This window comes from Astatotilapia calliptera, chromosome 17 (genome assembly GCF_900246225.1).
Source record: "Astatotilapia calliptera chromosome 17, fAstCal1.2, whole genome shotgun sequence".
NCBI lineage: Eukaryota > Metazoa > Chordata > Actinopteri > Cichliformes > Cichlidae > Astatotilapia > Astatotilapia calliptera.
In genome coordinates this window covers 15,486,402-15,624,593 of record NC_039318.1, presented here as the reverse complement: position 1 = coordinate 15,624,593, position 138,192 = coordinate 15,486,402, and the positions used below count along the sequence as shown (strand labels likewise).

The window sequence follows — 138,192 nt, the reverse complement described above, 5'->3', positions numbered from 1 at the left end:
AGGTGACCATAATAACAACACCTTTAGTCAGTGTGATGTCACTGTGATGATGTAATACCTGTACCTTCTTTGTCCAGATGTGAGAGCAGAGGTGTCAGATCTTGATTCATCCACCGTGTTGCAGAGATGTTCCCCGAAGCCCCAAAACAACGTAAGCACTCCGACCAATCAGAGTTCAGCATTATTCCAACCAATCTGAGACCTAAATCATACCCAGACTCACTAAGGGATAAGGATAGGGGTCAGACTAACACCTAGACTGGGTCTCTCACCTGAAGTCTTCTTTTGCAGCTGCGTTTGGAGTTGCTTGACCTGACCAATGAAATTCAGAGGGTTGCCATCGAGGAGGAGGAGAACCAGGAGGTATCACCTGACACACAATGACCAGACTGACTTTAAACTCGACCGACATACCGACTTGTTGAAACTACCCGAGACTTAAATGGACGTAGATTCGCGTCTCGTCTATCAGTTTGACTGTTTTCTGTCCTCCGTGTTTCTTCTTCCTGCAATCAGCCGCCATACGTTCCTCACGCTCTGGCTTTCAAACGATCATACGCCATCAAGGTACACACACCTGATCCTCTGAGGGTTGTGGTGGTCCAGCAGTTTCACTTCCTGTCCTGATGCTTACGCACTGCTGTTTCAGAGACGCCCCCTAAAAGACAGAGTCCCGCTACAGGACTCTGACGGCCAGTCTTCCTGCCCCACGGAGGTGGTGGGGGTCGTGGTCCAGCCGAAGGAGGCATCCAGTTTGAGCGTGAAGGAAACCATGTTCCAGAGGGAGCGTGAGGATGACGACGATGACCTGGACACCAGAATCACGCGACGGGTTCAGAGAGCCGCAAGGAGACAGGCCAAACAGGAAGAACTGAAAAGACTCCACAAGGCCCAGGTGAGGTTACCTGTGTCCAGCTGAGGTTACCTGAGTTCAGGTGAGATTACCTGATGATGCGTTCTGTGTCTTAGATGATCCAGAGGCAGCTGCAGCAGGTGGAAGAGAAACAGAGGCAGCTGGAGGAGAGAGGAGTGATGGTGGAGAAAGCTCTGAGGGGAGAAGCAGGTACTGAAAATACAGGCCAAAAGAATACCTGAACTTACTTGGTTCTACCTGAACTCAGGTGTGCTTCTACTTTAATCCACCTGTGCTTGTGTTTCTGTTAGATTACTGGGGAGAATCCAGCCAAAGCGCAGACATGGAGCTTCACCTGGGAGGTCAGTTCACATATCCGGTTACCTGTGGAGTACATATACAGCAGGTATTATGCGGCGCTGAACCCGGTTTTCTGTGTAGGGCTCGGGAAACTGGATAATCCGCCGCTGATGCAGCAGTGGTTCCAGCTGGTCCAGCAGAAGAACGCTCTGGTCCGATATGAAGCTGAGCTCATGATCTTGTGAGTATGTGACCTTTGACCTCTCACCTGGGCAGATTCCTGGGGTGTGATGGTTCTGGCTGTGTTTCAGCGCCCGAGAGCTGGAGCTGGAGGACCGGCAGAGTCGCCTGCAGCAGGAGCTCCGAGAGAGGATGGCTGTGGACGGTAACACAGACAAGATCAGAGCTCAAGCTCACCTGCTCACCTGTGTGTTTCTGTGTGATGATCACGTGTGTGTGTGTGTGTGTGTGTGTGTGTGTGTGTGTGTGTGTGTGTGTGTGTGTGTGTGTTCCCACGCGCATGCAGACCACCTGAAGGACGAGGAGCAGCTGGCTGAGGAGCGTCTGATCCTGGAGGAGATGCTGGAGGTGGTTGAGCAGAGAGACTCTCTGGTGTCCCTGCTGGAGGAGCAGAGACTGCAGGAGCGACAGGAAGACAGGGACCTGGAGCAGCTGATGGTGTCCGGAGGACTGGGACTCACCTGGACCTGAGGCGGTCAGACTTTCTGTCTCACCTGTCAGAGGTCTTTAAACCCACCTGGACGCAGGCAGGGATGATATGTTTAAAACTGCAAACTGTCGAGTTGACCTGAGGAGAGTCTGGTTTAGTGCAGGTAAACAGTCCAGGTGGAGAGAAACAATTACATTTATTAACTTTTTAAAACTGATTCATAAAAACTACCCACGAGCAGAAACAGGATGTCTTAGTCTGAAATCAGCTGACCTCTAATGTTTCCTTAGAAGTTAGTCATCAGAGCAGCTTGATGGATTAAATCCAGCAGAACCCAAACAGATACAGGATGGTCTGAACTGAACCATCCAATCAGGTGTGATGATGTCATTCACGCCAGAGAAGATGGGAAAAAACCTCCACTTTTCTAACTGCAGGAGTTAGTACTAATGCTAACAGCCTGTATTAGCTATAGTGATGGAACACTGACATGGCTGCTAGCCAATACCATGCTACTGCTACTGCTAACCAGCTACCATAACCCACTTTTGCTACCTGGAGTAAAAGTAAGCTAATCTAAATGAAGATGTGTTTGTGCAGCTTGTCCTGGTGCAGAGTTTAAATATCTCTAACTCCTCGAGAGAGAACACAAAGGTGGACTTCAGCTCTCAGTGCTGAGCTATCTTAAAACTCCATTCTTTCTACTGACAACAGGGGTAAACTCCTCTGATCTGAGCTCAGTAAACTCTTTCCTGAGGAGTTTACAGTCTCAGATGCTAGTTAATTAATTACATGCTGTGTGTCAAATGTTTGAATACAGTAGAATAGCATAGCCCTTTACTGTCATTGTACATGCACAACAAAATTGTGGAGGCTCCACCCCAGCAGTCAGGAGTAAAATATAAAAACTAGACAGCAAGAGTTCAAGAACTCAAAAGTGGGCTCAATAGGCAGGCAGACTAATAAATCAAATTAATTCTACTAGAAACTGGTTGTCTACAGGAACTGGACCCATTCCTAATATTTTAGATATTAAACCTGATATTAAAACATTTAAAACAGTGTATTTAAATCCTTTGAGGCCGAACCCTCTGGTCTCATATCACTGTTTTTAAAACTCTTTTATAAAGTTTAGGAACTCTTAAAATAAGCTAAGACTCACTAAAGATGTTTGAGCATTTCACAAACTTTAATATTTAATAAAAAAAATGTTTAAAACATCTGATGAACCATGTGACCCAGCCTCAATGACATTTTTATCTAATTGATTATTGATTGTGCCATCAGATCACCTGTGTGCCTTACCTGCCACCTGATCAATAACATGTGTTCATGCGGCGATGATGGTTATTACTGTAACTCTGTGCTGTGAAATAAACCTCTCATTTCTGACATTCTGGCTCATTTTCTGCTCATTTCTGCTCAGAAATTACATTTTATTATTATGATTAAATACAAACACATTAAGCTTTTTTGAGAAGATCGATGAACCATTCCTCCCTTATAACATTTGATTGTTGAACATAAGTTGTGACTCCTCTACAGCTTTGTATTCAATGCACAGTGAGAGAAAGATCTGGAAGCTTCAGTCACAGAAGAGTAAAAAATAAATCACCTGGCCTGCAGGTGATGCTGGTTGTCCTCCAGCAGGCCTCAGTTTGTAAGTAAGTAAAATTTTATTTGTATAGCACCTTTCAAGATAAAAATCACAAAGTGCTTCACAGAAGCTTAAACATAAAAACAAAAAATTTACCAAAAGAAAGTTTAAAAAGATGAGTTTTTAGCTGTTTTTTAAAAGCGACAAATGAGTCCACAGATCTCAACCTCAAAGCTGTACATGTAGAGCATCTGAGGCTGTACTCTAGTAACAAACAGCTGTTTGGATCACCAGATGTTCCAGTAGTTTGAACTTCCAGTCTGGCAGTTTCTGTGTTTCCAACAGAAACTGAAGACCAGATGTTTAATTCTTCTGAACAGCCTGAAAACCCTCTGACAGCATCCTGTTTCTGCAGATGTCAGTCTGATGTCAGAGGTTTCAGTTTAGAAGATTTAAAATATTTTGTCTCTCAGCGGTGCCCCGGCTCTCCTTCCTCCTCTCGAGCATGCTTGTGTAACTATTTCTGTGGCTTCACATTTCCCAACACATGATGGTGAAACGTTTTTCCTGTTAATGCTCCAACTGAAAGAGGAAGTGAATTACAGGCTCTGACCTCTGAATGTTGTCATTCTTTTGTTTTCTTCCTCAAACTGTCTGTTCAGTGGTGTTAGGTAAGCTCTGAGATTTCTATCGCAACACGTGAACCTTCTTCATGTTCGGGTCTGACACTGCAGCTTTACAAACATCAAAGTCGTCATCTGAAGGTAATTACTTTTCAGTGCCAAAAGAATTAAAAGCAGTGAAGACAGCACAGCACTGTGATGGTTATGTTTCCTTTATCTTAAGGTTTCCATCACTGTGAGTTCAGAACAGGTGGCTTTTATACTCAAAGTGAGTCTGGATGTCAGGTAGAGGAGAGTAAACAGAGACTTTTTGGATCTGAATGAACATTTAAATAAGTTAACAAGCTACGTCCTGACGCTTGGAGTGGTCAGAAACAGCACACTTCCTTTTAGAGATTTAATTCAAATATTTGAGGTAATTTTTCATGATATTGAGATACACTGATCACCAGATTAGGTGACCTTAAAAGTATAATTCCAGATGACTGATTTGTTAGCTCTTTGTTCCTGTATGTTCTCTGGCCAGTTACTGCAGGTCTTCTTTTTGCATCAGTGTGAATACTTACTGACACATATCAGTGTGAGGGATGCTAAGCTCAGTGTGAAACACAAATCATCCTCTATGAATGCTTAAAAGCAGGTCTTAAGTGTTGCTTTAAGTATTTCAGACATTTCTGTACCTTTTATGCCTAAAATAATAAAAACCCCAGCGATTTTCTACTTGTGCAATTAGAATAAAGTGAAAATGTAAACACTGAAACTACAAACAGCACACGATCACACATGACCTGTGTGACCCCAGCTGAGATCTGAATGAACAACAAGAATCCAAAGTTTACTCAGTTTATTTCTTTATAAAATCGTCTTGTTTTTCTGCTGAAGACGAAATATTTGAAAGGAATAAAAAGGAAAAAGAGGATTCAATTAAACTTTCATCAGAGAGAACCAGCCAAGAAATAACAGCTGTGATATAATATTGCTTTGGCGCTGAAGTTGATCGGTACTGGTCTCTGACTGGTTCTGGACTCGTTTCTGCTGTTACTGACTGGCGGCGTTGCTGACGTCCACCTTCAGGTCCTTCGAGACGAGTCCGGAGGTGACCGGGTGCATCCCCGCTCGATGAGCCAGAAACACTCGAAGAGCTTCATCACGAAACTTCTCAAAGTTAAACACCTCCCTGAAGATGAAGCACAGCCACAATGATTAAAACAGCAGAAACACAGTAAGAGAATCAGTGCTGCCTCCTAGCAGACACACCTCGGGTATCAATTTCAAAACCCTACATCACCGTGTTCTCAAGTTATCAGATTAACACGATTTTCAGAAAACTTGCTCTGACCTTGAGATTGAGGTCAGTCAGATTCAAACTTATCCAAGATTTTTAGTAGAAACTTATGGTCCAATTTGAAAACCCTAGATAACCTTCTTCAGTTATTGCATTGCAAGAGTTTTAGAAAACTTGACCTCTGACCTTGGCAATAAGGCCAAGGTCAGTCAGCTTGATCTCGTCTGAGAATTTTAGTAGATACAGCTATGGGACCAATTTGAAACTCTTATGTCATCTTGTTCTCGAGTTATCACACTCACAAACTTAGGTGTTCATGCCACGTCCCCGGGAGGGTGACGATAATACCTCATAAGTCTTTAAAGTGGAAGGGTAAAAATGGTAAAGGCACAGTAAAAACACAGAAGAAACAATAGAACAAACGGTAAAAACAAACATGAAGGTCAGTGATGTGGAGTTTTGTTCTAGTGAAACTACTGTTGAAGTGTAAGGACCTGAAGAGTGGTCGTGTAAACTTCATCCTGCCCTGGTCGGTCGCCATCTTCAGCGCTAGTGGAACCGCTTCCTCCCACCTGGACCTGACGCACAGCCTCAGCCACCTGGAGGGAGCACAGCCAATCACCAAGAGGCTTTAAGGAGGGGAAGGTTTTAAAATGAAAGTCCCATTTATACCTGCTGAAAGACTCACCTGAAGCGGATCTCTGCATTCATATAGGCGTTGAGATCGTAAATCTCCTGCATCTTCTTCACGTGAGTCAGAGGGAGCGGATCCTGAAGGAAGGAACAGGTGAGTGAACGGAAGTGGACTGTAGGGAGTTAATGTGGAGTGTGGTTACCTCTTGCAGTAGCAGTGACAGGAACTCGATGACCTGGTGGGATGACAGAGTCTTCACATCGGACCGCTTGAAGCTGTTCAGGTCCTGGTCTTTAGCCTGAACGGGGACAGAGGATGGAGCTTTGAGCCTGAACATAAAATCACTCAAGAGTCCTCACCAGATTCAGGTCTCACCTGGAGCCACTTCTGACTGAGAGCGTTGCAGGCGTCAGCCATCGTGGTATCGTATCTGAAACAACAGCCAATCAGGACAAAGGAATCAGATTGTTTTTAGAAATCAGAGACCAGATGGAAGTCTGAGTACTTACTGAGGTTTAACAGGAGGCATCCCAGGTGTGAACATCCAGGCGTTCCAGTCCACCTTGTTCAGGATGTCCACCTGAGACACAAAAACTCATCTCAAGGCTCCATCTTGACCTTTGAACCCACCTATCTATCACATCTGGAGTTTCTGCCTGATCACCCTGTAAATATTTGTCTTTTCTTGTAACAATCTGACCTCTGACCAAAACCTGCCAAGCTGATGTTCCTTCCCTCCAGTCACTGTAACTCTGCCTGAGTGTCCAGTTGTTCCTCACCTTGTCCTTGAAGTAGGCAAACAGGTAGTTTTTCCACTCCTCTGTGGTGACGCTGCTGTAGGCAAACCGCTGGATGTACGACTTCACAAAGCCCATGAACACCTCTGAGCAAAACAGATCAACAGGTGTGTCAGCAACTGAACAGGAAAGAGGTGAGTGTGCAGGAGTGTGCAGGTGTTACCTGGCCCTCCCAGCTGCTCCTCCAGGTAATACAGCAGAGCAAAGCCCTTCTCGTACGGCACGGAGGAGAAGGCATCGTCAGGACTGACGTCCTGCAGGCTGGGCACCAGGTTGGTCAGAGGGTTGTTGGCTCCAAAGGTGTTCACCTGAGATATGATGAGCACAGGTGAGTGGAAGGAAAACGTGCCTCATGTCAGACTGTGGATGTGACACAGGTGAAGGTGTATAATGTTTGAGTTCTCACCGAGTCCTGCAGGTCCTTCCAGCCTCCGATGGCTTTGAACTGCCTGAACTGTTCGCTCTCCAAACACCTGCCGATCATCCTCTCCAGGTAGACCGTGTGACCCTCGTTCAGCCTGAAGGTACAAACATGCTGACGTCAAATAATGACGTAATAATAAGCATCTTGTTGGAGCCGACAGTGGAAAATGCAATGTCTGGTTGCCTAGGTAATCCTTTACAGTACTTCCCACCACTTTGTGTGTCAATCAGCTGTAACAGTTGTCTGAATTTTTCCTTGTGAAAACCAAAGTAAATCAAAGATTTTCAAAAGGACGGTCTCAGCGAGCTATCGGGTCAGCAGTGGGGACGGGTCAGCAAATACGTTGCATCACCTGACCCTCAAACGCTGGTATTTCTTAATGATTTCTGCTTTTGTGAAGTCGAACCCTGGATGATTTTCGTTCAGCTAACCTCAGAGTGAATCTTTCCAGGTAAACCAACCCCACCATGAGTTGATCCCATTTCAGAGAACCCATAAGTTCCACAAAGTGTCTGTCCCAAAGCTGTGACTTCACTCTGAAAACCTACACAGTGCCTGGACACCTGAGCAAATGTGGGCCTGTTCTGTTGCATCGGGTTTTGTGACTTAGAGCATGTCTCAAAACTGGTTTTAAGATTTTATCTTCTGAGGCGTCCATGGGTTCTCTACACGTCTCTGCAAACACCTGAGACCCTTGAGCTGAGCTCCACCTGTTTGTTTGTTTACCAGAAATGCTCCCAGGTCTTGTTGGTCACCAGGTTTCCAGTCCAACTGTGAGAGATCTCGTGGGCAATCACCTGTAGGACACATGCACAGTCACAGACAGGAATGGAAGGTAATTTAATTATAATGCATGATCACATGGTGAGGTGGGAAGAGTCTTGTACTCACACCAGACAGAGATTTGTCTCCAGCCTGAAAACAGACAGGAAATAGCTGATCAGAACTAACAGTCTCATGACACTGACACATCATGAACAACCTGATTGGCCCCCTGTTTGTACGTACCAGCACGGTGGGCGTGGCAAAGGTCAGACATGGGTTCTCCATGCCGCCGTAGGGGAAAGATGGAGGGAGAACCAGGACGTCATACTGACCCCAAACATACGGTCCAGCCAGTTCCTCAGCTGTCTTCAGCATGGCTTCGGTCTGAAAGACAAGGAACACCCGAACATCACTCCAGCTTCTCTATGTCCTGCATGTTCTACATTTTTTTGTGTTCTCATGTTGTACATGTTTGTATGTTTTACATGTTCTCATATTTTCATGTTTGTATGTTCTCATGTTCTGTGTCTTCTTTCCATTGTTTGCGTGGCCTCAGTGTGTCTGTGGTTCTCACCTCGGAGAACTCAAACGCTGCTTTGTCCACAAACTCTTTCTCCGACCAGACTCTGGTCCTTGGCCCGATCTCCCTGCCAACCAATCAGAGCACAGAGTTAAGTTTACCTGCTGAAGCTGATGCTGTGACATCAGAAGAGGTAAGACAATCTGTACCTGCTTTCCAGAGCTCCAGCCACAATGGCTATCAGGTAGGAAGGCATAGGCACCTGAGATCAGAGGTCAAACAGAGGACAGTCACGCCTGAGGCCTGGTGATGATGATGTCAGGTGATGAAGAGAAGAAAGAGACTCCCCCTACCGTCTGCCTGAACCTGTAGATGATCCGACCACTATCCTGAGGATCGACTTCCTGTCCATCTCTCACTGCACTCATCACGGCCACCAGGTCCTTAGGGACAGACACCTGAGGGACAGGTACCCACACACAAGTACACACCTGAGAGACTAATATCAGGCTCTGGGCACTGAGGTGATGCTATGAATGTTGTTCAGGTGTTTTTTTTTAACAATTATTAATAATTTTAATAATCAATAATATGTCAGTGGTGTTTGTTTACCTGAGCATAGTAGGTGTGCTTGATGGATGGGGTGTCCTGACAGGGGATCATGCTCCTGCAGTGATGAGCCTGTAAGACAGCACAGAGGGCACCAAGGCTATTAGCTGCATGTTGTGTTCAGGGGTGGTCTGTACAGAGGACGCTCTGCAGCAGACTGAGGCTTTAAACTTTACAAAGCAGTGAAATCAGTTTGAAGAAGGTAGAAAACGAGAATAACAGGGAAGTAGTTTGTTAATGGTTGCAGTTTCACAAAGTTTCAACAGTTCACAGAAAAACCACAAAAAGTGGAACTTTTCTTTCTGTTGAAGGTTTTCGTATGCAGCGTTTCAGGTGTAATCAACCAAAAATATGTTTACAGTAAACTTCAGTTTAAAACTTTTATTTTAACCTTTTATAACTTAAAAAAGGTTTCAAAAGAGAAAAAATCTAGAATTTCTCTGAATTCAAATTTAAACATGAAAATTTTAATCATTTATATTGGATATAGCTCAGGTGAGGGTAAATGGCTCACCTGGCACTGGCTGAACAGGTAGGGGTGCTTTTTCCCGGCAGTTTGCTCAGGCGTGAGCCACTGCAGTGCTGTTGCTGATGGAGACGTCTCATAGGTCACCTCCACGATCACATGTTGCCCTCTGATTGGACAGCAGACGTTAGAATTTAATTAGAAAAGACAGGCCATAAGGACAGAGAGAGTGGAGGGCGGAGTCACCTGGAGAGGTCAAAGGGCAGCGTGATCTCCAATGGGGTCCCCTTGAAGCTGTGTTTGGGCCCTAGGCTGAAGCGTGCCGGCTGCCCATTGGCCGTCACCGACACCACGCTCAGGTCACTGCTGTCCAAAGTCTGTGGTACAGAAAACCCCAGTTACCGAGCTGCTGTGTCAGCACCTGAACCTGCTGATAAATATTCACCTGTCCTACCTGCACAAAGGTCACCTTACACACTCTGTCTTAAAGCTGAGCCACGTCACACCAGAGTCCATTCAAAGAAAAACTTATTTTACTTGTGTGTCTATCTGTCTGCCTTATGGACAGGTGAGGGTTAACCTCTTAAGCAACCATGCACCCAAAGATGGGTGCAAAAGGGAGGGGATTACGGAGGTAGAAAGACAGAAAACCACTGGGGGCTTAATGTTACATTTACCTTTCTACAGGCGACCGTCTTGCAGCTGCAGAATCAAACCTGAGCTATGAAAACTGTTAAAAACAAATAAGTGAAAAGTCTGCTCTCCTGCACACCTGTTTTACTAAACTTCAGTCTACGGCTTCAGCTGACTGGTGTCACGCCAAACTCCATCCAGAAAAGAGCCATTTTAAGTTTTTATGCTCTGAATATATTTACAGAACTGATTCAAAATTTGAAATCTGACACTCACGGGTGAGAGTCGATGGTGAAGTAACAAAGCGCAAGAATAACCACAGACAGTGAACTGAACCACAGTTTCCAGTAGGGGTGCAGGCTTCTGTGGAATTTAAAGAACTTAGCCTGGACACACCTGTTCTATCTGAAAGATACTCACCTGTCACAGTTTTTCCAAAACAACAGGTTAAAGTTAACGAGTTTGTTTTAATAAAGCAGTTATTAAACCCGATCAGTCCCGAAGCTCGAGGATGTCACACAGCGTCACAATTTAAATGCGACGTGAATAAAGATCAATAATTAAGTAAAAATGTAAGTAAAAATGATTTATATCACAGTTAGAGTTTTAAAGATCGTAAATATGTGAAGCTTCAGTTTGTGAAATCACGTTTTAAAACTTTAAAACAGTACGGTTAGTTTATTAAAGCTGAGTGACAAACTGTTTTTATAAGTCTGTAAAAACGCCTTAACACCAGACTCCATTTAAAAACAGCTGGAATTAAGGTACCGGTACTCCCCGAGGTTAAAGTTAATCATCAGGCACACCTTAACGCTTGCACGGTGCCGGATCACAGAGGAACACCCGAGGAACCGTCAGTGTGACCCGGCTCGTTACTTCTTCGTGCTCGCCTCTAAGCACGCACTCCCCTTAAATCCAGCGGATTTTAGTTGGACTCTGGTGAGCACTAAAGGTTCAGTTAGATCGAGGCTAACCCCCCCGCGTCCCGTTGACGTTACCAGCGTAGAGAATCGGTCCTCCAGCGCCTCCACAGTCAGCGCCACCCTCCCTCTGATTACGTGCCTGTCGAAGTCCAGGTGCAGGTGCAGGTTCAGGTGCTTGGTGACGCACCTGGTGAACGAGGAAAAGGAGCACGGGTCAGACATGACGTTCAGTCCGGTTACAGCTGAGAGACTGGAGAGCCGAGCTGAGCGCGGCCGGTAATCTACCGGAACACGCTGCGCACGCATCCGGCCTTTTCACAATAAAAGTAATAAGTTACAGAAAGCAGTGATTTGTTCATAATAAGAGATCAAACTTGTGTGGATGTATTTGTTGGGGTAACAGGCAGTAAAAATCAGTAGAAACTAGTAAAATAAATAAATAAATAAAAGCCGGCAGCCTTTGATTTTCTCCAGCAGCGGTGTGTGTGGGTTCATTCTCTCTTGTCCAACAGGGGGAGCTCTCTCCGGCTTCTGCCCGCTGATGGTGATGGAGGCTCGGATGGTGATGCGCAGAGCTGCTGCCGCTTTGGTCCGGTCGTGATGGACCCATTTGACGGTCCCGGTTCTCCCCGACACGAGGAGCAGGAGGAGGCGGGGCGCGCGGAAAGCCGCAGCCGGTGGGCCCGCTTCTCCTCCTGGTTGGAGTGCGCGTGCGTCGTTACGTTCGACTTGGAGCTCGGACAAGCAATTGAGGTACGTTAGCCTGGCATCGCTAGCATAGCTAGTGATCGATATGATGAATGATCACTGATGATCGGAGGTTTGATGAGTAATTTCAGTTGAAAAACAGCCGCTCCTCTGTCTGTACCAAACTCCATTTAAACCCCCCGAATTCTTTGTTCACATGTGACCTGTGGAGAAACGCACCTGAACAGGTAAACACCAGGCTGAAAACATTCTCGTCTCGCAGCTTTCATTCAATCAGCGTAAAAATCTGACCGCTCGGTGTTCGCCTTGTCCTGCCTGTACCTGGTGTTGCTCCGTTTATGGTGGAGGTAAATAAAGATGAATGCTGTGTTAAAATGTGAATACTCTGTAAAGGACAGGTGGTAATGACTGAGACACTGAATGGAGGAGACAGTTAAGGATCCGTGGAAGGCAGCAGAAGTAAAATCAGCAGGATTCTGGGTTTGGTGGTGGGACTCAAGGAGTTGTGTCTGTGGATTAAAGACAGCTATGTTGGCCTAGAAGCACCAATCCGTGTTTTAAAAAACGCATTGTTTTCTCATTATTATTCTGATAGATTTTGTAATATAATACAAATAATAACAATATCAGACTGCTCTTGAGCTCATCATAGAACCAATCGATTACCTGAAGTGTTTCAAATATTATAGACTATACTTTTTGTGCAACTGCTTATCAGAAGATTGTGGATAACGAAGGGCGATATGCAAGTTAAATTAATCCTCTCTTGCTATCTCAGATCGGAAAAACTTAAAAACGTCAGAATTTTCTGCAGATTCTGAAATATTTTCCCCTGTGTTTACTTTCAGCTGGTTTATCCTCAAGATGTGAAGCTGACAGAGAAAGAGGTAAATATCTTCAGCTTCCTGATCACCTGTAAGTGTTGTTGATTACACTTTCACTGATTCTGTTTCGTGTTGACAGAAAACCAGTATCTGCTACCTGTCCTTCCCCGACTCGTACTCAGGTAAGCTGAGGTAATGCTAATTAATACTGCAGGTGTCAGAGGTTGGAGGTCAGAGGTCACGTGGGCTGTCTGTTATTTCCCAGGGTGCCTTGGGGACACTCAGTTTAGCTTCCGCTTCCGTCAGTCTGTCGGTCGCCGAACATCAAGGCTCAGAGACGACCTTTACAACCGTGACGCTCCCGTCACACTGCAGGTGAGACTCACCTGGTTCCTGAATGGCTGATTGCTTCAGCCTCACAGGTGCGTAACATTTCTGTTCTGTCTGTCAGAGAGAAACGGCGCATTTCTTCGGTTACGTCTACTTCAGACAAGTGAAGGACGTCTCTGTGAAGAGGGGCTACTTCCAGAAGGTCACCAAACACATCTGTGTTCACCTGTATTCACCTGCTCACAGGTGGTCATGATGGTGATAGTCATTTGACTCTGTGTTTCAGTCCCTGGTGCTGGTGTCAAGGTTGCCATACACTCACCTGTTCCACTCGCTGATGCAGACCATTGCACCTGAGTTCTTTGAGAAGCATGAGCCCTGCCTTGAAGCAGGTAATCACATCATGCTTGGATCATATCTGGGAGGCAATCAGGTTTCAGAATGGCCCTTAACGTGTTTTTCCTCTGCTCATCCCCGTAGTTTGTAACGAGATCGACCAATGGCCGACACCTGTACCTGGGCAGACCCTCAACCTGCCCGTAATGGGCGTTATCTTACAGGTGAGGAGAGAAGTGGCCTGGCTCACAGGTGACAGAAGGGATGTGGTTTACAGGTGTTTGTGTGTCTCATGTTTCAGGTGAGGATTCCTTCTAAATTCGACAAACCTGGGGGAAGTCCGGTGCGACAGACGGCTAAAGAGGTGAGGTCTTGTTGCTTTGATCTTGTTAATAATGTTTATTCTTGTTGTTGTTGTTAATAAAGTTTTTTGTATGCATGCTCAGAACCTGCTGCCGGTGCCGACCCTTCTGCCCACCATCCACGAGCTGGACCTGTTTAAGTCAGTACTCGTTAAGGTGTTCTATGTTTCTCAAGTGTAGGTGTGCTCTCTGATTGGTTAATCTCAGTCTCACCTGTGTCCTGCTCAGGTGTTTCCAGTCCATTCTAATCCACCTGCAGATGCTCTGGGAACTTACCTTGCTCGGGGAGCCGCTTGTCGTTATGGCTCCATCTCCCACCGTTTCTTCGGAAACAGTCCTGGCTCTCATCAGGTAACTGAGGGGTCACAACGAGCCCCCAGCATCCAATCAGAGTATGGTGTTTCTGTTGTTACCATGATAACGATGTGTGTCCACAGCTCCATCAGCCCTCTGAAGTTCTGCTGCGACTTCCGACCCTATTTCACCATCCATGACAGCGAGTTCAGGGAGTACACCACCAGGACGCAGGCGCCGTGAGTCATGCTCACCTGGAGCCTGAACACACCTGTGCTGTAAACACACCCTTGGGACACTTAAAGCCTAAGTTTAGGAAAGCGGTCGACAGATGTTCCAGCCTCACGTGTGATTACCTGTTTCTTCTTCTCTTGTTCAGACCAAGCGTCGTGCTGGGCGTCACCAACCCGTTCTTCATCAAGACGTTTCAGAGCTGGCCTCACATCGTCCGGCTGGGAGAGGTCAAGATGGCAGGTACGCCGTATTCCTCCTCTTCCTGCGTGTTCACTGTGAGCTTCCTGTTTCTGTGAAGTGCCATGGCTGTCAGGCGTGTGCTGTTCAGATCGTCTTCGCCGTTCTTGTTGTGACCTTTTTAATCACGTATGCGTGCTGTCTCTGATGTCTTCCAGGTGATTTACCGAAGCAGGTGAAGGTGAAGAAACTTTCTAAGCTGAAAACGCTTGACACCAAACCAGGTAAGCCGGTGGGGGCGTGTTTGTACCTGAGCTCAGGTAGATGTCTGTCATGCTGAAGGTTTGTTTTGGCAGGAATCTACACGGCTTACAAGACGTTTCTGCACAAGGACAAGATCCTGATCAAGAGGCTGCTGAAGGTGAGCACACCTGAGCACACCGCACACACAGGTAATGCAGAGTGTCGCTGACTGACTGTTTACCTGCAGGGGATCCAAAGGAAGCGGCCGTCGGAGGTGCAGAGCGCCATCCTGAGGCGACACCTGTTGGAGCTCACGCAGAGTTTCATTATCCCCCTGGTAAGTAGTTGCGCAATCAGCTCGCATTGCCTGTACTTTATGATGTAAGCATAACTTGTCCAATCACAGAGCAGTTCTCAGTAAGCAGCGTGTTTTGTCTAATAGGAACGCTACATGGCGAGTCTGATGCCCCTGCAGAGATCCGTTACACCCTGGAAGGTAAACAGGAAATGAGTGGTGGTGATGAGGTCACAGTGCTGTCTTGTGTTACACATTTCCTGTTTCCGTTCAGACTCCGCCTCAGATCCGCCCCTTCAGTCAGGACGAGTTCCTGTCCACATTGGACCATGCGGGCCCGCAGCTCACCTCTCTGCTTAGAGGTGATTGGATAGGACTGTACAGGTGAGCCTCACGGGTGTGAGTGATCCAGGTGTTTTCTGTCTTCCTGTCTTTAAGTTTCTACTTCCTGTTTCCATCTCAGGAAGTTCTTCAGGTCTCCAAACTTTGACGGCTGGTACCGTCACCGCCACCGAGAGATGACACAGAAGCTAGAGAGTCTCCACCTGGAGGTCATCTGCGATGCGGTAAGTTATCTGAGCGAAAATGCTCGACCATCAGCCAGCTGTGCAGCCCCTAATCCAGGTGTGTCCTCTGCAGGACCTGCTGGGATGGACCAAAGACAAGTCTGAGGTGGAGGTTGTGGATCTGATTCTGAAGCTCAGAGAGAAGCTGGTGAGTTCCAACAGGAAGTTTGTTAGACAGGAAAAAAGTGTCATGTAAAATTGTGTTACCGATAAAAAGCTTAGGATAAAAATTAATTTGAAGAAGTAAAACTTAAAACTGCAGGTGAAAAAGATTTTAGTTACCTGAGAGTTAAATCAAAAGTGAGATGGTTTGATAGTTTGAAGCTGGACTTGACAATGCGTTCACTGACCATGGACGCTAAAGCGTTCACTAACGCTGGGACGTCTGCCTGTAATAAAAGTTCATGTTTGGGGTAAAATCCATCATATTTGTGATGGAGATGATGCTGCCCTGGGCCACAGAGGAGACTGGGGGGAAAATATTTTCTGGTTTCTTGTTTTAAAGCTTAGAGATGAAACTTTGTTATGAAAATGAAGCTATGATAATAATTCAGGATCCTTATCTGGGTTTAATCCAAAGTGAGGTGGTGGCCTGCAACTAGGATCGTTTGCTTCTTCTTTGTTGGTTTCATGTCAAAAGTCTAGTTTTTGAGGACAGGAAGTGTGTGTGGCTTTTCAGATTAAAGCTCGGCGTCAGCAGCTGCAGCTCAGAGACGGTGTGATGGACAAACTCGACTCTTTCATCTCCTCCATCATCAGCTCGCTGCCTGCCGACCTGCAGATTGTGCTCGGCACAGGCGCGTCACCGTGACGACAGCTAACCCCACAGCCAGGACGCACGCTTGTGTTCATCAGCATCTTCACACTCCACAGAAAAACCAACATCGGCTCAAATCTTCAGTTTTTGGAATATTTAAATTTTATTTAAACTTTATTACCTGTCTCCATCGAGCTGCTGCTCTGGTGTTTTGGTTTCTCTGACGGTGGAATCAGGCTGTTCGTGTTTCACAGAAGTCGTATTTTTCTATCATCTCCACAAACGGAATGTAACACTAAGAATGAAGCTCCACTTTCTGTTTGTTTGTAAACCTTTATTTTGAAATTAAAGTCTGAGCACTTCCTGTCCTCTGACTTTTATTCATGTTTGTTTTATTTTAATGTCCTCCAGGATTCAGACTGAACAGAAAGGCTTTAAGTTTCCTCTCATGTCATGGTGAAATGTAACTTCTTGTGGTCTGACGGCGTCATCATAAGCCTTTGATCTTCATGCTGCTGCTCTTTAATGCTTCAGTTTCAGACCTCGAGAAGGAAACCTCCTGATTCTTTCTCTTTCCTTATTTATTTTATATAAAAATAATTAAGGCTCCACATCTGAACGTCTGAGTGAAGATCAGTGCAAACACATTTATGAACATTTCTGTCTTTGTTCTGTGCACCTGAAGGCAGTGTTTGTAGATGTGGACAGATGTTAGAGAAGCTCAGTGGTGAAGTATTTGATCAGTGTGACGTGTGTATGTCTGTCAGAAACATGAAATAAAACAAAGCTTCAGGCTTCAAAAACACCTTTACCTGTAATCTGACATAGGTGTGTTCACTGTTCCTCACAAATCAACTTTTTCCATCGTGTACAGTTTGCACTCTACCTGTTAAGTGAATTTAGCTTCACCTTTTCAGACCAGAGCCAATCAGAGGCTGGTAAAAGCAGGAACTGCAGCTGTAGACAGGTGATCTCACCTGAAGAGGCTGGACCAGGCAAATCGTATTTAGAGTTGTGTCATCATCAAGGCACTTCACTGATGCTCAGACACAGATTGAAGCAGGAAAAATATTTTAATCTGAATCAAAAATATACATCAGCTGATTGACCAGCGAAGGTCACATGTTAACGTGTTTGTAGTGTTTGAAGTCACAAGACGCTCAGAGAGCAGCAAACCGTCAGAGAAACACCAGGAAGATGAAAAACACAATGCCCTCAAGCGCAGCACAAAGCCATGCCTTCAATGGCTCAGATGTCCAGGTGTTCTTCCTCAGGTGCTCTACCTGCGTCCCACCCACCAGGTGCTGCCCTGCAGCCTCGTGACATCCTGCTTCTCCTGTGGGCTGAAATGCAGGATGGTGAGGATGGCAGTGAGCGTCTGCTGGCGCCCGTTGGCGTCCTGCAGCGTCAGAAACCGGTACACAATGTTCTTCAGGTACTCCATGTTGGCGCCCTCGCGGCTTTGGTCCCGGATCAGTTTTTCGAGGCGGTCCCGCAGGGCTGCCACCTCCTCATCATGGCGCTCGGCGTTTGTAATGAGTTGTGCCTGCAGCTGGCGCGTGTCCTCCTCCAGCTGGTTCTTCTGCCGCCGCAGTGCACCCACCTCCACCTCCTTACGTGCGAGCTGCTCAGCATACAGCAGCAGTGTTGACTCATTGGGTGTGGCCTGCCGCAGTGCCTGGCTGATCGCGTCGGTCTCTGTGTCAGGGCCATTCTCTTTAGGGTCAGCGGGTGTGTTATGAGCACGATTGGACCAGCTGAGTGTGGCGGCAGCGGCCCGCAGCCTCTCCAGCTCGCGGTCCTTCTCATCCAGCAACGCCATAGTGCGCTCACGCTGCTTGTGAAGCTCCGCCTCCAGTTGCAACAGTTCGTCACGGTGGAGTGCCTCCAGACGCTCCGCCTCCTGCCGGTGTGCCTGCTGCAGCGACACCGCCTGCTGCTGGCGCTCATCAAGCTGCTGGCGGTGGCAGACCTCGGCCTCGTCACTCTGCATGCGGAGGTTTATGTACTTCTCACGCAGCTCAGCAAGCTGGTCGCGCACTTCCTCCAGCTCCCGTGCCTGGCAGCCATCTTTGGCATTCTTGTTCTTCAGAACCACTTGCGCTCGCACCTTGTAGCGCTCAAACTCATCCCTGAGCTGCCGCAGCTCCTGCTGATAGGCGAGAGCCGCCGCCGCCGCATCTGCACCCGGCTCCACCTCCAGGTCCTGGATGTTCTGGTCGGGGTTCCTCTGAGCCGCAAGGAGCAGCAACTTCTTCACCTTCTGCAGCTTCTCCCGCAGCGCCCCCACATCCAGTTGCTCGTCTGGCCCAAGGTCAGAGGTCACCCTGCTCGAGGCGGCGATGGCGAGTGTTTTGTTCTCCGTGTCAAGCTGCAGCACACGATCGCGGAGTCTCTGCGCTGCCTGCTGGTCACGCTGCCTCGCCTTCTCACACGAGCCCAGCAGCTCCGACAGCTCCGATACACGCTGCTCCAGGACCGCCACCCGAGCCTCTGCCGACTGAGCACGCTCACGAGCGCGCTCTTCTGCATCGCACACCTGCAACACGAACACAGACATGACCTCACTTCCTGTTCTAGTTTACATGGTCTGTTAGAGCTTAAACTGTTTAATGTGGTTAAACCAGGTTCACTGGGACCTGTTTGATTGGGACTTTGTTTGGACCTGGTTCTGGGCTCACCTTGCGGGTCTCGAGCTGGACCTGCTCCTGGACCTGGTTCTTCAGCTTGTTCAATTCTTGCTGCAGCTCGTCCACTCTGGGGTCGGGTATTCGTTGCTCCTCCTCGACAGCCTGCAGCCTCCGCCTCAGCTCGTCTCTCTCTTCCTTGACTTGGTGCAGGAGAGCCTCGGACTCCGTCCCCCGGTCCACGGCCTGTGATGTTACAAGCAGGGCGGTGCTGGCATCCTGGAGGTGGAGCTCAGCGTCCTGCCGGAGGTCTCGCTCGGCCTGCAGGAGCCTCTGTAGCTCGCGGAGCTGCTGAGCGTGGTCCCCCTGCTCCTGCTCGCGCTCGTGCTGCTGCGTAATGATGCGAGCGCGACTTTCAGCAAGCTGCTGCTGCAGGTTGTGCAGTTCCGCCTCGTGCTGTGTTGTCACGGAGACCAGATGTTCCTGCAGCTCTTCAACTTCCTGTTTCAGCTGCCGCTTGTCAGCCTGGAAGCTTGCTTCCATTCGCGACTTCTCCTGTGTCACCGTGGCCAGTGAGCTTGTGAGCGTGCTCAGTTGGCTCTTCAACTGGGCGACTCTGCGGTCTGCCTCCATGCTGGGAGGGGGTGTAGCCTGCTGCTGCTCTGTCCCCACGCTGCCACTCTCAGAGCTGCCATCGGGTTCAGATCCCTGCAGAACAAACATGGAGTCAGAATAAGACATGACATCATCAGAGCGTTATGGCGATGGTGATGTCATCAAGTTCTAACTGTGTTCTGGTGATTTAAGTTCAGTTGTCAAAGGAACATACCACCAGCCTTCCTCCCAGTTCTGCCTGGTCCTCCTCGCTCTGGTCGCCTCTCGTAGTCTCACTGGCCATGTCCAGAGACGCCGCCGTGTCCACGCTGTCCTCGCTGTGCAGCGAGCAGCCATCCTCGGTAAGCTCCTGTGTTGCGATGGTCGAACCCTTCTGGGTCAGGTCCAGGTCCTGGGTCACGCTTAGAACCTTAAGGCTGGCCTCCAGTGCCTCTTTCTCCTTCAGGAGGCTCTTGTAGGCCCGGACCACATCCCTAAAGCGGGTCTGGTACTGGATCAGCTGCTTCTTCTGGGACTCCACCGTGTCCAGCAGCTCCTTCCTGCTCGGACCGCCACCAAAGCTCATCCCGAACTTCTCCATGACCTCGTCCAGGTCTGACCAGGTCTGTCCAGGTGAGCCTCTGATCACAGACACCAGAACATGAACAGAACCTTAGCATTGACTTCCTGTTAGAGGGGAAACGGAGAACAGCTGTTCAGAGCACTCATCGATCAATTATCGATGGATGGTTTCTGCGAAGCTGAAACTTTGTGCTGGAACACAAAAGAAGAAGGAGGAGGAAAACAGTTTCTCACCTCTTTCTGTTTCTCAGTGTTTGTTTCTCCCTCTGATTGATTTTTCCGCCGCTTTGATCGTCTCTCCTCACACTGCGCCGACAAACCGGTTCGATCCGGATCACAAACTCACAACCTGTCCGTCACAGTTGGTCAATAATCGACCTAATCGATGAGTAAAATCCGACTCAAAGCTTCATCTGTCAACAGCCGCCATGTTGGATCGAACCGGAAGGGACTGAGACGGAGGAGGCGGGAGTTTACTACTTTGTTCACGGACGTCAGGAAAATGCAAAATAGGATGATTTTTATTTTTTTTTAGCTGATTTAAATTAAAAACTCACTGATTTAAATTAAATAAACAGCCAAACACAACCAATAAAGCAGATATATATATTTACCATTAATATGTTTAACATTTCTGAAAGCAATACAGTATTTTGAATTGATTGTTTATTGGGAGAAAACATTTTTTTTCTTATTTTGTACAAATTTTAGAAGATAAGATAACCTTTATTAGTCCCACACGTGGGAAATTTGTTGAACTATGATTAACAAAAAAACAAAATAATAGATTAAAAATAATCTTATTAGAACTTAATTTTAACTTTGTTGGTTGATCATTGATTGAAAATATTTTCATGATTCTGTGTATTAAATTCTGCTCCTCCGTTCTTCAATAGAAAACGCTTTATTATTCTACACACATATATGTTTTTAGCACTGTCACACAATCAGTACGTGTGTATTTCACTTTGTTATGTTCTGTTGTATAATGACGTGACCATAGTGACATATATACATATAAATTAAACGTATTAATATAAATGGCTGTCCCGGAGCCGAAAGTGTTCCTCGCAGCTCATGAACTTCACTTCATGCGCAGAGCTCGAATGTACGGTGTTTGAGCGAACAGTGAACGCCGCGGTGTTTGCTATGCTGTTAATAAAGTTTTTTTTTTAAGCGCAGCAGTGACGTCATTTGTTCCGCGTTGGCCTGGACGTGGCACCGAGAGGAGCTGCGCCCTCAGTTCGCTCTGCTCCGCGCCTTCTCGGCTCCATTCCGCTGCTGCTCCCGGATCTCCGGCTCTACCCGCTGTCAGTGTGTGACCTGCCACCTCCTCCTCTCCGCAGCCATGGGCCTCACAATCTCGTCGCTGTTCTCCAGACTGTTCGGGAAGAAACAGATGAGGATCCTGATGGGTAAGCGGGGGCTAGGCTAACGAGCTAACCGGCCGGGCTCCGGGGCGGCTGCAAGCGGCTCCGCGGGCTCACCAGCACCACACACCGACTCATTTTTACCAGGAACCCGCTCGCCGAGTCCTGCGGACCGCGGGCCCGATCTTCCCGTGCAGGGAGAAGCAAAAGTCCGGCTCGGAGAAGCAAGAGGCTGTTAGCTCGGAGCTAACGGAAGGAAGCAGGCTGAAAACAGTCCGTTAAACCTAGTTAAATTGGGGTCTAGACGGGGGTTAAACTGGGGTTAAAATGTTTTAATCTGGGGTTAAGCTTAAAACTGTACCGGTGTCATTTTATTAAGTCCATAAAAAACATTAAACCCGGTTTGATCTGAGCTTTAAACCAGCAGCTGGACTCTGATCTAAGTTTAAGTAATCTCAGATTAGTCTTTATTCACTGTATGAGGTTTAAGTAATCTCGGGTTAAACTTGAACCACTGTGAAACATTTAATTAATGTGGGATTAATCTTTGATGTGTGTTTCAGTCGGTTTGGACGCTGCTGGAAAAACTACGATCCTCTACAAACTGAAGCTCGGAGAGATCGTCACCACCATCCCCACCATCGGTACGTCATCAGGACTCAGGGACAAGATGAGGTCATGTGATCAATAATCAGCCGGCTGTGTAGTCAGGTGGTTTAAACACATTGATCAGATCTGATCGGTTTCAGTGTGGATTCGCCAGGTGTGCTTGCACTTGCACAATTTCCTTTAAACTTCTCATTTCAAATTAAAAGTCTGCGTCTACAGGTCAAGTGACCTTTTAGAATAAGAGTCACCTGTTAGTTTGAATAAATAAAGTACCAAAACAAGAAACACAAATGATGAAAGTGCAGACAAACACACACGATGGTGAAAACAAACGGTTAAAGCAGGTAAATACAAACTAAACTTATACACACCACCAACGTTTACACAGCTGTAGATATGTAACCATTAAAACTACAATCATGGAGAACTGAAACAAACTTTTATAGACCTCCTCTGTGCAGGTATTTCAGTGCTACTGCTTCACTCTAACATTATATACTGTTACAGTCACTGTTGTACTGTGATATTTACTGTTGGTTCTCAGCGGGCTGATGGGATGTGTAGTTTCCTGTCAGTGATTCCATTTCCTGTGACTTGGAATGTTTGAAGGTCGTTAAAAGTTTTTCTTTATAATTTGACAAAGAGTCACCTGTTCACAACTCTGTGTGTGTGTGGTTGTGTGTTCAGGCTTTAACGTGGAGACAGTCGAATACAAGAACATCTGCTTCACAGTTTGGGATGTTGGCGGTCAGGACAAGATCAGACCTCTGTGGCGACACTACTTCCAGAACACACAGGTACAGACGCGGAACTCTCAGGTGCAGGCAGGTGTGGGGCTTTTCTCTCTCTGAGGAACGAGACGTTCAGGTTGATCTGCTTCAGTTATGTTTATGTGGACATACATGAGAGGTTTTCTTCTGTGACCCCTCACTGATCTGATCTGTCCTGAGATATTCATCTATAGTAAAATCCTCATTTATATCCTCTATCTCATCATATCTTTATATCCATACATTCTTTAGCAGTAAGTCACATAGAATAGAATAGCATAATTTATCAGAACAGTGAGTGCATATTTGAATGAAGTTGCAGTGGATTTGCTGTCCATTGAAATAATTCTATACAAATAAATCTAAAAGTATAAAATACATTGAAGAATGTCAAACATGTGTACGAATAGAAGTGACATTTATGTGTACATGCATGTTAATAAAAGAAATGAGTTATTGAACAGTCTACAAAGTCAAACATGAGACCTGCGCAGGTTATCCTAACACGGCTGCGTTCCCCCTCAGAAACACCTGAGGAGCTTATTTTAGATCCCTGACTCTGCAGCACGACAAACACAGCACAGACTTTCACTGGGCAGGATCCATTAGTCACTGTATTGATGTATTAATTGTATCGATGACTGATGTATTGATCACAGGGTCTGATCTTCGTGGTGGACAGTAATGACAGGGAGCGAGTCGCCGAGTCGGCGGAGGAGCTCTCTAAGATGGTCAGTCCCTTTGTTCACTTTACAGTTACGCATCATTAGACTCATGATTGTCATGGAAACCACTGACTGTATGTCACATGACTCTGTGCAGGTCCAGGAGGACGAGCTGAAGGACGCGGTACTTCTAGTGTTCGCCAACAAACAGGATCTCCCGAACGCCATGGGTGTCAGCGAGCTCACCGATAAGCTGGGTCTGCACAGCCTGCGCAGCAGAACCGTAAGGATCAATAACCCACCCGCACTGATCAGTACTACAGACTCAGTTCTGTTTCTCATGTTTCCCTCCATGGTTTATTGACTGACGATCTAAGTTCTCAGCTTTTTTTCTTGCTCAGTTCTGTAATTGTGAAATCAATAATCAGTCAATCAGTATACAAAACGGGAGACAGTGGGGTGACCTCAAATGAGCCCGCAGCATTGTTCTAGTGGTAGCGCTCTGAGCACATCAGCCAACCCCATATCGCGACAAAGCTTCATGTTGAAGCTGCAGTAATCTGCACTACCAGCAGGGGGAAATTATATATTTAAAGCCATGTGGGTAGTGAGCAAAAATAATTCCATTAATCATCAGAATCGATTAAGTTAGGTGGCTGATATGGATGTACATGTAAAGTGTTGATAATGTCTTTGTAATCGCGAGTATTTTCATGTTTGCTTGAAATAAAATATCTCCCTCTGTTGGTAATCTGTGATGTCAGTGCCAGTGGGCGGAACCCTTGGGTTTTAATTTTACAGTTGCATCCTAATTGGTTGTTAGAAAATCCACTCAGGGGTCTTGATGTCACTGTCACAAACTCATGGAGCTAAATCTGTTTAGACAGGTAAACTCACTTGTGTGTGCTCCCTGTACCTGCCTGCTCACCGATGCTGATCTGTGTGTGTTTCAGTGGCACGTGCAGGCCACCTGTGCGACGCAGGGCACAGGTCTGTACGAGGGACTGGACTGGCTGTCCAATGAGCTGTCAAAGCGTTAGACCACCTGACAGGAAGTAGAAAGCAGACTGATTTCAGCCGCTGATGTCACCGTGTACAGATGAGGAAGAGGAGGAGGAGGAGGAGCGTGTCATCGCTCCATGTTTCTTTTTTTTTTTTTTCTTCTTTTTTTTTTTTTTTTTTTTTTAAATTATACCTGTGTGTCTGTAGGAGGAAGTGATGTCATGGACTCTGAGCTCACCTTGATTTCCCATCATCCTCTTCTTCTGTTCTTCAGGTGTTTGTTAGATCTTCTTTCTTTTAATCCGCATGTTTTAACTCAGATTCATGTGACAGGGGGAGGGGCGGGGCTTACGGCAAGTGACAGTCACCTGGGCATTGGGGGGGGAATTATGACAGGTGATGGTCACCTGGTCGTGTGAAGACTCATTCCATAGAGCCAAGTATGGCAGCCTCGTCATTCCTTATCAAAGTGAAGGAGAAACTGAGACCATGATGCAATAAAGGTTTTTTTTCTTCTCACCTGTGTGTTCTGCTTTCTGTTTGAGAAACTTTATTCAGCGTTAACGGCCCGATGAGATGTTTACATAGGCCTGAAGATCTCTTGCTGACCTTTGATCCACCAATCACATATTGGATTTAACTTTATGGGCTACTGGACTGATTTACTAAGTGCGGAAAATGATTGAGACTGTGTATCTCCGGGATGTTCTGTTTATATTTATTTATCATTTAAATATGAAGATGCAGCTGCTTCACTTAAGTAAAAAAAACAAAAATCAGCTGCGAGTGGGACGGCTCAAAGACCAAGAGGAAGGAGAACCGCAGGCCTGCAAACCAAAGTAATCCAGTGTGAGCACTTTAGCATTAAGTGTGCTGCTAGAGACGTGAGGCAATCTGACCGTTCATGAAGAACGTTTGTCACAGCCTGTTGTCATTTATGTGACCGCCATAAAACAACAGAACACAGCAAAGTAAGCTAGGTGTTTTGTAGTCCATCGGACATCCGGCATCACGTCATTAAGTAGAGTCGACTGTGAGGCGGTCTTCACAGGTTAGGCTGTCCTAATCACCTCAGTGAGGTGAAGGAAAATGGGTCAGGAATAGGAGACAGGAGGAACCTTTGGAATGCCCCCCTGGTCTTGGTGTCTGAAGAGCACCTGGATTAAAATGGAGGCGGAGCTCAGACTTCTACTGTCAAGTCCAAAAAGTTTTGTTTAACCCTTCTGCCCTCCTTGGGCATCTTTGTGCATTTCATTCTTTTCAACTTTTTTTTTTTGATTTGCCAATCGATGTGTCTATGTTATAGCTTGTGGCATGAACTTTTGCAGGAAATGTTGGGTCAAATTTTTTTATAATCAAGCATTTTTAACTCTCACATGTCATCCATACTTTTAATGCATTGTAAACCTTTTTGACATCTTTGTGTCCAAATGTACACGGAGAAAATCTGCCATAAAATCCTCATACAGCAATAATTTTTCTGCTTTTTTTTTCATAAATCACTAAATCAACATAAGCCTTTTTCAAAATGATCAAATGTTAAATTATTTTCAGGACTTTAACCCTTTAAATGCCAGTTTAAACAGCTGAATATTTTTGAAAAAAACTCACAAAACTAAATATTTTCCATATGATAAATAGTATGGGGATGGGACGTGTTAAAGATCAGCAACAAAATCAATTTGATTGCATTAGTATTTTTTGTGTAGTGTGTGCGTGTATCTGAGAGTGTGTGTAAATCTGTAAACATGCACTAATAATTTGGGGGTGAATAAAGGTCATCTTGGAGCAGGGATGGGCAACTCCAGGACTCGAGGGCCGGTGTCCTGCAGGTTTTAGACATCACCCTGGGTCAACACACCTGAATCAAATGATTACTTCATTACCAGCCTCTGTAGAACTTCAAGACATGTTGAGCAGGTAATTTAGCCATTTGAATCAGCTGTGTTGGATCAAGGACACATCTAAAACCTGCAGGACACCGGCCCTCAAGCCCTGGAGTTGCCCACCCCCGTCTTGTAGAGATGTATCTTTGCAGAGGGTCTTCAGGATAAATATGGCCTCCTGCTTTTACTGTATTCAAACAAAAACTCCTGTTAGCATGTTTATGCACCTGATTGCTTTCACAGCCAATAAGCTTGCAGCTTGGCTGAGGAAACCTTTCATTAGTAATGAGAGAAGGAGAAAGACCTGGAGCAATGGTGGCAGAGTGACAGACCTCTGCTCCTGCCCTCACAGAAAACACAGATGCTGTCACTGCTACCATCAGCTTGAGCAGAAAGAGAGATGTGTACTGGTTCTGCACAGGTCTAAAAAGAAGCTCTTCTTCCACCTGCAAGTGGATCCCGTCTATTTGTAGAGGGCACCAGGTCACATGCTGCAGGACCTGCACATCCTCACCCACACATGCATCCATCACACACAAAGCCTGTCTGTTCTGTTTCCATCGATGAATCAGATGTTGATTTCCATATAAATTACTCTTGGGGCCCCCTGGTGGTCACATGGCTTCATGTCATAACTGGCAAAAATGCAAGAATGTCATGCTTTTGCAATCAGAATTATGTGATGGCTCGCTGGTGCCCAACACATTTTGCTTTTTCAAAAATAACTCGATAGAATCTAATAGGCTCCTCCTTCATGTGAATGTTTTTTTTATTTATCCATTTGTGTTTGTGTTATTTCAGGTATTACATTATATATGAGTGAGTATATACGAGTAGATGAGTGTGAGAATGCCTGTGTCTTTGTCACAAATGTATAATGAGGGTGAGAAACTGCAGCGATGCCCCGAGGCAGACAGATGGAACCAGGACAACCGCACCAGCTGCAGCCCCCAAATGTACCAATGACCTGAGACCACACATCCCGGTGACTTCTGCACACCCATCCCAGCAGAAGGGAGGGAGGCCCCACATGGGGTGACAGCCACAGAGGACCAGAGGCAGTGGACAGTCGATCCTGCTAGAGTAGAGGCCAACCACCCTGGTAAGAGTTGAGAGCATGGCCCCAGGCACCCAGGACCACCCGACACCCAGCCAAACTGAGCCACCAAGGGAGCGGGCCAACGACCACGATTAGAACATTCGGCCACGTTTCCCAGAAAGCAGAACAAAATGTTACTGTATGAGGACTTTATGGCAGACTTTGTGTGTCTACATTTTTGTACACGAAGGTGTCGAAAGGATGGAAAATTGGTGGGCACAAAGGTTAAACCATGTTTTCAGGGTCTGCTCACAGCAGGTCCTACAGGTAGGATGCTCAGCATTACCACCTTCACAGTTCCACTCGATCAGACCAAAAGTTTCATGTTCAAAAACTTTTATTTCACACAAACTTTAAACATCAAAAACATCATCGTCATGGCAACTCTGTAACCCAGCTGAGCTTCTACACACTGATTGGCTCTTTCTGGTTGTGCTGACGTTTGACCACAAAGACCTTCTGACCAGAGACCGTCACCGTGTACACAAAGTCGTCCAGGATCACTGCAGACACACACACACACACACACACACAGGTTAGTCCATCTGAAGTCACAGGGTTCCACCTGAGCTTTGTATCCCATCATGCAACATGAACAACATGCTCATCAAATACATGAAAACGTTGCTGATGATGATGCACCAGGTTTGAATCATGTGACAGTGATGACATCATTAACAGTTCTGAGAAAAACAAAGCAAAACACCTGAGTCATGTTTGTTTTTACTGAAGCTGATAAAGTGACCGTGCAGGTGTATTTGTGATACCTGACATGCGTTTGAAAGGTGGATCAGCTGATCCTGATAACCTGAAGCGACTTGCTGTTCGAACCATCTGCATCATGACACCTGCTGTGTGCTCGTCATTCTCCAGCTCGCCTGCAGACTGATCAGTAATCAATAATCAATCACCTTGATCCTCTTCTGATCAATAGACTTAACTCAACTCTTTAATCTATTTTAATAATCTGAGGATCCATATTTCCCCCTGTTTACAGCACTTTAATAATCCAGAATAATCTGAGAAAAGAGCAGAGTTCAGCTCGCAGTATCAAATGTGAATTCAGTTTAACCTGTAGAAATGTTAAATGAGCTTAAATCTAAATGGAGTCTGGTCTCTGTGTGACCAAACTAGCCTGAGCACCAGACTACTTGCAGAAATCACCTTATTTAACAATGAGCGTGGTTAAATAAAGACCAAACTGCACTCATAAAGAAGTTCTTTGTGAACTGAACATCTGAAAGCTCAGAGAGACTCACGGCCAGGACACCATCCTCACTGATGACCAGGTACCCAAGCTGGTCCGGGATCCGCTCCAGACCCGCAGTGAGCGCCGCTGTGGCCTGAAAGAATGACGACATCATCAGGATAACATTATGAAGCTAAAAGGAAGTGATGTTTGATGACTCATTGGTTCACTGATAAACAAAGATCAGCAGAACAAGAAGTGTGTTTCCTCAGGTCGAAGCTTCAGAGACTCACTAAACAGCCTTAGATCATTCGTCCAGTAATAATTCTGCATCTTCATCAGATACGACCTGTGGTCCTCAGGTGCCAATGGGGTTACCCATTTAAAGATGGTTTCTTGTTTACCATGGTTACATTCGTCCTGCATACATGACACACACTCCCCGTTTCACAGGAACACAGTTGAGACCCCAGGGCGCAGGTAAACCCGCTTCGAACGTCACTCCCCCTCCTCTCTGTTTGTACCACTCCCTTCCTGCAGAGGGCGCTGTTGCTGTCCCGCAGGTATTTGCATTGAGCCCGATTATCAGTGATTATAACTCTGAAGAGAGCTCCAAGCTTCACCCTTGGAACGCTCTGGTTTTCATTTTTTGAAGGGAAGCATTTCCGCGTGTTTATCCTCCTTGTTCATAGAGAGGCTAAGAGGACGCTAACAGCGTTAGTGAACGGCACACAGCGGACAGTCCGAGATCCGTGAACGCCTCACCGAGGCCCTGAACGCTGAATTAAAAAACAAACAAACAAACAAACAAAAAACCCAAAACGAGAATCAAAGTAAAACTTTAAACTCACCATGTTCGTCTTCTTCTGCTTCTACAGCCCACAGCTGCGCATTTCCGTCTTTATCGCAGAGCCTCACGTGACTGATGAGGCCTTCATGTGCTGTCGGACAAAAGAGACAGACACAGACACTCACGCACAGTGCGGGACTGACGGTCGGTGCTTGTCCCGATTATCAAATAAATAAGAATAAACGTTTGTGACATTTTAGGAATGTTTGGATTAATGTCGAGGACGTTGCTGTCTAAATATGACCTCATTGTTGCCCGATAAAGATGAAAATAAAATAAAACACATAAATAAACGAGTGATGTTCATATTTTTTTTAATTTCTATAGGGGGCGCCATATTGAAGCGGAAGTGCAGGTCAGCTGATCCCTCACATGACGTGTCCCGTGAAGCTGAGTGTTTCTCTCCGGGAATCTCACCTGCATCTCCGTGATGGCCGGCCGCGGGAAACTGATCGCCGTGATCGGAGACGAGGACACGTGCACGGGCTTCTTGCTCGGCGGGATCGGAGAACTGAACAAGAACCGGAAACCGAACTTCCTGGTGGTGGAGAAGGACACAAGCATCACCGAGATCGAGGAGACTTTCAAGTAAGATGGACTCCACACACACACACACACACACACACACACACACACACACACCCACCAAAATGTGTTAAAAAATCAGCCGATTTAACGCTCCTTTCACGTGTTTCTGTCAGTGTCACCTGACCGAAGGTCTCGGTGGTCCTCGTGGGTCAAAAGTCAGATCGGTTTTATTATAATTCGGACGGCACCAGCCTGGAACCGTATTAACCCCTCGGTGACTTCAAAAACACTGGTTGTAGGACAGGAGGCCGGCTGCTTTTTTTTTGATGAAAATAAGAATGGATTCTGGTGTATTTGGGCCCAGTCTGTAACTACATCCAGCATCCTGAGTTTTCAGCCCTTAGATGATCTCGGATAGAGTGTAATGGATTGATCAGCCGATCAATATATTAATCCAGCTCTCAGCTAATCTCCATGAAATGAACTTAACCTGTTAAATGCCGTAAAATTAGAAAAGACTTCAGTCTGTTTCTGTGGATTCCTGAACCTGATTTCAGAAATCATTGTATTTTAATAGTTATTCAGTCTTTCTGACTTCATTAAAACTGCACATAAATAATCGCGATCTTTGTAAATGTAGCATGTTAGCTCTCACACCGGACTCTATTGAAGAACCAGAGCTTTTTATTAAATCTGTATGAAATCAGCATTTTCAATGAAGGATTTAATATCAGCAAAAATTTAAATACTTTATATTAATTATGATATTTTATAATATATAATCTTTTATGATTGCTTCACACATTTTTTCCTTTTGTTTAATTGTTGACTTGCATTTATCAGTTAGTTTCAGAGAAGTTGGTCTGGTGCTTTGGGGTTGTATTCCTGAAATTTTCCTTGATGGCCTCATGTGCTGTGTGACACACACCAGACTCCATTCAAAAATCAGCTGATTTCAATGATCACTGTTGAGTTTGGAAATGTTTTTGATATCTTAAAACAGACCAGCTCTTACAGAGATGTTTCAGATTAGGAATTCCTGTGTTCTCTACAAACTCATCTGCTCATCTGCGAATATCCTTTACATCTAAACCTCTGTAACCCACCGTTAGAGACGGATGATGTTAAATTGACAATAATTTGAATTGTCTGACTTCCTGTGTTAAGCTCAGCAGTAACAAACAGACCAGAGAGAAATGTTAGTCCTCCGAGACTCTCAGAAACACCACGCCTTCATTTACTTCCTGTTACACCTCCACTGGTTCTTCTCGGGTTCTGAGGATGTTAAATTGTGACTGGACTTTGGCGTGGCAGCCTGACGGGGCTATTCTTTTTCTTCTCCTCTGCAGGAGCTTCCTGGCACGTAACGACATTGGTATCATCCTGATAAATCAGTTCATCGCTGAGATGATCCGGCACGCCATTGATGCCCACATGCAGTCGATCCCGGCCGTGCTGGAGATCCCGTCCAAAGAGCACCCGTACGATGCGTCCAAGGACTCCATCCTGCGCCGTGCCAAGGGCATGTTCTCTGCCGAAGACTTCCGATAGACAGCGAGTTGCGCTGATGCGGTTCACAGATTTGTCCTGATGTGTTTGTGCTGTGATGTTTACTTTTATTTCCAGGAAGGGATGTATGCCCATGTGATCGTTTTTAGACCAAACCTGATTGAGTCATGTGACCTGCCCCTCCTCCTAGGTGTTTGTTCCAGATGTGTTAACTTATAAACGTGAACAGATGTGCGAATAAATGAATAAATAAACTTGTTGTTTAAAGTTATTTTTTGTTTAATTTGATGGATGCACACACGTCTACTCCTTGTTTCCAGCCTCAGGTGTGATGAGCTTTAAGGTTTAAACACCAGCAGAAATGGGCAGTGTCAGTCAGCAGCAGACAAACTCCTCACAGCGCCATCCGGAATTCTGTGTATTTTTGTCCTCCTGGTGTCTGTGTGGAGGTCCTTCAGTAACTTTCAAGACACCCTGGCCTAAACACCAGGATCCATGAACCCACAACTCAGAACATCTGTGAGCTGCAGCAGGGGTCACGACCTGAGAAATTCCCAAATAACTTACACAAAGGCCAGAGGTCATTCAAGAACTTGAGGATAAAGTTTGCTTGGTCTGAGCTTAATGAAGCTAACAGGAAGTCTTTGATGGGATTTTCATAATAAAGCTCCCTGTTATCCACCTGAGCCTCACAATGGAGGAGGAGAAATGAGCTAATCAGCAGACAGGTGTGAGTAAGCCAGATGTTTGATGCTGTTTATGATAGTTCATTTTCTGCCAACCTCTTCCACCAGCTAATCCGGAGGCAAGTGAGGCATTTCCCAACCAGTTGTGATTATTCATCTTAATTTCTCTAGTTGAGTAAATATCCCAACGTTACAGCAGAGCTGATTCAATAAGTTCTCACAAAGCACCATGTCTGCTCTTCTGTTCCTCCTAGGTGTTTTCATGACAAACGGCGAGCTAGCGGCACCATTTCAGATCAGATGTGTTCATCTAACCTTACTGTACAAGGAAGTTACATCTGACTGGATCACTTCCAAACTGGTTGCGAGATTCTTCACAACCTAAAACGTCTGATTGGATCTCGTATTGTTGATACATTTTGTCACAGTTTTTGTCCTTGTGCATTACTTTTTATTTAGTTATCTCATTTCTGTCAGAAAAAAATGTTGTAAATGAAAATAGGTGAAAAGTATTGTTCAGTAGATTTAACACACTTTCCAGCCTGTCCTGGGTCTGCCTTGGGACCTCATCCAAATGCAGGAGGTGCCATGGTCAGATATCGAAGGACCTCAGCTACCTCCTTTCAATGTGGAGAAGTAGCGGCAGTACTCTAAGCCCCTCTCAAATGACTGAAATCCTCACCCTTTCTCTAGGAACAGCACGGCCACCCTTCAGAGGAAGCTCATTGCTGCTGCCTGTACCTGCAACCTTATTCTTTTGGCTACTCCCCAGAACTAATGACCACAGGTGAGGGTAAGGACAATGGGATATCGTCATCACTTTGAAACTGTAATTTTGTTGCTTTTGATGCGCTAGAGCTAAAATCCTGAAAACTATATTTTTATCAGAGTGAAGCTGCTCTGTGGTCATCACATCAGACTTTAACAATCAATAAATCATAAACCTGAAGTCCTGCTGATCGATCACACACGTGTCTGTGAACTCTCCGTGTGCTTCAGTGTCTTTGTATCGTCAGCCTCAGAGCGAGTCCACATTAACCTGAAAGTCTGCACGCTTATGGGATGGGGCAGAGGCGGAGCCAGGCATTTGAAACACCCGGGGCTTAGCCCAAAAGGGTAGTATGCATGTGGGATTTTTTTATTTATTTTTTGGGGGGGTAGAAATGACTGAAAGATTAATAGGCTCTGTTTTGAGTTTTGTTAAAAAAAGAATGACTTCATATAGGAAAAAAATATATATCACATATGCAGGACACCTTAAGCTAGGTTTTTAATTAAGCAGCAAGGCAGAACAAGGTCAGGGCTGTATCAAGACACGTGGACTAAACCCCAATTCAACCAGACCCAGAACTGATCCAGAATTAAAACAGGACTACGACAGTTCAAAATCAGGACTACTTGGGATTTAACCAAGACAGAACAAGAATCAAAGCTAGATGATAGTAGCACTAAAAATCATCATAGACCTGCACTACACTTATTTTTTAATTCTACCAAAGTCCACTATTTAGATTGAGAAAAGTTTATATAATTATTTATCTTTGTTGTGCAAACAAGCCTGCATAACTTAATAAATGTAAAATTTGAAAAATAACAAACCTAAAAAGAAACACTAGGTACGAGATACATGAGTACCTATGATACGGTGATACTTTTGGTAAACAACCATTTGACTAACATGTTTGTCTCACCTGCTCTTGTTCATCTCTGTTCTGTCCTCATTCTCCTCTCTCTCCCTCTCTGTTCCTCTCTCTCCCTCTTTGTGCTGACAATCATCAAATATACAGTTGAAACCACATATTTACATACTCTTCAGATAAAAACACTTTTTTAATTGTAACATCAAATCAGACTAAATGTTTATTTTTTAGATTGATAAATATAAAAACACATTTGTTAACTTTAAGAGTAAAGAGAGAAACTATCTGTATTTCTTAATTGTAAATGGCACCAAATTGTATGCAAAATTGAGCCACATTTATGGAGCTCCACAATTCTTTTCCAGGTGTTTTGGTTGACATCTCTTGATTTTCCCATGTCAAAGAAACAGGCTCTGTGTTTTGCCTTATATGCGTCCACAGCTGTGCCACCAATTTACTCACATGGACTCTACTAACCTATCAGAAGCTTCTTCAGCTCACAATGGAATCGTCTGGAGTTTTTTTTATTAATTAACAATAAACTTAGTGTACATGTGCTCCTAAATTTGATGAAAGTGATAATAAATAGACAGATCTCTCTCTCTTTATTCTGACATTTAACTAATTCAAAATATATTTCAATATTTATTTAACCAAAACAAGTTTACTCTAAATTGATGTTGTACAGTAAAAAAATGTTCTTGTGTTTTCCATAAAGTGTATGTAAATATCTGGTTTCAACTGTGAATATACTGCTGTGTATTGAAATTCCTCTTGTTTTGCATAGAAATATACTGAACAACATACAAAGCATAATATATAAAATACCACCAGAGTTTTTTCTTTGAAAGAAGCCCCTTATGTCCATTCTTGTATATCAGTGCATTACTGAAACCGATTTATTTAGCCGTGGAGGGAAACAACTGAAAATATGAAATAAACACACACGTAAGCTAAGACTCTCTAAAGAAACAGCATTGTTGTTGTTCGGCTTTTCATTTCGCCATTTGTTGATTCACTCGAAGAGCAAGTAACTAATATGGGTCAAGTGATCAGTTTGACATCAATCTTTCGTGATACACCGTCATATTTACATTATTTGTACAGTACGGATGATTTGCTTTGGTACCTGGTCGAACTTCAGTTCTCCTCTGTCTGCTCAGTGTTGCCAACTCCTCAGTAAGGAAAATCGCTATTGGTTGTCCTAAAAGTCGCTAGAAGTCGCTAAATGACGTCATCGCCTAATTTGCATAATTGGTCATGCTAATCTAATTGTAACCTATGTTGTTGGAGAGAGAAATAACATCGTGGAAGAGACATAAAGTGAGTAAAAAACGTCCCAAATGCATTTAGAGTTTATTTAGAACTACAAATTAAATTTCTTTTAGCAATTATTGTTTTTTTTAATGTCACAATTCCAACCCTGCTCCTTTACCCGGGCTTGGACCGGCAAAAGTGACCCGAAATAGGCGCTCTGGTGGAGTTACTTTGTGTGTGTGTGTGTTTATAAGTAGTTTTAAACCTTGTGATCCACAAAACAGCATAAGAGTAAAAGAAGAACTAACTGCGTTACAGGACCCACTGCTTGTTGAGAAAGAAATTTAATTTGTAGTTCTAAATAAACTCTAAATGCATTTAGGACGTTTTTTACTCACTATGTCTCTTCCACGATGTTATTTCTCTCTCCAACAACATAGGTTACAATTAGATTAGCATGACCAATTCTGCAAATTAGGCGATGACGTCATTTAGCGACTTCTAGCGACTTTTAGGACAACCAATAGCGATTTTCCTTACTGAGGAGTTGGCAACACTGGGTCATCTACTGATTGGAAGATTAGTGGTTCGATCCCTGGCTCCTCCAGTCTGGATGCCAAGTATCCTTGGGCAAGATACTAACCTCAAGCTGCTCTCTGATGCATCCATCAGTGTATGATAGCTAGGAAGCACTAAAAGCTTAGAAAAAAAGGTTCTTGGGTGAATGTGGTATGTTGTATAGAGGGCTTTGAGTACTCTGGGAGAGTAGAAAAGCACTATATAAGCATCAGTCCATTTACTTATTGATAACATTGCACTCACGTTCGACATAAACTGCTTCCTGTCACAGGGTGACGGGGTGACCAAACAAACATCTCCTTGGGGGCTGGAACATGACCTTCCCTTGCAGATGTTTTCCCAAAGTTCAGCACTGTGATCTGAATATAAAACAGGAAACACAAACACAGCGAGGTCTGTGTGCCATGGAGTATTTTAACCCTTTACTACCTCAGGCTCTGTGGCTTTTAAACCCCAAAACACAATACGCCAAAAATTGGTCCACCTCAAGGATCAGGTCCCCCGACACAAACAGAGTAATATAGTGTACGCTGTTAAGTGCCAGCTTGATTGCCATGATTTATTCATTGGTGAAGCCAAACAACCTCTGGTGAGGCGGATGGCACAACAACAAAAAAAAGAGCTAACTTGTCAGGCCAAGACTCCGCAGTCTTTTTACACCTACAGGCCAGTGGACACTCTTTCAATGATGAGGACGTAACATCCTGGACAGGGAGGAACGCTGGTTTGACTGGAGAGTCAAGGAGGCCATTTACATGAAAAGGGAAAGACCATCTCTGAATCGAGGAGGGGGCCTAAGGGTACATCTTTCACCATCTTATGATGTTGTGATTGCAGCCATTCCCCAACTCTCTGTGAATGGTACTCATGGCTATTTATCAATGGTCTTTGATCAATGATCATGACTGTTTGCATATTAATGATCAAGAAACTGACCTCACAGCCCATTATTCATTCAGTGGGCTGGTTTCAGTCATTGTGCAAATGTACTTTTTATAATGTTGGGGAAACGTGCAGTCAGCTGAGACTGAAGAAATCACTTGGATGAGTGACGAAATGTTTCTCCCACTGAAAACGTTCAGATGAACAGAACAAACCTTTTGGGATTTACTTACCAGGATGACTGAGCATCCATTAAGACCCTTTACTAGTTGAAACATTTTAGCAGGTTGACTTGCACAGTATGACAGGAAGTCAGCATGTGACTTAGTGGGACAGAGGTGTTCATCAAATAGCTGATGAACCTGTTCTCACAGCAGGAATTACTGCAGGTGACTTGTGAGGAGGCGGAGCCTTATCACACACACAGGAATATCTCTTACCTCACAGTGACTTCACAGGAAGCTAGCGGTTAACATAAAAACACCTGAGTTCGCACCTGCAGGTGACTCAAATGTTTAATGATGTTTCCCACAGACACTGAGAACTGATGACATCGCAGTGAGATCACTGCGTGTGAACCAATGATCTCTTCCCCGTGAAGAACAAACAGCGCCGAGGTCGAGCTGCTGATAAAACCCACTGTAAATAGTGAAACGACTCATCACTCCCGTCGGCCTTCAGCTGGCCTTCAGCCGACCTTCAGGCGACACTGACATGTTTCTGTGTAAACAAAGAGCAGGTTTAAAAGGCAGCATGATGCCTTCAATGTCACTCTCTCTGATGAGGATGACGACTCTCTCTGCTCCACTCCAGAGGATGATGGTGATGATAATGATGATGGTGGTCTTTGTTTTGGTGACACCTCTTCCTTCTCCATGTGTACGTCTCAGGTAAGGTACAGGTGTCAGCTGGACTTCCTGTTTGTGTGTGCTGATTACAGAGATGTTTTCTGTTCTTTCCACAGACGTGAAAATGTGAACATGTCAAATCCTCATCTGGCCGATCACAACAACACCAGGTGAGTCTGACAGAAACTCTGGGTATTCCTGCACCAGCTTGTTAGAACTTTGAAGTAACATCAGGTATGAACATGTCATCTTGCTAAACTACATCCAGATAAACTCCCAGTCTTCTTCTTCTCTTTACTCATTTCACATGTTTGTTGTAAAGAAATCAGATTACTTGGTGGAGTAAATGTGTACCAATCGACCTGCTGATTGATTGTTAAATGATCAATGATGAATCAACATGTTTACTAATAATTTCCAATCATTCAGCTCACTGATCATCAGTTCATTAAATCTTTTTGACTGATCTTCAGGTGTGAAACTCTGACAGATACAAAAGTAACTGTCTTGATGCATGCTCAATCATCCTAGTAAGGAAAAGTTGATTCTGTTTATTTGGACGTAGCCTTTTTAGTGGGAGAAACACTTCATCACTCACCCAAGTGTCCTTTTCAGTCTCAGCTGACTGCAGATTTCTAACCTTATAAACAGTACATTTGCCTTAATGACTGAAACCAGCACCACAGACGAACAATGAGCTGTGACGCCAGTTTCTTGATTATTGGTTAATGGCCATGAGTGCCATTCACAAAGAGGTGGGGAATGGCTGCAATTACAACATTGTAAGATTGTGAAAGATGTACGTTTAGGCCCCCTCCTCGATACAGAGATGGTCTTTCCCTTTTCACGTAAATGGCTTGTGCGCACTCAAGAGTGTACACTATGTTACACTGTTTGTGTTGGGGGACCGGATCCTTGCGGAACCATTTTTTTGCGCAGCGGGTTTTGGGTTTGAAAGCCACACAGACATGGTGGTTGGAGAAAATGTGTCTCAGCTGTTCCGCTACTCCTGACACAAAAGAGATTACTAGGGTTTTTGCTTAGGCAGCAGTTTTGCGTCTTCTCTCCTGGATCGCCTGGAGTTTTCTTTAGATGCTGGCCACTGTGTCTGTGGGATGGTGTTTGCTCTATGTTGTAGTGTCCTGATGACACCCAGTGGATGATGAGAGCCAAACTTTAAGTGACGAAATGTTTCTCCCACTGAAAACACTACATCCCAATGAATCACTGAAAGGAGCCTGGAAGCACGAAATGGTGGTGAGTCCAGGTATTTAAGCTCCATCGGGGGTTGTCCCTTAAGAGGGTCATTAACCAACTATTACTATTATATTGAGACCTTGCCTCATCACAAAGGTGTGGGTCTTTATCAGGGCTTAAATACCTGGGACTTTCCACTATTTGGTCTTAGAACTGAAGAAGCTTTTCGGATGAGAGGTGAAGCTTAAAGAAGTCCAGTTCTTTTCTTTCCAAGCTTCTTAGGTTACCATGACCTGGAAGACTGAGAACCAACACGAACATACATTGAGATGAACAGAATCAACTTTTTGGGAAAAGTAACTATAGTTTGAGTGAACCTACTGAGTTACTTTCTGAGTAACCATTTAAACTTGTGATGATCAATATGTTAACTAGTCATTAGTTTCATGTGTTATGTGTGTTATTAGTGTTCATGTGATAAAAATATCAATTCGCACCGGAGCATCAAGGGTCTCAGAGAATAATCCACAAATACACTGGAATTAAGTGGGAATAAAGCGGACGTCCTGTTGAACGACTGAGTTGTCACACGATGTTTCTAAATGTTTACTTATATTTAATTGTGTTACAATGATCGCTGTGAGCGGTCAGTGGAACATCCACTTGTTTATCACCTCCTCAGTAAGAGAGGATTTGTGTTGAAGATGATGTAGCCCATAGGTGTCAAACTCTGGCCCGCGGGCCAAATTTGGCCCGGAGCCTAATTACATTTGGCCCGCGAAGCCATACCAAATTACTATTAGAGCTGGCCTACTGGTATTAAACAGCTAATATATATATTGTTTAGTATTAAGCTTTGCTTGTTCCATATTCAGTTTTTCAGCAAAACTTGTTTGAGTCCATAAGAAAAGATTCATTCTCATATCTGGAGGAAGATTTTTTTTTCAATAAATATTAACGTTAGCCCGCGACTTTGTTCCAGTTTTGAATTTTGGCCCACTGTGTATTTGAGTTTGACACCCCTGATGTACCCAGTCTATTTCCTGTTTCAGACTCGAGGCTAAAAAAAAGTCACACCTGTGAAGCTGTTTCAACTCTGTGTGAAAACTTTAATGAGGATCAGATTGTTTAAAGTTTTATTTTTCACAGCAGTGCAGAGGGGTTCACTGAGATTGCTGTGCGGAACAACACAGTAAAAAACATGGGAACCCACATGGGGAACAGCACGGAGCATGCCATGGGGAACAGCACCCCCACGCTTTTGTGAGTAACCTCAGGTTGCACCTAAATCAAGTATTAGGTGTGAATCCAGTTCAGAGGGCCTCTGCTTGTATTCAAGACTGATTCTTCCTCTGGATCACCTGTAAGACTCTGACACACTCACTCACCTGCAGCCCACTCAGGTCTGAACAGGTGCTCTCTGTCTGTGTTTCAGGAAGCCAGAATCAGTGTATGTATCTGTCACCACATGGTCTGATTGGCCGAGAAAACACCATCAGAAGTAGGGAGAGAGCCTGCTGATGTTTTTTGTTTTCAAAAATTACCTGAGAGTCAGACACAAAGTCACAACAGGGAGGCAGACAGACAAACAGAAAAACAAACAAACAAACAGACACATTGACAGACCAAAAGACAAACAGACAGACAGACAGACAGACAAATGGACAAAAAGAAGACAAACAGACAACCAAACACCTAAACAGAAAATTAAGCAGCCAACTGAAAAAGACAAACAAACAGGCAGGCAGGCAGATTACAAAACAGACAAGAGAAAAAGACAGACAGGCAGACAGACAGATAAACAAACATACAGATAGACAAACAGAAGACAGGCAGACAGACAGACAAGCTACCAAGCAGACAGACAAAAAAATAGATGACAAAACAGACAGAGCAACAAGCAGACAAGCAGAAAGACAGGCAGATGGACAGAATGCAAACACAGACAGACAGCCAAACACTAAAACAGAAAACCAAACAGACAAAAGAAAAAGACAGACAGGTGAACAGATAAACAAACATACGGAAAGACAAACAGGCAAACAAACAGAAAGAAAAACAGACAGAGAGACAGGCAGTGTGGGATCTGAAAGACACGCTGATTATTTGGAAGAAGTCACTGAAGTACAACTCAGAAAGATCAATCAAAAAGAAAGAGTCTAAATAAGTATCAATAATTATTAAAGGTGTTCCTAGATAATTAATCAATCAGTTAATCAATTACCTGTGCCTTTCTTAGGATTCATGGGGCCACAGGTGCTCGGTGTGTCCTGGCCACCTGTGGGACAGCGAACCTAGTTGACAGATTGCAGGGTGGAGAGGAGAAGGCTGGCGACGCCACCGCAGACCCCTTTGGTCCTGGGAAAAAGTGAAGGGAGGCACCTGTTACTACTTTATCATCTTCATCATCATCAGCTCCACCTCACACTCACCTGTCTGAGAGAAAAACACAAGAAAACCTAACCTTCACACATCTGAGGATGCAAAGAAGTTAACTACAATTCTCAAGATCCATCTTACCAACAAACATCCAGTGACAGAGCTGCACGCCACCACAGGTGGAAACCAAAGAGAACCATCTTCAGTCTCACCTGTTTGAGTCCAACTGTGGTCACATGGTCCAGCACATGATTGACAGAGACTCGATGACTTTCAGCTCCTCCCAGTATGTATTTACATCTTATACTTTTATTTTGAAGGGGCCTGTCGCTGATCACTTGAAGTTTTCCTGTCGCCTTTTACGTGTCAGTTTGTGTCTCTGACATCAGAGACAGAAATTAAACAAAGCTATTAATTAACAAAGTTTGTTGGTGTTTCTGTGGAGCTGGTCGGAGTCACACTGAGCATGTGCAAAATGCCTACCTGTAAATGTGACAGTCTGAAATGTGTCCATGTAAAGAAAATCTGTTTCCAATAAAGTATTAAATAAAGTTTGACTCTCCCTGCATGTACAAAACTGACTACAGGTAAAAGTCAGAGGTCAAAGGTCAACTACACTTCTATAGCAGAGGAGTTGGCCTGTGCTGGACATTACCTACATCAATCTTTATTTACAGTCTATGATTGATTATTAAAAGTGCAGCTTGAAGCCCTTCTGGACAATCACTGTGATGCGTGGCTGTGATATAAAAGCTGCGTGTATCACGGGTCAATGATAAAAACACATTAAGGTTTTCTGACTTGTCACAAATTTGGGATTTAAAATAATTTTTCATCCTGGCAGTTAAACTTCTCTGAGTGTCCCTAAGAACATCTCAGCTTCCTGTCCAGGTTCCAAGACACTAACCATCTTTGATATACAGTCTGAAGTGCAGACTGTTATATCTGAGTGTGTGTTATGTTGACTAAGCACAAAAACAAAGAAGAACATCTTTCATTTCATTTATTCACATTTCATTATGTTTTCTTTTTATTTCGGTTTCCTTGCTGGAGTTCATCAGAGGGTTTGTTTCTTCCGTTTTGACTGAGGTTTGTTAATAAAGCTGGTTCAAAATTAAGCAATAGCGGCACCTCTGGGTGTAAGAACGTGTTTGTCCTGGAGGTGGCAGCACAGGAACAGTAGAAACATCAGTGTGAGAGTCCACTTTGTGATTCTACTGTCACAATCTGAACTGTGGACTGTACCACACACAGCCCATCAGATTATCAGTATTAATCAGTATTGATTTTGCTGACACAGAGATGTGTTTTCCTGTATTCTGTGAGCATGTGCAGCTGCAGCTCCTCAGAAAGACTGAGTCACTGCTGATTGGACAATTGTCTGAAGGAGCTATCAGAAGTACGGGAGGAGGAGCAGCTGGTGCAATCATGATGAGGATGATGAAGGCAGAGTAAGCTTTAAAAACCAGATGAGCAGAGTGTGTGGAGATTAATTAAACTTTAATTATCACTCACTCCAGCACCTGACTGGAAACGTCTGAGTAACGTTCATGTGGGTCGGGGTCAGGCTTACTACACAAGACTGCTTAAATCCCACCCACACAGGGCGAGCAGACACCAGCAGAGAGAAATTTACCTGGGATTCAGTTAGAAACATAATCAGGATCATTTTTGGTATTTAAATCACTCATTAGGAAGGACTTTCCAGTCTGAGAGTGGAATAAATGTATTTTAATGGGAGTGTTTGCTGGTACAGTCGGCCACGTTACAGGAGTCAAGAGGTCAGATATGAGCTTTGTCATTCATGAGTAGTGACCGTGTTAGCAGTTCTGTAGGATCACTGCTGTGTGTACAGAGGTGAGCCTATCAGGTGTCATCTCTGAGGTGTGTGACTGTTGCTGTGTAATATATCTGAAGCTGGCTTGGCTTCAGCAACCTTTGATCAGGGGAATCAGTGAAATCTTAAACTCTGTCAGCTCCGTTCAAAGCGTCCTGTCACAGCAGCTGCTGAATTCTGGGTAAATGACGTGTGAAACTGTGTGAGCAGTGAAATGATTGGCTAAGCCCTCGAACCTCCAAACACAGAGTGATTTAAAAGTGTAAATGAGTCAGTGCAGGCGAACGTGAGTCAGGGGTGAGTGGATGAAACGCTGTGACTGAATCAGTCAGAGTTCTGATGGACCTGAATCGATCAGACGCTGTCAGCAAGGCTAACAGCTCATTTATTAGAAGAGATCAATAACAAACAAACATGTCTGCACCTGCTGTTTTCATATCAAATCAATCAGTTCATCCTGACACGATCAACAGCAACTGATTACAGAGGAAGAAGAGGATGAAGAGGACAGGCTTGTTCTCTCTGAATCTTTGTTCTCACTATAAATGGAACGTCATGTGACTCGTTCCTGTCCTCACACCTCCCACAAACAAACAAATAAATAAATAAATAAATAAACCCAGCGGGTCTGATCCTGGATCTGATTCAGCACACACACACACACACACACACACACACACACACACACACACACACACACACACACACACACACACACACACACACATAGGGAGAGCCTGGAGAAAACCTGCAGACCCTCAGAGCCTCCTCTGAGAAAGAACCAGCTTTCATTGTCCTGCAAAGACAGGCAGGATGGGCTTAGACCACTCTTCTTCATCGAGTGGATCCTCAGCTTTCACCAAGACATTAGCCTTTCTCATAGTTTCACACATATGACTGACACACACACAGTCCTGAATCCATCTCTGCTTTCAGTCAGATTACTTCAAACTATGAGTAACACACTGTCAGAACTGAGATTGCACTTCAGTGGAACCAAGTTCAGTTCAGTTTTATTTTTTCATTTTCCAAATCACACCAACAGTCCCCTCAAAGCATTTTACATTGGAAGGTCAAGACCCAGAATTATGCAGAGAAACCGAAACAATCAGAATTCCCTCTTTGAGCAAGCACTTGGTGACAGTGGGAAGAAAACCCTCCCTTTTAACCGGAAGAAACCTCCAGGCGAACCAGGAGGGGCGACCATCTCCTGCAACATGTTGGAGGTGAGGGGAAGAAGACAGGACACGCTGTGGAAGAGAGCCAGAGATTAATAATAACTAATGATTAAATGCAGAGAGGTGTATAAATGCATATAAACTTATGGTGGAGCAAGTACATGGCCTGTATTTGTATAGCGCTTTACTAGTCCCTAAGGACCCAAAGCACTTTACACATCCAGTCACCCACCCATTCACACACACATGATGGCAGCTACATTGTAGCCACAGCCACCCTGGGATGCACTGACAGAGGCGAGGCTGCCAGATACTGGCACCACTGGGCCCTCTGACCACCACCAGTAGGCAACGGGTCAAGTGTCTTGCCCAAGGATACAACAATCAAGACTGTCAGAGCCCAGGCTCGAACCAGCAACCTTCTGATTACAAGGCGAACTCCCAACTCTTGAGCCACGATCGCCCCAAATACAGGTCGAAGCAGGTACTCAGTTTTGCATCTCAGGTGTACATCATGACACTGCTAATCAGACAGGTATATATACCCACCTGCCGCTTTATTAAGTACACCTTGGAGTGGCGCTCCTTTTTCTTTCAGAGTTGCTATAATTCTTTACGCCACAGATTCAACGTGAAGCTGGAAAGGCTCCTTAGAGATTTTCTCTATCTTGATATGAACAACATCACAGAGTTAACGTAGAAACCATACATAAATAAATTTAAGGTGTGACCCAAAGACGATTAATGACGTAATTCATCTCAACCAGCAGAGCTTCATCGCTATGAACTGACAGTGAGGGCTGATGGAGTAACTGAGGTTCTAAGACTGTTTCAAAGGTTTTATGCAGATCAGTGGCAGCACTTGCTGGGCTCCATTAGGAAACAAATGAAATGCGTGAGTAGGGCCGTGTGCACCTCATTAGCATGTTTTCATGTCTGCAATCAGAGACTCGCCTGTTTGAATCAGGACCAGAACACACCCGCTGCGACAGATTCATCCACAAATGAGTTACAGCGTTGTTTAGATTCTCCAGATCAGTCATGTATGACACATTTGTGCAGCAGCAGCATGAGCAGGATAAAAGGACTCTGCTTCCTCTCACAGATGCTAATAAATGACAGCTCATTAACATGAACAGCGCTCTCATCATGAAGCTCTGCACAGTGAACAATAACATCATCTCCAACCAACACGGAGCCCTGGGTCACACAGGAGATCAGGCACAAACATTCAGCTGTAGCACACACACAAACTTCTCACTTGTCTGTTTCCACATGTGATCGACATGTATAAGGTAAACACAATTATGACCAATTCTTTTTACATTATACATGCTTCCCTTAGGCAGTTCCGTCAGAAGGCATGGTATACAGATGACACCCAACTTTATCTATCCATGAACAGGGGCGGATCTAGAAGGGTGGCATGGGGTGGCAAGTGCCACCCTAAAATGATCCCTTGCCACCCCAAGTGCCACGCGAGTTTTGCATATAACAGTGTTGTTTATTACAATAAGATAGCATTAACAGTTTGAGCGTAGTTACACTCAACAGTGACTATAAATGCTAAAATGGAATATATTGCATAGTGTTCCCCCCTCCACCATTAACAAATGGTTCAGCCCATAGCAGGACCGGCTTTTTTCTTGTTTTCAGTAACAAGCATGTTTATGATTGTGCCAGAGCACATTTTGAACAACACCATGGGAATTTCGGATTTTACACAGATGGTTGGATGTTACACTGTGGAAATGGAAGGAAGGTGAGTGTTATGAACCCTCTGTGGTCCACGGACATGCTGCACCTCCAAATCACATGACTGATCTAAGCTGACATAGCAAAAAGCTGCAGCTACGCTGACTCTCTATTTCAGCCCACATTGAAAGTTCAGACTTCAAAGTTTTTACATTTTAATTACAGGCCAGTAAATCCAGAATTGTGATAATATATATAAGCCACGCTTTTTTCTAAATACTGTCGTCACGTTTTTGTGTGTGTGTGTGTTTTAAGCGTTTTCTAAGGACAGCACGAAAACAGTAAAGAAAGGAAGAAAAAGCCACCTCTTTCCTATCGTACCATGTCGACCAATTTTTAAAAAAAGTCAACACATGGGATTTGGTTGTTTAGGAAGAGGGAAACGTTTTGGGAGTGACGGTAACGGCAGCGAGACAGAGCGAGTGAGTGAGAGAGAGAGAGAGAGAGGGGGGGAGAGTTTTTAGATGTGGGAGATTTGTGACGTTTAGTGTGGAGTGGATTCTTAGTGTGTTGTGTTGTCTTGTGTAGCTGTTCTGTTGTGTAGTCGTTTTGTTTTGTGTGTCAGTGAGGGCACTAATGAATGTCACAAAGGCACATTTGGAACGTAAACACTAAGTAGAAAACCAGCGGAGTGATACACCTCCTGTTGTCAGGCCTGCAGGTTTATCCCTGTGCGGTTCCCCTCTCTCTCTCTTTTTTTTTTTACTGGCACACATCATTTGTGGGGCATCTTAATGCAACACCTGATTGTTCTCTCACTTTGGTTTTAGTAATATTTTTAAATGGTTGTAGAAAATGAAAAAAAAACAACCCAAAAAACGGCAGGTGTATTGGCTGCATTTTTAGATAAATAGTTGTATATGTTTACAAAATGTACAATTATATTATATTTGCATTTCAAGTTATAAAAATTTACTCAACATGTCTGGTGGGGGGTTGTTTTACAGTAAAAAATACAACTAGGATTTTAAGTTTTTTGTGTGATTTTAGATCAGTAATAGTACTATTAATAGTAATAGTAGTACTAATGCAGTATTTCAGTGAAAAACAACTAAATTCAGATGAGCTGAAAAAAAGAATGATACCAAACAAGGCAAGGGGAAAAAAATAAAATGAAACAATCTGAGGGTGAAATACAAATGTAAACTCAAAAGGAGTCAAAAATGGCCGTTTGTATTTCAGACCTCAGTGGGTGAATCCAACAAATCATGAAAAATTAGGTTTAAATTTTCATGACAGTGCAGATTTCTGACATTTTGTGTAATTTAAGCATCTAACAATGTGATTGTTTTCTAACAAAAAAACAGTGTGAAACTTAAGTTAGACTTTGAATTATTTTAACCATACGTAACCACCTGCATATGTGTTTGAAAAAAAAAAGGCTTTGATTTTGCCACCCCATTTGATTTCTTTGCCACCCTCATGCCACCCTAAGAAAATTTCTCTAAATCCGCCCCTGTCCATGAAGCCTCTAATTTTCTGCTTCTTAATTCACATAAAACTGACGTTATTGTACTTGGCCCCAAAAATCTTAGAAATATGGTATCTAACCAGATTCTTACTCTGGTTGGCATTACTTTGGCCTCCGGTAACACTGTGAAGAATCTTGGAGTCGTTTTTGACCAGGATATGTCCTTCAATGCATATATTTAAAGAAATATATAGGACTGCTTTTTTTTTTCCATTTGTGCAATATCTCTAAAATTAGAAACATCCTGTCTCAACTGGTTTATGCATTTATTACTTCTAGGCTGGACTACTGCAATTCATTATTATCAGGATGTCCTAAAACTCCCTGAAAAGCTTTCAGTTGATCCAAAATGCTGCAGCAAGAGTACTGACAGGGACTAGAAAGAGAGAGCATATTTCTCCTATATTGGCTTCCCTTCATTGGCTCCCTGTTAAATCCAGAATTTAGCCTTCAACTTTCAGCCCCCTCTTCTATGGAACCAGCTTCCAGTTTGGATTCAGGAGACAGACACTATCTCTACATTTAAGATTAGGCTTAAAACTTTCCTTTTTGATTGTTGGGGGAAAACTCTGTAAAAGACCCAGGAGAAATAAAGACACAATGAGACAAAGTTACTTTCTTTATCAAACGTGTACACGGGTGAGCTGCTAAGAACAACTCACACCATGCACAGTGGCTTGGTAATTTTTATAGGAAAGACAGTGAGAACAGGATAAGAAAATACAAAACAAATAAAATAAACAACTCCATATGTGGCGCTAGTCTCGTCAGCAGAGAGCTGGGAGAAGGCTGTGAGAGATAAAACAATCTAAAACAATATGTCCCAAAACAGTATGTCTTTGCTGAGAAAGTCTAAAAAGATTATTCTAAACTAATCTAACCATAGGCAAAGGGCAGACAAAAGGCATCTTTGTACATTTAAAAGAAGGTAAAGAAACATAGAATCATTTTTCCTGTAACATTGATAAAACATATAGTTCGGGCTGGATCAGGTGACCCTGAATTCTCCCTTAGTTATGCTGCAATAGGTATAGGCTGCTGGGGGATTCCCATGATGCACTGAGTATTTATATGGCTTTATACAGCTCTCTGCATTTAATCATTAGTTATTATTAATCTCTGGCTCCCTTCCTCAGCATGTCTTTGTCCTGTCTTCATCCCATCACTTTTTCCTCCAAGCTGGTCTATTGCGGCGAACAGAGAGCTGTCGATCGATCGTGAACCTCCAGGTCACTGGAGCTCACTCAGGTGTTCTGTCCACCTGGAGGAGAGCTGGGACTCTTGCCTGGTTTTTCCCCAGAGGAGTTGGAGTAGGTGGAGTTACAGATGAACGTGAAAGTCCAGGGGAAATGTTTGACAGGTGAACAGCTTGTTAATGATGAGGTAATTAAAGAGCAGAACCGTGTCACTTCCTGTCTCTACACGTTGGCACTTCTAAAAGAAGATTAGTATGAAGAGCCTTTCAGCCTCTGATCCCAGGTCAGAAACACCTGCAGGTTGGTGCCATTCCCATGGCTACAGTTAAAAAAAATAAGCAATGCTGACTCAGCATCCTCAGGCACCTTTAGGCTTCGCCTGCAGTGGGGTCTGACAGACACAGCTGGAGATGACGGTCTTCATCCATCAGGCAGCAGCTAAAGGTCACAGAGGAGGAGGAGCCTTCCTCAGTCACACTGAAAACCTCTTTTTAATTTAATGCCCTTAAAGACATCAACAGTCACCTGACTGGTCACCTGATCTCATCTGAATGATGATCCATAAAAATCAGAACACCTGTCCATCACACACACCTGACAGCACACAGGTATGACAGCAGCAGATACAAAATACCACAGAAGAAGAAGAAGAAAAAGCACCTGATGACCGAGGAAGGAAGGGAGGAGAGTCAGTATATCACTGCTGACTGTTAGCCAATCAGAGAGCAGGAACACCAGGAGGAGGAGGAGGAGGTGGGTAGCTTTTTATAGACGAGGAGACAAAAGTTTGTCAGATGAGACGTGAAGAGAGGAAGGAGCAAGAGATTCACAGAAGGAGAAAAATATTCACACAGGAGGAGGAAGAGGAGGAGGATGATGACCAAACTCTGGATCATAGACAAAACAAAGAGACTCACAGAAGTGGAAGAGGAGGAACAGACGATGCTGCTTCAGCTCTGAAACGTGAGTTTGTTTCTTTGTCCACAATATTGTTAGGCTTTGATTAAAATAAACATAACATAATATCATATTATATCGCACAATATATTTAATAAAATATAACACAATTGTTTTAGATCATGTAACATAATAAAGTTGAAGTGAATCTGCTTACACCCGAGCATTAAAGCTGACGTGATGTTTGAGAATGAATCTGGCAGCAGGTTTCAGTTAATCCCATCAGTCTGCCTCTGGCGCCTCGAACAGCCTTTAATTATTTTAATGATGTTGTCATCATCACATGTTTGTTTTCTCTGCCGCACTTTAATTTTTAAATTTAACTTCTGTGTGCAGTCATAAAAACACTGATCATGCTCACAAACCTCTCTGACATCACAGCACCCCCACAGGCTGAGTTTTTTTATGACTGGTGAGGTCACCTCACTTCTGAGGACGACATCCATTTTTGTATCTTGTAGCATGATTGTGCCCAAACTGGTTTAGTTTAAAATTAGTTTCATTTTAGTTTAACTTTAAATAAGCACCGAATGATATGAGCAGAGACACTGCAGTTATAAATGCCAGATTTCCTCCTTGCTGTGACCCTCAGGATTTCATCTCACCACTGTGACATCATGCGAGGCTCACTCAGTTATCCATATGTAGGATCCAATTTTTTTCAGCTTTAAGCTATGAGACGAAACCTCTCTGGTCAGGTTTAGGAGGCGGTGTAACCCAGAACGATACCAGCGATGGGAAACTCCATAACTGTCAGTGGGTGGGGCCTGAGGTCAAGCTTTGTCACCTCTAAGGCAGGCGATTGAAGAATCAGCCAGTGGAAATGGTGGACAACACCGTGGGTTAAGCGGGCCGGAATGATCTGGACCAACTAATGGATTAGTTTTCCCTTAGCTACCACCTGGTGGTCTGTCCAGCTACAGAATAGAGATACTCGACCTGTTCTCACCATCGATCTGTGTTCATGGTGCAGATGTCCATAAAGCTGCAGTGGTGACACTCAGCATCTAGCTAGCAATAAAGAAGCGGAGCAACGTAAGTTCAGAAAACCACAAACTTTTCTCAACAAATGTCGGCAAACAGACAAACCGCTTCAGACACAGAGCTGTAGCTGCTGCGTTTACAGGCACACAAAATAACGCTAACGATCTGAGCAAGGCCACGGATTATTCTCACAGGTGAGGGCCGGTCAGTGAGTGACGTTTATAAACTGGATTTAAAGCTGACAAGTGATGTCCTCTTATTTAATCAGGATCGACACCTGATGTAACGCGATGCAGATGATTTTATGAAACATTGAGCAAAACTATGTGAAGCATTAACTCAGAGACTATACGCAAATATATCATTCAGCATCTCATTGCTTTATAACTGGATTTCATAACCAACATTAAACCTACGTGTGTGTGTGTGTGTGTGTGTGTGTGTTATCTGAGAAGACTCCACACTGGGCTCAGATGGCTTCATTTCCAGCACTCAGAGTTTTTAACCCTTCGCTGGCTCAGAGTGAGGTTGGTTAAAGCGTGTCTGTGATGATCGTGTGTGTGGTTGCAGGTTTGAGGCTCGTTGACGGTTTTCGGCGCCTCTCGCTGATTGGATGACTTGGTTTAATCATGTGGTGCTGACAGCCTGTGTACATTTTGTCAATGAAGAATTATAAATAAAGTTTAGTGTTTTTATTAAAAAAAAAAATCATCAGAAAGGCTTTTATTGTGAAATTATGAGATGACCTAAGTTTAATCAGATTACAGATGTGACAGATGTGCTACATAATTATGACCCATTCATGGATTATGGATTATGGACTGTGTCATGTGACCTGGTGACATCATGACCTGCTGTCTTTATTATGACAGACTCACCAGGAGGTTTTGGGTTGGTATGTCGGGTCCTGTTTGGATGTTTGCAGGTGAGCCTAGTGTACCTGTTCAGGTAACGAGACGTAAACCTGAGAGCGAGGGCCACCGCAGCAGCTCGGAGGAAGCATGAAAACACAAAGACAATGAGTGAAAACCCACGCTGCATCCTCTCACGTCCATCCACCTGGAGCTGCTCCCTGCACATACTCTGCTCATCTCTGAGGCCCACGCCCTCACTCTTCCTCCGTGACACACTCTGATTAACTTGTGGAAACGTCTTCACGTCAGTTGCTATGGTTTCTCAGCGCAGAGATTTAACATGTCCGCCTCCTCCTCTGTTAGGAAAAAGATCTCTTATTTTGGAGGTGACGCTCCTCGCAGTGTTCTTCGCCTCCTCTCTCTCTCTGGCTGCTGTTACCTGACACGCAGGTGTGCTGCTGGCACAACAAACCTAACAAGAACCAATCAACAGGTTGATCACAAACCTGCCAGGACATCTTTATAAAGGAGCGTGCTGAAAACATGACAGACTCATCCCGTCTACCTGTCCATGTGTGTGTGTGTGTGTGAGAGAGAGAGAGAGAATCTGTGTGTGGTAGCTACATGGTGAAGAACCAGCTGCCGCTAACCAAATAAGTATGAATAAAGTTTAACTAAATTAGTGCTTCTCTAATGACAGCAGAAAAAGGTCACAGTCACATAGAGTCAGCCATGTGGGTGCGCTGTTTGCCTGTTTCTTGTCTTTAGAGGAGCAATTCTGTGACTCTGATGAAGCTTTTTCTCACAAATTGTCACATCTTTTCAGGAGCTAGCTCAAAACCATCTGACAGCAGCTTATCAATTATTATTGGTGAAGCATTGTTTTTATTCGCTTGTTAATGAGAGGAGGAGGATTTCTGCCAGAGGACGTTATGCACTAGGTGGCACTGTGTTTCAGTGTGTGGATGTCCCCACTGAGAACATCTGGAAGAAGCTTTAGCACCTTGAAGCTGGAGAAGGTCTTTAACAATTATGGTGGGCCTTATCTGCTACATTGCCATGGTAACTGATGTTGATCTGTATTAGCTTATATTCAGATAAAAGATCCACAGGTACAGACCGATAACTTGATACGTTTTTTGCTCAAATGCAGATGCACCTTTCTAGGAGGCGAGGAGTGAAAATGCCCTATGTGCAGATTTTAAACTCCTGTGTTTATTTTACCCCTCAGCTCACAGACTGTATGTAAAAGATTTTTGTGACGCCAGCTGACAGCTAGGTAATTTTCTGGTTATCAGTTTTCCTTCACAGAGTCACACACCTGCTGATCAGTAACATCAGATAGTCCAATAACCTCACAGCAGCCACATTACTGGTCAGGTGACATCATTACAAATGCTCCAGAAGGCTCCAACAACACACAGTTCAGAGGTTCACCTGTCAGTCAGAGAGGCCACGCCCCCAATAATGCTAACTTGGACCTACAGAGAGCAGGTGCTGGAGACAGACAGGCTGTTGGTGTTTCTTTCTCATCATTATTGATTATTGATCGTCCTGCTGTGTTTGGGAGTCTGGGTGGAGGTAGGAAGAGGAGCTTTCTTGGACGTTGTCCTGCTGTGAGGATTACAGTGAACATAAACACAAAGCAAGCTCAGCTCCCTCCACCTAACATAGTTAATCTGCTGCACAGATGTTCACAGTTAGAGCCTGACCTCACTTCACTGTGCTGCTGTTGGAGGGCAGCCTCACACAAACTCAGTGTTTTCATATGCTGCTGAGTCAGGTGGGTCAGGCTCCACCCCTTGTGAAACAAACAGTTGTGAAAAAAACCTGTCTCAGGTGTGCAGATGATCGTGTGTTCACCTGTTGTAAATGGTTAAATGATGGTTAAATGTCCCGTGTTAGCTTAGTTGCCCACAAATCCTTCAGAAACATATCGCAGCTGATTATCTATCAGCTGATTAAAAAAAACCTTAGGTTAAATCGAGCCCGTTAATAAGCACACACACATCTCAGTGTGTGTGTGTGTGTTTACATGTAATGTTGGCCGCCATGGTCGGTGGTCGTCATGGTAACAGAGGATGAAGAGCAGGATGAGAGCGGCTCTAAGATGTGATTGTCTCTGAGAGGAGACACTTCAGCAAACAATAGGCTGACATTTAATAAAACGGGCTCCACTTCCTTATGTAACCACCAAAATAAGAGCAACACAAGTGCCCCCCCATCACCTGCACTGATGCAGACACCAGGAGTACTTTTAACTGCGGATGAATACAATTAATGTAAAGAGGTTATTGTTTGTTGTTTACAGTTGCAGAAGAAAACAACAATGATGAACAAAGAGAAAGACCTGAAGCAAATAGGTGCTGACACTGAAACTCACCTGAAACCACGGACGGTACAGGAAGCAGCAAGGTAAGTCTGCCTTACTTTGAGTACTTGGTTTAAATGCTCAGATTACTTCGAAGAAGCAATAACACAGTAACTGTGTCATGTCCAGATGTTGAGCAAAGCCCTGCAGCTGTGCTTAGGGCCTCCATCATGGACAATGTGACACCTGGTGCCCTTCCAGGTGAGCCAGACTTGAAGGAATACAACTACCTGGCCTTGGTTCTCGGGGTGCCACTGATCCTGGTAATCATCCTGGGGAATGTGCTGGTGTGTCTGAGCGTGCTCACTGAGCGCTCTCTGAAAACCGCCACCAACTACTTCATCATCAGCCTGGCGGTGGCTGACCTGCTGCTGGCCGTGCTCGTGCTGCCGCTCTACGTCTATTCAGAGGTCAGTGTGATTGAGCCGCCTGGGCTCAGGTGTGCTCTGAGCTTAGGTGTGCTCCCAGTTTTACCTGAAGGCCCTCTCTCTGTTTGTGTGCAGTTCTTGGGGGGGATCTGGACATTGAGCACCTACATCTGTGATGCTCTGATGACCATGGACGTGATGCTGTGCACTGCCTCCATCCTAAACCTGTGTGCCATCAGCGTAGACAGGTGAGTCCAGCTGTGGATTCAGGTCAAAGTAACAGGATCATTAGCACATCTGCTGCAGGTGTAATTAAGATTTTGAACTGTCTGAGATGGAAATATTTCCTCATCACAGAGTCATGTGACCTGCTGTGTCCCTCAGTCAGTTTAATAGATTTTAATGAAGAGACACGTTAAATAAAAGTGTGCTCTTCTTCTCTTCTCACATTGTAACTTTATTTCAGTCATGTCGCTGTAGTCACACTGCTGACACCTCATTAATGAGATAACACGTGACTTCATCCTGATTTTTACAGACAGCAGCTGTTAATGAACCAACTGACACAAAGTGTTGAGAAAAAGAAATTCAGTGAGTCAAATATGCCAGAGATTACAGGCGCCAAACCTATTTTTACCAGTGGTGCTACAGTCTCTATTTAGAGCCTCTGAGCCGATAAGAGGCTGCGGTGACACCTCATACACACACACAATTTTGGATACAGCCTCATTCTGCCCACACCTGCAGTTTACCTGAGAGCTAATGAGGGGATCCAGTGTCCAGATTCTTAGTATAGAACATTTTCCAGAATTAATCAGAAAAAAGTACACACACACACACACACACACACACACACACACACACACACACACACACACACACACACACACACACACACACACACACACACACACAGTGGTTTGAAAGTGTTTGCCCCCTTCTTGAATTCCTACTTTTTGTATGATTGTCACACTTAAATGTTTCAGATCATCAAACCAATCTAAATATTAAACAAATATAATGCAGGTAAACACAACATGCAGTTTCTAAATGAAGGTATTTATTATTAAGGGGAAAATAAATCCCAACCTCCATGGCCCTGTGTGAAAAAATGATTGTCCCCTAATGCTAATACAAGGTTGGGCCACCCTTAGCAGCGACAACTGCAATGAATAACTGGCACTTTTACAGTGGAATTATTGCAATCCAGTCACAATGGAAAGGTTTCTAGCATGAACCACCTTTTTAAGGTCATGCCACAGCATCTGAGTTGGATTCAGGTCAAGGCTTTGACTAGGCCACTCCAAAGTCTACATTTTAGTTTTCCTTAAGCCATTCAGAGGTGGACTTGCTGTTGTGTTTTGCATTATTGTCCTGTTTCAGAACCCAAGTGCGTTTTAGCTTGAGGTCACAAACAAATGCCCAGACATTTTCCTTCAGGATGTTTTGGTAGAATTCATGGTTCCATTTAACACAACAAGTCTTCCAGGCCCTGAGGCAGCAAAACAGCCCACTACCAACACCATATTTTACTGTTAGTTTGATGTTCCTTTCCTGAAATGCTTCATTACCAGATGTAACAGGACACTCTTGTTCAAAAAGTTCTGCTTTTGTCTCCTCAGTCCACAGAATATTTTCCCAAAACACATCTTGGGGATCATCGAGATGTTTTCTGGCAAAACTGAGACAAGCCAGTATGTTCCTTTTGGTCAGCAGTGTTTTTTTCTTTGACCTCAGACCCATTTTGCCTAGTCAATACTTATGGTGGAGTTATGAACTCTGACCTTTACTGAGGCAAGTGAGGCCTGCAGTTCTTTGGATGTTGTTCTGGTGTCTCTTATTACTTCTTGGATGAGTCGTTGCTGCTCTCTTGAGGTAATTCTGCCCCTGTAGAGTGCCTGTAGAGATGGATTTTGTTATATGTGGTCTGATTCTCCCTGTGATCAGTATAAAAACTAATCTCTTGGTTTAAGTCAGTCCAAATACTTGCCTATAAACCTAAAACCTCCTCTGTCTCTCTGCTATTGCAGGTACATCGCAGTGGTGGTCCCCCTGAAGTACAACAGGAACCAGTTCAGTGTTCGTCAGCTGGCTCTCATCACAGCGACCTGGGTGCTGTCACTGGGTGTGGCCAGTCCTGTCATCTTTGGTCTGAATCAGGTGCCAGATCGTGACCCGAGTGTGTGTAAATTAGAGGACGATCGCTTTGTGGTGTACTCGTCTGTTTGCTCCTTCTTTGTGCCTTGTCCTGTCATGCTCTTCCTCTATTACTGGATGTTTAGAGGCCTGCGGCGTTGGAGTGGGCGAAGCCGCTCCCAAGCAGGCCGGGCTGGTCGGCAAGTTTTCTCTTTACAGCTCAGCTCAGCTCTACGGCGAGCTAAAGCCACGACAGCTGGCAGTCAAGAAAAAGTGGTATATACAGCGCCCCCCGGGCTCAGCCCCACGTCTCCCTCCACCGTGTCTATGGCAACACCCTCAGTGACACCGGTAATGGAGGAACACCAGGATGGTATAGCAGTGGTGGCGGACAGTGACCCAATGACGACTCAAATGGACAGCCTGTCAGATGGTGACCCCACGGATAGGAGGGAGGGTGGCAGCCGTCGAGAGAATGGCCTGAAAGGCAGCGCTGCAAAAAAGAAGGGGAGGAGGCAGAGCAAGACCAGCAGGGTCAGCGGCCGTGAGCGCAAGGCAATGAAGGTCCTGCCCGTGGTTGTAGGTGAGTCTCATGTCCAGGTGTTAGTTCAACCAGGTCTTAGGTGGGACTAAATCTGAGACAGGAATCGCCTAGAACTATGGGGAGGACCAGCCTCAGAGTTCTTCCTTCTCATAGTTGTAGCTGATTCTCCAGTCCAACTGTGAGGCACCAGGACAAGGTAGTGACAGGTATAAGGTAGGACCAAGTCTGATATAGATCCAGATCTAAGGGAGGAACAGGTCTAAGGCAGGATCAGGTCAAAGGTAGTATCAGGTCTGAGGCAGGGCTAGATCTGAAGTAGCAAGTCTAAAGTAGGACCAGATCTTAAATAGTGGCAGGTCTAAGACACAAACAGGTAGAAAATAAGACCAGTTCTAAGCCAGTAGTAGGTCTGAGTAGTACCAGATCTGAAGTCGTACCTGGTTCTGAAAGAAAGAAAGGTTAGGAAAAAACAGCCTAAGATAGCTTTGGGTTTGGTGAAGAATAAAGGTGGTCACACCAAATACTGACTTTACAGTTTATGTACAAAAAAGTTGAACAAACTCTTTTTTTTCATTGTATACTGTATTCCCAGCTCTGAGGCAGATCCAAGTGTAAAGGAGGTCTACTTCTGAAGTGGGTGCAAATCTGATACAAATGGAGGTTTGAAGCAGCAACAGGTCTAACGTTTCCAGAGATATTTCTATAAAACTAAAGCTCTCAGAAGTGTAACTAGAACACATGGGGCCAGAACAGCTTTGAAGGTCTACATACATTCTTTTGACTCAGCTCTTACAGTGCATTCACACCAAACCTGTTTTACCTTACTTAACTCAAATAGTTTTTACTTTCTCTGTGTAAAAGCAAGATCTAAGGTTTGGACTTGCACTGTGTAAAAAACTTTATATTTGCTGTTAATGCACCATAAACATTCCCTCATTTGATGTTTTAGTGGAGAGTGCACATCTTCTTCATCAAACCATTAAATGAGCTCTGCTGTGCAGTGCCAAAAGAAGACCACCCAAGTCAGACAGAAACATCTGATCAGAGGATGGAGGTGATCAAACTGTGTATTGATCTGCAACATCCTTAACTTTGAAGGATCAGTCGACCCAAATAGAGCCAGTGCATCAGAAACCAGGTCTCATAAGTCAGGTTTACAGACAAGAATTCAATCTGTCAGAAACTTCCAACTATTATTAACAAGCAAATGAGCGCAGACACAGTTTCAAACATCATTATGTTCAAAGTTGTTGCATTAAGAAATGGACATTGAGATAAATGTGAACACAAAAGCTCATCAGCACGGCTTGTTGTTGTGTCTTTTCATCTAAACAAGAGCTGTCTCTGCTGGACGTCTCTGCACTAACCGTAATGTTTTGTTGAGTGAATCTCAGTAAAAATAGAAACCTCTTCTTGTATCTCTGTGGAAACTGCTTTAATTCACACCACAAAGTGTTTAACACTCACAGCTCATCCAAAACCATGAGGCTGAAGGTAGTGTGAAGGATTTAGTTAAAGAGAAAACATGCAATTAGAGCTTCAAAGGAACATCAAACAGATCAAGTGTTGAGTAAAAACAGAGGTAGGAGTCATTTTGGATAAACTGGTCTGCAGGAAGACTGGAGTCTCTGTGAATTTAAACTTCTTTCCCTAAAATGTAATTCACCAGGTTTATTCAAAATTCAAACTTAATAGTCATTGTTAATAGGGCTGGGCCATATTATACCGTTCACGGTAATACCGGTATAATGTTAGGCAACGATAGGAAAATGAAATATCGCGATAGAATGGGAGTAAAACGCGCATGCGCAGTGCCTTTGTTTTCATACGCACATGGCCGATTGTTGAGTGAAACTGATGAACCAGAATTGGTTTGTAAAAATGGTGCAACTTCCATGATGTGGAACTGGTTTGGTGTTTGTCCGTCAGATACACAACAAAGCACATTTTTTTGCAGAACATGCAAGCGGCCGTTGTTATTGTCGTATTTGTCGGACTAAGATGCTCTTAAATCTGGGAGTAATCTAGGTCCTAAACTCCGTATGCTTCAGGTCAAACAACACTGCAGCATCACTTAGAGTTAAAAACTGTCTAAATTCTTTCATCTTTAATAAAACGATCAGCATTGCTGCTTTACCAGGTGTAACTATAAAGTTTAACTTCCAGGCATCCATGAAAACAAAAGTTATTACATTTAACGGAGTTAGAAGTTAGCAGGAAGCTAGCGGAAGTTAGCTCGCTAGTTTTGCTAGTTACCTAAGCATGATATTGCATGTTCTGACTGAGAGATTTCTGAAAAAAAATCAAACGTACAGCTCTGCTATCACTTCCAACATAAATGAAGACAGGAAACTAAACAGCAGTGACGTTTGTAGGGTTACTGAAGTTGGGCTAGCTGGTATATAATGATGTGCTACGTGATCGCTAGCGACACAGCTATGTTAGCATAACATAAACAGTGAAGCTGGAGGACGAACACTAACACTTTTCCACTTATAAAAGTGAACGTGAAGGTTCTTCATGGTTAGAGACAAATGCAATCGCATGGCAGGATGCTGTAAACGGACCAAACTTCAGTCAGGAGAACAACTGAGATAATCCATCCACAATACGAGGTTAGTCATTAATATACTGCAACAACATGGGAATAGAGCAGCTGCCAGAGAATTCAACATTAATGAATCAATGGTACAGAAGTGGAGGAAGCAAGAAGAATGAGTTTAATAAAGTTTGATTTATCTGACTGCTTTGTTTCGCTTAATGTGCCATATAATCCCGTGCACCTTATGGTCCAAAAAATACGTACTGCACACTGCAGTTTAATGTTGCAAAGCACCTCTTTTTAACTTCAGTGGATATTATACATGGTTATGCTCAGGATATGTCAGCCCATTTCTAGTGGAAATGCCTTTTGGTTAAACTTTCAGCAAGCAATTTGCATTTGCACTGTTACATTTTTATAAAGCTTTAATGTACATAAAAACCAGCTTCTTGTTTAAGTGAAAATAAATGGAAGGTTGTCTTTTTGCGCTAGTAATGTTGTGGAGTTGTATTTTGTCTCGCATCAATTATATCGTCTGTTATATCGTTATCGCAAATTTTCAAATATATATCGTGATAAATATTTTTGGCCATATCGCCCTGCTCTAATTGTTAATCTCTGGCACACTTCCACAACAAGTCTTTGTCCTGTCTTCCTCTCCTCACTCCAACCGAACACGGCAGATGGCGGCCCCTCCCTAAGCCTGGTTCTGCTGGAGGTTCCTGCCAGTTAAAGGGAGTTTTTCCTTCCCACTGTCGCCAAAACACTCGCTCATAAGGAGTAATATGATTGTTGGGGTTTTCTTTGTTTTCATTGTATTATTGTAGAGTCTTTACCTTACAATATAAAGTGCCTTGAGGCAACTGTTGTTGTTATTTGGGCTATATAAACAAAACTGAACTGAAACTCTCTCTCTGTGTCTCAGGTGTGTTTCTGGCCTGCTGGACTCCGTTCTTTGTTGTCCATGTCACCAAAGTTTTGTGCCAGTCATGCAACATTGGTCCCACACTCATCTCCGTGGTAACTTGGCTTGGCTATGTGAACAGCGCTGTCAACCCGATTATCTACACGGCCTTCAATGCAGAGTTCAGGAACGTCTTTCACAAACTGCTCTGCTGTCAGACGTGAAAGCAGATCAACATCCAACAGGAAGAAGCCCCAGCGTGGAACTCAACTCGACTCAAACACTCTCAGACTTCTTAAGGTTTTAATGTGTGCGTGCTCTTATTTTCAAAGTTTGGAGATGTTACAGCCCAGAGGCATAAAACCTGCAAACATGTTTCTGATATCTGACTGTTTCCGTGTTTAAAGTTTGCAGCTCATAAGAATTTACTTTGACTGTTTGTACAGTGTTTTTGTGACTGAAGCAGAGAGCTTCATGTGGACCTGGATGTTTCCGTCAGTTTTGTGGTGAAGCTCGTTGAGGACAGATGGTGTTTGTAGTATTCTGATCTGTGGCATGAAGGTGATGAAATGTAGCTGAGCAAACTTCTGTGTCATTTGAACAAACACAATAAAGAGATTAAAGACTGTTTGATGGGAGCAGCTGATCTGTGGGGTAACAGCAGATACCCAGCAGGATGTGACTGCCCTGGGGGTGGGGGTCTTGGCCAGGTGAGTTTTATGTCACAGGTGGAGGTCTGGCAGCTCATTAAAAAGATGCAGAAGAAGAGTCAGGATGCAGCCCAGAGCCACTGATTCATCAGAGAAGCTCCAGTTTGTTCACCTGTTCTCGTGCTCGTCGCATCCAAGGCATCGCCTGTCTGCAGGCTGTCAGTGAAGCTGCTCATTCACCTTTTGTTTTAAAGTAATGACACCCCTCTGTGTGGGTGGAACTGCCTGCACCTGTCAGAGCACTCCTGCAGATATCTGAGTTTGTGTGTCTCTGAAGTAGCTTCATCACAGTCTGATGTGATGACCTCCTTCATCAGAGTGGGGAGACCCCTTAATGACCAGAGGTAACCATGGTGATGGGGAGCATCTCATCCACACATGTAATAAACATGGGTGTTCAGAAGTCCATCTGGAAATCAGAGGGCTTTATTCTGCTCAAATGACTAAGTTGTGGAGCTGACTTTGCTTCATCTGTGTGTTGATTTAGTTTTACTCAATAAAAACATGTAGAGTAAAACAGAGAGCTTTTCTATCTCAGCTTTGAGCTTCATCAAGACTCTGCAGACTCAGGGTGTCTGTGATGTAGCTGAAGCATGAACAGCACACAGACAGCAGCAGCTCTTCACTTCACAGACCAATTCCCAGGCCATGTTTTATTAACTGTCCCGTACAAACACCCGGGCCTCGGCCACCCTCTGCAAAACAAACTGAGAGCTGAAACACACACTCATGCTCAGCAGTGATGAAAACACCATAAAAACATGAACAAAGGCTGGAAATAAAAATGAGTGAAGGGCTGAAACACAGTATGCAAAAGTCTTGGGCCACCCCTCATTACTTTATAATCCAAGCAGCCAGATTTTTCTGTATTGTTAAAGTATTCTTGAGCAATAGCTCTGCAGCTTTCTAAAGGCTGCTTTTCACTGTTTTAGACCAGTCCTTGTATTGGAATGTTTTTTGTGTGTTAGAAGTTTGCGTGCCTGAACTTGCCACGGCACAGTGGCCCGTGGAAAAGGGATGGACTCGGTGTAACAAAAGAGTCTTTATTCACAACGCTTGGAAGCTAACAGAAAACTTAGACTATTATTAAGGAAATTAAACTAGACGTCTGAGGCAAGAGAAACTATGACCATAACAAAACTATGACTAGATAGCAGTGACGACTGGGTGCAGGGACTGGGCAGGGGAAACTTTGGCTGGCCAGGGCACTGAAACAGAGGAGAGAGCAGTCACGGGAATCCAACAGAGAGCTGTTAATCCGAGAATAATTACACTGGGCTGCCTTACGTGCTTGCAGGTGGAGGTTGCTTGGAGGGGGAAGACAGGAGACAAAGGTTCAGGTGAGTACTGCGTGAAATGCAGGGAGGCAGGCCAGAGAGACTGGCAGTTTGAAAGGGGAGACGTTACCAGCAGCTGCAAACCAGAATCCAGGAGAGCTTGTACGGAGGAGACTTGGTAGGTGGGTTCCAGATGCTGACGAGAAAACAGAGGAATAAGGTAAGTACACACGATGATACACCAAGGTACAGACGTGAGGCCGAGAACTGACTAAAGTTGGCAGATAATCTGGCGAAGACTAGTTGTGCGCAGGTCATAAATACTGCCGGTGTGATTGCCATCAGGTGAGGAAAAACAAAGACTCCACCCAGAGGGGAGGAACCGATGCAGTGGAAAACTACCCAGACCCTGACAGAACTCTGACCTCTGAATCAATCAAGCATGAAAAGGCTCCTAAATCAAGGATGAACCAGTGTTATGTCTGCATATAATAGACACCTGAGGAAAGAACCAGGTTTAAATTGTGTCTTTAGGCTCTTTATTACTAGCAGCATGTCACACAAACACAACAAGGTGATTCCACAAGAGCTGTTAGCTGACAACTTGGAATTGGTTTTCAGCATGGTGTGCAGTGTGTCCCTAAAAATAAGAGAGAAATATGTACAGAAGAAGTGTGAGGGCTAAACCTTTCTACAACAGATGGACAGGATCTGAAAGTCATTAAAAAAAATCCAGCAAAGACCTGACAGAGGAGCTGAGAGATGATCTGGACCTTCAGCTGATCATCTACTGTTCACTCAAGTCTCGCCAGAATTGTTCTCAGCTGTCAAGAGGCTGTTCTTAATGAAGGGAAACAGGGAGGAAAGACTGAGGCATGAAAATGACACTAGAAGTGGACTGAAAATTAGAGGAACAGCTCTCTGTGTGCTGACAGAGGCTTTCAGGCCTGATAGTATATGAAGAAGAAGCTGCTGAGCAGCAGCTGAAGGAGGAGAGACACATCAACATGTCCTGTCAGGACTGATTTACCAGATATACAACTGAACCTCCACCGAGGTACTGCGGACATGCATGTAATAACACCTGAACCCTGAGGCCTCTGGAGGTGACCTAAAATGTAGTCTAGTTTCTGAAACCGTGAATGTTTACCATAGTTAACATTGTTAACATGTTGGGTAAGTGGGACTCACTGTGATCAAAAATCAGCTTTTACTTAGGCTTTAAAAACTGGACCTTCAGGGGAACATGAACACAGCTGGCAGATCTTCCCAGACTTGTACTAATGACCTCAATGCTGGATCACCTCCATGATCAGTACACAGTGACCTCCCTGCAGCAGGATCGCTGTTTCAGCTTCCTCTCACTTATCTCATATCCAAATGATCATTCAGGAGGAACAGGAAGCTCTGGCCTTGGTCAGACGACCAGAAACAGATCTGAGATCCACATAAAGGTCAGAGCAGCAGAACAAAGACACAGCAGCTCAGCCGGACAAATTAACCTTTAAATAATGCTGAAGGCGGAAAGATGAGGATGAGAAAGACGAAGGTGCAGGATAATGGTGAAGGGTAGGGGTGCTCCAGGTTTTAAAACAGGATTTAAATGTGGAGAAGAACAGCTGGACACACAGTGTTGATCACAGGATTCACACCTGAGTGTGTTCAGCAGGTCCTTTCCACTGTGAAAGCAATGAGTCACTGACATGAGTCAGGCCACAGAAGAAGAAGAAGAAGAAGAAGAGGAGCACCGTGTGTGGCGCTGACTCTCCCAGCATGGTTTGGTGTTTTGAGTGTTTGTAATCTGAGCTCATCGGTCAGGTTTCCCATCTGCAGACTGAAACAGTCAGAAATATCTGAAGCTTGCCGTTTGCTATCAGAATGAAACGTGATGGTTCAGGGCTGATCGGCGACTCTGTTCACTACTCTGCACAGAAAATGATGCTCGATGTCATCGATGAAGCTGTGAAATTACTCCCTGTTTGAGGAACCAAATGACACACGTTTTCTATCAACAGTATCTATGAACAGGCTGCAGGTATTACTACACTGAATGTAAACCAATGGCCTTCTGCTTCAGTCCCACTTACAAGACATGGTAATAGTGTAAGACATGGTCATAGTTTTCCTGGGGTAGAGACTATATGAATCTCTTAGGATTTCCACAACTTTGACAAAACACAATGAAAAGGCTTATTGAGTCCATTAATAATATTACAACCACAAAGTGCAACAATAAACACATTCTTTTTAAAAATGAATTAACATAAACACACTTGTCCTCCCATCTGCCTTTTTAACTGTATTTGTTAAACATAATAAATTGGTTTGTTTTTAACTGTTTTAATACTTGTTATGGCACTAAACAATTTACATGATATGTTTTTTTTTAATCAACTGACAATGTGACACCTCTTTTATTATTTTTTCACCTCCTTTACAAAAATAATTTAAACTTACTGTTTTAATGCAATCTACAAACTATATAAAGTGCAATGCTCCTTTTAATGGGGGGCTCTCTTACTGAGTTGAACCTAGGCAGTCACCATTAATGATAAAGTAACTTCATTAACTAATAGCCGGCATTAAAGTACAAAAATGTTCTCATAGCCAGAAAAATACCACATAGTATGAAAACTGTTGAGCTCAGCAGTAGTTCAGCAGTTTCTTGTTTGGTTTAGGTTAACTTACACACACACACACACACACACACACACACACACACACACACACACACACACACACACACTATTCTACATTAAGCCAAGCCTGCTAGCATTAGCATCAAGTAAGCTACAGCCAAAAATCACAATTCATACACAATTCTCATAACTAAGCACTTCTTTTACTAAGTTTTCCACTTAGTAAGCTTAGTAAGTAATCTCTCTAGTCTTCAATAATGTTAATGCATATTTACTAACCCGTGGTAAAGAACAGAAACAGCACACACACATTGAGCGGTGTTAGCTTCACAATACAAAGAGTTATTTTTCTGCTTCACACACTTACCACCTGTATGATAAACGCCCTCTAGTGTCTGGATGTGGAATAGCATGTTAATGCCCGAAACTGCCACAAAAGTGCTTGACTGACAGGTTAACAAAACAAACATTAATTTCGAAAAAAAATCTTCACAGGTGATTGTTTTTCTCTTTATCTTTTAAAGTATCATATTTTAACAGATTACTGTTTGCACAGAGAACCGATTAGGCTTCTTTTGTGTGCAGGTGCAGGTCAGGAATCAGTTTATCCATACACTCAGTGAAACTACACTCATCCCCACGGTTACAGCCTTAAAGCTTTCTTTTAGCGTGATTAGTGATCAAACATCTGACACGCACATGGATGTGTATGTGTTTGTAACTATGTTTGGATCAGAGGTCACTGACTCTGATTGGTTCCTCCAGCTGTTCTCTGACTGCCCAAAAAGGAGGAGGTGAGGATGAGGGTGGACCTCAGAGTCCTGATCCAGGTTCCCCGATAAAACTGCTGTCATTTGATTAATGAGAGCATGCTCGCCTCCATTCAAAGAGCATGCTCAGTAGCGACTGTTTCATTAAGTCCATTAAGAGTATCCCCACACCTGAGCTAGCCGACTTCATTCCTGCCAAAATAAAGGGCTTGAATGCAAGAATCACAGCTGTTTTAGACTTTCCAGATGTGGAAGCGAATGGATCAAACACGGCACCAGACGAAAAGGAAGAAAAATTGCCTCCTTTTCAGGCTTTCAACACTACCAGAACCTGGACAGATATGACGAACAGGAAACTGAATGTTCATGAACGTCAGTGAGGAAAACTGTACACGTGACAGCAGCCACAACCAATGAGACAAAAGAACTTCTGACATGTGACAAGGTGGTAACTCAACCCAAGATTAGAATCCTTGCAGATGGCAGTGACAGTTACTCATAGTCATGTGACATGTTCAGTCCTGTGACCTGTGAAACAGGACGTGTTCATTTATGGCTCTGTGTTTGTCTGTGTGCCCACCCCACTCAGAGCCTCCTGTAACACCACATTAATTAAACATTTTCTTCTTCTACAAACAAAACTTAACAATAAAGGAGTCAGCTGAGAGCTTATTGGCTCTCTGACAGGAAATACTGACTAAAACAGCGTCTCCAAGGATGTGGATGTTTTACTTCTGTGTGTTTGAAATAAGCTCTGAAAGCAGCAGCAGGTGGAACCAACAGGATCCTGCTGCTTCAAAGTCCTGCAGCATGTTGGCCTACTTATCCTGCTCATTAATGCCGGGTAAGCCTCTAATGCTCTCTCTCTCTCTCTCTCACACACACACACACACACACACACACACACACACACACACACACACACACACACACACACACACACACACACACACACACACAGTGACAAGGCGCTCTGTTCTCTGGGGACAAAGCAGAACAACAGATCAAGGCTGAAACACAAAAACATGAATGTGTGATGACATGAGGATGAAATCAGCAGCAAGGTCAAGAGACATCGGCCGACTGTAGGCCAGCAGAAGAGAGCGAGGTGAGTCTGTGTGAGGATGAAGAGTTGGTAAGAGGAAAAAGTGAAGTGGCAGGTGAAGGGTTAACACAGGCCAACACGCAGCGATCTGAACCAACGGCTGTAAAAACTCTGGTCGTGTGTGTCTGTCGCTGTGTTGTTTTACTCCTTGTGATTTGTGTCATTTTATTCCTCTGTTCTCTTACACTTTCGATCAGGGATGTTAAACTCTTTCACATCCTGGGCCTCGTACGGGGGGGGGGGGGGGGGGGGGGGGGGTCAGACCGGTGAAACTGGCCTTCCTGTCAGCGTAAAGATGTTTAACTGCACATTTAATCCCTGAGTCATCTGAATATAAGATAAAGAAGTACAACTCCGGTGGCACATTTCAGTTTCTCTAAATGACAAAGAAATGTTGCTCCAGGTTTCGATAGCACTGCCCTGTAACAGGAAGTTTTTTTTCATTTACAGAAAATGTTTGTTCTTTCTTTTCTTTTAAGCTGGGAACCCATCATGATAAAAAAAAAAAAAAAAGACATTTCTATAGCAGATTGCAAAAAGACAGGAACTTTTCTGTCACTTTATCTGTTACTTAATTACTGTGGTGTACTATGATTGTGCGTGTGTGAGTGTGCGTGAGTGTGTGCATGTATGGCGAACATTAAACACTTTGTTCCATCAAGTTTGATCAAGCTTTTTCAGCCTGTGATGGGACCTTGAATCAAACTGAGGTGTGAGGTTTATGTTTGAGCACACAGGGACTGAAGAGAAGGAAGCTGAGCTCGTGGTTGAGGAGACCAATGCAGGAAACTGTTCACCAGCAGGAAACCTTCGAGGAGGACGTTTCAATCATAGGCCTTCATCATCAGTCTGTTTTTTATGAGACTCTACACATCCTCGAGGCTGCAGGAGCATCCCTGATGTAGATGGAGAGAACACAGCAGAGCCTTTCAAAATAAAACCTGGATAAGGTGCAGTGATGATTTTCAGCTGAACACGTATAAAGTCGTGATGACCTGATAAAGACATATGAGCAGCGGTGTCAGCCTCTGATCCTCCTCTCGCTGATCCGAATTTTAAAAAAAATACCACAGCTTGAGTTTCATCCAGTTTTGACTCCACAGCTGCAGCTGAAGGTCATAAAAAATATGATCATGTGACATTTTAGTGGACCGCGGCAGAGCTCAGGGCTCATATTTTCAGTTTGGTCACGTCTTGTTTGTTCACCGCTCTGAGGTCAGCTCTGTTTGACCACTGCAGAGTTCCACCTCAGGACCTTTTTGTCACATGTGAACACAGCAGACTACACTGTGACCTCTGAGTTCGTATTTCCAGCTCATAGATAAAATCTGCTCAGATGTTACGTTCACACAGTGATTATGAAACAAGTGAAATGAATCTGAGAACTCACACAAACAGGCTAACAAATCACCTCAACGGAGCTGAGCCAGATGTTTTATACTATAAGGTGATGAACAACAATATTAGAGAGAAATCCACAGCAGTTAGACGATGGTGTAGAGACTAAGGTCATTTCATCTCAGTCATAACTTCATATATCAAATATATTTCAAGATATATAGGTTTTTTTTTACATATTCCACTGAGCCACACTTGTTGCCTGACAGCAAGAAGTTCCTAAGTTCAATTTGACCAACTGGGGCCTTTCTGTGTGGAGTTTGCATGTACTCTGACTTCCTCCCACAGTCCCCTGGGTGTACCCTCAGACAGCTGGGATAGGCTCTAGCCCTCCCTACCTGAGAAACTTGGCTGGTTGTGTTGATTGTTGGTTGGTTGACTTTGTTGATGCTCTTTACCTATACTGCTCACTGACTTTGTGTTACCAGGTGGAGGAGGTCAAAGATGAAGATGTTGAGGTCCTGCAGGCTGCTGCTGTGGCAGGTGGCTCTCAGACTTTCTTATAATGTTGTTATAGGTAAGACAATTCAAAAACGGCTTTTCTCTGATATCAGGCACTTTGCCGTCGTCAGTGCCTTTTTGTCCACGGTGGTGCAGCGGTTACTAAGAAGGTTCCCGGTTTGAATCTCAATGTTGGATTAGGGTTTTTTGAGCATGATCTATGCCTGTGTGGGCTCTGTCGGATATCCTGGCTTCCTTCCAAGTCCTAAGACGTGCTCGATTGGGTAACTGGCAACTGTAAAATAATGGGAATGTGAGGTAAATACGGTGCAGCATGATTTGGTTAAATGTGGCTAGTAATCTAAGGTTGGTTTAAGGTGATGTGATAAAAAGATCCTGAAGTCCTAATCAGGACTAAAAAAGTAACTCTCTACTTTCAGACACTCCTGAGAAGTTTGTCTTTAAATATGTCTTTAGATAACAACAGAACCGGATCAATGAAACCATAATCAGTTATTGATCGTCCTCACTGCCACGGACACATCAGATATCCTCTGCTTCATCCTCAGCGAGCCTATGTCGGGAGGGCTCCGACATCTTCACCTCAGTCAGAGAGAATAGTCCAACAGGTGAATTCATCTCCAGCATCAACATCACTGCAGGTCCACGAGCTAACACCATCCGCCTGTGTCTGTCGGGACGCAACGCCAACTGGTTCTACTTAGAGGGCCGGACCATCAGACTCAACTCCTCAGTGTTCAGAGTCCTCGACCGAGAGGTACACCTGAACACCTCTCACCTGCAGCAGAAATACATCTTAAAATGTCTCACCTCATGCTGGATCTCTGTCTGACAGGTGGAGGGATCAGTGCTCATTGCAGAGCTAATTTGCTATGAAAATGACATCATACAGGTAAGTCATCTGAGGTCCTGTGCTGAGCGGTAAATACATTTGATGACTCAGAGTCGCTCAGGTGAGTCTGCACCTGTTTCAGGGTAACTACAGGATTTTGGTGGAGATTCTGAATGAAAATGACAACAAACCAAACTTCCTGTTGGAGACAATTCAGCCGTTCACCATCAGTGAGGTACAACCAGAAAAATTACCTTCATCTTAACCAGCCAATGAGCATCCATCACATGTACATCGTTTTAACAGGTGCCTCAGGTGTTTCCTCACCTGTGTAAACAGGATTTTTCATTGTTTTGTGTGTAGCTGACAGCAGTGAACTCGGTGGTTTTCACTGTGAAGGCTGTTGATGCAGATGGGGACATGATCAGCTACATCATCGACCCGTCATCAGTAAGAATAACGCCCACCAATTGCTGCTTGACCACGAGCTGCAGCTCTTTATTATCTCACCTGTCATCTGTCTGCCTGCAGCAAGATGCCGAGTTCTTCAGGATCGACCTGCCCAATACTGGAAAGGTAGTTCTGAACAAACCTCTGGACTATGAGACGAGAACTCACCTGCAGCTCATCATGTGGGCCCAGGTAACATTTAGACAGGTGATACATCCAGGTAATCAGGGTGAGGTCAGAGGTTTTATTTTACTGCGAAGTCATCACAGGACATTACACTCTAACCAGCAGGAATGCAAGACTATTCAACAAAAAAACAAACCCTGTGATATCTGATCGTCAAATTATCACAGAAAAGTGAAAATAATGTCACACCTCTACATACCTGACAGGAATCAAACACTGTGGACAAGTTCAACACATCTGCTGTTCTCAACATCAACATCGAGGATGGTGATGACCAGTATCCTCACTTCTTGCCCTGCACACCTGTGTCTCCAGGTGTGCCTGTCTGCATGAATCCCACCTACACAACCAACATCACACAGAAACACCAGGTAAATACCCGAGGAACCAGGTGGATGCAATTATTTACAAACTGGCTTCTGAAAACATTACCAGACCATAAAATGTCAATAAAAACAGCCCAATGTTTCTGGAGATGTTTTTCAGTATCACAATATTTTCAAGTCATTTAGATTTTAGCGTCCCAGCATTTAGGGAACAAGTTTTATACCTGTCCACATACCTGCAGGTATTTATTTATTTATTTTTTGTTTCAGGACGTGGGTCTGGACTTTTCTCCTGGCCCAATCACAGCAGAGGATGGAGACAAAGGGATCAATGCTCCTCTCACCTACACCATCCTCTCAGGTCAGACTCACTCACACTCACCATTAGACTCATGTACAAACATGTGTGTACAGGTGTGTTTGCTTCACCCACAGGTGATGATCAGGGCAGGTTCACGATCAACAACACAACAGGTGAGATCAGGTTAACCAGAGCAGCAGATGATCAACGACTGACAACAAACTACATGCTCACAATCATGGTAACGACATACCTTCCTGTTTTCTGCTTCATTCACAGCAATTGGCCACAGTATGTCTTTTATACTGTCTTCCTTCTCTCACCCCTACCTGTCACTGCTGATGGCTGCCCCTCCCTGAGCCGGGTTCTGCCGGAGGTTTCTTCCTGTTAAAAGGAAGTTTTTCCGTCCCACTGTTGCCAAACTCATAGCACTTATCATATGATTGTTGGGTTTTTCTCTCTATGCATTAGTGTAGGGTCTACCTTACAATATAAAGTGCCTTGAGGTGACTGATATTGTGATTTGGGGCTGTATTAATAAAATTGAATTGAATTGAATTGAATTGAATTGAAAACTGTGAGATATCTACTTTCCCTCTCACCTGTACAGGTATGCCAGGTGGATGACAGGTTGAAGTACAGTGTGGCGTCAGTTCTGGTCAGAGTTCTCTATGAGAACGCATTTCCTCCGGCCTTCAACAGAACTACTTACAAAGGTTTCATCATCCAGAGCTCTAGCCCTGCCTCCATCGTCTCCACCTATGGGAACCAGGTGTTGCAGGTCCAGGTGTCAGACCGTGACTTCCCTGATGTAAGAACACATGCTACACTACCTGTGTTACTTACATCATCATATCAGTGAGTCATCTCTACTGTCAAATCACAGGGCAGGAACCCAAATATCCACTATTTGCTCCATCCTCCATCCGAATTGTATCAAGTCACAAAGGAGGGGGTTCTGATCGCCAAGACAAACCAACTACGCGCCTTTGACAGACAAATCCTACAGGTGAGTTAGACATAGATCAAACCAACTCACCTGTTAAACACCACCAGTATACTGTCACCACCAGTATCACGATTAGCTGCCGCTGCTAGCACCAACTCAATGTCTCATTGAGAGAGTGGATCCATGGTCTTATAGGTGGAATTTTTCCACCTTAAAATAATATCAGAAGTCTGAATAAGCAATAATGAGGGGTAGAGGCTTGATGGGCCTGACCTTCACCTGTAAGATGGGAATCAGGTGATTTTCAGTTTGTTAACTTTAATCCCAGGTTGGTTGGATGTGGTTTGAATTAGCTGAACCTGAAATTATTTTAAAGGGTGGATCTATCCTGGATGGTTTCTCTGTGTGTATCAGTGTCTGCAGGAGGTCAGTGACCATTACCAGGTCCAGTTTCCTTCACCTCCAATAAAATGATCAGTGTGCTTGGTAGAATAATGTTTAACATCAGGAAATTAGATAGTTTATATCTCACGATGATACATCATGTTCCGATTGAAATAAAACAGCTGTGCCTCAAATATGGAGTAAGCAAGAAACTAACAGCCATGTTTGGAACATCAGTGAAAGTGTAGCTGATGGTTAACTGCAGAGAGGTAGTTACGCTAATATAAACTTATGAGCACAGAAAGATGGAGGAACATCTGCTATCTGCTAAAGTGATATCAGTAAAGTTCATGTTGAGAGACAAACGGCACCATATGACAGGAAGAAGATGCTGAAAATAGACCAAGGTCAGTCCAGAGGTCTGAGGTGATCCTCAGTAACTCTTACTGCTACCTGGTTTAGATTACTCTGAAAAAGTTCTGGACCTCAGCTTCAGATCCACATTGATTCTTCTCTGGGACGTTCAATTTTTGGTGTCCAGCACCCAGTGAGCGGACAGAGTGCAGTTGCACCACAAGTTTTTAAAAACTTAAAGACATGCTTCACAGAATAAAAGGCTGAAGAGGCTGAGAATAAATACTTTTATCCAATGAAACTAGAAACAGAGGCCTGGAGCACATTAACTTGTTAAAACTGGGTTTTAGAACTTTTAGGTCATATTACAATAACTCTTGAACATTTGGCGGTATCGAAAAATTCCAATAGGTCCAAAAAGCATTAACTCTGTGCTTTTTCACTGATATTAGAGTCATTATTGGAACCCCAGGCAGGGCGCCACATCCAAATCTTGGCAAATAAAACTGAAAACAACACAGCAAACAGCAAAAACGTCTCTGTGGAGCTGCTGTGACACCATGCTTAGCAGATTACAGTAATGACCCTAATATCAGTGAAAAGCACAGACTCACTGCTTTCAGGAACCATTGGAATTCTTTCAACTGAGCAAATGGTTTGGGGGTTACGGGAGTTGCAGATGTTTAAAAAAAGGGTGCAAAACCCCTGTCTGATGGCAGTGACAGGTGGTTAAAAAGCAGAGCCTCAACCGATGAGGAGACAATAGGAAGACAGCAAAGTAGTTTTTTTTCACTGCAGTACAATTTTTCAGTTTTAGTGTGATTCTACAGAAACAAACTAAGCTGAAGAAAGAAAAGTCCCCCTGTAGTCAAAGAATGCTAAAAATAAATCTGTTTGGATTTGTAAGAAAACATCTCTGTGAAATAACAAGGCCTCGGGCTGCAGTGAGACATCTTTCAGGTGGAAGTGATCCAAACACCAGAATCAGCAGGAGGAAAGACTGAAGATCAGGACTAAAAGCTTCACAGTGTGAATCCCCTTCAGCTCTTTGAACACTTTAATGTTGGTCTAGAAAAATCAAACAAACACAACAGTTTTTAATCATTACTTTGGATGATTTTTGGTTTTAACCTTAAGGCTGACCCGTGAACAATGCTCTAATGTCCGCTCTGCAGGTCATCGCCAGAGATGAAGAGTCGGGAGAAGAAGTGTCAGCTTCAGTGGACATCGAAGTCCTGCAGAGAGGCCAAGCAGGTGAGCATGAAACCTGAGAACATGCGTTAATATGAACATACAAACACACATATTACAAACATGAAGCTGTGACATTACACAAGGTGTTATTTGACACTATTACTGATATTGTTACTCCTGCTCCACCTGCTGCCATTATTCCTTCTAATGAAGACTGTGAAACATTTCTTTCTTTCTAGAAAAAATAAGTAATGTAAGGAAAAAATTGTCCCCACCAGCATCTGCATTGTCAGTTCCTACGCCATCTCGGCCTGTCATTTTAGAAAGCTTTTTACCCGTCTCACTATCAGAGCTGGTAAAAATAGTTAATGCAATGAAAGCATCCTCCTGTTCACTCGACATTTTACCCGCATCGTATTTCAAAAATGTCTTCCACTCTATTGGTCCCTGTGTGCTCACCATAGTTAACACCTCACTGGGGTCTGGTAAAGTCCATGCTTATTTTAAAACTGCTGCTATACACCCCCTGTTAAAAAAACCCACGCTGGACCCATCTCTCACTAGCAATTACAGACCAATCTCAAAAATACTGTTAATTGCTCAGATATTAGAGAAGGTTGTGGCTAAGCAGCTTACAGCAGTTTTAGACAAACATAATAATATATCCATCCATCCATCCATCCATTCGCTTCCGCTTCTCCTTTTCAGGGTCGCGGGGGGCGCTGGAGCCTATCCCAGCTGTCATAGGGCGAAAGGCGGGGTACACCCTGGACAGGTCACCAGTCTGTCGCAGGGCTAACACATAGGGACAGACAACCATTCACACTCACATTCACACATTCAATAATATATTTGACAAATTTCAGTCTGGCTTTCGTGGAGCTCATTCTACTGAGACAGCCCTTCTTAGAGTTTCCAGTGACATTCTGATGCAAAACGATGCAGAAAAATGTTCTGTACTCCTAATGTTGGACCTCACGTCAGCCTTTGACACCGTTGACCATTACATTTTTCTTGAAAGGCTGAAATACTGGGTTGGTGTATCTGGGTCTGCCTTAGAGTAGTTCTCCTCGTATCTCTATGAATGATACTTTTCTGTGGCGGTCTCTAAGTACAGGTCATCTTCCACGTCCCTGTCCTATGGTGTGCCACAACATTCTGTGCTGGGGCCCTTATTGTTTTTAATATATCTACTTCCTCTCCGGCATATTTTGAGCCCCTTTGAGGACATTCGCTACCACTGCTATGCAGATGACATCCAGCTATATATTTCTTTTAAACCAGAAGATGTTTCTAAGCTGCAGATTCTAAATGTGTGCTTAGAATCCATCAAAGGTTGGATGGCTGACAACTTCCTCCAACTTAATGAAGAAAAGACCGAAGTCCTTGTATGTGCTCCAGACAGACATGTACCTAACATAATGAATGCTCTTGGTCCTCTTTCAACATTTGTGAAATCGTCTATCAGGAACCTAGGGGTAACCTTTGATTCTGCTCTTACCCTGGATGTTCACGTCAAATCTCTGGTTCAGTCCTGCTTCTATCATTTAAGAAGCATTTCTAAATTGAGCCCTTTAGTATCTCATACTGAACTGGAGATTGTTATTCATGCATTCATTTCACCATGATTGAACTACTGTAATTCACTGTTTACATGTCTAAACAAAAACTGCAGTCTGCAGATTGTCCAAAATGCTGCAGCAAGGCTTCTGACAAAAACATCTAAGTACTCTCATGTAACACCGTTGCTTATACAGCTGCACTGGCTCCCCGTTGAATTCAGAGTCCATTTTAAGATACTGGTTCTGACATTTAAAGCTCTTCAAGGATAAGCACCAGCCTACATCATTGAACTTTTACAGCCCTATGTCCCTAGTAGGTCCCTGAGGTCTTGTGATCAGGGCCTACGTGTTATTCAGCATACAAGGCTGAAAACCAAGGGAGACAGAGCTTTTGCCACTGTGGCCGCCAGACTGTGGAACGCTCTTCCTCAGAACTTAAGATCTGCGGACTCACTTTTAAAAAACAACTAAAAACACATCTTTTTAGAATTGCATTTTGTTAACTTTTGTCTGTTTTTGTCTTATACCTTGTGAAGCACTTTGTGATCTTTTATTTAGAAATGTGCTATATAAATAAAATTTTACTTACTTACTTACAAGAGGGGACTGAATGCGAGCGGTCAAAGGTAACTGATCACTAATTCTTTGATGAGTAGGAAGGACATTGATCTGTTTCCTTTATTAGATAAACACACACACACATTCACAGCTCCCATGATGCTTTTCCTGAAATAACTTCTGTGTTTCAGTGCCAAGTGGTGCGTTCAAGGAGCAACAGTTGTTTGGAGACGTGGACAGCACGCTGGCAGGAGGAATCGCTGTGCTTATCCTCATCGTGCTGCTCTCTGCGATTCTGTTTCTGCTACTTTGGACCGTCCATAGGAGACGCGTGCAGAACCCTGAGGATCGCCCCGCCATCGCCTTCGGAAAACATCCCAATGTGGTACGAAGTAAAACCTTTAACACACCTGAGGGGGTGTTTGAATTTCACACACCAGCCGGACAGAGAGCATGAGGGTCTAATGTGATGTAATTCATCATCCACCCATCCACCTTTCATGGAGTTGGTGTTGAAGCCTATGACAGCTGCCTCTTTGACCCGTTTTATTAAACCACAGGTTAGAAATCTTTGAATAGTCTTTTGTTTGAAATTTCATGAGGAAATAAATGCTGTGTTCATTCTGCTGAACCGCCTGAAACATGAAGCTATGAGTCAGACTGAGATGTTAAACTGTTGTCTAGAGCGTTTCTGCAGCATCACATATTCAGACTGCTGTTTCTGAGGTTTGTTCCGCTCACAGGTTCAGATGATAAAATCTGTTGTGTCTCAGATATTAAACTGAGTCATGTGTGTCATCTCTCTGCAGAGGTTACTGTGGTTTCACATGGTGAGTTATTCTGAATGTGATGTCGCTTCCTGTGGTTTCAGTACTCGTGTCATGTGGTGAACAGTAGATCCTGAAGTCCTCAAACACAGCTTTCATTGATGTCATGATTTTACTATTTAACACATTGGTTCCTCTTTAGCTCCTGTTTATAGCAGGACTTTATGCGCAGTCTGACTCAGGTGAGAGACTGACCTGTGCTGTGTGATTCTCAGGTGAGCAGCCCACCTGTCTTCGTGGACGAGTCGTCACACGGCAGCAGAGCTTTTACTCGTCAGTCTGGCAGTTTTCATGGCAGACAAGGAGTTTACACCAGGAGGCCATCTCTGCTTCCTCCTCCATCATCATCACAGCTCAGCGAGCCTGGAGAGAGCAGGACCAGACCCCCTCTTCCTCCTCCATCATCATCATCACACCTGTTTACTGTTGCAGAGAAACATGAAGGTGGAGCTCACACCTGGGAGGATCTGAGGTTGCCAGTTGAGCCCGCAAGTATTCATGGTGAAGACATACCAGCAGTCAACACTGGGATGCCTCAGAGAGACGAAAACATGAAGACTGATTGATCAGAGGAGATGCCACTGGTGTCCAAACCCTACCAATCAGAAACCAGAAAGAAACGAGTCACATATTCAGCCAATTAAAGAGCAGGAATCCAAACTGTACTTTAGTCATACTCGTGATTCACTTTTTTTTCTTCTGGCGGCCTTATTGGGGGTTTTTTGTGGAGAAAAAAAGTTCAAAAATAAAAACAAACTTTTAATGATGTCAGTCTTTTTATTGTTTCCAGAAGATTAATTAATTTTGTTCTGATAATCAGATCTCGACTTTAATAAATCAGGATTTTACAGACACATTTGTAAAATCAACCCAGCCATCTGTCCGTCCATCCAGCCAGCCATCATCAATCCAGGTATCCATTTGTCTGTCCATCCATCCTTTACTGTTAAAAGTCCGCTTGTTCATTGTAACTGTTTATACTACGTTACCCATGATGCACCTCGGTATCTGTACTTCCGGTTGGGAACGTGTTCAGTGCAGTTCTGCACAGATGGGAGGTGTGTCGGAGGATAACGTATTTACTTGCATTCCTGTGTGAGTTAATACTGTGTGCGTGCTTACCATGTGAGTATTGTAAGATGAGAGTGATGCTTGTTTGACTTTATCTGTGTAATTTGCTACGTAAGAGGCTAGTCCCGTTGCTATCGCTAAGATATGTTTTTTGACCTACTACAGGCAGGCTTGTGTTCAGCCCAGATTTCATTCCATATATGACTTACTGTCAAGCATTGTGGTTGTAGGTGGATGTAACTATTTACTATGTTTATTCTCTGAAGCGTTGTAATCTGCAGAGGTCTGGTTTGCCAATGTATATACGAGCCAGAAATTAATTTATGGTCTTAGGGTGCCATCTAGTGGCCATGAGGTTACGGCAGATTGTATAACATTACGCTGGAAACCCACAGTACTGTAGAAGGGGTACACTGCTATCCATAGTGGTTAATACAAATGTTTGTTTTTCTGTTTACAGATGACCACACACACCCATATACACACTCACACCCCCTTTACCTGCATGTGAATACTGTAATGCCTCCCTACCAACGCGGTACATCCTGTTGATGTCATCTGCCACCTCCTTAGTAAAGTTATTTGAACTACATCACTGTGGAGTACCATTCCTTCTGACCGAGGACGACTCAGTTGAAGCGTGATCGGCAATCAGTGCAAACATACATTACATTTACCTTACCCTAACCTGTCACCTGAGGAGTCAGTCTTGTGTTCATGTTTATCAATCAGGACTATTGATCAGTTTCTTCTTTTTTTGGTTGTAAAAAAAAAAAATCATCATCCCCTACTGCAGCTCTCGAGGTGGTAGCTAAAGCGCTTCACCTTCCTCACTTCTCCCTGGCTCTTCTTCACACTAAAAACAGTTATGATGTTTCCAGTGAGAGATCACGTGACCGGTAGTCCTTGTGACATCATCGTGTTGCAGAAAAAAGCATATTAAACACATAAAGAAAAATTTATAAAACGGATCAGTATTGATTACCTGCACTGATAATGTCTGATAATAAAACACATTTTATTTAATATTTTTCATTGGTATCTGTCAAATTTCTGTTGTGCTCTTTATTGTTTTATTCTGATTAATTCTTTCTGAATGGATATTGATTGTTTGTGATAAACAGGTCAACAAAAACTAAACGCTTGTTTTAAGTTTCCGGAAGGAGGAAGGGAGGATCCTGGAGACTACCAAAGAAAACAAAGTCCGTAAAGTTACCTGAAGAGAGGCGTAACTCGCCGGATGCCGCCTGACACACCTTCACAATAAAAGATTCAGCGTTTAGAACTGTCAGGATGTTTGTTTGTTGCGGTGTGGTTCTGTCCAGGGGCCTGTTCTTCGTACCGCGCTAAGTGAGTTAGCTGGATGAGATTGTTGACGATTTCGCGTGATCCCCGAAGCCCATCCGGGACTTGCTGTCATAGCAACAGAGCCGTAAGCATAAACCTGCTGCGGAGCAGGTTTACTTTATGTAGACAGGATTAGATCGCGGCCACGCAGGTATGTCCGCGTCATTCATACGAAAGCAACAGCGATATTCCACCACTGTTTCACCATAAATAAATAACATCAATGTAACTAAAGATAATGCAGCACTTGATCCTTTTATTGATTTCACACAGATACATACAGGTCATTCCCTAAAAAAGGGAAATGTACTATTAACATTCTATTACATGTATGTGATTATTACAGATGTAATTCATATTTCAGAGTAGTAATTGTAAATTACTTCGTGTAATCAAGATGAGAGACCACGGCTATAAAAGCGAAGGTGGATTTGGGAAGTCTGTCGCAGCCATGTCCTGTCCGTTTACGCGAGCCACCCATTGCGGAAGGTGCGAGATTGATAAGGAGAGTCCTCAGAATTCAGCGTATATTGCGGGACAGACAGGATCCTTTAGCTCAGCGCGACAGTGTGCTCATAGAGAGATATCGATTTTCCCGTGAGGGTATTATTCACTTAACCAACTTGTTGACGAGGGGGTGCAGGACCACCACCTGTCTTTTTTTTGCTCTGCCCTTTTCTTGGTTGCTGTTATGAACAAACAAACAGAGTATTCCAGGGTCTCTTTCCAAGAGACGACAAGCAATATAAGTGATAAATATTACCATTCTGTAGAATATTCTTATATTTCACTTTTACTTGTTCCCATGTTCTAGTGGGTCCTGTTGTGGCTCTAATGTGAAAGGGGATATAATATAACATATTATAATATAATATAATGTAATATAATATTGGATAATATGGTGTGATATGATAAATCTACCCTACCGCCTACTGGTGTTGGCCAGAGGGGCCGATGGCGCGATATGGCAGCCTGGCTTCTGTCAGTCTGCCCCAGGGCAGCTGTGGCTACAACCGTAGCTGCCTCCACCAGTGTGTGAATGTGAGAGTGAATGAATAGTGGCATTGTAAAGCGCTTTGGGTGCCTTGAAAAGCGCTATATAAATCCACTCCATTATTATTATTGTTATTATTGAATTACTTACGAGTTTGATTTGTCAGCAACTTTCTGCCAGCCCTCTCTCCTTGCTTTTGCAGCCTTTGCAGTGTTCCCTTGCGTTCTGATTAAACTCTGAAACTCCTGAAATCCCTCACTCAAGAGTTCTTGCTCTGCTGCCGAAAAATACCGAGCGCGCTCCTTCGACATTTTCGCCGACCAATCAAAGGGTTGCCGATCAATGTTTCTACTATCGATGCGTAGCCCCTGTTGGGCCACCCAGTGATCTCACATTACTTCATCCAGCTATACTAATCGTCAACAACAGGTGTGTTCGGGGAACCGGAATAGCGAGCTCAGAGTTAGCGCGATGATTTGATCTTGGATGTGTCATTTGGTCTTGGATGTTTCATTTGATCTTGGATGTAGTAAGCGACGTACGAAGCACAGGGCCCTGGTTCCTCTCAAACAGATGCATTGTTAGGGTTCCTCGGGGATGGCTATTTAAGTAACTGTGCATCAGTTTGACTCTTTCTGTTTTTTTTAAATAACTTCTGCGGAAGCTTTATTTTGTCGAGAGCTGATCTGCCACCGGAAGCAGTTTTCCTTCAAGTTAACTTGACGTCATGTGATCGGACTGAGGACGAGTTTGTCTCGGGACTTTTCTCCGGCCCTTCAGCGCTCCGCCGCCTTCTGTTTGTTTGTTTTTGTTCCTTTCTTTGTTTGTTTGCTGACGTCACGCCGCAGAGGAGGAACACAGCGCGCAGACTCTGAACCAGGACCGGACCCGGCCAGGTGAGTCCATCCGCCCAGCGCGCACACGCAGTCATGTATCTGTGCTCGTGAACCCGCGCGGAGTGAAACAGTTCGATCAAAAACCAATTCCTCGACAATTTTTCACTTATTACAGTTATCAATTCAAAGCTCCGAAGTGTCAGAAGCGGCTCGTGCTCAGGGACCGTTTCCGCGGTCTGAGCGAATCCTCTCTCGCTCCCAGTCCTCCCAGCATGAGCGTCCAGCCCCGGCGTGTCCGCCTGAAGCCCTGGCTGCTGGCGCAGGTGAACAGCGGCAGGTACCCCGGTCTGCAGTGGCTCAGCGCGGACCACCGCCTCTTCCAGATCCCCTGGAAACACGCCACGCGCCACACGCCCGTGTCAGACGAGGAGAACACCATCTTCAAGGTCAGGTTAACCCTTCACACCTGACCTCTAACCTCTGATATAGCATCTGCTGTGATCATGTTTCAAGTTTCAAAAAACTTTTTTTTACAGAAAATAGTAACGCACACTCGTTTTCATATCTTTGTGAGGACCTCGTCTCATTTCATAATGCTTTCCCTAACCCCAACCATCAAAAATGAATGCTGAATCCTAACCCACAGCCTAATCCTAAGTAAGCTAATTGTAACCCTGTCACTAATACCACATGGTGACACATTTTGTCCTCATAGGTAATTGTTAGTCCCTACAAGTATAGTAGCATACCATTTTTTCTGTCCTCACAAGATGTCTAAACATGTACACAAATACAAACACACGCAGACGGACAGATGCACACATGTGCACAAACACACACAAAAACAGATACAAGGACACACACATACACGGACACACACACAGACAAACCAAAGTAAAAACTACAAGCGGGTTCTTGAGTGACACATGTGAAGAGGAAGTAGGCGTTTGACTTCCTCCTTCCAGCGGAGTTTCGTTTCACAGTTTTTGAACAACTTCAGTTTGAACACAGGTGATGATGTCACTTCCTCCTCCTCTGCTGACTGCTTCCTCTTTTGTGTGTCAGTCTGAGTGTTTATTGACTTTGAGTAGGGTTGCCTATGATAAACACTGGAAACAAAGGGAAACTGCTGGCACAGCAAAACATCTCTCAGCTTGAGCACAGGTGAGTCCTATCTGTCAGATGTGAGTTATGCCCTGGTCTGTGTGTCCTAGGCATGGGCTCTAGAGACGGGGAAGTACCAGGAGGGAGTAGATGAACCCGACCCTGCCAAGTGGAAGGCAAATCTGCGCTGTGCTCTGAACAAAAGCCGCGAGTTTCAGCTGAAGTATGATGGCACCAAAGAGACGCCGGTCCAGCCGTACAAGATCTACGAAGTGTGCGAGCACCCCGGGAGCACAGGTGAGCTTCACCTGCATGACTGTAACCTTCTGATGTGCAATGATGACAGGAAGTGATGATCCCCGTTTTGTGTTTCAGACGGCGCTGAGGACGATGACGAGGAGGTGAGAACGATCATATGATGTAAACAGTCTGACATGTTCTCACGTGACTGACCGAAACACTTTGATCCTTTCAGATGCCGAACCTGATGGACCTCTCCATCAGTAAGTACACCTTCGACTCAGTGTCACCATGGAAACACTGTGGCTGTTGATGTAATGTGATGATGCCATGTCTCCTTAGACCCCAGGCTGAGTGACTCCGCCCCCTTTGCCTCCTTCCCGGCTCCCTCAGAGATGAACCAGTTCAGCCTACCCCCTAACGGGACATTTGGACCACCGCATATCCCAGTGCCTCTGCTTCCTGACATCACCATGACCTCTGATCTCCAGGGTCAGGCACACTTCCTCCATAATAGACTTCAGGATCTGAACGCTGCCACTGCGCAACCAGAGCCGGACCTAATGGAGGCCAGCGGCATGGTGGGCGTCGAGAACCAGGCAGAGCCTCAGAACCACCAGCCCTGCAAGTACGACCTGCTGAGCAGCGTCCCACGTGAGTCCTGACCTCTAATGCAGTTTCCTGTCACAGATTCAGGGCTAAAACGCTACCACACGTGGCGCTGCTCAGACAGTTTACCATCAAACCAACTCTGATGTCACACTTTAACAATACAGCACCACAAAGCAGAGCTCAGGGTTACCTTCACAGACCCATGAGGTTCACCTGCGCATTCACAGGTGAACATTAGGGCTGTGCTTTATGACCAAAATCTCATACCCTGATGTCATTTCTTGTCCCGATAACGATTTGTTTTGGTGGCTTTACTGTGGTGACTGTTGCTAATTCATGGTCCCCCCTCTACTGGCACAGTAATGGTCCTGTATCTCGTGTTGCTATAGTAACAGATCTGGACCTGAAGTTCCAGTACCGGGGCCGTACAATGGGCTCTCTGACCGTCAGTAACCCTCAGGGCTGCCGGCTGTACTACGGACACCTGGAACCGACCCCAGAGCAGGTGGACCTGTTCGGACCTGTCAACCTCCAGCAGGTGCTGTTCCCGGGAACATCAGAGATGCAGAACGAGAAACAGCGATTTTACACCGAGGCCTTGCTGGACGTGATGGACCGCGGCCTGATCCTGGAGATCTGTGAGCAGGACATTTACGCCGTCCGCCTTTGCCAGTGTAAGGTGTTCTGGTCTGGACCGGGCATGCCAGAACACGGCCCGTCCAACCCCATGGAGAGAGAGAAGAAGATCAAGGTCTTCAGCCTCAATGACTTCCTGCAAGGTGAGTTTGGTGTGCGGGATTGTTGACATGCTGCCTGATATGTTCTAACCGACATGCTTCTGTCCGCAGGGCTGATCTTGTTCCAGAAAGGCGAAGCCCCGAATCCGCCGCCCTTCGAGATCTACTTCTGCTTCGGGGAGGACTGGCCCGACAATAAACCCAAAGAGAAGAAGCTCATTATGGTGCAGGTGAGGGGGCAGAGCTTAAACTGAGTGGCAGTGCTAACGGTTTTATAACAAGTGCAAAAAAAATGAAGAAGCCTTGGGTCCGAACACGTCAGAACCAGAATCTTTATGAGCTCCACCCCTCCACCTCCAGTTAACCTTCACTACATCACTTACCTCCTCCTGAGCAGCCTCAGTACTTCCTATTGGCTGATGTTGCTGTGAAGAACCTGTCTGTCTCCAAACTCCTAACTAAACAACATGATCCGAGTCAGAGCTCAGTCCTGCAGATGCCAGGAAATAGTCAGTGTCAGCTCCCATTGGAAATTCATGAAAAGGCAAGGCAAGTTTATTTGTATAGCACAATTCAACAGCAAGGCGATTCAAAGTGCTTTACAGAGACATTAAAAAACAAAAACAAATAAAAAGCATGATTTAAAATAGAAAAAAAGAAAGGAATAGTAGATAAAACCAGTAGTTAAAATGTAAGTTTTGAAATTTGAGCTTAAAAGTAAAACAGTGGGGATTTGGTGCTTTATTCAAATGCAGCTGAGAACAGGTGAGTCTTCAACCTGGATTTAAATAAACTGAGTGTTTCAGCTGATCTGAGGCTTTCTGGGAGTTTGTTCCAGATATAAGGAGCATAAAAGCTGAATGCAGCTTCTCCGTGTCTGGTTCTTACTGGGAACTGATAAAAAACAGGATCCAGATGACCTGAGGGATCTGGAAGGTTCATACTGGGTCAGGAGGTCACTGATGTATTTTAGTCCTAAACCATTCAGAGCTTTATAGACCAGCATCAAAACTTTAAAGTCTATCCTCTGATGGACAGGCAGCCAGTGTAAGGACCTCAGAGCTGGACTGATGTGGTCCACTTTTTTGGTCTTAGTGAGGACTCGAGCAGCAGAGTTCTCAATGAGCTGTAGTTGTCTGACTGATTTTTTTAGGTAGACCTGTAAAGATGCTGTTACAGTAATCAAGCCTACTAAAAATGAATGCATGGACTAGTTTTTCCAGGTCCTGTTGAGACATCAGATCTTTTATCTTTGAAATATTCTTGAGGTGATAGTAAGCTGATTTTGTTATTGTCTTCATGTGTTTTTCTAAGTTTAGGCCTGCATCCATCACTACACCCAAATTTCTCTTCTGGTTTGTGGTTTTTAGGTGTATAGATTGAAGTTCTCTGGTGACCTGTAATCGTTTTTCTTTGGCACCAAAGACCATTACTTCAGTTTTGTTTTTCTTTAGCTGGAGAATATTGTGGCACAACCAGTCATTGATTTCCTCAATGCATTTACCAAGAGCCTGTACAGGGCCTCGGTCTCCTGGTGACATTGTGATATATATTTGTGTGTCATCTGCATAGCTGTGATAGTTTATTTTGTTGTTCTTTATAATCTTTGCCAGCGGGAGCATGTAAATGTTAAACAGAGGGGGTCCCAAGATGGAACCTTGGGGAACTCCACATGTGATACTTGTCTGCTCAGATGTGAAGTTACCTATTGATACAAAGTATTTCCTGTTTTCTAAGTATGTTTTGAACCAGTTTAGTACAGTTCCTGAAAGACCTGCCCAGTTCTCCAGTCGTTTGAGTAATATGTTGTGGTCAACTGTATCAAATGCTGCACTGAGATCCAGTAAAACTAGGACTGACATTTTTCCACTGTCTGTATTCAGACATATGTCATTAAACACTTTGGTCAGAGCGGTTTCAGTGCTGTGGTTCTGTCTAAAACCTGACTGGAAGGCATCATAGCAGTTATTCTGTGTTAAGAAGTAACTGAGCTGTTGAGAAACTGCTTTTTCAATGATCTTACTTAAAAATGGGAGATCTGAGATCGGCCTGTAGTTGTTCATTTGTGTCTTGTCAAGATTGTCCTTTTTCAGTATAGGTTTTATTACAGCAGTTTTTAGTGGTTCTGGAAACACACCTGACATTAAGGAAAAGTTGACGATCTGTAACAGGTCTGACTCTAAAGTCTTTGAGACCTTTTTGAAAAAACTTGTTGGCAGGACATCTAAACAGCAAGAGGAGTTCAGTTGACCTAAGATGTCCTCCAGGTCTTTGCTGTTAATCGGGTGAAACTGTTTGATGGTGTTTAAACATTTTTTTAGTGGATACAGTACATATCCTGGATCTGCTGTTGATGTACCAATTTATTGTCTAGTCTTTTGGATTTTGTCTGTGAAGAATTTGGCAAAGTCATTGCAGGCCATGGTTGAATGAAGTTCAGCTGCCACTGACACAGGAGGGTTTGTTAGCCTGTCAACTATAGCAAATAGGACCCGAGCATTATGACTGTTTTTGGTGATGATATCAGAGAAGTAGGACCTCCTTGCACTCCTCAGGTGTAAATTATAATTGTGAAGTTTCTCTTTATAGATGTCATAATGAACCTGGAGGTTTGTTTTTCTCCATCTGCGCTCCGCTTTCCTACACTCTCTTTTTTCATTTTTCACCAGTGTGGAGTTTCTCCATGGAGACTTTTTCCTTCCAGAGATAACCTTCACCTTAATGGGAGCAATAGTGTCCATTACATTTAACATTTTAGCATTGAAGCTATTGACGAGCTCATTGACTGAACCTCTGGACAGGTCAGGTGTTAATGGGAAAACTTGGTAAAAGATTTCACTACTGTTTTCAGTTATACACCGTTTTGTGATCACTGCTGTTGACATATTTATGTGGGCTGAAATTATACTTTCAAAGAAAACACAGTAATGATCAGACAGGCCCACATCAGACACAGTAACCTTTGAAATGCTCAGGCCTTTGGAGATCAGTAGGTCAAGAGTGTGTCCTCTATTATGTGTGGTCTCTGTTGGGTCAGTTTTAGCTCTGTTGATATATGTGATGCTAGCATGAAGCTGTCAGGTCACATGTAACAGGGAACAGGTTTGTGCTAATATTTGTCATCTTTGTTGTTTAAAACATACTTCACAAAGTTTGTACTGCAGTAAAACTCAGACATTTCCATGACAAATTTACTCTGATTACACAAACATGCAGGTGCAGCTCATAAGTAACTGGACATGATTTCCCTGAACTTATTGTATATTAGTACATTACAGCAGAGGTGGTAAAAGTACATTCTGTACTTAAGTTGAAGTGCAGATACTTAAAAATACTGCAGTAAACGTTGAAGAACTGATTCAACGTCTTTACTCAAGTAAAAGTGAAAAAGTACACGCTGTGACGTGTACTCATTAGGTTAGGATTAGGACATCTCTATCAGCTATTATTATGCAAAGGTAAAAGGAGCCTGTGTTATATTAATACAATAATAACATAGTATTAGTAAATGAGAATAAATGAAAAACGCTATTCAAATCTGAAATTTATTTCTCATGAATGCACTCATCTTGAATCTGTGATGTAAACAAAGAATTTAAAAAAGGTAGTTTATGTTGCCTCCATGGTAGAGGCTGAGTTTGCCTTCAGGAAAACGTGTTACAGGTAAAGGGGGCTCAGCGGGGGGCGAGTCCCAGCTCACAGTGCAGGCTGTGATCAGCTGACCTGAACACAGTGTCAGCAGATGTTTCACAGTTGTATCCGTTAGTACAAAGGTGGAATTCAGTGTTGATCTCAGCGCCATCAGCTTAACTTCATATTAATCTCTGCTGCGCTTTATGTAATCTACATTACATCAGCACGCTAACCTGTTTATCTGCACTTCATGCAATGTTTGAATAACACACAGTTAATTTACTTGATTTGTTATGCAGCACGTTTCACAATATGAAAACTCATCACACACAGATGTGATTAAAATGATGACATCACATGTAATCATTAAATCTCCCTGAGCAGGCCTCACCTTTAAATATACCCTTTGTTCTTCCTCTTCTGTCTTCTTCCTCCACCTCTGACTGAAGTTACCTCTTATTCTTTTCTCTCCCTGAGAAGTTCAGCAGCTAGGTTGTTAGCAAGGAAACTCACTAACAATCTTGCATTTGAAATTAGCTGCCACTTAAAAAAGTGTCACTGCCTTCATGCTTCCCCACACTTGCACTGGCCCACAGACACCTGGAAATTCTACTTAAGTAAAGTAACAAAGTATTTGTACTTTGTTACTTTCCACCTTTGTACTTCAGTATATTTCTTGTTACCTCAGCAGCTCTTTCTGTTTCTGTGCACTTTGTTAAAGAGGTAACAGATACATAAATGCAGATGTGAACATAAATGTGAGGTCGGAGGTCAAATATGACATGATAGTCTTGCTTTCTACATGCTGTTGACACATGGCGCACATGTAAGAATCCAATTTTTTCTGCCCAAAGCACAAACCCGATTCTTTAGTAAAATGTTGAATATCTGTTCTGTAGCCTCTCCTGGTCACCTGTCTGTGGGTGTGCGACTAAACACATTTATGAATAATTCCCTCGAAGCATGTAGTTTTCCCTCCACACCTTTCTCTCTGTGCACTTCCTGTTTTTAACCCAGCGTTAGGAATAAAGTTTCACTGTGTGGGATGCAGACACACAAGCCAAGTCACCTTTCAACCTCCTGACTGCCTCATGTTCATGGAGCTCCAGACACCTGTGGATGTCTCACAGTGTTTTTTGTTGTTTTTGTCCTCAGGTGATTCCTGTGGTGGCCCGGATCCTGACAGAGATGTTCTCCGGAGAGCTGAGCTGGTCCACGGACAGCATCCGGCTGCAGATCTCAAACCCCGATGTGAAGGATCAGACGGTGGCACAGTTCAAAGAGTTGCAGAGTATCCTGCAGAGCCAAAACATCCAAGGACCCTGGAACCCCACCGGCCCCTGAACCAGGGGCCCTGGACCCGACACAGACACTGCTTACTGCACCCTCCCCCAAACAGTAGGAAACCCTGACTGGAGGGAAGGTGCAGCTGTACAGAAACTGAACATTTGAGACAAACAGGTGGAGGTCTGCAGGTGTATTCCCTGTTCTGTTGTCATGCCGACACCTTTCTGGGAGGTTTCTATGTTCAAATTTCAATAAAGGCCGTTGCAGTATTCTCACACCAGGTGTTTTTGTTTTTAGACCAGGTAATAGGTCTAGCAGGCCTGAGAGGGTCAGACTCTACTTCGGTGTTTACCTGTTCAGGTAAAACCTGAAGCATCAATTTAAATGCACTAAATGAGTGAGCCAGTGTTTTGATGCCTGACTGAACCTGCAGGTGTCTGCGTTTGGGCTGTGAGTAAATAAGAATTTAATAATCAGTAGTTTCAGTCTTGGAAAAATATGCCATACACCTGAACCTTCCTGCTCACCTGACCTGCAGCTCCAGAATCAGTATGACCTGTGTCTGTTTACATCAGAAATAATCAAATGTTTTTTGTATTTTGAATAAAGACGATGGTTTGAATGACCTCTGATCTCTTTACCTTGCGCACCTCACCAAATGATGGAAAACATCAAGGAAAGGAGATAAGGACTTAGGAAAAGAGATGCTCGGCAATGCAGAGAATCTGACAGATTAGTGAACGTCACACTTGATTTACTGACGTGTCTGAATTACAAGCTCCTCGCCTCCCCAGCGTTCATGGCTCTGCATTCAAGCTGGGGATAAATGAAGGACTGGGGCTCCTTTCCTCGGGGCTTAGAGACTTCAGCTCCTGACAGTCAGTTTGAGAATTTCCTGCAAGAAGCCACTCAGACACTCCCCTGAGGTCTGAGGACAGGAAGAGCACTTCAGTGAGCTCCAGGATGTGGTCCTGAGCAGGTTCAGGTCTGACTCACGGATTTGTTCCTGCGTGACGGTTTAACCGCGCTTACATCACACCTGTGACGCATTTAAACTGAGCCTTCTGCAGACCAACAGCTCCACATACAGAGAAACTTTTTCCATCTTCTCTGTGCTGTAGCATGAGACCTGGAACGATGCAAACCACCAGCTCACTCACGCCCTCCGATGCCCAATATAGCTGCTGCACTGCCTTCACGAGTCTGTCACCGACCTTGGAGCGTCTCTGATGGAGGAGCAAAAAGATTTGCTCTGTTTGACTTTGAAGAGTTCTGTGATGAAGGTTTCTATTATTTTAGAAAGCCTCCGCACCCTTCTGAGCCAATTCATCAGGTTCCCAACCTCATTCCTTCCAACACCTGCTAACCAGAGCGAGAACCCAAACACCTGGCTACCATGCAGCTGTCTGACCAACTGGCACAGGTAAGTGAGGTGACAGTAATAACAGACACACTGGATGAGCAGTTTGTTTTTTTTAATTTGTTTACAACAAGGCTACATCACCGATGATGTCATGGTGTCAGTCTCTCCGCCTCATTACCCAGAGTTCACTCTGTTTCACTTTGTGGAAGAACAACTAAAATTCAACCAAAGTTAAAAAGGTCAAAGGTGACGCCAAATCCTCCCGCAGCACGCTGCAGCCAAGAGCATCATGGAAAATCTTTTGGCTCCTTTTATGGCACGGACAAAAAAAAAAAAAAAACAAAAAAAAAAACCCCACCACGACCAAAGTCCAAAAATAAATCTCTAAAAACTGTTGACCAGGCACATCCTCCGATTCACGACCGCAGCTTCCTGACCCCGCCCACCTGCCGGACCCAGCCCCGCCCACTCACCACCTGCTGCAGGTGAGGTCAGGTGAGTTCAGGTGAGCTGGGGTGGACTCATTCTGTCCAATCAGTCTTCAATCTGTCAGTCCTTCAGAGTGAGCCGCCCTGTTCACATTCGAAGTCCTTCATCATCTTCATCCCTTTGGATCCTCGTCTGCAGACGCAGATTATTGCCGTCACCTCTGAATGCTCGTCAACAAAAAGATTTACCTGTGGGGAAAAAAGAAGTCTTAAACATATCAGAGAAGCAAACAAACTCAGGCTGAATACACACCTGAGTGTACTTGAGAACAGGCTCACCTGGCGGTGCGAGAAGGCTGCAGCTATCGGAACAGTCTGGTGAACTCTCTGATGGCCCAGCACACCTGTTTACACTCCTCAGCGCTGCAGAACAACAAATGTGAGGTTATCTACTTGTCACCTATGCAGGTGTTCCACACACTGAATGTTTATCAAAAACATTTAACCAGACCATGAGATCAATTTTACAGGAAATAAACTCCTCAGTTGGAAGAGTTTTTTTTACCAGCGCATATAGTGTTTTTCATACACCTGAAACCTCCCAATCAGGTCAGGACAAGTCCAGACTCGCTCAATCCGGACTCCAGTTTGTCTGCGTTCCACCATCAGACGAGTGAGTCTCGACAAAACCTGCTACACACCTCACGCACTCTTACCTGAATGCCTCACAGTCAGTAATGCCTGTCCCTGAACGCCTCACAGTCAGTAACGCCTGTTTCTGAATGCCACAGACAGCAACGCCTGTCCCTGAACGCCTCACAGACAGCAATGTCTGTTTCTTAATGCCACAGACAGCAACGCCTGTCCCTGAACGCCTCACAGTCAGCAACGCCTGTCTGTGAATGCGTTACTATTTTTTAACAAACAGACGTTGAAGCTGTGTTCAGTTTAACCCAACCCAAAAACAGCCTGTTCGTGTTGGTGGAAAAATGCACCATGTCGACCAACCAAAAAAATGATATGGCAACTAGAGATGGCACGATACCACTTTTTTATGTCCGATACCGATATCATAAATTTGGATATCTGCCGATACCGATACCGATATGAATCCGATATAGTGTTTTTTAATCAACAAAACTGTTTTTTAAATATCTTGCTGCATTTTGTATAAGTTCATACTCAAGTTTAAAACAACAACTACACTAAAGCTATTCTGTTATACCTGTATGCAAAAAAAAATATTTCATAGTTCAGCAATACTGATCAATCTAATAAACTCAAACCTACACCATCCTCCCTATTCTGGTATTTGAAAGAGTACTTAGCATAAATATTAATCAACCTAACTAATAGGGTTCCAACTCCCAGCAACAACAAAAATAAATAAATAAAAAATAGGGAACCACCCCTCACGCTCCACCTCATGATGCTTAATTGACGTAATCAACCTTAATTTGATGCAGTGTGAAAAAAAAAATGCACAGAAATCAATTATTTTTCAAGAAATATTAAATAGATTCAACATCTTTCTTCAACAAAATTGCAGACTGCACAGATGGTACCTTCCCAAAGGAAAAAGTACTATAGCTTACTAGGGTATATATATTAGACTTAATAGTTACTATATACAGTAATGGACTTCTATTCATTTTACATCAAATTAAAACTTTGGGTGTCAGATAATTATTTATTAAAAGCTAGACATTTTAAATGAGAATAAGAAAGAAAAGTATGTCTTTGTGCCCCCTTTTCCCTGTTAATGCCCTATCGGCCCCCCTGGCTAAACTTTGCTAGATCCGCCCCTGCACAGTTACCAGCGTCAGCTACGTAGAAAAAGATCCTCGAGTAGAAAGTAATATTAAATAAATTCTAACAACAGCTGATCAAGCTTAAACGTGCTGCTGTTGTTCAGCCGCTGGTTTCCTCTTTCTGGTGCAAAGTGGGCCAAAAGCAAACCAGAGAGACGGACTCGCGACAGAAAAGCCGATCAGCTGATCATTAAGCAGTTTCATGATTGAAGTAGCAGCAAGAAGAGGCAGTCGCTCCATATATCGCTTGGTAAGCTTAACGCAGGAATGCTTTACAAACATTCAGAGATGGACTTACACACTTGCTTTACTTCTCTCGGGGATAACTTTGTCGGAGATGAAATGCCGGGTTGCTAGCGAAGCTCCACATGCTATCCAGACCACCGACAGGTCCCGCATGCCACAGCCGCTCTATCACGTGATGCATACTGCTCCGACGTGCTAACGTTCTGAGGTGAGTTACGGCGTGTTGCAAGTTTTGTGAGGTGCTTTCGTGATATTTAATGGATCGGATTACATTTTTTATTTTTCTCCGATATCCGATCCAGTAATTTGGGTCAGTATCGGACCGATACCGATACGTAATATCGGATCGGTCCATCTCTAATGGCAACATGACATTTGGTTGTTTCGGGAGAGGGGGAAGTTTTAGGAGTGACGGAGAGAGAGAGAGAGAGAGAGAGAGAGAGAGAGAGAGAGAGAGAGAGAGAGAGCAGAAAAAGAGAGAGAGCGAGTTTAGAGATGTGAGAGATTTGTGACGTTTAGCGTGTTTGGAGTGTGTAGTTAATGTGTAGTGTAGAGGATAGTTTGGTGTTGTGTGTCAGTAAAATGACACGACTGCTGAATAAAAACAATGATACACCTGCTGCTGTCAGACTTGCAGGTATCAGGCTGTGATGTTCTCCTTTATAGTGGACAGAAATTATTTTTTTGGAGTGGCACAAATAATTTGTGTGGCATCTCATTGAATGCAGAACAGCTGATTGTTCTGTAAATAGTTTGAAATGGTTATAACAAAGGGTAAAAGGTAAATGACTGCAAACAACTTTGTTGTTTGCAAAACTTGTGCAGAGGATTTTAAAATTGACAATTTATATTTACATTTAAAGTTATGAAATATTATCATTAAACATGTTTGTTGTTGTTACATTAAAAAATATAACTTTTTCTACTCTGATTTTATGTTTATGTTTTTTGTCTGATTTTAGATCAACTGCGTTAACACAGTATGTCAAAAATGAAAACATGACTGTAAATTCAGACACGCGAGGTTGTGCTGAAAAGGATGAGACCAAACAAGGCAAAGTAAATAGTTTTTAAAGGTAAAATGTGGAGGGAAAATCAAGTAGTTAAAAATGGCCAATTATACCCTGGACCTCAGAGGGTTAAAGGTTTTTTTTGTTTTTTTTAAAGTAACGCAATAGTTACTTTTCAAGTAATTAATTACTTTTAGAATATTGTAACTCAGTTACTAACTCAGTTACTTTTTTGAAGAAGTAACTAGTAACTATAATTAATTACTTTTTCAAAGTAACTTGCCCAACACTGGTTATCTCACCTGGTGACCTGTTTATGGAAGTCAGTCAGCTGTTTATGGGTGACTGTCACGGCGCCGCCTGACGTCTCCTTCGGTAAACCTTTCAGGGCGCTCTCTAACCAGCGGCAGAACGTCTGCAACACAAGGACACCATCATCAGCACCTAGAGTCACCCGACACCCCCAGCATGCACACAGGTTTGAGATGCCCTACCACCTACTCACCGGCCGGTCGAACACCATGATCTCCCACAGCACCTCGGCGACGTCAGGTAGCGTGTACGGCGGCAGACAGAAGCAGCATGAGTGCATCAGCTGAGTAACGAGCTGCTGGCCGTGCTGCTCCATAGCCTGACCAATCAGACGCTTTCTCACCTCGAAGTCCTCCTCGTGCTGCAGACCCACAGGTGTTAAGGTGAAGCAGACTCCTGTGACATTACTGGCGTTTACAGCACGTTTCCATTAGACTTACATCGTTGGCGACTCCTGTGTGGATGAGGTCTCGGACAAACTTCATCACGCTGCAGTTGGCGTCTCGGTGGTCCAATGAGGTGGCGGCGATGGCGCACTGTATGATGTGAATGATGATGCTGCTGCTGAGCAGTGTGACAGGACTTCGCTGGACGAACCTGAGCAGAAGAGGATAACGGGTGAAAACGGGCAGAGCTACGGAGCGTGGCACCATCGGGCTCAAATGGGCGGAGCTTCAGACTCACCTGGTGGCCAGCCTGAAAAGGTCATCCACAGTGTCAGGGTGATTCCTTAGACCGTTCGGCTGCTCCAACAGCTGGAAGGTCGGCATGCAGAGAGCCTGAGGAGGAGGAAGCCACACCACCATCATCATCACTGACCAGCTCAATGAGCACATAACAGAAAGGTGGAGCCTCAGTGCCCAGGTGTGCTCACCTGTAGCATGTCGAGTAATCCCTGTCTGCAGCCCTCCTCCATACCGTACTCATCCACCAGGATGCTGCCCAGGTACAGGAAGCAGGAGTGTGGATACACCTGATACACGCCCACCATCTGACAACAACACACATGTGATCGTTTCATTGGAAACAAAACAACACTGCATCACCGGGGATCACAGATTCTCTCTAAACCAATCAGAATTGCTGACACTTTAGTCACAGCGCCCCCTGGAGTCTGGCAAACTGCTTTGAATCTGTTCACAGATGATTATTTTGTGTGACAAGTTTCAACAACAAACTTCATTTGATTGATTACTGATTGACTACATCATGGTGCACATACTCAAACCCGACTGGAAAAGCTCTGATCAGCTGTTCTGGAAGCTCAGAGTTTATTTTTAAACTCAGAGCTTGTTGAACCTGCTTCCTGCTCGCTGTCCGATATGAGGTCTCACCTGTGTGACAAGCGGCTGCAGCAGGGAGGCGGAGCCTTTCCCGACACAGCGCACAGCGAACCTGAGGCAGCGACAGCAGCGCTCCACGATGCGGTTATCAGCCTGGTGAGTGTTCAGAGTCTCCGACAATACGGGCCAGATCTGCAAGTCACATGACCAGAGGTACCTCTATCACATCTATTCAAATCACTCTATTCAAATCAGACTTCCAGGTGAGCGCAGGTGTGTTACCTCCTGGATGACTTTCTGACACGGGTGAGTCTGTCCATTCTCGACGATCGGGTTTGTGTGTCTGCAGAGAAATGATGTGTCCACCGTCAGCTGTTTCATTAAAGTTATACTGGAAGTGAACAAACAGGAGAACTCACCTGAAAATCACAGCCAACCTGTCGAGCCACACCGTCGGATCAGCTGATTTACCGTTTGTGGACTGCTCAGTCAGAAGCTAAAACACAAACAAGTAAACACATAAGTGAACAAACAAACAAACAAACAAACAAACAATCAAACAAACAATCAAACAAACAAACACACACACACCCCTCTGACCTTCTTCAGAGCAATAACCTGAACAGCACACAGGTCGCTCAGACACTCTGCGATCTTCTCCAGAGGAAGTCGAGCCAGGACCAGAGCCGTACCTGTACAGGTAATAGTACACTGATGTGATTACACATGAGCCTGCTGCATCTACACCACTCATGAGGATAAACCTGTGTCAGAGATTTAAACCTTGTACCTTCTAAATGTGACCATAGGTATCTGATAAATTCAAGGCAGGTACAGTACAAATATGTGATGATGTCAGTGCAGGTACCTTTGAGCAGGCCGACGGCAGCCTCTGTGGAAAGGGCGAAGGAGTCTAGTGAGCGAGCGATGTCCAGCAGCCCGTGGAAGTGCTGAGCCATGTGATCTCTGCACACGGAGCAGATGTTGTGGATTGCCTTTGCTGCCGCAGATGCCAGCGGTTTCTCTCGCAGACCTTTCATCAGGTAGTTCAACACAGAGTCTGACAGGAAGTACAAAATATTATTCAGTATTCCCAGACGCACCTGTGAAGCTACGACATCCTGAAAGGCAAGGAAGTTAAAACATGGCTGACTGCATCATCAGGACACTGCCATTGTTCAGGATCATTCCTCCGTACCAAGGAATCTGGGATTCCTGTCCACGACCTCGCTCATCTCGCCAACCAACTCGATACTCGTGTATCTCACCGCCATGTGAACGCTCTCCGGAAGTAACACAATCTGCTGCAGCACCTCCGTGAGCGTCGGGTTGTTCTCCCTGAAATCAGACATGGAGAACATGTTTACTTGATGAACGCGTCTGTGAGAACTTCCCGTGGCAGTGACACAGATACTCACGGGTCGACGCTCTTTGCGATGGAAGCCATGATGAAGAGGACGGCCTCTGTGACCTCCCAGGGAGGATTCCCATCTTTCAGCGTGGAGTACAGCTGAGGACAGGAAGTGATGTTAATGAAAGAATAAAGGTGAAACAGATCCCACCTGTCAGCCTGAAACCACCTGAGGATTAGTTACCTGAGCGAAGCACTCCACGGAGCCAACCAGGAAGATGACATCTTTAACAAGGTCAGACACCCTCATCCGGAACTCGCCAAAGTCGTCTGTGTCCTCCGGGATTCCCTCCTGTGGACGGAGAAAAATTCAGACTAAGATTTCATGACCTGAACACCTGAAGCCAACACCTGTGGGTGGAGCCAGAGCTGGAAGTCTGACAGACGCTGACATTTTTAGTTTGTTTGTGTTCCTGACTTCACATTCAAAGTGATTCACTGATTACTGATCACTCACGGTGAACACACCTGTGTGCATTATTGTGGACCACCATGGAGACAACAAGGACAGGTAATACAGTCAGGGTTCAACTTACAGCAGTGTGTTCAAACTCAGCATCATAAAAACTTTACACAGAAGGATCTGGAGCCAGACTGCAGCATGAAAAGGTTCAGGTTCTGGTTCTTACATGATCCGGATCGAGCTGGCAGTGCCGGGCCAAACAGTGGAGAAGCCTCTGGATGTACGGTCTGAAGATGGCGTGCAAAGTCGGGTCGTTGATTTTGTACAGGTGTTCCCCAAGACGGTACCAGAAGTTAAAGGAGATCTCCACCACCTGGACCACAGAGAACAGAATCACACACAGAACCATAACGCAGACCAGACAGGCCGACATCCGAATTAGAACACACAGGAGCTTCATATGCCATGTCATATGCAATGCCATGGGGTGTGTTCGTACCTCGTACTGGGGGTGTCCTGCACAGATCAGCAGCAGCTCCAGGGTCCTCAGGTCTCCCATGCCCTGTCCTGGACTCCTGACCGTGGTCTCCAGGAAGGTCTCGCAGAGCTCTGTGAAGATCCTGCAGTAGTTCAGCACTCTGAGGATGAGAATTGAACACGCGTGTTACTGACAATATGTAAACAACACATGAATGCCACAATCAGAACTAGATTTGTCCTCACTTGTCCAGATCTTCTCGGGCTACTGCCATGTGATAGGCTGTCTCTAGTGTCAGGACGCCCTGGAAGAGCTGCAGCGCCAATGCGACATTGGTCTCCACGTTTTCTATGGCGTAGAGCGCAGAGCACACACAGTCGGAGGACGCCTCGTGGAGGTTGGTAGAGGTTTCGTCCCTCTGCTGTGGAGACAGTTTGGGGTAACATAGAAATATTCACACGATTCAAGATCAAGGCTCACGTGATCATCAGATCATTGACATTGACGGCACTCTCACACTTACCAGGACCTGGAAAAGCACCATGAGCAGCTGGTTGCTCGCCATGAAGTTGCTGTCGAGGACGCCCAGGTTGAACCAGCTGCCCAGACAGCGAAACACCTTAATAAGCATCTTCTCATCATTCCCCGTTTTCTCCACGCAGGTTGTCTGAGGACAAATAAAGTCAGAGTCCTGTTTAAATAAAGATTAGTGACATCATCAGTGACATCTCCGTTTTTAGAGTGATAACAGTTTCCGCCACATTATCATTATGGTTTTATTACTAGCCACACCCCTACCTTAATGACAACATGCAGCTAATGTGGCAATCATGTGACAGTTAAACAGCCACTGGCCTGGTGAACAGATACGATCAACATTCAGTGGTGTTCAGACAGAAATATTACTGAGCTGTCTGACAGGTGAGAGTCAGACAGGTGTCTCACCAGCAAGGTAACCACGGTGCTTGAGTAGTACGCCAGGTCCTCGATGATCTCCGTCCTCCGATTCGCTCCGATCCTAAGCGAGCGGCTGTGAACTTCCTCTGGGAGCACGGTGAGGATCTCTATGAGGAAGAGCATCGAGCTGATGTCATTGTTGTACCTGAGAAGACAGAAGAACAGGTTAGTCACTGTCCAGCTTCAGAGAAAACATTGTGTTAGCCGATTTTGTGAATTCTTACTTTTCTATCAGTGTATGAACACATCCTTTCCAGGACGCCATCTGCAGGGCAAGGTCAGCGATCGCCAAAGCCAGCTGAGGGAAAGGGTGATGGTCTGAGTTACTCAAGTAAGAACTATCACAAACAAACTTCCTGTTTTTAAACCCTGATGATGTCACTGCAAGTTCAGCTTACTTTTTACAGTTAAACCCCCGCCCTCCGACAAGGTGTGATAACAACCACACAGATGTATTAAAGCAGGTGTTAACCAGCTCAAGCCAACATTAAACATCACAGGTAAGAAATATTTGATGATTCTGATTGGCTGATTCTGTTACAGGACACATTCCTCTTAACTGAAGCGATAATCAGCTGTTTCCAGGGAAACCCCACTGAGACAACTTTACAGCCGAGTACAAAAGGTGAGGATCAGTCAAGAGTCAATGAAGTCCTATTGACTCCGATGCTTATACCGCCGGAACGGGTGCAGTTACCTGGGTTACAATGATGGGTGACAGGTCCTTGAGGTTTTGGATGTGCGTCAGCAGCGAGTCTCGCAGTGCATTGTGGGTCTCTGGCGGGAGCTCGTAGAAGCTCGTCTGGATCTTCATCTTCATTGTCTGTGCGGCGAAGTAACACGACTCCACGTCCTGTTTGAGCTGCAGCAGCTGGTCTGACACCTCCCAAGCATACATCTGAGGAAGAAGTGATGTCATAGCGAAGGATGGGAGAAGAAAACAATCGACACAGCATAACATTATGATATTTTGTCTATACAGGGACACCAAACAAAAATAAATAAACTAATTAAAATATGAACAAGAGGACTTCTGACTAAATTGAAGGAGGCAACTTTATCAGGTAACTGCTGTATTATCTCAAACAGATTGCACATAATTGCCAACTTGACTCTATTCAGTTGCAGAGTGACTCGTATTACGGCAACATTTATGCAGGTCTTAGTGAAATGTTGGTGAGCTTGGTAAGAAAATAAATGAAGAGATGATGTTACATTGTTGTATAAAACAGGTACTAACAAAGTTTAACTTTGACAACATAATCTACAGTTTAAAGGTGGTGATTGCGAATATTACTCTAATACTCGCACACTGTAAAATGTTAAAAAAAAATCTTCAGTGAATTATTTTCATAAGATTGAATCGTGGGCTGTCTGCTGATTCTGCTCCTTATCATTAATGCCCATCAGCCACTCGGGAGAACATCTGACCAGAACCAGAAGCCTCACGTTTCCAGCTAGTTGACATTACAATGAACCGTTTGATCTGTTGTCCCCAAAAGACCAACCACCTGACTGAACCTGGTTCTCTTCAGGTGTTCTCCTCAGGTCCACCTGAGACGCTCGAATTAGTTCTCACGTGACTGAAGGCTGTGAGCTGGGGCTCCACAAACACTCCACTGAGCATGCTCACTGATCAGCTGACTGCTACGGGGGGAAACTTTCACCTGCATAACTTCAGCCCTCACGCACAGTGGCTGACCTTTTACCCCAGGTCACCTGACTGTGACCATGCTAACATGCTACCAGCTGAATAAAAACAAACAAGCCGGAACCGCAAACAGGAAGTCCAAACACAGGCAGGGGAGCGCTTCATTTACTCACCTGCAGCAAGGTGACTCACTCACTCATTCACACACACACTCTCTCACACAAAGACACACACACAAACAGAAAGAAACAAACAGACACACACACACGTGCGCAGGCAGGCAAAGTAACATACAGACAGCTAGCAGTTAGCATAGCAGCTAGCTCGGCATGTTTTCCTCCATTCATTTTCTTTAGCTTAGCTGTTATGCTAACGGAAGCGGTGGCTCCTCTGAGACTGCGCACTACACTTCACCTGTGCGTTTTCACACAGGTAAAACCCTGAGATCCGCTTCACACAGATCCCCAAAAACACGAAGCGACCTCCGCCCGCCCGGGCCTCTCCCCCCCGCCCTCTCACCGATCTCTGCAGCTCTCCCAGCCACAGCGAGGCGCGCTCCTTCCCGGCCGGGTCCGGGTCGTGGTACAGGGCCTGGACCGCCTGGTACACCAGCGCCAGGCTCGGTTTGCCGCCCTCCATAGCTCGGGTCAGACACAGGGACGCGGTGAGGCAGACAGCTCGGGGTCCGGGTGCTCGGATCCGGGTTCAGGGTCCTAAACGCTCCGAGAGCCGACCGCCATCTCACAGGCTTTCCGCTGCAACGGCAATCCCGGTCCCACCGGAAACACGGGCACCAAAAGAAGTTCCGCTTTGTCCTCCCGGAAGAAGACTTCTGTGAGAGGGCAATTAAAAAATAAAATGATGAAATAAAATGCAGCATATTAAAATAAAACAAAACTAGGGACACAATAATAATACGATACAATAAATTACAATGGAGTACAATAAAAAATAATTTGAATTTAATGACAACTTATCATAACCATCCATCTTCTGCTTCACACCTGGGTTTGGGTGGTGAGGGCAGTAGCCTGAGCGAAAAAACCCAGACCTCCTTGACCCCAGTCACCTTCACCAGCTCATCCAGGGGGAACACCGAGATGATCCCATTTCAGCTGAGAGATTTTATCTCAGAAGTGAGAGCATCCCTAACAGTGGCGGTCCTAGCCTGGGCGAACAGTCCCTCTGGCGCCCCGCCCCCCCCCCTCCCCACACACACACACACACACACACAACATATTAAGGATTGTACATTAACATAAAACTGTTGTACACACACACAGACACACATATGAAGAGAGAGAGAGAGAGTATGCATAGTATGCAAACGGCTACCAATCAGCAATCATAATTCGTCATGAGAACAGGACGAATCAACAACTGACAATGACAAATTAATATTATAATCTGTAACATAATGTATTGTTTGGAGTTTAGTCTGTTACTGTTGCTATTTTTACCATTTCTTCTTGGAGCAGCTGTAACGCACATAATTTCCTTAGGGAGTAATAAAGTATACTGATTCTGATTGTTTCAGGATGACCTGCCATTATTGAACTTTTCTTGTCCATCTTCCATTGGTTTTAATTTTGCACTCCAGTATGAACACATATCCCCCAGCTCGAGGATCACCACAACATAATCTAACACACCTACACCTTAGTTCACAGATTCACTTTGTCTAGGGTTTATTTCTGAGATTTTACACAACCCAGGATTCAAATCATGAATACATAATGAGCTTGGATTTACATCATTATGAATGAAATGTGCTCTATTTGGAAGCAGCCGGCCCCCCTCCCCTTTTGATGGCTTATGTGTGTGAGACTTTAAATCAGGGGTGTCAAACTCAAATACACAGTGGGCCAAAATTCAAAACTGGAACAAAGTCGCGGGCTAACATTAATATTTATTGAAAAAAAAAATCTTCCTCCAGATATAAGAATGAATCTTTTCTTATGGACTCAAATAAGTTTTGCTGGAAAACTGAATATGGAACAAGCAAAGCTTAATACTAAACAATATATATATTAGCTGTATAATACCAGTAGGCCAGCTCTAATAGTAATTTGGTATGGCTTCGCGGGCCAAATGTAATTAGGCTGCGGGTCAAATTTGGCCCGCGGGCCAGAGTTTGACACCTATGCTTTAAATCATCAAACTGTAAATTTTAAATTGTTATCAATTCCACCATCAGGCCGGGGTCTTTCTGTGTGGAGTTTGCATGTTCTCCCCGTGTTTGTGTGGGTTCCCTCCGGGTACTCCGGCTTACTCTCACCGTCCAAAGACATGCAGCTTGTGGGGATAGGTTAATTGGATAATCCAAATTGCCACTAGGTGTGAATGTGCGAGTGAATGAGAGTGCGAATGATTGTCTGTCCCTGTGTGTTGGCCCTGCGACAGACTGGCGACCTGTCCAGGGTGTACCCTGCCTCTCGCCCTATGACAGCTGGGATAGGCTCCAGCGCCCCCCCCGCGACCCTGAAAAGGATAAGCGGAAGCGAATGGATGGATGTTATTGATCCCTTTACCCCTGGTCCTAAAGTGTGTATTTATTTTCTTACTCTTCTTATATATAGTGTTTGTTTACTTGCACTGCTGTAACTGGAGCCTCGTCTCTCTATATACTGGACTGTATGTAGCGGAGATGACAATAAAGTTTACTTTGACTTCAGCAGCGAGCAGGCGCACCGAAGGCTCTCGCGCTCACTTTTTGTGTATAGAATTTAGAAAAAACATCGGTGCAAATTATAAGTCTGTATCATAATGTCTGGTGTTTTCATGTTTGCTGGTTTGTTTTAATTTTGTTTTATTTTGCGAGTTGGTTATTAGATGCTGCTCCAGCCAGCCAGTGAATCCCCCGCCGCCCCGCCCTCTCCTCTCTGCGCCGCAAGCAGCAGGCGCACCTGGCAAACGGAGGGCGCCCTTACTCCCAGCAAATGGGCGAGGGAAAACCGATCGGTGCCTATGCCATTCCCAATATGCGCTGGCTGACGTCGGGGCAGCATGAGTACTACGATGCCCGTGATGCCGCCCCCCACCACGATGCCGCCCCGGGCAACCGCCCGTGTCGCCTGTATCTAAAACCGCACCGGCTCCTTTTAATGTGGAGGAGTAGCAGCTCTACTCTGAGCCCCTCTCAAAAGACTAAACTCCTCACCCTGTCTGTGACAGAGAGGCCAGCCACACTTCAGAAGAATCCGAATAGGGTTTATTGCCAAATGTTGAGCAGATTGAGCAGCCCTACCACCGGGCCCCCCAAGCCAACAGAGCTCCATGGATACTTGGGACACAAAAGTCCTCCACTACAGCAAGGCGATTTACGGAGGGGATCGTACACGGAGGAGTACAAATAAAAATAAATATGTTCACAAACATTTACACTTGAAATGTTTGTAATTACTAAATTAACATGCTGAACCTGGATATTGAAGAACCTACACACATTTAAAATCATCACATTTAACCCTGAGTGTGTGTGCGTGTGCAGTCACACTGTTTCAGATCAAACAAACTTTAATATCAAAGATAATCTGAGTGAATACAAATACACTTTTGATCATTTCGTTTATTAGGGGAACATGAACAAGTAGCAGGTACAATGTTAGTTTCATCACTGACATCAATGTTAAAGAGTTTTACCAGTGGCAACATCTGCTCAGCTTCATTTCTGATTTTAATGAAGCTGTTCAGGCTTGGAAGTTACAGACAGATCAACAACAGCTGATGATATGAGCTAAAGTTCTTATGACTGACATGTTTCTGATGCTTCCAGATTTATTTTTTTTGTAACTAAACCAAACCTGATGCAGGCTGTGGCGACTACTCTCAGGTAGACTGACAAACCTTGGGTTCATTTCTCGCATTCATCTCCCACTTCCTGTGACCTCTGACCCTGACTAATGATGTTAGTATAAATGAAGCCCTATAAGGAAAAGAGATCCTGGATAAAGAGACGTTCAGGGACCTGATGACGTGCTCGGAGCTCTAATGATCGAGTCGAATTTAACTGCTCTAAAACCCAAAGAAACACGGCAAGTCATCTGTGAACAAAATTTAGGGCATTGATTGATCAATAAGTCATTTTAGTGGGGCATTTTTATTCACAGAAAAAAACTGAGCTGCTTGGAGTTTGATTCAGTTTCAATAATCAGAAGTTTGGAAGTTAAAAACATTTCTGAAGTTATAACTGTAATAACAGGATAATAAATCTGATGAATAATAGTGTGCCTCAATGCTCCAAAAAGGAATTTTATTAAAAAATAATAATTAAACCAAAACAGCTTCTGAGTTTCATTTAAATGTTTGAAGTAAAGTAATGATTCACACAATCAAATTACTTCATTGATCAGCAGGTTCTTTTTTATTTAACAGACATTAAAGATGAAAATAAATAATACAGGATACATGAACACCTGAGGCCACTGTGACCTTTAAGTGTTACAGCACAGACTCACAACAAACAGAAACCTAACATTAAACAGTGAAAGCAGCAGACATAATCTCCGGTCTTCATACCTGAACCACCAGGAGCTTAATCAATAATCCATAGTAGCAAGTAATCAATAGTCAATACATCAGTGATTAATCAGTCTTTTAAGGCTGCAAGTCACCTCCAAACTGAGGTCGTATCATACCCATGCTCCATGCAGCTCACAGCCTGGTTATGATACAGCCCCCGCTCTAAAGGTCAGCAATCATTACAGCCATCGATCAATCGATCAGTCAATAAATGTGTCTCCTCTTCAGTCTGGTCCAGGATGAAAATGGGCAACAGAAGTGGAGACAGTGCAGTTTCTTCTTGTCCGCGACGTTCTCCGGACTCTGAGCAGGAGAAGTGATGAAGGTTGGAGGACAGCTCCTTCTTAAAGGCTCAGTGTTCTTCCTCCTCCTCTTCCTCACAGTCTTCCTCACGCTGAACCCCTTTAACCGTTTCAGTGGTCGTGAGTCTTCTAATCTGACTGTGTGACGATGTTTTAAGGATTTGGAGGATTGAGGAGGATCACCTGGTCAGGTAAATCTGAAATATCCGGATTACATCGGAAGTTGAGCACACGGAAAAACAAAAGACTCTTATTGGATTTAGATCCGTCAGCCACCTGCTGCTGCTCTTCATCATCAGGCGTCTTCATCGCCCTGCAGTGGGCCTGACAACAGCTTGTGTTTATTACACTAAAAACTTTATAAACCCATCACAAACCATATCACACAGCAGGGACTTACCTCTTCATCTGTAAGAAGGATTTTTAGAGTTGGCAGCAGAGCAACAGTCAGCTCTGTTGCCTCACTAAAAGAGATCTTTGTTTGAATCTGTGACCTGTCCAAGTGTACCTCGCTTCTCACCCACTGACCTCTCCACAACAGTGAGCTGGTTGGCGGGATGCTAATGTTTCTAGTTATTACGTGTAACCAAACTTAAAGAGTACAGATAAATCATTTAGCATAATTAAAGTTTTACTGTCATGTTATTGGCTGTTAATATGATTGCTGTTGTAAGTATGTGTTGATCACTAACAATTTAATTAATTAAATCAATCATTAAATTAAGTTTGTTTGGAAAAAGAGGGAAAACTCATCCACTGACCACATGGTTCTAGGTTTAATTCCTTGGAGTTAAAGGGCTAATCCCAGAGCCATTTACCAAAATAATAAATAAATATTTAAATAAGACGTGCATGCGACTGCGGTCACCTTTAAAGCACAAAGTTTTTTTTGAGCAGTGAGGTGAACTCGGGTGGATCTGTGTGTTCACAGAGAAAACCTTCTGTAAGCAGATTAAGGAGTCAGAAGTTCTTAATCCTGAAAGTTTAGAAAAATCCCAGCAGCATAATCTTTGCTGTAAGTGGTTTATGAGCGTATATAAGAGGCTGACACAGCGGCAGCGGCAAAGAGCTCAGGGTCACAATGGGAAAACACTTCCACCTGTACGAGAACATCTCCAAAGTCAGTCCCTTTGAGGGGCCCCAGTATTACCTGGCCCCTGTCTGGGCCTTTTACCTGCAGGCCGCCTTTATGGGTTTTGTTTTTTTTGCTGGCACTCCTTTAAACTTCATTGTTCTCGTGGCGACGATGAAGTACAAGAAGCTCAGAGTCCCACTCAACTTCATTCTTGTCAACATCTCCTTCTCCAGCTTCATCTTCGTCACCTTCTCTGTCAGTCAGGTGTTCTTAGCCTCCATGCGAGGTTACTACTTCCTGGGTCACACGCTGTGTGCTCTGGAGGCTGCTGTGGGCTCCGTGGCAGGTAAACCACCCAATCCATCGGCAGGATGTGTACAGGTGTGTGCAGGTGCAATGGTGTGTTTCTCCCTCCTCCTCAGGTCTGGTGACCGCCTGGTCTTTGGCGGTGCTTTCCTTTGAGAGGTACCTGGTCATTTGTAAACCGTTCGGAGCCTTTAAGTTTGGCTCAAATCACGCTCTGGCTGCAGTGGCCTTCGCCTGGTTCATGGGTGTCGGCTGTGCCTGCCCACCTTTCTTTGGCTGGAGCAGGTACTGTAGGCATCAGGTGATTCTGGCCGTGTGTGTCCTGCACAGGTGAGCTGACTTTCTGTGTTGGTAGGTACATCCCTGAAGGTCTGGGCTGCTCCTGTGGACCCGACTGGTACACTCACAATGAGCAGTACAACACGACCAGCTACATACACTTCCTCATGGTCACCTGCTTCATCATGCCTCTCTCCATCATCATCTTCTGCTACTCCCAGCTGCTGGGTGCTCTGAGAGCAGTGAGTCAATCAATCAATCAATCAATCAATCAATCAATCAATCAGCCAGCACTAAGTGATTAACTGAGTCTCTGTGCTGGTAGTGTGTTTGGAGCTTGAGAACTTCACTCCATTAAAGCTTAGCCTTGTTGTTTCCTCTGCAGGTTGCAGCCCAGCAGGCTGAGTCAGCCTCCACCCAGAAGGCGGAGAAGGAGGTGTCAAGAATGATCATCGTTATGGTGGGGTCCTTCGTCACCTGCTATGGCCCGTACGCCCTGGCAGCTCTTTACTTTGCCTACTCCACAGATGAAAACAAAGACTATCGACTTGTCACCATCCCGGCGTTTTTCTCTAAGAGCGCCTGCGTCTACAACCCACTCATCTACGTCTTCATGAACAAACAGGTGAGCACACTCAGATAACACAGTGCAGAACGCAGGGTTTAGTTTTTCGCAGCTTTTCTCTGACAGTTTGAGTTGTCCCTGCTACTGAAGTGATGATCAGTTCTTCTGTTCTGTTCTCAGTTTAATGGCTGTATCATGGAGATGGTGTTTGGAAAGACAATGGACGAATCCTCCGAAGTTTCCACAAAGACTGAAGTGTCCACAGCTTCTTAATGCTCACACCAAAGTGACACAAAGAACTTTTAAGAGGGCGTGACTGAGCTGAAGAGGACCTTCACAGGTCAGAGTTTGGAGGACGAATGTTTCCTGTATTCTCATCGTTATGTAAATAAAGTTTATACGTACACACGATCAGCTGATATCTATGTTCCTGTAGAACATACGTGTTTAGATAAAAGGCAAAAATAAACATTAAAAACAGTGAAGTGTCTTTCTTTAGACTTTCTGAATAAAACGTTCACGAAACCAAACTCTGAGTTTCACTTTTTTTATTTTTTTTTTTATTGATAAACAGGTAAAAATGCGACATAAAACTCAGACTTTGTCTGTAGATTTTTTTAAGCTTTAAGGCAGGGGTGTCAAACTCAAATACACAGTGGGCCAAAATTCAAAACTGTAACAAGGTCGCGGGCTAACATTAATATTTACTGAAAAAAAAAAAAAAAAAAAATCTTCCTCCAGATTTATGGACTCAAACAAGTTTTGCTGAAAAACTGAATATGGAACAAGCAAAGCTTAATACTAAACAATATATATATTATCGTTAGCTTCATAGCATAAGTGCCTAAGTCATTGACTTAGTCAAATGACTTAGGCAATTATGCTATGAAGCTAACGTTATGGTAGTTGTATAATACCAGTAGGCCAGCGGGCCAGAGTTTGACACCTATGCTTTAAGGCATCTTTAAATCTTTATAAAAACCATTTGTTATTTGCTCCAAAGTGGCAACGCTCTGAAGGACGAAGCGTAAAACGTTTACGTGAGATTTTTTTCCAAATGACCAACACAGCTACGACAGTAAGGCGCTCTCACCTGAAATCACATGAGCACTCCTTTTAGTCCAACTGTGTCCCAATGACATAATTTTCTTCAACGCTAAATGAAATAAAAGTGGATTTTAGTGAAAATGGCGGGTCAGTGTTTTACGCTTCTGTACTGCAGAAACTCGTGAGGAGCAAAAACACATACGAAAAATAAAAAAATCTGGCCTAACAACCTGGCAGTAACTGTTGAACATCAAAACTGTTTTTTCTTCTTTGGCTCTAAAAATAAATTATCTCCATAAAGTTTCCACCAAAATTCAGAAGCAGTTTGTTCCAGCGACGCTTCAATCATGTGACCTTCTAGAACTCGTCGTGTCGCAGTAGCGCCTCTCCAAAGTCTGTCACCTGACTTCCGACAAACACCTCATGCTTGTCCAGAATCTCTTTCTTGCTCAGTTTTCCATCCTGAAGACACAAAAATCAGCTGTTACACATGCAAGCAGGTAAACCGAAAGCTGCGAGGGGCGCATTTGGTTCAGCCTCACCTGGTCGGCATCAGACTCATGCAGCAGATGTTGGGCTTCGGCCTCGGCATGGTCATAGTCAGAGGGAAGGATCCAGTCCATCGTCTCCTCTTTGTCCATCTTCCCATCCTTGTTTTTGTCTCTGAACTCCGAGAACTGCTGACGCTCTGTCGCCACCCACTCAGGCTCCTCCTCGCCGTCCTGAGACATGTACATGTCACCTACGACAATTCAATTCAGTTTGTTTATATATAGCACAAATCACAACAACATTTTCCTCAAGGCAATACAATAATACAGAGAAACTCCAACAATCATACGACGCCCTATGAGCAAGCACTTTGGTGACAGTGGGAAGGAAAAACACCCTTTTAAAAGGAAGAAACCTGCAGCAGAACCAGGCTCAGGGAGGGGCAATTGGACGTGACAAGAAGTGACCAAACTTAGAAGAGGAACTTAAATCTGTTATCTGTTTGGTTACAGTCTGTTCACACACGCACGCACACACACACACACACACACACACACTTCCACCTAACAAGCACTCTGATTGGCTAATCATAAAAAGGAAAGCTGCAGCACACAGAATAAATTCAGCCGCAGGTAAATTTTGTGGTATTCAGCAGCGAGCTCGTCACAGTGCTGCCCCCTGCTGCCTGACATCACAAAAAGCATGCATAGGCTCCATGAGACCATCACTGTCTAGTCCGTCTGTCAGGATAAGGTAAAGGCCTGACCTCCTGACCTTCAGATCAGCTGCTTCCTGTTTCCTCTAATGCTCCACCTGATCGATAAAACCTCACCGATATACTCCTTCAGGTCGATAAACCCGTCTCCATTCTTGTCGATGTCTTCGATCGTTTCCTGTGACAAAAAAAGAAAGTTAAATATTTGAAACGAAACAGTGGGTCACATGACCCCACGACATCAGTCTCACCTGCACCACGACGTCCTTCATGTACTCGTGTTCTTCAGGATGAAGAAAAGCGGTAAACTCCTGTTTGTCTGCGATGAGGTCTCCATTCCTGTCTGCGACCCGGAACCTCCGCTCGTCCCTCGACATCATGTAGGTGTAGTTGTACTCTGGTTCCTTTGGAGGGTCATCTGGAACCAAGCAATGAGAGACCTGATCAGATTGATTACAGCACAATAACATTTATCAAAGAAGACCTAATAACCTCAGATGGAGTCCTGACCTAGATAACTGCCGTATGTCACGTTCCTGTACTCGTCCCAGCTGATGCGGCCGTCGCCGTTCAAGTCGAAGTCTTTCCACTGATGCTCCACGCTGTCATAGATGTGCTTCCTCTGAGCATTTCTGATCCAGGCCTTCAGCTCCTCCTCAGAGACGAAACCATCGCGGTTAGTGTCAATTTTATCCACGATGATGCTGCAGAGACACGAATTACCAGAGCGCAAAGCCAAAAACAACATCTTTATGAGAGGCAACAAAAATAAAGACTAGACTTAAGAAATATCTAACCTAACTGAACCCAAACTGAGCTCACAGGTCCAGGAAATACACTGGACTTTATTTTAATTGTATTGAGTTTTCTGTGAACACAGCTGAGCTGAGTATGTGAGTTGAAATTGTAAAGTTTCTCCTGCGTCTGCAGCAGCTGGAGGTGGAGACGATTCGACCAGTGAGGACGTCTATTTCCTCACGGTCAGCATGACACAGCTACAGGAAGTGATTGTCTGAATTTCTCATTATGCCCTGTGGACCCTGTCCCTGCACAGCGCTCAGCCACAGTCTGATCGGGCTGTACTTCAATGTGGAGAGCCGAGGCCGGCCTGCTTCTCTTCATCACTCAGAAAAACCAGGCGAAGCTTCAGATGACCTGAACTCACCCGAGTCTGCGTTGGCTCTCCTCTGGAGGAAGTTGCTCAAAGGTTTTGGCCTCCTCTTGACCCAAAAATGCTTCGTGGTCGTAGTCGAAGTTTTTCTGGTCGTCATGCTCAAGGGCGCTCAGAGGCTCCTCATGATGGACCCGACTTTTCCTCTCTGTGGGCTTACTGCTGCTGCTGACCACCACAGCAAGGATGAGGAACACAAGCACTGGACGCACCATCCTGACACACACTGTGACACACATACAAAGACACAGACATACGCACGCGCACGCACACAGAAACAAAGTTTACGTTTTAAGCTTTAAATTCCTCTTTGAATATTTTCACTCACAGTCAGCTTCTCTCGCAAACGTCAGTCACATGATAATAAACTCTGGTTTTACAAACATCACAGTTTCTGTTTAATATTCATAAAACTGCTGATTGCCTCAAACTCGCTACAGCTGTTGGAGCATCAGCTCACCTGCTCTCCTCTCACCTGTGCGCGTGCTACTCTTACACCTGGCGACCGCTGCTTTGCTCGTTCCTCACACCGAGCCCCGCTGTCTGCGACCCCGCGGAGCCGCCTCTGGGCCTCCGCAGCCAATCAGAGCCCGCGTCAGACTTTTCCCTCGACCTGATTGGTCCACCTCAGTTATACGTCATGCTCCCTCGGTGATGTCAGAGGGTTGCTGTCCGCGGACTCTTTTCTCATTGGTCCTTCTTCACGAGAGGAAAGAAGGAAGCACGCATGCCACGTCCGCAGACCCGCGCGCTGACATACAGGGGGCGGGGCGGAAAAATCATGAAGTTTAAAAAAGATGAAACTTTATTTCCTGCAGATTCTTTCATTCACGTTTATTTAACTGCAACTTTAACACGTGACCCCCACTGTGGTTATCCCCAATAAAACTTTATCTATAATCTCACGTACAAACAGAAACATTTAAATAAAGTAAAAGTAGGGGAGACCGGGGATAGTTGTAACGTGGGTCAGTTGTAACACTTCCAATTTCTCCAATCAGGGCTAAGTTTCAAATGATGTGACTCATCCTGTGCATGCCCAATTCAGTTCTGCTATCACATGTGAAAAATCAGCACATTTTGTCAAACACAGACAATTTAACATGAAAAAAAGTAATTTGTATGCCAAAAAGGAAGTTTTTCTACTTTATTTCAATTTCTAATAGCATTATCTGCTTTGCAGTTAAACTCATCAAACTTAAATTATGTTATTTGTATGTCTATGGGGATATATTCTGTGTAGGTCTTTAGTGCTAATGTTTTAGCCGTTGCCTGTAATGTTAGCTAGTTCATGGCTATAGGAGTTCTGGGTCAGTTGTAACAGCAACAGTCTGGGTTAGTTGTAACAATAATGCAGATGTTACAACTTGCCACACTATTACTTTAACTTATATTAAACAAGTTGGGGCAACGACATCAGCAGAGAGAGGTTCACTGGTCGCATTTGTATATGCGGTAATGCCATTGGCAACACAATTCCTCCACTGTTTGTGTTCCCACACATACATTATGCACACCACTGTGTCAGAGATGGACCAGTAGGAAGTACTGGTAGTGGAAATAAGTCAGGATGGGTGCAAGAAACAGATTTCCTCATCTTTCTGAAGCACTTTGCAAACCACACCAAGGTAAGCCATGATAAAAAGTAATGGAATTGCGATGCTGGTGAACAACTAGATTTTTTCAGCTTCATTGTTATGTTCAAAATTGGTGCAAGAGTTGTAGGTTATAATGCCCACTGATCCAATGAGGCCAAACTCAAGGAAGACCAACCAAAATTAATGAAATATTCAGTTGCAGAAAATTCCATAATTTGTCTTTTTTGGGGGGTTGGAATATGTTCAAAAGCTAGATTTCTGCATTCTGTCACACACACACAGAGCTACATAAATGGATGTAAGTGCATTCATGTGTTGAATAAACAAAGATTACATGTTAATGTTTTGTTAGTACCCTTATTTCATTGTGTTACATTTCACCCCAGGATATGTTACAACTAACCCAGACTATGGGGTTAATTGTAACATTTCACTCTTCGTGTTTGAGACCATACCATGCAATGGGTAATTGTGCTGCAGAGAAAATAACTGCACTATTTAATAGCAGAGACATGTAAATACTTTGCATTACATTTTGAATCCACTACCTTAAAAGAGCTTCAATTTACAGACAGAAATGTCAAAAATGTTACAACTATCCCCGGTCTCCCCTACTAATAGTAAAAATGTCTTATGAAAGGCCGGTGATTCAAATCCACTGAACAGCTACCCTGCGGTACCCCTGAGCAAGGTACTGTCTATACACACTGCTCCTCGGGCGCCCAATGGTTGCCCACTGCTTCACTGAGTGAATGGGTTAAATGCAGAGAGGAATTTCCCCAAGGGGATCAATAAAGTATACTTTCTTTTTTTCCAAGTTTCGTACGAAAATGATGAGCTGTGATCTGATATTGTAAGTTGTTTTAAACTTAAGCAAAGTGCAGCAGTAATAGGTGAGGCCCTCTGTGAGAGACTGTAATCAAAAGGTGGCGCCGTGTTGCATTTAAGAACGCCCTCCATCGGAGTTCACTTTGAATGGTAAAATCCAATGGCAGACTCAGAGCTTCAGGGTGGAGCTGAAGCATGCAAACATCATCCCACGAATCTCTGGAGAGAAACACGATTCGTTTCTGCACAAAGATTTCCTTAAGTCTGGCACCCACATGGAGTCGTCTCGTTATTTAGTGTTTGCAGTGGGTCTGGGGTCTGCTTGTTCTTGCTTTTCTGTACTGCAGATTCTTCCATAATCAGCAGACTGCAGCCAGGTCTGAGGAGAGGCAAACAACACCAACTGGACTGAAGGTCACCCATCAAAGCCCTCATCAGACCCTAACCCTGACCCACCTCAACTTCTATCACCACCTCGTGGCCGTGCTCAGGCACTGCACTCTGGATGAACCCCATGTCTGAAATTTCTTCCAGCCTGCAGTAAACTGCTCGCTATTGTCAAACCACCTTGGAGCAACACAATCATTATACTTCCCCTTTCACTGTCATTTCACAACATTACAACAGTGTTGCAGAATTAGCCACTAACCCTTCATGTTATCAGCCCTGCAAAAGGAGACACACAGCTCTGTGCTGATTCTGCGCTGCATCAGAGAGCTGGTTTTCCTGGAATGCCAAACTTTATCCACACATCTTAAAACAATGTCAGTGTCTTGGAATAAAGGTGTTGGCAAAAGTAAATTGTGATGGCTTTACTGATTATCCATCACCATGCCCTCAACACTGCCATCTTCCGCACTGCTCAGAGGATAAATCAATAGAACCACCCCATGTTTTCAGCTGTGGGATTGTTCCCAAGCTTCACTGTTGAGTAACTTGGAAGGGGAACTAACTCATCTTACCTCACCTTTTACCTCCATATACATCATAATTAGACCTTTGGCATATACTTAAACAAAATCAAAAGCTCAACAATGATTAGAATGAGTCCAAATAATTTAAAGTAAAAATTTCTGGAAACCTGAGATTCTGAACTTTATGTACATGAAGATTACATCACATTTTTTCTCTTTCATAGGTAATTATTATTTTTTAATTACCCAACAGCAAGAAGACGCTGGAGTTATTATATGTTAATAATGGAGCAGAGGTCTAAACCCTTATTGATGCTGCTGAGACAGGTGTAGTGGTGTTCTTTAGGTGATGCTGCTAAATGACTCTCTACACATGTAGTCGAACCGATGTTCTAAATCCAAAACATGCTACATTTTACATTTTAGAAACATCCTACATTGAGAGTGCATGGCAAGAACGGGACCAAAATGGAGGATTTTGTAAATTCTCACTGTTATTCACAGTGGGAATGTGAACAATACTGAAAGACTTTCCACAGACGTGGCTTCTGTAAATGTGCTCCTGACTCCCGCTCAGTTCTTGTGGTCAGTGGTGTGACAGGTAAACAACTCCAACACTCAATATTTACAAATGCTCCACTGTAAAAACGCTCAGTCACTGGGTTAATATTTAACAGCACCTCAAATGTGCCAATGAACCAAATTTCCTACTTCTTAGATTTGGTCCTCAGAGGTACATTTTTGGTGGAGAGCCAGACCTTCTTATCAGCCTGATATGTGGGAGCTGAAACATGACAATCTGCCAAACGTTTATTTTGTTCCACTGACCTGAGGATCTGGATCTCCAGAGGTGGCAACAACGACGCACGTGATTCTGGATTGAAGGGAAGGGAGTTCCCCTTCTGAGACAGACAGCAACGGGGATTGGTATCCCAGGGAGGCCTCGAAGGGAGACACTCCAGTGGCTGAAGATGTCATTGAGTTGTGGGCATTCTCCACCCACACCAGCTGTGAACTCTAGGTGGAGTAATTTAAAGAAGACACACAGCGAAGACCTATCCAAGAACCTCCAGTTCTTGGAACCACAGCCTTCCACAATCACAGCCACCTCGGACTAGGGATGGTGAGGGGGACGAGGGTTCAGATGGGTGCATTTTGAACAAAATCATCTCCAAATTGCAGTAACCAATAATGTGAGAGGAGGAATGTTGTCCCATGCTCAGGGACTTTGCTGACATCTACAATCATGTCTTAGCACTGGAAAAGAACTGCCAAGGTAAAATTGAAAATCTTGCGAGATTACAAAATTTCTGAGGAACAAAGTTCAGGAATATCTGCTGAGGCTCACCAAGGCCAAGCTAACAACAACGGCATAGCTGAAGAACGTGTGTGTGTCTTTAAATACATGTCATCAATATTCAATATTCTTTCAGTGCCAGCCACCTTTCATACTGATAAGCTGTAAGCTCAGTGAAGTTTGTATAATACTGGTTATTAGTTTTAGGGGCCAAACACTTTTTCACACTCTGCCATGTAGGTTTGGATTTTTTCCCCCCTTAATCATAAACACCTTCACTTAGAAACTTTGTGTTTACTTATGTTGTGTTTGTCTTATATTTATAATTCTTTGATGATCTGAAATAGTTCAGTTTGACAAACATGCAAAAAATAGGATATCAGGAAGGGTGCAAAAACTTTCATACCACTGTAGTGATGTGTCAATTAAAAAGCGATATTGTTCTCTTTAGCTAAGCAGTAGTGATTTGACTTTGGTAGCTCTAAACAACTATTGTGTGTTAGCTTCTGGTGAGTTTTTAAACGTATTTTCGATTGTTCGTCTATCCATAAAAATCTTGAGATGTTTGAAACTGGTGACTTCAACCGAGCAAAAGAGGATTTCTAAGGAATTGGCGAGAACAGATTGATTTTAATTGCAGCAATTCTTCTAATGAGTGACATAGGTAAAGTTTTGCAGTGCGGAACATCATACCCTACCGCTTGTCTTTGGGAAGTATGCTCATTTGTCCTAGCACAAGTAATTCTACACAAATCCAAAGTTGTGCAGCAGGGCCAGGAGTGCCAATATCAATGATGTCATTAAATAATGGTAAATAATTAAAACTGGAGATAATTAAATGTTTTAAATGAAATTAATTAATATTTAATTTATATATTTGTTTCCAATTTGAAATAATGATGCATAAATGACATATTTAATGATTTAATTAATTTGTTTGGGCACTCAAGGCCCTCCGTATTTGTTGATTTCAGCTTTACATTTAATACTATAATCTCTCTCATAAACTGGTGCTCCCCACCGGATGGCCAAACACTTTTTCTCCACCATGCTGGTCTCCAATGTTCCCTCTAAATTTTCATGTGTCTGAGCGAACACACAAACTCCCTGAGCGATCCCTTGGACCACTGTGAGCAACAGCAGGCGTGTGCACTGTGGTCACGCCAGCATCAAATCCATCCAAGTTACATGGTTTATTAAAATAAGCAAATTACAGCATTTACATTTATGTTAGACTACTGTTAATTAACTTCTTCAGCCCACTTACAATGAAAATTTTATATATATTATTATAATATTATATATATAATATATTGATGCGGGCACAACTTACTCGTATCGATATTGACCGTTCAGATACATTGCTTCGTTGAACAATACATTTTTAAAGGTAAGCTAAGCGAGACGAAGTTGCAACATGGCAAATTGAACCTCCCCACCCTCAATCAGATCTGGCGTTGGTGACGTATTTTTGTTTTCATTGACGTATGACCCTGGAGGTAAGCGCTCATGGACTAAAGTTAAAACAGTATGTTGGAATGTGCCACGCAATTGTAGTTACATGTGGAAGTATGGTAGCACAGTGGTAGCTCGTTAACTGTGTTGGCCCACTGTTTCCAAAGCCCTCACGCACGGGGCAGATCCTGTGGTGCTCACCGTGGTTAACGGAGATTTGCGGTGTTGTGGCGTTAACGTCATTTCAACGAGATTAACGCTGACAGCACTAGTGGGAACACAACGAATATGACTGCACATTTACGCCGACATCATCCTAGTGCAAAGACAAGTGGAAGCAGACAAGAACAACAAGCAGGCATGCTACAAACTTTACCCGAGTCATTTAGGCGGCTGTTAGCACATGATTCTCCTTATGGGGACCTGATATGTTTAATATGCTGCTGAGAATATAGCCCAGAAGAAGCGTATAGTATAGGTTTTATTTTGGAAAGAGCCATTTCTCTGTAATAAACTCTCTTTTCCAAAGATGAGTGATTTCTGGATCAGATAGATTTATTTTTTTATTACTTTGTTGTTTCAGCAACATTAAATGTAAAAACTCTACTTTTGAGTTAAAATATATTTACAATTTTAATAAATGACAAATTAAAAAGGCATGAACAATTTTTGTATCGAAAAAGTATCGAACCGTGACACCAAAGTATCGAACCGAACCGTGAATTTTGTGTATCGTTGCACCCCTAAAAAAAAAATATATATATATATATATATATATGTGTGTATATATATATATATATATATATATATATGTATATATATGTATATATATATATATATATATATATATATGTGTGTGTATATATATATATATATATATATCCCATCCTCGTCGCCAAGAAATACCAAGGGCTCAGAGAAGAGCTCGAGAGGATGTGGAGGGTGAAGGTGACGGTGGTCCCCGTGGTAATCGGAGCGCTAGGTGCGGTGACTCCCAAACTAGGCGAGTGGCTCCAGCAGATCCCGGGAATAACATTGGAGATCTCTGTCCAGAAGAGCGCAGTCCTGGGAACAGCTAAGATACTGCGCAGGACCCTCAAGCTCCCAGGCCTCTGGTAGAGGACCCGAGCTTGAAGGATAAACCGCCCAAAGGGGCGGGCTGGGTGTTTTTATGTATATATATATATATACATACGTCGTCGCCCGGATCAACAAGGTCCGCGTCAGGTGTTGAGGAACCAGGGCACCCTGACGACAAGTGGGCTACTGGAACAAGAAGGCATCGGTGGGCAAGAGACGAAAACAGGGCGTTGTTGGAATGCTACTACGCAAGTAACCCCGGCGGAAGGGGCTACACGAATAGGACCTATGGATTTTTCGATACCCAACATCCGCAATGACGGCGAAACAACTAGTAGCTCAGTGTTCCAACATTCGAAAGAAGGGACTGCTCTCACAGCTAGAGATTGACGAGGTACAACACAAATGCTATGGCAAGGAGGAGTCAGGATGCCAGGTCAGGGGGGCGATATCATCACCCCCACCCGAGATTGGGTACATAGCCCCAAGTGCGATAGGAGAAGGATCGTTGAGTGCGAGAGGAACTAACCTGAAAAATAGAATCATGGCCAAGCTTGAAACCTGGATCCCCCATAGCCGGTTACCAAGATTACGTGAAGTACCCTCAGAAGGTCTGCTAGATGATGTTAATGCAGCACTACGGACGATACCTACAACCACGATTACCGACACTAACAAGCTGATCTACAATACGGCAGCAGTGATCAGTGAGATGCTTGGCTACAAGTTGAACAGCCACAAGGGGCAGTACCCTCCATGGAGAAGGAGGCTAGAGGGCAAGATCAAAGTAGCACGGAGGGAGGTTAGCCAACTAACGGAGTTGCAGAAAGGTGCGACAAAGAAGGTGCATAAGAAATACAGCAAGCTGTCCATACCTGAGGCCTTGGAAACTGCCAAGCAAAGACTCACAGCCTTGGCCAGCCGCTTGAGGAGGTACACCAGAGAGACAGAAGGCAGGAGAATAAACCAGCTGTTCTCCACAGAACCAGCAAAGGTGTACTCTCAGTGGCAAGGGAACAATAATAATAAGAGAACAGCACCACCAAGGCTGGAGACGGAGCAATACTGGAAGAGCATATGGGAGAAGGACGCAACCCATAACGGCAATGCTCAGTGGCTAGTGGATCTGAGGGCAGACCACAGCGACCTCCCTGAACAGGGTCCAGTAACCATCACAGTGGCAGATATCCAAGAAAGGGTCTCCAGTATGAAGAGTTGGACAGCACCAGGGCCCGACATGGTTCACGGCTACTGGCTAAAGAAGCTGACTGCACTCCACGAGTGTCTGGCAGCACAAATGAACCAGCTGCTAGTTAACGAGAGACACCCGGAATGGCTAACCGAAGGTCGGACGGTCCTGATCCCCAAGGACCCCAAGAAGGGACCGGTCCCCTCCAACTACCGACCCTGCCTCAGTACTACATGGAAGCTCCTGTCAGGCATCATATCGGCTAAGATGAACAGCCACATGGGTCAATACATGAGCGGGACACAGAAAGGAATTGGCAAGAATACCAGAGGCGCAAAACACCAGCTACTGGTAGACAGAACAGTCAGCCGAGACCGCAAGGCCAGACTGACCAACCTGTGCACTACCTGGATTGATTACAAGAAGGCCTATGACTCAATGCCCCACAGCTGGATACTGGAATGCCTAGAATTGTACAAGATCAATAGGACCCTAAGAGCCTTCATCAGGAACTCAATGGGGATGTGGTGTACAACACTAGAGGCCAACTCCAAGCCCATAGCACAAGTCACCATCAAGTGCGGGATCTACCAAGGAGATGCTCTGTCCCCACTGCTGTTCTGCATAGGCCTGAACCCCCTCAGTGAGATCATTAACAAGACTGGCTACGGATACCGACTACGGAATGGAGCAGTTGTCAGCCACCTCCTGTACATGGATGACATCAAGCTGTATGCCAAGAGTGAACGAGACATCGATTCACTGATCCACACTACCAGGCTATACAGCAATGACATTGGAATGTCGTTCGGACTGGAGAAGTGTAGTCGGATGGTAACAAAGAGAGGGAAGGTAGTCAGAACTGAGGGGAGGCAACATTGCAGACATAGAGGACAGTTACAAGTACCTGGGGATCCCGCAGGCGAATGGGAACCATGAAGAGGCCGCTAGAAAAGCTGCAACCACCAAGTACCTGCAGAGGGTCAGGCAAGTCCTGAGGAGTCAGCTGAATGGTAAGAACAAGATCCGGGCCATCAACACGTATGCCCTGCCCGTGATCAGGTACCCTGCTGGGGTAATAGGCTGGCCAAAGGAGGAGATAGAAGCCACTGACATAAAGACAAGAAAGCTCCTTACCATGCATGGAGGGTTTCACCCCAAGTCCAGCACCCTGAGGCTGTACGCTAAGCGGAAGGAAGGGGGCCGGGGACTGGTGAGTGTCAGCACCACAGTCCAGGATGAGACAACGAACATCCAAGAATACATTGGGAAGATGGCCCCAACTGACCGAGTGCTCAGTGAATACCTCAGGCAGCAGAAACCCAAGAAAGAGGAGGGAGACGAGGAACCATCATGGAAGGACAGGCCCCTGCACGGTATGTACCACCGGCAGATAGAGGAGGTGGCTGATATCCAGAAATCCTACCAGTGGCTGGACAAAGCTGGACTGAAAGACAGCACAGAGGCACTAATCATGGCAGCACAAGAACAAGCTCTGAGTACAAGATCCATAGAGGCTGGGGTCTATCACACCAGGCAAGACCCGAGGTGCAGGCTGTGTAAAGATGCCCCAGAGGCAATCCAGCACATAACAGCAGGGTGCAAGATGCTAGCAGGCAAGGCATACATGGAACGCCATAACCAAGTGGCCGGCATAGTGTACAGGAACATCTGTGCTGAGTATAACCTGGAAGTCCCGAGGTCAAAATGGGAGATGCCCCCAAGGGTGGTGGAGAATGACCGAGCTAAGATCCTGTGGGACTTCCAGATACAGACGGACAAAATGGTGGTGGCTAACCAACCGGACATAGTGGTGGTAGACAAAGAGAAGAAGACGGGCGTAGTGATTGATGTAGCGGTTCCGAATGACAGCAATATCAGGAAGAAGGAACACGAGAAGCTGGAGAAATACCAAGGGCTCAGAAAAGAGCTCGAGAGGATGTGAAGGGTGAAGGTAACGGTGGTCCCCGTGGTAATCGGAGCACTAGGTGCGGTGACTCCCAAGCTAGGCGAGTGGCTCCAGCAGATCCCGGGAATAACATCGGAGATCTCTGTCCAGAAGAGTGCAGTCCTGGGAACAGCTAAGATACTGCGCAGGACCCTCAAGCTCCCAGGCCTCTGGTAGAGGACCCGAGCTTGAAGGACAAACCGCCCGCAGGGGCGTGCTGGGTGTTTTTTTTTATATATATATACATATATACTAGGGGTGCAACGATACACAAAATTCACGGTTCGGTTCGGTTCGATACTTTGGTGTCACGGTTCGATATTTTTTCGATACAAAAAAAATGTTCATGCCTTTTTAATTTGTCATTTATTAAAATTATAAATATATATTTTAACTCAAAAGTACAGTTTTTAAATTTAACCCTAACCCTTGTGCGTGTTTTTTATTTTGACAGCGAATGCGCACCTGCGGACCACTTATGTGCAGCCCTGGTTATTTAGCTCGTCATATTGCAGCCACAGAAATTATTTTGTCCATGAAACCATAAAGCTGCACTTTCTTTTTGCCTTATAGTCTGATTTGTCATAACTTCTCTGTTTTGTGGTAAGCTTTTCTTTGGCTGTCACTTCTTCACCCTGACCTGTCTTATTTGGCTCAGCAGAACTAAAATATATATCCTGCTGCTTTTACACATGCACTCACATAAGCTCAGCGATTCTCTGCGCGATCAACCTCTCACATGTTTAAGCTTGCTGCGGGAGATTTCACTTGTCATGTTTGCATAGTAAGCTAACGATTAATAAGACGATGTCAGAGGAATTGGTGCGCAAATTATCATCACTCACCAATCAGTGCTGTCGCTCTCTATACACAGTTCACACAATTGCAAAGTGAAAGCAAAAAAACAAGCGCAAATTCAAACGCGATTTCAATATGTCACATATTGACAGTGGCTCACCGATGCCAATGACATAATTACCCAGCTACATTTCTGAAAGAATGCAAAAGCATTGACATATATTTTTCCTTCCTACAATAGCCCGACGGGCAGGGAAGAGATAGATTTTGGTAGCCCGACTGAAAAAAATCGCTAGCCCCGGGACGTCGGGCTAGCGATATTGCAAGCCCTGTATCTGATTGAGGAATCACTCATCTTTGGAAAAGAGAGTTTATTACAGAGAAATGGCTCTTTCCAAAATAAAAGCTATACTATACGCTTCTTCTGGGCTATATTCTCAGCAGCATAAGGAGAATCATGTGCTAACAGCTGTCTAAATGACTCGGGTAAAGTTAGTAGCATGCTTGTTGTTTTTGTCTTTGCACTAGGATGATGTCGGCGTAAATGTGCAGTCATATTCGTTGTGTTCCCACTAGTGCTTTCAGGTTAATCTCGTTGAAATGACCTTAACGCCACAACACGGCAAATCTCCGTTAACGAGCTACCGCCGATCGCCCCGTGCATGGGGCTAGACGGCCAACACGTTAACGAGCTAACTGCGCTAACACACTAGCTCCCACCCATGTAATTGAGCATTGCATGGCACATCCAACATACTGTTTTACTTTAGTCCATGACTCGCTTACCTTCAGGGTCATACGTCACATGAAAACCAAAATAATTCCAAACGCCAGATCTGAATGAGGGTGGGGGAGGTCCATGTTGCAAGGATAGCTTAACTTCTGTCTTGCTAGCTTGCCCTGCGCTCTTCCTTCTGACTATGCTGTCTGTGTTGAGCGCTCAGTGGATCTGCGCTCGACAGTGCAGCCTAGGCGGAGTAGTCGAACGCAGATTCACTGAGCGCTCCACACAGACAGCATCGTCAGAAGGAAAGTTGATAAAATAAATTACAAATGTTGTATTGTTCGATACATACGCGTACCGAACCGAAAGCACTGTATCGAACGGTTCAATATCGATACGAATATCGTTGCACCCCTAATATATACATATATGTGTGTGTGTGTGTGTGTGTGTGTGTATAAGCTCTGACTTGTATTATGCATTATTATGAGTCTGTGGTCTGGGAGCGAGTCCTGTAACTCTGTCTGCAAAATACAGTATATAATGACCAATGTTGGGCAATAATTATATAGTTACTTCTTCAAAAAAGTCACAGAGTAATGCAAACAAAGTTTTTTGCAGCTGTTTACCTAAAAATGCTGCCAAGGTGTTTTTTTAAACAAACATTTCAAACTATTTACAGCTGTTCTGCATCAAATTTGTGCCACTCCAAAAAATAATTTCTGTCCACTATGAGATAAAGGAGAACAACAGCCTGATGCCTGCAGGCCTGACAACAGGAGATGTATCACTCCTGTAACACCTGTAATATTCAGTAGTCGCCTAATTGTTCTGACACACACAACAAAACTATTGACTACACTACACACTAACTACACAAGATTTGCGCCAAATGTCGCAAATCTCTCACATCTCACTCCTAAAACTTCCCCCTTCCTAAACAACTGGTCATGGCCATGTTGCCATATCATTTTTTGATTGGTCGACATGGTACATTTTGCGACCAATAGGAAAGTGTGGGGGGTTTTTGGTGTCGTGTTTGCTCACAGGCGGAGAGTGCTTTTGAGCGTTTTCCTTATAAAACGCCGTTTTTTACCGTTTCTTCCCGCAGTAAATATAAACAAGGATAGTGCTCAGGAAGAAAACCAAACATTGCAAATATTTTTAATCATAACTCTGGTTTTACGTGGCCTATCAACACAATTTAAAAACTGGTATAAAGTCCACACTTTTTCCATCAATTGTTCCGTCTGTCCTGCTCACAGCTCCAAAGGTTGTCCATGTTGTCAGTAACGTGGTTTCACTCCACATCAGCCACGGCGCTTTGCTAGCTAAAACACCGGTGTTGGCACTAGTGATGTGCGGATCGATCCTGAAATATCGATTCCTCCGATACCAATCATTTATGTTCTAGAATCGATTCTCACATTAAAATATCGATATTTTAGTAATTTAGAGTAAATTTGTAGTTTATCATTAACAGGAACACAGTGGAAAGAAACTATAACATTCGGATTGTCTATATTCAAAGGAACTACTTCCTCTTCCGCCTTTCATAGTCATGTGCGAAATACGGCTGTATAAATGTCTCGCAGCCCCTTGGCGTGCGCACTCACAACAATGGCTGAGCGTAATTGAAGTCATGTGCGGACGTATTTTACCTCCACACACAGCTGAGACGTGGTTTGCAATACATGTGGCAAAAAAAGTGCTCCTAGAGTGAGGTGTTGTGGCCATACTAGGGAGACATTCAAAAGGGCGTTTGGGGGGGGAAAATACATTTTACATGGTTTATTTATTGGATAAAATACGTTAAATGTCACCGTTATTATTGGCCGGCCCGGAAACAGCAGGGGTGTCCAAATTCAGAGGCTGCTTCCACCTGAGGACCCGGCCTTCGCTGTCTAAAGAAAGCCGGGTAGTACGTCACGAGCTCCCTCGGTGGAGTGAAACTGCTGTCTGCTCCTTGCTCTCTAAAATATAACCGGGCACTGACGTAAACTCTCGACCGTCTCACACTTCTGTTTAATTATTTTCTGTTTGACGTTTATTCAGCTGTGTGAAAACCCCGGAGGAACCCTTCCGAAGGATTAATAAAGTCAAATTTAATTTAATCAAATCTAATAACTTTAATCTCAGCCAAACCGATTAACTCACGAACAAATAAAACACTGAAAAAGCCAAACAATAACATTTTTAAGTTATCAAAGTGACTTATATATCATGTTTAACCCGAGTAGCGAAAGACCGGGGGGGTTTGAAGACGATGTGTCGGTCGGCTCAGATATTTGAAGTTTACACAGCTACATTCTCACCTGAAAATATGTTAAAAGTTTTTTTGCGACCCAAAAAGAGAAATAAGAGTAATATTAAAACTAAGTTGCTGCTGCCATTGTTGGAAACTGGAATTGGCTGGGCCACGCTATGAATTCTGCAATATGATTTTTCAATTTTGTTGTCCTAGAAAATCGGGCGAAATTCGGGAGAATGGTGGCTCCGGGAGATTTTCGGGAGGGCACTGAAATTCGGTATTCTCTCGGAAAAATCGGGAGGGTTGGCATGTATGGTTGTGGCAACATCACTAACCTTGTCAAACACCTCAGAGTAAATCATATCACAGAACATGACGAGCGTATGTTGAGGTGAACTGAAGAGGAGGACAGGAACAGGTGCTGCTAGGGCGAGACAGACGTCTGTCACGGAGTCCTTTAGTGCTGCAGGCAGGCAACGTGTTCAAATAGCACAACTTCATTTTTTTTATTTCTATATGATGAACCCTGCATTATTAAGTGATAAGAACAAATAATCTGTTGTCCTGGAATCATTATGATGCTATAATTTGAGATACAATAAATAAAATAAGTTTTTGTACAAAGTATCGGTATCGGATCAGTATCGCCGATACCACCCTGAATATTACTTGGTATCGGATCGGAAAGAAAATCAGTGGTATCGCACATCACTAGTTGGCACATAAGGACGCTGTCATAGCCTGTCAGCGACGTTGATTAGCTGCTTATATACGAATGTGAATTGCATTATTGGCTGGACTATCGGATAAGGTGGCATTGTTCTAATCCCATACGGGAGCAGCCAGTCACTTACTGACTAACACTGCAAAACAGAATTGTTAACGTACTCATTTTAATTTCAATTCACGTTAGATTTTTTTTTGTGCGCAACGCAGATTTTCTGTGCGCAGAGACCGTGCCAGCAGTGCGCAACTGCGCACGCGCGCAGCTTAGAAGGAACATTGCTGGTCTCTCTCTCTGATGGCTGCTGACGTTGATGGGCCTGGAGCAAATTCTATTGTGACAACCTGCCCACTGTGTGGACAGGTTGCTGTTAGTTAGCTTTGCTGTTAGTTCCAGAATGAATTCAATTTTATTTTTCACTGGGCTTGGACCTTGTAGATTCACTTTCATTAACATCTCAATGTTAAACTTTATCAAGTCAAGTCAAGTCAAAGTAAAAAAAAAACTTTATTTAGCCCCCCAAAAACGTTATTTATCGTAACAGCTGGAGAACAGCCTCCCTCCCCTGCCAGTCTTTCACTCTTAGCTTCACCTCCTGAGCTCTGCTCTTTAGGCCTGAGACTCCTATTTGTCTACTCTGCTCCAGATTTCTGTTTATTGTTCCAATTGGTTCTCCACCCTCTGGGCTCTCTGCTCAGTTCAACTAAGCTTTCTCCACAGCTCTGTAGATCTTTGGCACAAACTATCATCAAGTCAGTTTGTGACTTTTAGCACTGCTTCTTTCATATTGTTTCTAATGCGGCCCTCACTCAGTTTTGTGGAAGTGACTCTGACAGCTTACTGATTTGACAAAGCTATATGATTACTTCTGCCACGGCACTCTCTGGTATGTGCAGAACAGCTTGCTTCTCTAACAGAAGAGATATTAAATTGTGCTGTAGCTGTTTTCTAACTCACAAAGACAACTTTCACCATTTTCTTCACTTACATCCCCTAACGCCCCCTTATTTTCAACATGTAACATTTGTTCTTGTGGAGCACCACTGCCATGGGTTAGATAATCACAACCAACAATTAATTTCTGATTTGAATTTCTTCCAACATCACTCTCCTTCAGAGTTTGTTTTGGTAACCAATTTTAATGAAGGACAATGTCTGTCTGTACCTCATGTGCTCAAAACAATTTTTCCAGTTCTCCTTCTGCTCACCTACTTACTATACTTCAGCTGCTGTGTGACCCCCTCCGGGTAGAGGCCCTCCACCCCTCTTCACACAGAAAGCACAGGTCAGCTGACACAAGGCAAACATCTGCAGCCACAGCTGCATGAAGAGGTGAATGTTTTCTGTCAGGACCCTTCATGATCATACTGGATAATAAAAGAGTTCAATGTCTCATCGTGAGAAAACAAAGATCTCATCAGAGGCTCAAACATAGCTCAACAGCGCCAGTGACAACATACCTGTGATGAACTGATTGTTGAACAACTGGAGGTTTTCTCCGGTCCAAAGCAGAACCAGCTCCAGCCTCCAGAAGTCCAACATGGAGTTGCTGTCTCCAGTCTGGATGTGATCCAGTCATGTAGTTCAGCAGGAAGTTCAGATGCAGTTGTGCATACCTTCATCTATGATGACATAAGGTAATCTTTATCGTAGGAGCCTGAACTGGAAAATTGATGAATCAACATAACAAATTGAATGTGATAGGAATATGATTCTGCTTTCTCTGACTTGTATGGTGTTTCATAATCCTTGTATCATTAGGATGTTACAAAAAAATGTACACAATCCATTTTGGGGGGGGGGGGGGGGGGCAATTTGAAACCTATAATTTGCTTAATTTTACATATTTTATTGGTGCAATTTGTCTCACTGCGCCTACTTCCTGTGGAAAAACAACAATAAGGAAAGGTTGTGAGATGCCCAAATTGCAATATCTTGTACAATGTGTTGTAAGTGGAAGAAAATGGATGGAAATGGATTTAAAACACCTCTTAAAATCCATTTTTACTTCTTGGAATATGTATGACCCTGATTTTATTGTTTTAAATTTTATTCTATCCATCCATCCATCCATTCCGCTTATCCTTTTCAGGGTCGCGGGGGGCGCTGGAGCCTATCCCAGCTGTCATAGGGCGAAAGGCGGGGTACACCCTGGACAGGTCGCCAGTCTGTCGCAGGGCCAACACACAGGGACAGACAACCATTCACACTCACATTCACTCGCACATTCACACCTAGTGACAATTTGGATTAATCAATTAACCTATCCCCACAAGCTGCATGTCTTTGGACGGTGGGAGGAAGCCGGAGTACCCGGAGAGAACCCACGCAAACACGGGGAGAACATGCAAACTCCACACAGAAAGACCCCGGCCTGATGGTGGAATTGAACTCAGGACCTTCTTGCTGTGCGGCAACAGTGCTAACCACCGTGCCACCGTGCTAATTATCATAAATTTTATTTTTTATTTCTATTTTTATTCAATGTATCATTTTGGGGCATGTTAAGTGTACAGCACTTTGTTTTCAGCTCGGAGTTGTTCTGAAAGTGCTATGTAAATAAATTGTTTGCTTGCTTGCTCATATGTAAATAGGACTGTGTAGAGCCATTTGTCAGGGCAATTTTCAATTATGTTTCTGAATCACATCTGATATTGTAAATTTGTGTTCATGAGGTCCCTGAATGCAGGTGAGTGACCAATCAGGTCCCTCTTAATACAAAGATCTTTGACCCGTGTAATTTCCATGACTGTAGAAAACAGTTTTCTGCAGTAATTGAAATTAGTCCAGTTTACTGAAGAACACCTCAGGCTGTCAGGTTAAAACAGTCGGTCGTGTTTTCGTAACATAAACACTGGCCCTCCTCTCAGAGCCTACGCTCTATCTGCTATTCCCGAACAGAGATACGGAAGTTTCTCCGTGACTGCAGCTGCCAGTCAAAGCTCTCATGATGGCGTTACAACCCAATTTAACATAGTAGGAATTAGAATCAAACTTATGGGAAAGGAGACCCCTTGGACATAAATCAGCGTGATGAGAACTATTGATAACAAAAGAAAGAATCTTTGGAAAAAATGTATCTGAGGAGAATTAATTTATTTTAGACCGACCCCAGTCCTATCCGCCAACATGGAGGAGGCGGGGTTTATGACCTATACTGCTGCCAGACACCAGGGGGCGATAGAGACATATCTGCCATGTTTTCTACAGTCATTCTGTAATTTTCTCTGATTGGCTGTGGACACTGAAAAGCCTAAGCATTATGACATGTGATCGAACACACATGTGTGATCTTCAACAAATCTGCACCTGTATACAGACTGAAAACAAGCAAGCCAGCCTGATGAAGGTTTGATTACAAACCTGCAATGTGTACTTCATCCAAAAACACACCCTCAACTATGACCGATCCCATCACCCTTTGTAGACAGAGAGGAAGGGAGAGAGAACAGTCTGATGAACACCCCTCCTACTAACTTACAGGAGACTGACCCCGGCCAATCAGTGCCAAGGGACCAGAGGATTAAAACGATCTCCAATCTGGGAGCGGAAGGCCCCTGGCGGAGAGGGATCACCTCCCCCTGCCCAGCCACCCCAACCTCTTGTGGAGCTGAGTAGCAATGTGGTTGATCTCGCAAAGACAGAATCCAACCCCTCAGAAACCAGTGGAGGCAAAACAACCAAAGTATCCATACCACACACTGTAGCACACTACAGACTGACCCCCATAAACCTAAATATACTGAGGTCCAGTGTGCAGACCCGCCTCCAAACAAAACCAGCAGAGAATTCTCCTCCTGCTTCACCGCCCTCACCAAAACCTTCATCTGAGACTCCAATGTTGCCAGACTCCCACCTTTTGCAAAAAAGGGAGTGCAGATTGACAGCTTTGCAGGAGCAAAATAGTGCCAAGCAGAAGCCGTGCTGGAGAAAGCAACCTGCAGCATGATGGTGGATAAATTTGTCTTATCCTTTGGCCGGAACAACAGGTCACAGAAGGATTAAAAAAAAATGCCGGTGACTGAGCTGAAAGGGGCACTGAAGACAGCCCAAAAGAGATTTCCGGAAGCTGAAATCTTTATCCCGGTCATCAGTTTCTCCAATGCCCTTCCCCACAAAGAACACTTTTAAGGTTTGGAGGAACACATTCCTGTATATCCTGCTTTTAACTTTTGCACTGAGACAGTATTAATTGGATTAAAAAATAAATGCAATGTTTGTGTTTCAGTATTAGAATGAATATGTAAATCGAACATCCCCATAAGCTCGAAGCAGTGGGAGGGGGAGAATGGTGTAGTAAACCTTTCTAAAGAATTTCACCCTTCCACTCCTCAGCTGAATAGGGGTCGCAATTTAATTCCCACAAAGGGCTACAATAAAAATCTATGGTTCCAATGTAAATATGATATCCAACAATATCATAGAAGGGTCAAATTGGCTATATATTATTGGAATAAAAACGATTCGGAACTTCAGCCTTTTACCCTAAAATCTGACTGGTCTCGCCACATAGGTCAGCATCCGCACCTGGTGAGAGCTGTACTGGGATTATTTCCAAAACTATTTTCGAATAAGTTGCATCAAACCTAACTTAACTACAGCAGAAACAAAAGCTTTAAAAAAATCTAGGAAAACAAATTATTCTAAAACCAGCAGACAAGGCGAGTGCTGAAGTGATTTTGGACAAAGAGAAGGAGAGAGGCTACAGGCAGCTGAATGACAAAACGTACTACTTCAAGTTAAAGAAACCAGTTTATTTAGACACAATACCAATAGTTGAAAAGGTAATTAATAACTTGTATCAGAAGAAGCACAAGAAGTATTTATTGAGCCAAGGACAGGGCTCTTCTATAACTAGAAGCCCCCATTGAATCCTTTCTGTTTACAATTGACATTGATAGCCTCTATACAAATATAGACATTAAAGAAGGAATAAATGCAGTAAGGAGAATTTTTCAGAAATTCTCACAAGAGAAGACCAGACAAATTATTACTGGAACTGTTGGAAGTCATCCTAATGAAAAATGATTGTGAATTCAACAGGGACTTCTATTTGCAAATAAAAGGGGTGGTGATGGTGAAATGTTTGCCCCTGCATACGCCATACATCATGGCAGAGTGGGAGACCTCTGTCTTAAAAAAATATGAGAAAAAAACATTACATTATTATCGGTTTCCTGATGATATTTGGGGAATGTGGTAACATTCTGAACAAGATTTTGAGGTGTTTTTAAGGACTCTGAACAACCATAATGCCTCGATTAAGCTTAAATCCATTATTTAAAAAAACTCAATTGATTCCTTGGATACAACCACATTTAAGGGGCCAAATTTTCTGAATAACCATGGACTGGATGTAACAGTATTTTTCAAACAAACAGATACACATGTCCTCTTGTTTAAGACAAGCTTTCATCCAAAGCATACATTTGCTGGACTAATTACGTCCCAATTATTGAGATTTCACAGGATCTGAACTCAGCAGACTGATTTCAGGAAAGCTACTAAAATTCGATTCTCGGCATTGTCCACAAGAGGGTACTGTCGCTTTTCCTTAAGGAAGTGTTTCAAATCCATGTTACAGATCAGGCCCATTGATGTCTCTCCTCTTCTCCCAGTGGTTACCACGTTTGTTAGGAACCACTTTCAGAAACTTGTTCAGGACACCAAAATGTTTTGAGATTATAAGTTAATTGCAGCCTTTAGGAGAAATAAAAACCCAAGAGATGATCTTATAAAGGCCAAAATCGGACCACTCTCTGAGGCTAGACCCAGACCTCAGAGGCAAATTTTTCAGCACCGTAAATAGTTGCACAGTTTTTAAAATGACAGTGTTTTCCTTTCACAATGTAAGGGTAATCAGCGTTCTAAGAACTATGTTTAATCAATAACTTGTAAGAAGTGTGGAACACAATATGTAGGAGTGTCATGGTACTGGGTTTTATTGAAGTTTAAGTTTTATTCTTGGATTGGTTGTTCTTCGTGGTTTTGGCTCTCTTTATTGTTTTTGCCTTTGCCTTCCCAGAGTTCCACGTTTCATGTCTAGTCACCCTTGTCTCCATGTTCCTTCTGTCTCCCCAGTCAGTTATGTCTCCACGTCCCAGTGTCAAGTCTACGTCTTTGTGACTGTTTCTTGGTTCCTGTTTTACTTTGACACTCTTGCGTCCCCTGCTGAATGTTTTCAGTTTTGCTATGTTTTCTTTGTTATTATGTTTTGTTCCTCGTATCTAGTATTTGAGTTTTCACAGCACACTTAAGGCTGCCTCTTTTAGTTAAACTTGTGATTAGGCAACTTCTCTCAGGGTTTCATATTCCCGGTTCACTGATATGATCTTTAGCATAATCCAGTCTCTTTTTTTCTGTACTTCTTGCTTGTTTTGCAGGGAGGAGAGAATAGACTTTACTGCATTATTTGTGTAATTTTTGCCCCACACAAAAATTAAGTAAAATGAATACAAATGGGTTCATACTTACCTGAGTATTCTTACCTTCTGCTTTTAAGTACTTGATCCATAAGTAATAAAGGTGAATTCAGTTTGAGAACTGTTCATTATCATTATGGGAGAGGGAGGGGTAGTGTGTTGCATGCAAACACGTCTTTATTTGTAAATAGAGATAAGTTCACTATCATATGTACAGAAATAACAGTAAATAATTTGTCTGGAGGAAGAACAGTGAATATTTGAGGGGGGTTCCCTTTAATTACACATTTATACAGGGCGTGTGATACGCGACAGCACACGGGCCCCTGTATGCCAGTGGAACCTGTCAAAAATTGGTCAAATGCAACAATGAAGGAAGATGCACCTTTAGTGGATTTTATTTTTATTTGTTTCTGTGGTAAGTTTATCAAAGATTCACACATTTTCTCTCTGAGATTACTTAAATTAAATAAATGCATTTTGAAGTTTTATTCTTCCTGCAGTGCTAGCACAAGTCCTGATGACATCTAACTTTTCCATAGCTCTTTATCTAATCTGAAAAATACCTGTTTTACAACAGGATTTCATTTGCATTCAATATGAAAATATACAAGAACTTTTATTACTTTTTTCTTAAAAGGAATAAAATATTCAGACACTCGAGTGTAGAAAAACTTTTTCTCAGACGCTGTAAACCAGATGACAGGGAGAGCTCGCTCTCACTCCCACTCACAAAAACCACAATCAGAACTAATTTCCTGTAGATTTCTTTCCTCCCCTCCATCACATCATCTTATGCTACATAATGACTGAACTCAACAAAGAAATCAAATCTATTACTTACCAAGCAACAAGAGACCATTGCAATGCATGTAAAACAACAACAACAACAACAACAAACAGTTACAAACATCAGACAGATCACTTCTCAGTTCTACCAATAAATTCATAAACAGAAAGATGGAAAAAAATAAAATACAAATTTAAAAAACAACGTGTTGTTGATACAGACATTAGCATCTACATCCTCTTGTTTTGTTAGTTCTTCATTGGAGTACAAGTGGTTTGTCATCATCAGAATCTATCTCAGTGTGTTCATTGGATATACTGCATTTCTCAACAAGTCCCTGCTTATTTACTTCCAAGGACACACTGTCCAGCCATCAGGAAAAAAAGGGGGATGGTATGAAGAGATGGGAAGAACAAAAAAAAAAGACTAGATCTAAAACCACACTGTGTCGCTGTTTATCAGTTATGAAAAATCCAGCACCAGTGAGGTAAAAGGCCATTTTTCTATTTCTTCATTTGTGTTTTGCACACGACATTTTTTAAACAACAAAACATCACAGTTCAGAAAATAATAAAACACACTCCTCCCCTTTAACTGACCCTGACCCTAAAGATTTATCCATTAGACATATTTCACAAGAGTCTTTGGCAGAAACAAAAGGCCATTGACTAGAACAGTAAGAATCATAGATAGGCTTCCCTATCATTTTCTTCTTAACACTTATAATGTGAGAGTGAAATCAGCCACATTATTCCACTTTACTCTTTTCTATATAACTGATATCTTGATGCATGCTCAATCATCCAGGTAAAGAAATCTCAAAGAGTTGATTCTGTTCATCTGGACGTAGCGTTTTCAGTGAGAGAGAGAAATTTTTCGTCACTCATCCAAGTAACTTCTTCAGTCTCAGCTCACTGCAGGTTTCCCCAACCTTATAAACAGCACATTTGCATAATGACTGAAACTAGCACCACTGGTGAAGAATGGGCTGTGAGGTCAGCTTTTGATAATTATTATGATCAAAGACCATCCATCATTGGCCGTGAGACCACGACTGACGAAGCATTTCTCCCTCTGAAAACGCTACATCCAGACAAACAAAATCAAGTTCTTGGGGTTTATAACTGAGAGCGTGATTACAGAGAGCTTTTATTACATTATTGAAAAAGTATGAATTTCTGAACTAATTATGTTGTTAATTCAGAATAACACTTTTACAAAAGTGACTACTTACTATGAAATACAATAACTAACACAATTTCACACCTGTGAAGGTATTTGGTTTTATAGATACATGTAATAGTTTGATTTGTCAGTTAGTGAAGCTACTTTAAATTACTTTACTTGTGACACAATGTTAGCTGTGAGTTCATGAAACTTCATAGAGTATATAAAAGGAGTACATATACTGTCAAGTCAAGTGTTGGTTTAAGTAATTATCATCTTGCTTTGTGAAACCAAAGTTATCAATTTGAATGAGAGACTGAGCTGAAGGGCACACAATAGTTCTACATGAGATCCTGTTTTCACTGGTTGACAAAGCATAACATGCTTTTTCTTTTGACTCTAAATTGGACTACAGTTTATTTGACAAACATAATGTGTTACTGAAGGCAACTTCAAGATAGTGATTGACTAATAACCTAATTGGGAAAATATTTATCGAGACCATATACACATCTCATTTCTTTCGGTTAATGGCGTTACACCGTGCTAGCCATGAAAAAGAAGGTTCAAGGCACTTCCACATTAGCCTCTGTTTTCATACATGGGAGCTTTGTAAACTTTTAATAAAGTCTACGCTTACCTCACGTTGTCTGCTTGCTTTCAGCAGCCATAGACAAAGGTCATGCTAAGTCAAACATACATTCAAGTGACCTCAAGATTATAAGAATCAGAAACTGTACAGACAAAGGTCTAAACCCAACCCTAACAAAATCCTAACAGTGTATGTCAGCATTTGTCTGTGTAAGTGTGTAAGATGCTGTACTAAAAACAACACAAGTATTCTAACAAGATATAATTCCTTAGGTCCTATTGATCTCACTATTCAAACTTTGTTGCTGAAAAACATACTTTAAAGGCTTTTGTGGGATAATCATCTACTTGTACAATATCTCGTGCAACTTTATGCAAAATATATTATACAAGACAAGAAAAAACAAAAATATAACGTACATAAGTATTTGGTGAATACTTTGTTGAATCACTTTTGGCAGCAATTACAGCCTCAGATTTTTTTTTTAGTATGATGCTCCAAGCTTGACATACCTACTTACAATTTCTCCCATTCTTCTTTGCTGAATCTTTCAAGCTTCATCAGGTTGGATGTGGAGAACTGGTGAACAGCCATTTTCAGATCCTTTCAGATATTCAGTCAGCTTCAAGTCTAGCCTCTGGTTCAGGACATTCACAAATTGGTCCCAAAGCCACTCCCACTCCTTTGTTATCTGGGCTGTGTGCTTAGAGTCTTGATCCTTTAGGTTCAAAGTGCTCTAAAAGGTTATCATCAAAGATTTCCATGTAGATTTCTGTATTAATCTTTCCCTTAACCCTAAACTAGGCCTTACAGTTTTCCACCCTGACTCCTGCTGGCAAAAAAAGCATCCTGACAGTATGATGCTGCCACCACCATGCTTCACTGTAGTAATTATACTGACCAGGTGATGAGCAGTTCCAGGTTTACATAAGACATGACACTTTGCATTCAAGCCAAAGATTTCAATCTTTGTTTCATCAGAGCAGAGAATTTTGTTTATCATGCTCTGAGAGTTACCTGGATAGTGCCTTTTGGCAATAATACTGTTCAGATTGGCTGAGCAGCCAGCTCTGGGAAGAGTCCTGGTGACCTTCAATGCTGCAGACGTTTTTCTGTACCCTTCCCTGATCTGTTTGTCAATACAATCCTGTCTCAGAGATCTACAGACAATTCTTTGGACTTCATGGCTTAGCCTGGTTTGTCTATTAGTTCACAGTGGATGTCAGTTTACATTCACTGAAAACTATGGGACTATATACAAGTATGTGTAAATAAACTACCAGTCAAAAGTTTAGACACATCTTCACATTTAATGTTTTTTCTTTATTATCATGTTTATTTACTTTGTAGATTCTCACTGAAGGCATCAAAACTATCAGTGAATACATGAAATTATGTAGTAAACAAAAAAGTGTGAAATAACTCAAAACATGTTTTATATTTTAGATTCTTAAAAATAGCCACTCTTCATGAGGAAGTCACCTGAAATGGTTTTCCAACAGTCTTGAAGGAGTTCACAGAGATGCTGAGCACTTGTTAGCCCCTTTGCCTTCACTCTGCAGTCCATCTTATCACAAACCATCTCAACTGCGTTTAGGTCAGGTGACTGCGGAGGCCAGGCCATCTGGCGCAGCACTCCATCACTCTCCTTCTTGGTCAGAGAGGCCTTACACAGCCTGGAGGTGTGTTTGGGGTCACTGTCATGTTGAAAAATAAATGATGGTCCAACTAAACAAAAACTGGATGGGATGGTATGTCACTGGAGGATGCTGTGGTAGCCATACTGGTTCAGTGTGCCTTCAGTTTTGAATAAATCCTCAACCAGCAAAGCACTCCTACACCACCACACCTCCTCCTCCATGCTTCATGGTGGGAACCATGCATGTAGAGACCATCAGTTCACCTTTTCTGCATTGCACAAAGATAGGGAGGGTGGAACCAAACATCTCAAATTTGGACTCATCAGACCAAAGCAGAGATTTCCACTGGTCTAATGTCCATTCCTTGTATTGGCCCAAACAACTCTCTTTTGCTTGGTGCTTTTCCTTAGTAGTGGCTTTTTAGCAGCTATTTGACCATAAAGGGCAAATAGCAGATTCATGCAGTCTCCTCTGAACAGTTGATGTAGAGATGTGTCTGGTACTCGAACTCTGTGTGGCATTTATCTGGGCTCTAATCTGAGGTGCTGTTAACTTGTGATTTTTGAAGCTGGTGACTTGGATATATTTATCCTCAGCAGCAGAGGTGACTCTTTGTCTTCCTTTCCTGAGGCGGTCCACATGTGAGCCAGTTTCATCATAGTGCTTGATGGTTTTTGTGACTGCACTTGGGAACACATTCAAAATTTTCCAGACTGACAGACTGTCAGTTCTTAAAGTAATGATGAACTGTTGTTTCTCTTTACTAGTCCTTGCCATATGAATTCTAACAGTTGTCAAATTAGGGCTGTCAGCTCTGTGCCAACCTGACTTCTGCACAGCACAACTGATGGTCCATTTCATTTCAACCATTTCAGGTTATCGCAGCCCTGTCAGCAAAGCAAATGGTAGCTACTTTCAGAATTCTAAAACATAAGATATGTATAAAGTTATTTATCCTTTTTTCGTTGCTGCATAATTCCATATAGCTTGACTCATATAATAGATGTCTTCAGTATGTGTTTGCAAAAATAAAGAAAAACCATTAAATGACAAGGTGTGTCCAAACTTTTGACTGGTAGTGTATGTATGTCTTTAATAAATTTGTTGTAATATATTGTAAGGTAAAGACCCTAGAACACAGGTGTCGAACTCCAGGCCTCGAGGGCCGGTGTCCTGCATGTTTTAGATGTGTCCTTGATCCAACACAGCTGATTTAAATGGCTAAATTATCACCTCAACATGTCTTGAAGTTCTCCAGAAGCCTGTTAATGAACTAATAATTTGATTCAGGTGTGTTGAAACGGGGTGATATCTAAAACCTGCGGGACACCGGCCCTCGAGGCCTGGAGTTCGACACCCCTGCCCTAGAATAACAATAACCAACCCCAGAATAAACCCAACAATCAGTCAACCGCCTATGAGCAAGCACCTGGGAACTACAAATAAGCCCACAGTCTGAGAGTGAAGAGCTCTGCTGGGGTGATATAGTCCTGTAAAGCTCTTTAAAATAAAATGGGGACTAATTATACAAGACCTTGTATGTGATGAGAAGGATTTTAAATTTGATTCTGGATTTAACAGGGAACCAATGAAGAGCAGCCAGTATGGGCGAAATACCCTCTCTGTCTAGTCCCTGTCAGTACTCTTGCTGTAGCATTTTGGATCAACTAAAAGCTCCTCAGGAAGTTTTTAGGAAATGCTGATAATTACAGTAGTCCAGCACAGAAGTGATAAACGTGACTTTCAGCATCACTCTGAGAAAGAATGTTTCTAATTTTAGATATGTACCACTAGTCTAGTAATTTCTTGAGCATTTTATTTTGGAAATGTTCCATACTGTACCTGCAGTTGTACATTTTAACACAGAAATTAAAATGTGTAAATCTGTTACATAATATGTTTAATTTTGTTACCAACAAGTGCAGAAACCAACAGCTGCCTAGAACAGTAGAAAAAATACAATAACATTTTGGTTGATTTTAAGGTAACTTATTTTGCTCATATACGTTCCTGAAAATGAGTCCCTATCTAACATTACTTCACAGTAAGTTTTCATAATAAATGTACACTTTTCTTGAAAGATAAAGTTATGGCAGAAAGCTGCCCCTCCCTATATCTAGCTTTTGCAAGACTGCTCTTCTACTTTAAAGGGATTCTGTCTTCCCTGCTGTCACATGGTGCTGCTCGCAGGGAAGGTAAAATTGCGTACTGTCCCAACAAAAAAAAATGTAATTGCATTAAATATAACAAGCCAATACTTCACAGTGTAGTTATCACCACTTAAACAATTTCTTTTACAGTTTGTAGTTAGTAATTGTCTGGGTCATTGTTGCAAATACACTAATAATTTACAGCTAAGTTAATAGCTTGGTTTTTGGGAGTTTACTGGGAAAATAAGGGGCCTGTCTGTAACCAATACCATGACTTTAATTACAGATGAAAGTATTCATTTAAATAATAAGAAAGTTACCTATATTGCCAAGATTTTTATCCAGTGTCTTGTCTAAAATCCTTCAATTATCAACTTTAGCTTGAAACCACTTGCACAGCAAGATATTAAGATATTTAGTGCCAGGAACTTTATTCTTTTGATCTCTACACATGGTTTTCAGTGGAAGAAACCTTGCAACACAAATGACTTCTTCAGTCTGCGCTAACTGTAGGCTTCCCCAACCTTTAAACAGTGCAGTTACATGACAAAAACAAGTACCACCATTAATATGAAAACTGCCAT

The 138,192-nt window shown here is 43.7% G+C and overlaps 13 protein-coding genes and 1 long non-coding RNA gene across 32 annotated transcripts in view; 9 read left to right on the top strand and 5 right to left on the bottom strand.

Moving 5' to 3' along the window:
• Positions 1-3,217, top strand: part of LOC113009139 (protein-methionine sulfoxide oxidase mical3b-like) — a 25,168-nt gene extending 21,951 nt beyond the window's left edge. For 6 of the 7 annotated variants that reach the window (XM_026147273.1, XM_026147277.1, XM_026147276.1 and 3 more), the window contains 10 exons: positions 1-2; positions 78-151; positions 292-363; positions 517-567; positions 650-895; positions 970-1,063; positions 1,165-1,215; positions 1,295-1,394; positions 1,465-1,538; positions 1,680-3,217. The exon at positions 1-2 is cut by the window's left edge and continues 574 nt beyond it. In XM_026147273.1, the coding sequence (XP_026003058.1) occupies positions 1-2; positions 78-151; positions 292-363; positions 517-567; positions 650-895; positions 970-1,063; positions 1,165-1,215; positions 1,295-1,394; positions 1,465-1,538; positions 1,680-1,864 (949 nt within the window). In that variant the 3' untranslated portion in view covers positions 1,865-3,217. The remainder of the gene's footprint in view (positions 3-77; positions 152-291; positions 364-516; positions 568-649; positions 896-969; positions 1,064-1,164; positions 1,216-1,294; positions 1,395-1,464; positions 1,539-1,679) is intronic. The other variant, XM_026147274.1, reaches the window with a different exon arrangement.
• Positions 3,218-4,872: 1,655 nt separating this feature from the next.
• On the bottom strand, positions 4,873-13,347 carry lta4h (leukotriene A4 hydrolase). Of its 4 annotated transcripts, none has more exons than XM_026146803.1 (20): positions 13,284-13,347; positions 11,175-11,286; positions 9,790-9,920; positions 9,592-9,712; positions 9,081-9,149; positions 8,822-8,926; positions 8,678-8,730; positions 8,523-8,595; positions 8,192-8,332; positions 8,075-8,098; positions 7,910-7,980; positions 7,166-7,277; positions 6,923-7,067; positions 6,742-6,845; positions 6,472-6,542; positions 6,338-6,392; positions 6,165-6,260; positions 6,017-6,099; positions 5,823-5,927; positions 4,873-5,220 (listed from the first exon to the last, which is right to left on the bottom strand). In XM_026146803.1, the coding sequence occupies exons 1-20, from the start codon at positions 13,307-13,309 to the stop codon at positions 5,082-5,084; spliced, it is 1,836 nt and encodes a 611-aa protein (XP_026002588.1). In that variant the 5' UTR covers positions 13,310-13,347; the 3' UTR covers positions 4,873-5,081. The 4 variants fall into 4 exon arrangements, with proteins under 4 accessions (XP_026002588.1, XP_026002586.1, XP_026002585.1 ...); XM_026146801.1 differs by lacking the exon at positions 13,284-13,347 and adding an exon at positions 13,018-13,070; XM_026146800.1 differs by lacking the exon at positions 13,284-13,347 and adding an exon at positions 12,027-12,143.
• dennd6b (DENN/MADD domain containing 6B) lies at positions 11,581-17,030 on the top strand. Of its 2 annotated transcripts, none has more exons than XM_026146805.1 (20): positions 11,581-11,852; positions 12,656-12,694; positions 12,771-12,813; positions 12,897-13,006; positions 13,083-13,163; positions 13,248-13,353; positions 13,442-13,521; positions 13,599-13,661; positions 13,744-13,799; positions 13,888-14,010; positions 14,097-14,192; positions 14,333-14,427; positions 14,583-14,648; positions 14,721-14,785; positions 14,855-14,944; positions 15,050-15,103; positions 15,177-15,286; positions 15,366-15,468; positions 15,542-15,616; positions 16,148-17,030. In XM_026146805.1, exons 1-20 carry the CDS (start codon positions 11,700-11,702, stop codon positions 16,277-16,279), a joined length of 1,740 nt encoding a protein of 579 aa, XP_026002590.1. In that variant the 5' UTR covers positions 11,581-11,699; the 3' UTR covers positions 16,280-17,030. The 2 variants fall into 2 exon arrangements, with proteins under 2 accessions (XP_026002590.1, XP_026002589.1); XM_026146804.1 differs by lacking the exon at positions 11,581-11,852 and adding an exon at positions 12,084-12,154.
• A 249-nt stretch (positions 17,031-17,279) lies between these two features.
• On the bottom strand, positions 17,280-20,506 carry gcc1 (GRIP and coiled-coil domain containing 1). Of its 2 annotated transcripts, none has more exons than XM_026146797.1 (4): positions 20,263-20,506; positions 19,682-20,133; positions 18,907-19,560; positions 17,280-18,764 (listed from the first exon to the last, which is right to left on the bottom strand). In XM_026146797.1, the coding sequence occupies exons 2-4, from the start codon at positions 20,045-20,047 to the stop codon at positions 17,505-17,507; spliced, it is 2,280 nt and encodes a 759-aa protein (XP_026002582.1). In that variant the 5' UTR covers positions 20,048-20,133; positions 20,263-20,506; the 3' UTR covers positions 17,280-17,504. The 2 variants fall into 2 exon arrangements, with proteins under 2 accessions (XP_026002582.1, XP_026002583.1); XM_026146798.1 differs by having other exon boundaries at positions 19,682-20,087.
• Positions 20,507-21,201: 695 nt separating this feature from the next.
• On the top strand, positions 21,202-24,582 carry LOC113009531 (ADP-ribosylation factor 4). The gene is made up of 6 exons (XM_026147873.1): positions 21,202-21,443; positions 21,962-22,042; positions 22,695-22,804; positions 23,437-23,508; positions 23,600-23,725; positions 24,396-24,582. Exons 1-6 carry the CDS (start codon positions 21,377-21,379, stop codon positions 24,480-24,482), a joined length of 543 nt encoding a protein of 180 aa, XP_026003658.1. The 5' UTR covers positions 21,202-21,376; the 3' UTR covers positions 24,483-24,582.
• A 3,166-nt stretch (positions 24,583-27,748) lies between these two features.
• Positions 27,749-29,593, bottom strand: lamtor4 (late endosomal/lysosomal adaptor, MAPK and MTOR activator 4). Its single transcript, XM_026148015.1, has 4 exons — positions 29,470-29,593; positions 28,689-28,772; positions 28,197-28,314; positions 27,749-27,932 (listed from the first exon to the last, which is right to left on the bottom strand). Exons 1-4 carry the CDS (start codon positions 29,470-29,472, stop codon positions 27,835-27,837), a joined length of 303 nt encoding a protein of 100 aa, XP_026003800.1. The 5' UTR covers positions 29,473-29,593; the 3' UTR covers positions 27,749-27,834.
• Positions 29,594-29,795: 202 nt separating this feature from the next.
• On the top strand, positions 29,796-31,776 carry atp6v1f (ATPase H+ transporting V1 subunit F). Its single transcript, XM_026148013.1, has 2 exons — positions 29,796-30,056; positions 31,346-31,776. Exons 1-2 carry the CDS (start codon positions 29,899-29,901, stop codon positions 31,545-31,547), a joined length of 360 nt encoding a protein of 119 aa, XP_026003798.1. The 5' UTR covers positions 29,796-29,898; the 3' UTR covers positions 31,548-31,776.
• A 13,900-nt stretch (positions 31,777-45,676) lies between these two features.
• On the top strand, positions 45,677-60,700 carry drd4-rs (dopamine receptor D4 related sequence). 2 transcript variants are annotated; one of them, XM_026148044.1, is made up of 6 exons: positions 45,677-45,750; positions 53,517-53,620; positions 53,706-53,986; positions 54,080-54,192; positions 55,975-56,663; positions 60,092-60,700. In XM_026148044.1, exons 3-6 carry the CDS (start codon positions 53,747-53,749, stop codon positions 60,292-60,294), a joined length of 1,245 nt encoding a protein of 414 aa, XP_026003829.1. In that variant the 5' UTR covers positions 45,677-45,750; positions 53,517-53,620; positions 53,706-53,746; the 3' UTR covers positions 60,295-60,700. The 2 variants fall into 2 exon arrangements, with proteins under 2 accessions (XP_026003829.1, XP_026003828.1); XM_026148043.1 differs by lacking the exon at positions 45,677-45,750 and adding an exon at positions 49,227-49,373.
• A 5,710-nt stretch (positions 60,701-66,410) lies between these two features.
• Positions 66,411-77,086, top strand: cdhr5-rs (cadherin-related family member 5, related sequence). Of its 4 annotated transcripts, none has more exons than XM_026147838.1 (16): positions 66,411-66,574; positions 68,398-68,486; positions 68,980-69,188; positions 69,267-69,323; positions 69,406-69,498; positions 69,627-69,713; positions 69,795-69,905; positions 70,106-70,270; positions 70,496-70,586; positions 70,661-70,767; positions 71,137-71,337; positions 71,413-71,535; positions 73,389-73,467; positions 75,719-75,912; positions 76,337-76,357; positions 76,570-77,086. In XM_026147838.1, the coding sequence occupies exons 2-16, from the start codon at positions 68,414-68,416 to the stop codon at positions 76,918-76,920; spliced, it is 1,962 nt and encodes a 653-aa protein (XP_026003623.1). In that variant the 5' UTR covers positions 66,411-66,574; positions 68,398-68,413; the 3' UTR covers positions 76,921-77,086. The 4 variants fall into 4 exon arrangements, 3 of the variants coding, with proteins under 3 accessions (XP_026003623.1, XP_026003622.1, XP_026003624.1); XM_026147837.1 differs by adding an exon at positions 70,806-70,817 and having other exon boundaries at positions 70,496-70,699; XR_003270193.1 differs by lacking the exon at positions 76,570-77,086 and adding an exon at positions 70,806-70,817 and having other exon boundaries at positions 70,496-70,699; positions 75,719-76,087; positions 76,337-76,353.
• Positions 77,087-77,090: 4 nt separating this feature from the next.
• Positions 77,091-78,451, top strand: LOC113009524 (uncharacterized). The gene is made up of 2 exons (XR_003270194.1): positions 77,091-77,479; positions 77,886-78,451. It is a non-coding gene; the product is annotated as an uncharacterized LOC113009524 (long non-coding RNA).
• Positions 78,452-80,346: 1,895 nt separating this feature from the next.
• On the top strand, positions 80,347-88,840 carry irf5 (interferon regulatory factor 5). The gene is made up of 9 exons (XM_026146933.1): positions 80,347-80,662; positions 80,778-81,048; positions 81,817-82,003; positions 82,082-82,107; positions 82,182-82,209; positions 82,289-82,600; positions 82,948-83,337; positions 83,407-83,525; positions 88,084-88,840. Exons 2-9 carry the CDS (start codon positions 80,875-80,877, stop codon positions 88,270-88,272), a joined length of 1,425 nt encoding a protein of 474 aa, XP_026002718.1. The 5' UTR covers positions 80,347-80,662; positions 80,778-80,874; the 3' UTR covers positions 88,273-88,840.
• Positions 88,841-89,669: 829 nt separating this feature from the next.
• On the bottom strand, positions 89,670-100,375 carry tnpo3 (transportin 3). Of its 2 annotated transcripts, none has more exons than XM_026146931.1 (23): positions 100,088-100,375; positions 98,615-98,815; positions 98,142-98,215; positions 97,906-98,062; positions 97,484-97,627; positions 97,206-97,381; positions 96,982-97,120; positions 96,709-96,855; positions 96,264-96,371; positions 96,087-96,178; positions 95,867-96,006; positions 95,537-95,728; positions 95,260-95,360; positions 95,088-95,164; positions 94,951-95,011; positions 94,720-94,860; positions 94,260-94,376; positions 94,070-94,164; positions 93,826-93,982; positions 93,579-93,746; positions 93,376-93,488; positions 90,346-90,429; positions 89,670-90,255 (listed from the first exon to the last, which is right to left on the bottom strand). In XM_026146931.1, the coding sequence occupies exons 1-22, from the start codon at positions 100,205-100,207 to the stop codon at positions 90,369-90,371; spliced, it is 2,781 nt and encodes a 926-aa protein (XP_026002716.1). In that variant the 5' UTR covers positions 100,208-100,375; the 3' UTR covers positions 89,670-90,255; positions 90,346-90,368. The 2 variants fall into 2 exon arrangements, with proteins under 2 accessions (XP_026002716.1, XP_026002717.1); XM_026146932.1 differs by having other exon boundaries at positions 95,269-95,360.
• Positions 100,376-105,470: 5,095 nt separating this feature from the next.
• Positions 105,471-107,136, top strand: opn1sw1 (opsin 1 (cone pigments), short-wave-sensitive 1). Its single transcript, XM_026147256.1, has 5 exons — positions 105,471-105,812; positions 105,889-106,057; positions 106,128-106,293; positions 106,437-106,676; positions 106,797-107,136. The coding sequence occupies exons 1-5, from the start codon at positions 105,473-105,475 to the stop codon at positions 106,887-106,889; spliced, it is 1,008 nt and encodes a 335-aa protein (XP_026003041.1). The 5' UTR covers positions 105,471-105,472; the 3' UTR covers positions 106,890-107,136.
• A 408-nt stretch (positions 107,137-107,544) lies between these two features.
• calua (calumenin a) lies at positions 107,545-110,600 on the bottom strand. Of its 3 annotated transcripts, none has more exons than XM_026147083.1 (7): positions 110,517-110,600; positions 110,036-110,267; positions 109,381-109,574; positions 109,122-109,288; positions 108,988-109,048; positions 108,206-108,405; positions 107,545-108,125 (listed from the first exon to the last, which is right to left on the bottom strand). In XM_026147083.1, the coding sequence occupies exons 2-7, from the start codon at positions 110,254-110,256 to the stop codon at positions 108,021-108,023; spliced, it is 948 nt and encodes a 315-aa protein (XP_026002868.1). In that variant the 5' UTR covers positions 110,257-110,267; positions 110,517-110,600; the 3' UTR covers positions 107,545-108,020. The 3 variants fall into 3 exon arrangements, with proteins under 3 accessions (XP_026002868.1, XP_026002869.1, XP_026002871.1); XM_026147084.1 differs by having other exon boundaries at positions 110,502-110,593; XM_026147086.1 differs by lacking the exon at positions 110,517-110,600 and adding an exon at positions 110,370-110,446.
• Between the last annotated feature and the right edge of the window lie 27,592 nt (positions 110,601-138,192).

Bases quoted from the DNA above. Each gene is read 5' to 3' on its own strand.
- lta4h (XM_026146799.1), bottom strand. From the start codon at position 11,405: ATGCGTGCGCAGCGTGTTCCGGTAGATTACCGGCCGCGCTCAGCTCGG. The intron at 9,150-9,591 runs GTGAGCCATTTA...GCTGTCTTACAG, and splicing joins ACCTGTTCAGCCAGTGCCAG to GCTCATCACTGCAGGAGCAT. The intron at 6,846-6,922 runs GTAACACCTGCA...TGTTTTGCTCAG, and splicing joins GGAGCAGCTGGGAGGGCCAG to AGGTGTTCATGGGCTTTGTG.
- dennd6b (XM_026146805.1), top strand. From the start codon at position 11,700: ATGGACCCATTTGACGGTCCCGGTTCTCCCCGACACGAGGAGCAGGAG. The intron at 12,814-12,896 runs GTAAGCTGAGGT...GTTATTTCCCAG, and splicing joins CTTCCCCGACTCGTACTCAG to GGTGCCTTGGGGACACTCAG. The intron at 15,287-15,365 runs GTGAGCCTCACG...TTTCCATCTCAG, and splicing joins GATTGGATAGGACTGTACAG to GAAGTTCTTCAGGTCTCCAA.
- gcc1 (XM_026146797.1), bottom strand. From the start codon at position 20,047: ATGGAGAAGTTCGGGATGAGCTTTGGTGGCGGTCCGAGCAGGAAGGAG. The intron at 19,561-19,681 runs GTATGTTCCTTT...TTTGTTCTGCAG, and splicing joins AACTGGGAGGAAGGCTGGTG to GGATCTGAACCCGATGGCAG. The intron at 18,765-18,906 runs GTGAGCCCAGAA...TTCGTGTTGCAG, and splicing joins TCCAGCTCGAGACCCGCAAG to GTGTGCGATGCAGAAGAGCG.
- LOC113009531 (XM_026147873.1), top strand. From the start codon at position 21,377: ATGGGCCTCACAATCTCGTCGCTGTTCTCCAGACTGTTCGGGAAGAAA. The intron at 22,805-23,436 runs GTACAGACGCGG...TATTGATCACAG, and splicing joins ACTACTTCCAGAACACACAG to GGTCTGATCTTCGTGGTGGA. The intron at 23,509-23,599 runs GTCAGTCCCTTT...GACTCTGTGCAG, and splicing joins CGGAGGAGCTCTCTAAGATG to GTCCAGGAGGACGAGCTGAA.
- lamtor4 (XM_026148015.1), bottom strand. The intron at 28,315-28,688 runs GTGAGTCTCTCT...ATTACTGATCAG, and splicing joins GTGAGGATGGTGTCCTGGCC to TCTGCAGGCGAGCTGGAGAA. The intron at 27,933-28,196 runs GTATCACAAATA...GTGTGTCTGCAG, and splicing joins ACCTTTCAAACGCATGTCAG to TGATCCTGGACGACTTTGTG.
- atp6v1f (XM_026148013.1), top strand. From the start codon at position 29,899: ATGGCCGGCCGCGGGAAACTGATCGCCGTGATCGGAGACGAGGACACG. The intron at 30,057-31,345 runs GTAAGATGGACT...TCTCCTCTGCAG, and splicing joins GAGATCGAGGAGACTTTCAA to GAGCTTCCTGGCACGTAACG.
- drd4-rs (XM_026148044.1), top strand. From the start codon at position 53,747: ATGGACAATGTGACACCTGGTGCCCTTCCAGGTGAGCCAGACTTGAAG. The intron at 53,987-54,079 runs GTCAGTGTGATT...GTTTGTGTGCAG, and splicing joins CGCTCTACGTCTATTCAGAG to TTCTTGGGGGGGATCTGGAC. The intron at 56,664-60,091 runs GTGAGTCTCATG...TCTGTGTCTCAG, and splicing joins GGTCCTGCCCGTGGTTGTAG to GTGTGTTTCTGGCCTGCTGG.
- cdhr5-rs (XM_026147837.1), top strand. From the start codon at position 68,414: ATGAAGATGTTGAGGTCCTGCAGGCTGCTGCTGTGGCAGGTGGCTCTC. The intron at 69,324-69,405 runs GTAAGTCATCTG...CACCTGTTTCAG, and splicing joins ATGAAAATGACATCATACAG to GGTAACTACAGGATTTTGGT. The intron at 69,714-69,794 runs GTAAGAATAACG...GTCTGCCTGCAG, and splicing joins ACATCATCGACCCGTCATCA to CAAGATGCCGAGTTCTTCAG.
- irf5 (XM_026146933.1), top strand. From the start codon at position 80,875: ATGAGCGTCCAGCCCCGGCGTGTCCGCCTGAAGCCCTGGCTGCTGGCG. The intron at 81,049-81,816 runs GTCAGGTTAACC...TGTGTGTCCTAG, and splicing joins AGGAGAACACCATCTTCAAG to GCATGGGCTCTAGAGACGGG. The intron at 82,004-82,081 runs GTGAGCTTCACC...TTTGTGTTTCAG, and splicing joins CGAGCACCCCGGGAGCACAG to ACGGCGCTGAGGACGATGAC.
- tnpo3 (XM_026146931.1), bottom strand. From the start codon at position 100,207: ATGGAGGGCGGCAAACCGAGCCTGGCGCTGGTGTACCAGGCGGTCCAG. The intron at 95,729-95,866 runs GTACGGAGGAAT...ACTTCCTGTCAG, and splicing joins CAGGAATCCCAGATTCCTTG to ACTCTGTGTTGAACTACCTG. The intron at 95,165-95,259 runs GTGTGTGTGTGT...TTTGTGTTTTAG, and splicing joins CTCTGAAGAAGGTCAGAGGG to CTTCTGACTGAGCAGTCCAC.
- opn1sw1 (XM_026147256.1), top strand. From the start codon at position 105,473: ATGGGAAAACACTTCCACCTGTACGAGAACATCTCCAAAGTCAGTCCC. The intron at 105,813-105,888 runs GTAAACCACCCA...CCTCCTCCTCAG, and splicing joins TGCTGTGGGCTCCGTGGCAG to GTCTGGTGACCGCCTGGTCT. The intron at 106,058-106,127 runs GTACTGTAGGCA...CTGTGTTGGTAG, and splicing joins CCTTTCTTTGGCTGGAGCAG to GTACATCCCTGAAGGTCTGG.
- calua (XM_026147083.1), bottom strand. From the start codon at position 110,256: ATGGTGCGTCCAGTGCTTGTGTTCCTCATCCTTGCTGTGGTGGTCAGC. The intron at 109,575-110,035 runs GTGAGTTCAGGT...GTGTCTCTGCAG, and splicing joins GAGAGCCAACGCAGACTCGG to CATCATCGTGGATAAAATTG. The intron at 108,126-108,205 runs GTGAGGCTGAAC...TTGTGTCTTCAG, and splicing joins ATGAGTCTGATGCCGACCAG to GATGGAAAACTGAGCAAGAA.